Source organism: Astyanax mexicanus, chromosome 6 (assembly GCF_023375975.1).
Source record: "Astyanax mexicanus isolate ESR-SI-001 chromosome 6, AstMex3_surface, whole genome shotgun sequence".
Classification (NCBI taxonomy): domain Eukaryota; kingdom Metazoa; phylum Chordata; class Actinopteri; order Characiformes; family Acestrorhamphidae; genus Astyanax; species Astyanax mexicanus.
The window spans coordinates 13,864,074-14,001,859 of NC_064413.1; the positions used below are offsets into that span (position 1 = coordinate 13,864,074).

General features: G+C 37.0%; 5 protein-coding genes, 9 non-coding genes and 1 pseudogene across 21 annotated transcripts; 2 read left to right on the plus strand and 13 right to left on the minus strand.

The window, feature by feature from the left end:
- Positions 1 to 177: 177 nt before the first annotated feature.
- On the minus strand, positions 178 to 294 carry LOC125802820 (U5 spliceosomal RNA). The gene has a single exon (XR_007439871.1). It is a non-coding gene; the product is annotated as a U5 spliceosomal RNA (small nuclear RNA).
- A 528-nt stretch (positions 295 to 822) lies between these two features.
- Positions 823 to 1,013, minus strand: LOC125802562 (U2 spliceosomal RNA). The gene has a single exon (XR_007439689.1). It is a non-coding gene; the product is annotated as a U2 spliceosomal RNA (small nuclear RNA).
- Positions 1,014 to 1,325: 312 nt separating this feature from the next.
- Positions 1,326 to 1,442, minus strand: LOC125802821 (U5 spliceosomal RNA). Its single transcript, XR_007439872.1, has one exon. It is a non-coding gene; the product is annotated as a U5 spliceosomal RNA (small nuclear RNA).
- Positions 1,443 to 1,970: 528 nt separating this feature from the next.
- On the minus strand, positions 1,971 to 2,161 carry LOC125802563 (U2 spliceosomal RNA). The gene has a single exon (XR_007439690.1). It is a non-coding gene; the product is annotated as a U2 spliceosomal RNA (small nuclear RNA).
- A 312-nt stretch (positions 2,162 to 2,473) lies between these two features.
- Positions 2,474 to 2,590, minus strand: LOC125802822 (U5 spliceosomal RNA). Its single transcript, XR_007439873.1, has one exon. It is a non-coding gene; the product is annotated as a U5 spliceosomal RNA (small nuclear RNA).
- A 516-nt stretch (positions 2,591 to 3,106) lies between these two features.
- LOC125802565 (U2 spliceosomal RNA) lies at positions 3,107 to 3,297 on the minus strand. The gene has a single exon (XR_007439692.1). It is a non-coding gene; the product is annotated as a U2 spliceosomal RNA (small nuclear RNA).
- A 312-nt stretch (positions 3,298 to 3,609) lies between these two features.
- On the minus strand, positions 3,610 to 3,726 carry LOC125802823 (U5 spliceosomal RNA). The gene has a single exon (XR_007439875.1). It is a non-coding gene; the product is annotated as a U5 spliceosomal RNA (small nuclear RNA).
- A 516-nt stretch (positions 3,727 to 4,242) lies between these two features.
- On the minus strand, positions 4,243 to 4,433 carry LOC125802566 (U2 spliceosomal RNA). The gene has a single exon (XR_007439693.1). It is a non-coding gene; the product is annotated as a U2 spliceosomal RNA (small nuclear RNA).
- A 314-nt stretch (positions 4,434 to 4,747) lies between these two features.
- On the minus strand, positions 4,748 to 4,864 carry LOC125802824 (U5 spliceosomal RNA). Its single transcript, XR_007439876.1, has one exon. It is a non-coding gene; the product is annotated as a U5 spliceosomal RNA (small nuclear RNA).
- A 528-nt stretch (positions 4,865 to 5,392) lies between these two features.
- Positions 5,393 to 5,572, minus strand: LOC125802612 (U2 spliceosomal RNA; annotated as a pseudogene).
- A 38,871-nt stretch (positions 5,573 to 44,443) lies between these two features.
- ccr10 (chemokine (C-C motif) receptor 10) lies at positions 44,444 to 57,440 on the minus strand. Its single transcript, XM_022663302.2, has 3 exons — positions 57,371 to 57,440; positions 47,656 to 47,726; positions 44,444 to 46,530 (listed from the first exon to the last, which is right to left on the minus strand). The coding sequence occupies exons 2-3, from the start codon at positions 47,720 to 47,722 to the stop codon at positions 45,296 to 45,298; spliced, it is 1,302 nt and encodes a 433-aa protein (XP_022519023.2). The 5' UTR covers positions 47,723 to 47,726; positions 57,371 to 57,440; the 3' UTR covers positions 44,444 to 45,295.
- Positions 54,316 to 88,964, plus strand: LOC103044902 (receptor activity-modifying protein 1-like). Of its 6 annotated transcripts, none has more exons than XM_049480665.1 (7): positions 54,316 to 54,839; positions 74,256 to 74,291; positions 76,081 to 76,149; positions 77,404 to 77,466; positions 81,177 to 81,212; positions 81,407 to 81,560; positions 87,501 to 88,964. In XM_049480665.1, exons 2-7 carry the CDS (start codon positions 74,279 to 74,281, stop codon positions 87,736 to 87,738), a joined length of 573 nt encoding a protein of 190 aa, XP_049336622.1. In that variant the 5' UTR covers positions 54,316 to 54,839; positions 74,256 to 74,278; the 3' UTR covers positions 87,739 to 88,964. The 6 variants fall into 6 exon arrangements, with proteins under 6 accessions (XP_049336622.1, XP_049336623.1, XP_049336621.1 ...); XM_049480666.1 differs by lacking the exon at positions 54,316 to 54,839 and adding an exon at positions 64,029 to 64,223; XM_049480664.1 differs by lacking the exon at positions 54,316 to 54,839 and adding an exon at positions 73,832 to 73,951 and having other exon boundaries at positions 81,180 to 81,212.
- Positions 88,965 to 95,283: 6,319 nt separating this feature from the next.
- LOC111189899 (uncharacterized) lies at positions 95,284 to 98,829 on the minus strand. Its single transcript, XM_049480936.1, has 9 exons — positions 98,543 to 98,829; positions 98,384 to 98,428; positions 97,843 to 97,908; positions 97,627 to 97,703; positions 97,362 to 97,440; positions 97,056 to 97,114; positions 96,859 to 96,961; positions 96,453 to 96,521; positions 95,284 to 96,311 (listed from the first exon to the last, which is right to left on the minus strand). Exons 1-9 carry the CDS (start codon positions 98,579 to 98,581, stop codon positions 96,225 to 96,227), a joined length of 624 nt encoding a protein of 207 aa, XP_049336893.1. The 5' UTR covers positions 98,582 to 98,829; the 3' UTR covers positions 95,284 to 96,224.
- Positions 98,830 to 109,441: 10,612 nt separating this feature from the next.
- Positions 109,442 to 117,941, minus strand: LOC103038811 (UDP-glucuronosyltransferase 2A2-like). Of its 2 annotated transcripts, none has more exons than XM_049480607.1 (2): positions 117,739 to 117,941; positions 109,442 to 111,309 (listed from the first exon to the last, which is right to left on the minus strand). In XM_049480607.1, the coding sequence occupies exons 1-2, from the start codon at positions 117,854 to 117,856 to the stop codon at positions 109,694 to 109,696; spliced, it is 1,734 nt and encodes a 577-aa protein (XP_049336564.1). In that variant the 5' UTR covers positions 117,857 to 117,941; the 3' UTR covers positions 109,442 to 109,693. The 2 variants fall into 2 exon arrangements, with proteins under 2 accessions (XP_049336564.1, XP_049336565.1); XM_049480608.1 differs by having other exon boundaries at positions 117,735 to 117,893.
- A 4,900-nt stretch (positions 117,942 to 122,841) lies between these two features.
- On the plus strand, positions 122,842 to 130,743 carry LOC103039326 (endonuclease domain-containing 1 protein). Of its 2 annotated transcripts, none has more exons than XM_049480622.1 (3): positions 122,842 to 122,933; positions 123,040 to 123,597; positions 129,340 to 130,743. In XM_049480622.1, the coding sequence occupies exons 2-3, from the start codon at positions 123,298 to 123,300 to the stop codon at positions 129,961 to 129,963; spliced, it is 924 nt and encodes a 307-aa protein (XP_049336579.1). In that variant the 5' UTR covers positions 122,842 to 122,933; positions 123,040 to 123,297; the 3' UTR covers positions 129,964 to 130,743. The 2 variants fall into 2 exon arrangements, with proteins under 2 accessions (XP_049336579.1, XP_007233020.3); XM_007232958.4 differs by having other exon boundaries at positions 122,842 to 122,929.
- The last annotated feature ends 7,043 nt before the right edge of the window (positions 130,744 to 137,786 follow it).

The window sequence follows — 137,786 nt, forward strand, 5'->3', positions numbered from 1 at the left end:
ATTCCTTACAAACTTTTTTTTTTTTTTTTTTTACTGTTTTCTTTTGTCATCATTCCTTCCTAGTCTATTTTTTTTTTATTATTATTATTTATTGATTCATTCATGTTTTCATTCTCTCTCTCTCTCTCTCTCTCTCTGTCTTTTTTTTTTTTTTTTTTTTTTGGTACTGAGATGAGCAGCTTCGCTAAAAGCAAAGCTTTCAAAAAATAAGCAATACTCGTCAACGTTCCCCTCCACGGAAATCTTTAGTAAAAGGCGAAAGATTTATACGTGAATGAAGAGAAACCCGAGCTATACCCGTAACCCACCAAACCCCTCCGAGGTCCAGAAAGGGCCGAGGCAGCTGGAGGAAGGCAGGGAGCAAGGGCAGATTGAGAGGGAAGACAACCTTCAACTTTTTTGTCTTCTCCTCCAGTTAAAACGCACGAGTCCTGATGACGTCACACCTGAGCGGGACGGTCGTCCTTGCCTAAAGAGCAGAAGGGGACACAAAAGAACACAAAGAGACAAGCCAAACAACATATCGAGTTAAAAAAAAAAAAAAAAGTTAAAAAAAAAAAAAAAAAAAAAAAAAGAACAAAAACGGAGGGAAAACGGAAAACGCGCGAAAAAGACCCTCCCCTGCCAGCAAGTACAGAATTAAATAAATAAATAAACAAACAGAAGAAGAAAACAACACAAGCATGCATGGGTTCACTTCAAAACACAAGCCGAAGAAAAACAAGACAGATCACAGGAACTGACCATCCCCCGATCAATTCCAGCCCTCTTGAGCACTTAGCCAACGACCCAGTCGTTTCTTCTTTCTTTGCACCGCTGTAAGGAAGGTGCACCGCTCCTGGAGGTACTGCAATACCAGGTCGATGCGTGGAGCAGAAGGAGCAAGCTCCTGTTCTGGCTCCCTGTTCTAAAAATCCATTTAATATGTAGCCCTCATATAGAGGGCGTATCAGATATTAAACTGATAAGAACAGATACTACACTTGATCTTAGCCAAAAGGCCGAGAAGCGATAACCCGAATATCGCCACCTGGTTGCGGGGCCCTTCTTTTTACTATGTAGCTACTAAGCGGCGAAGCCAACAGATGTCCCACCCATTTAACGTCACCCTACTCTAGCCATTGTTCAAAGAGGTCTGTCTTTTACCATTATTCCTTACAAACTTTTTTTTTTTTTTTTTTTTACTGTTTTCTTTTGTCATCATTCCTTCCTAGTCTATTTTTTTTTATTATTATTATTTATTGATTCGTTCATGTTTTCATTCTCTCTCTCTCTCTGTCTGTCTTTTTTTTTTTTTTTTTTTTTTTTTTGGTACTGAGATGAGCAGCTTCGCTAAAAGCAAAGCTTTCAAAAAATAAGCAATACTCGTCAACGTTCCCCTCCACGGAAATCTTTAGTAAAAGGCGAAAGATTTATACGTGAATGAAGAGAAACCCGAGCTATACCCGTAACCCACCAAACCCCTCCGAGGTCCAGAAAGGGCCGAGGCAGCTGGAGGAAGGCAGGGAGCAAGGGCAGATTGAGAGGGAAGACAACCTTCAACTTTTTTGTCTTCTCCTCCAGTTAAAACGCACGAGTCCTGATGACGTCACACCTGAGCGGGACGGTCGTCCTTGCCTAAAGAGCAGAAGGGGACACAAAAGAACACAAAGAGACAAGCCAAACAACATATCGAGTTAAAAAAAAAAAAAAAAGTTAAAAAAAAAAAAAAAAAAAAAAAAAGAACAAAAACGGAGGGAAAACGGAAAACGCGCGAAAAAGACCCTCCCCTGCCAGCAAGTACAGAATTAAATAAATAAATAAACAAACAGAAGAAGAAAACAACACAAGCATGCATGGGTTCACTTCAAAACACAAGCCGAAGAAAAACAAGACAGATCACAGGAACTGACCATCCCCCGATCAATTCCAGCCCTCTTGAGCACTTAGCCAACGACCCAGTCGTTTCTTCTTTCTTTGCACCGCTGTAAGGAAGGTGCACCGCTCCTGGAGGTACTGCAATACCAGGTCGATGCGTGGAGCAGAAGGAGCAAGCTCCTGTTCTGGCTCCCTGTTCTAAAAATCCATTTAATATGTAGCCCTCATATAGAGGGCGTATCAGATATTAAACTGATAAGAACAGATACTACACTTGATCTTAGCCAAAAGGCCGAGAAGCGATAACCCGAATATCGCCACCTGGTTGCGGGGCCCTTCTTTTTACTATGTAGCTACTAAGCGGCGAAGCCAACAGATGTCCCACCCATTTAACGTCACCCTACTCTAGCCATTGTTCAAAGAGGTCTGTCTTTTACCATTATTCCTTACAAACTTTTTTTTTTTTTTTTTTTTACTGTTTTCTTTTGTCATCATTCCTTCCTAGTCTATTTTTTTTTATTATTATTATTTATTGATTCGTTCATGTTTTCATTCTCTCTCTCTCTCTGTCTGTCTTTTTTTTTTTTTTTTTTTTTTTTTTGGTACTGAGATGAGCAGCTTCGCTAAAAGCAAAGCTTTCAAAAAATAAGCAATACTCGTCAACGTTCCCCTCCACGGAAATCTTTAGTAAAAGGCGAAAGATTTATACGTGAATGAAGAGAAACCCGAGCTATACCCGTAACCCACCAAACCCCTCCGAGGTCCAGAAAGGGCCGAGGCAGCTGGAGGAAGGCAGGGAGCAAGGGCAGATTGAGAGGGAAGACAACCTTCAACTTTTTTGTCTTCTCCTCCAGTTAAAACGCACGAGTCCTGATGACGTCACACCTGAGCGGGACGGTCGTCCTTGCCTAAAGAGCAGAAGGGGACACAAAAGAACACAAAGAGACAAGCCAAACAACATATCGAGTTAAAAAAAAAAAAAAAAAAAAAAAAAAAAAAAAGAACAAAAACGGAGGGAAAACGGAAAACGCGCGAAAAAGACCCTCCCCTGCCAGCGAGTACAGAATTAAATAAATAAATAAACAAACAGAAGAAGAAAACAACACAAGCATGCATGGGTTCACTTCAAAACACAAGCAGAAAAAAAACAAGACAGATCACAGGAACTGACCATCCCCCGATCAATTCCAGCCCTCTTGAGCACTTAGCCAACGACCCAGTCGTTTCTTCTTTCTTTGCACCGCTGTAAGGAAGGTGCACCGCTCCTGGAGGTACTGCAATACCAGGTCGATGCGTGGAGCAGAAGGAGCAAGCTCCTGTTCTGGCTCCCTGTTCTAAAAATCCATTTAATATGTAGCCCTCATATAGAGGGCGTATCAGATATTAAACTGATAAGAACAGATACTACACTTGATCTTAGCCAAAAGGCCGAGAAGCGATAACCCGAATATCGCCACCTGGTTGCGGGGCCCTTCTTTTTACTATGTAGCTACTAAGCGGCGAAGCCAACAGATGTCCCACCCATTTAACGTCACCCTACTCTAGCCATTGTTCAAAGAGGTCTGTCTTTTACCATTATTCCTTACAAACTTTTTTTTTTTTTTTTTTTTACTGTTTTCTTTTGTCATCATTCCTTCCTAGTCTATTTTTTTTTATTATTATTATTTATTGATTCGTTCATGTTTTCATTCTCTCTCTCTCTCTGTCTGTCTTTTTTTTTTTTTTTTTTTTTTTTTTGGTACTGAGATGAGCAGCTTCGCTAAAAGCAAAGCTTTCAAAAAATAAGCAATACTCGTCAACGTTCCCCTCCACGGAAATCTTTAGTAAAAGGCGAAAGATTTATACGTGAATGAAGAGAAACCCGAGCTATACCCGTAACCCACCAAACCCCTCCGAGGTCCAGAAAGGGCCGAGGCAGCTGGAGGAAGGCAGGGAGCAAGGGCAGATTGAGAGGGAAGACAACCTTCAACTTTTTTGTCTTCTCCTCCAGTTAAAACGCACGAGTCCTGATGACGTCACACCTGAGCGGGACGGTCGTCCTTGCCTAAAGAGCAGAAGGGGACACAAAAGAACACAAAGAGACAAGCCAAACAACATATCGAGTTAAAAAAAAAAAAAAAAAAAAAAAAAAAAAAAAGAACAAAAACGGAGGGAAAACGGAAAACGCGCGAAAAAGACCCTCCCCTGCCAGCGAGTACAGAATTAAATAAATAAATAAACAAACAGAAGAAGAAAACAACACAAGCATGCATGGGTTCACTTCAAAACACAAGCAGAAAAAAAACAAGACAGATCACAGGAACTGACCATCCCCCGATCAATTCCAGCCCTCTTGAGCACTTAGCCAACGACCCAGTCGTTTCTTCTTTCTTTGCACCGCTGTAAGGAAGGTGCACCGCTCCTGGAGGTACTGCAATACCAGGTCGATGCGTGGAGCAGAAGGAGCAAGCTCCTGTTCTGGCTCCCTGTTCTAAAAATCCATTTAATATGTAGCCCTCATATAGAGGGCGTATCAGATATTAAACTGATAAGAACAGATACTACACTTGATCTTAGCCAAAAGGCCGAGAAGCGATAACCCGAATATCGCCACCTGGTTGCGGGGCCCTTCTTTTTACTATGTAGCTACTAAGCGGCGAAGCCAACAGATGTCCCACCCATTTAACGTCACCCTACTCTAGCCATTGTTCAAAGAGGTCTGTCTTTTACCATTATTCCTTACAAACTTTTTTTTTTTTTTTTTTTACTGTTTTCTTTTGTCATCATTCCTTCCTAGTCTATTTTTTTTTTATTATTATTATTTATTGATTCATTCATGTTTTCATTCTCTCTCTCTCTCTCTCTCTCTCTGTCTTTTTTTTTTTTTTTTTTTTTTGGTACTGAGATGAGCAGCTTCGCTAAAAGCAAAGCTTTCAAAAAATAAGCAATACTCGTCAACGTTCCCCTCCACGGAAATCTTTAGTAAAAGGCGAAAGATTTATACGTGAATGAAGAGAAACCCGAGCTATACCCGTAACCCACCAAACCCCTCCGAGGTCCAGAAAGGGCCGAGGCAGCTGGAGGAAGGCAGGGAGCAAGGGCAGATTGAGAGGGAAGACAACCTTCAACTTTTTTGTCTTCTCCTCCAGTTAAAACGCACGAGTCCTGATGACGTCACACCTGAGCGGGACGGTCGTCCTTGCCTAAAGAGCAGAAGGGGACACAAAAGAACACAAAGAGACAAGCCAAACAACATATCGAGTTAAAAAAAAAAAAAAAAGTTAAAAAAAAAAAAAAAAAAAAAAAAAGAACAAAAACGGAGGGAAAACGGAAAACGCGCGAAAAAGACCCTCCCCTGCCAGCAAGTACAGAATTAAATAAATAAATAAACAAACAGAAGAAGAAAACAACACAAGCATGCATGGGTTCACTTCAAAACACAAGCCGAAGAAAAACAAGACAGATCACAGGAACTGACCATCCCCCGATCAATTCCAGCCCTCTTGAGCACTTAGCCAACGACCCAGTCGTTTCTTCTTTCTTTGCACCGCTGTAAGGAAGGTGCACCGCTCCTGGAGGTACTGCAATACCAGGTCGATGCGTGGAGCAGAAGGAGCAAGCTCCTGTTCTGGCTCCCTGTTCTAAAAATCCATTTAATATGTAGCCCTCATATAGAGGGCGTATCAGATATTAAACTGATAAGAACAGATTTTTTCTTTTTAGCAGCCAGCGCGTTTATTTTTCCATTTCCACAGGCTATACAATCATTCACATATTTGCAACCCACCACCAACACCCCAACATCCATTTCCCCAAATCCCCAAAGAAAACCAACCCACCCCAAACCACAACCCACAAACTGCCCAAACAGCCCAAATCAGTCTACCCTACCCCCCCACCCTGTCAGCGGACGGACGGAGCGGACGTAGACCCCCACCCTCCCCCGGAGAGAGAGCGAGAGGACCTGCCCGCGGATGATCATCCGCGGGGTCACCAGGGCCTCCCCATCACCGTCGGGCCCGCAAAGCCGGACCTCTCTCCCCTGCCCCCCATGCCCACCCTGATGATCCCTTCTCCGGGCTCCCGCCCCGCCTGAGAGACCGTGGCGTACCTCGCCTTAAAGGCGAGGAAGAGGTGCCTCGTGTCCGGCCGCGGCTCCGCTACCCTGAGGCACTCGCAGCGCGTGCCCCAGAGCACGCACTTGGCCACGGAGACGGCCGTCCACAGAGGCCTGGCCTCTCTGCGGGGCGCGGCGCTCAATCCATGCCCGTACAGAATCATTTCCCTGGTCGGGACGGACCCGGCACCGGTCGACCTCCACCATCCCGAGACCGCCGCCCAGAAGCGAACCGCGACGGGGCAAGACCACATGGCGTGGTCTACGGTCTCCTCCCCGCCGCAGCCCATCGGGCACGCGGGGGTGTGGCTGATCCCGTGCCTGAGCAGGCGCTCCCTGACCGCGAGGCGGTCGAGGGCGGCCAACCAGTGCAGGTCCTTGCTGGCCCCGTCCAACCAGCCGGGTTGTAGGGCCGCCCAACGTAAGTCGGGCGCCCTCGGCGGGCGTATCGTCGCGCCCTCCCCGGCTCCGTCCCGCCACCGCGCGTAAAGGCGCCGGTGGTCGAGCACGGCGCCGTCCTCCGTGCACCACGGGTGGTCCTTCACAAAGTCGGCCGCCCTGGCGTAATGCCAGGGTCGGTCGACGGACCACGGCGCCATCCCGTTCCAGGGGATCGCCCTTCTCAGGGCGAACCCCAGCCAGAACCTCGCGAACAGGGTGGCGGGGTGTCCTCCGTTGCCCTCGACGAGCCTCGCCAGGAAGGCCACGAACAAAGTCGCGGCCTTCACCGGCGCGCAGAACAACCCTCTACCTCCCCTGGCGACCGGGAGGTACATGGTCGTCCTAGCGACCTGCTCGTACCTCCCGCCCCACACAAAGGTGAAAACGCACCTTTCGACCCGTCTTCCCGTCACGAAAGGGATTGGCGCGCAGAACCTTCGCGCTGAGACCCCTTCCTCCTGGGATGTGCAGGCCGCCGAAAGCAGGCTCTCGTCGCAGCCGCTCGACCAGCGTCTCGATGTACAGGACGTAGAGCAGGGGAGACAGCGGGCACCCCTGTCGTACCCCTCCCTTCTGCTCAACCTCGGCCGAGAAGTGGCCGTTTACCCCCACCTTGCTGGTGACTTCTGTATAAAGAAGTCGTACTAGGGCTAGGAAGCCCGGGCCCACGCCCATCTTCCGCAGAACTGCGAAGAGGAAGGCGTGGTTAACCTGGTCGAAGGCCTTCTCCTGGTCCAGACTCAGCACCGCCAGGGGCACCCGGTGCTGCTCCGCCCAGGCAATGGCGTCTCGTATGAGAGCCAAGTTCATGCTGCCTGTGCGCCCGGGCACCCCGCATGTTTGATCCGGACGGACCAGGGAAGCCATGACTCCCTTGAGGCGCCGGACCAGCACCTTGGCAAAGATCTTATTATCAACTGTCAGCAATGTTATAGGCCTCCAGTTTGCCAAGTCGGTCCTGTCTCCCTTCTTGTAAAGAAGGGTGACATGCCCCTTCCGAACGGAGGGTGGGAAAAGTCCCAGACCTCCGGCCTCTGAGTACATCTCCAGCAGTTCCGGACCTATCAGGGGCCAAAAGCTCCTGTAGAACTCTACAGGCAGCCCGTCACCTCCGGGGGCCACGCCGCCTTTCAGGGAGAGCATTGCGCTCTCCACCTCTGCGGGGGTGACGTTTCCCTCCAGGAGGGCCCTTTCCTCTTCCGACAGCCGTCCCTCCACGGCGTCCAGGAAGGCAAGAGCCCCGGCTCCCGGTACGTCCCGGGCCTGGAACATGTTGGCGAAATAAGCCGCGGCCGCCACCAACATTCCGTCGGTGTCCTCGTGGAGCGTCCTGTCTTCCGACCTGAGCCCCGGGATGTGCACCCTAGCCTGCCTCTTCTTGACAGAGTCAAAGAAGAAGCGCGTAGGGCGCTCATCCTCCCTGTTCCGTTGGTGCTGGGCCTGTCTGCAGTACCCGCGTGCCTGGGCCTCGTGGTAAAACCTCAAGGCCTCACTGGCTTCCCGGATCCGGACTTGATTCCGGTCCCGCCAGGCGGCTCGCAGGTCGCACGACCACCTCCGGATCAACCGCTCCCTCCTCCAAGCGGCCGCGTTCGCCCACCACCGGCAAAGGTTGGCGACCTTTTCCTTCAGGCCTTCCCACCACTCCCCCGCCGTGGCATAGAGGACCTTCAAACTCTTCCATGTGGGGTAGAGGGTCCGGAAAACGGCACAAAAGGCCGGATCCCGTAGGAGGGCGACGTTCATACTCCATACCCCCTTCCCACGCCCCCCCTCTGCATACGCAGGGCAACTCCGACGTAACAGTGGTCGGAGCCCCAGAACGGTCTGGTCCAACACGCTCGGATGTCAGCACCGTTCCGGACGAAGATGTAGTCCAGGCGGGAGGCGTCACCCCTGGAATTGCACCAGGTGTATCCTCCCCCCTGTGGCTCGACGACCCTGTACGCATCGACCAGCCCGGCCGTCTGCACGATCCTTGCTAGTTTCACCCCCCCCTGCCCCCGCGTCCAGGTCCACGTTGAAGTCCTCGCCTACGACAAGGACCCTGTTCGTGAACAGCAGGGGCTCCAGGTGGGCGAAGAAACCTCGCCGACCGGCCGAGCTGGCAGGAGCATAAACTCCTCCACTCCCCGTCAACGCAAATGATGCGTCCCAGCACCAGGGACTGAACGGTCAGGACCGAGAAGTCCCCGGAGCCAAACAAAACGCCCACTCCGTCCGCCACTCCTTTCCCCACCCCCCACACCGAGGGGCCCGCCTTCCACTGGGCCGAATACAAGCTCGCGTCCCGCTGCGAGGTCAAGTGGCACTCCTGCACAAACAGGACCTCGCAGCGGAACGCTCGCAGGCCTCGGAACACGGCCTCCCTCTTTATTGTTCCCTTAAGTCCCCTAACGTTAAGGCACCCCACTGTCAGTCTACATGTAAGTAGACAGTCACACCCTCCCCCCTCCCGCCATACAACAACCCACCCAAAACCAACACAGTCCCACAAACCCCCCCCTGCAACAAAACTCCCACAACCAACACAGTCCCACAGCCCTCCCCCACCCGCAAAAACCCATCCCCAGCCCAACAGTCCCACACACCCACAAACCCCCCAACCGCCTGCCAACAAAACTGTCCCACAAACCCCCCCACCCACAAAAAACCCAACCAAAACCAACACAGTCCCACAGACCTCCCCCACCTGCAAAAACCCACCCAAAACCTACCCATTCCAACAACCCACCACCCACGAAAAGTCCACCCGCCACAAAGAAGTCCCACAGTCCCGCACCCATCCTCTCCACCGAAACAAAGTCCCACTGTTCCAAATTACTCCCAACCCCTGCACAATTCCCTAAGGGATACTGCAACCGGGCGCTCATTTTTTCTTGTCCTTCCCTTTACCCCCACCACACCTCGACCGCCTGATGGAGACCCTCTCCCACCCCTCCTCAGACCACTGACCTGTGTCCTCTTGGTCGGACAACGAAGAGCAGTCCAGCAGGGGCGGAAACCCGTCCGGGGTGCACTGTCAGCACGCTGGCCCGGCCCCGGCAGAAGCACGCTGACAGGGTCGAGGAGGTCGAACTCCTGGGCATCCTCAACCTTTGATCTCTTTGCCTCTCCTGGCTGGAGCGGGGGCAGGGGGGTCTGGCGCTGGCTGGCCGTCGGGGCAGAACCTGCACCTCCGCCCCGTGCAGTCCTCCTTTGTGTGCCCGAAGCCAACGCACCGGCGGCAGTAGAGGGGTTGCCCGGGGTAGTGGAGGAACAAATCCAGTGCGGGCCGATGGCGAAAATGATTCACCCCCCGGGGACGGCCGGGTCCACACGAAGCCGGACCATTAACCCCTCGTTCCAGATGCTGATCCTGCCCTTCACGCTCTCCGCTGACGACACCGAAGAGCAGTACCTGCCCAAGAACGCCTGGCCGATCCCGTCCTTTACATGGGGATTGCAGAGGTGGACCGTCACCGGAACCTTGTCCATTGCGAAGAGGGGGACGCAGCGAAGTCCCCAGAGCACCTCTTCCTCCATCCCTCTGCTGCACCGGTCAATGAGTGCAGTGCAGTCCGAGTAGGACGCCAGGGTGACGTCCATGAAGTCGTGAAGGCAGAAGATCCTCGACGGTCCAAGTCCAGCGAAGTCCCGGAGGATCCTCTGGACAACGAAGTCCCATCCAAACCTGGCCTTGTCCGCAGCCAGAGATACAAACAACAGTAACATAATAAGAACCAATACAAAAATGGTAAAACATCCTTACTACTGCTGAGCGATATTGGAAAATTATATATCACGATATGGAATTTTTTTTTATCACAATAACAATAAACATCAAGATATTCCACATTTGAGTATGTTTTCAGTTTATCTTCAAAAATATGACAAAATAATATCATTGCTTACTTACTAATTATATTTGTTTATAAATAAATTAACACAAAAATTAGGGTATTCAATCAGTTCGTTTTAGTTTTTTTAATTACCGTTTGTATTAGTTTGTTTACGTTACGAAGATAATAAGAGAAAGTGAGCTTTAGCTGCTTAATGGTTCTCAGTTCATGAGTAGCGCTTCCCCGCCCGTTTAATATTTAAATACGATCATTAGTTTATACGTATTACACCACAGCTGATCAAAATAATTAACTATCTGCCCCCACTAAGACAAGCTTGTGTGATAAAACAGGAAAACTAGCACGACAGTGTTACTACAGAACCACAGAGTTGACCCAGCTAACTTAAGAACCATAGTCTAAACTACTTAATAAAGGCCAGTTTTTGAAAAGCCCATTCATTTTCCTCATAAGGAAAAAACGCTTAAAGACGGAAGCCAAAAGAGGACTACAGAATGACTCAGTACTTCAGTGGTCTATGCTAATAAACAGCTTCGTAAAAACACACGCAACCCCTCCCTCTCCGCTTCTGCCTTACACACACATACGCAGGCAGGACTCGACTTATAGGCCCATCCATTCTCAACACTGATTAGCTAGTAACATGGCAATCATGCCTCACACTCATCCCATTGGACGCAATGAACATGAAACTGGCACAACAGACATATATGTATATATATATATATTTTTGTGTGTGTGTGTGTGTGTGTGTCTGCAACAAACACTTTTTCATTTTGATTATTAAAATTTTGATTACAGATTTTATTTTTGGGGGTAAAACTTTTGGCACAAAATTCACTACGTACGCAGATTTTGTAGTGGATATTTAAATGTAAATGCTTTAGGACCCTTAAAATCTCCTTTGTATTTTGATCAAATTCATTTTATTGTTTTTCCATGTTAAACTGTTTTGCGCCATTTAACTGTTAGTTTCCTGTTTAGTGCGACCAATGGGATGAGTGTGAGGCATTATTCACGTTTTTAGCCAGTCAGTGTTGAGAAGGGGCAGGCCTAAGAGTCAGTTAGAAACATGTGCTTTCATGATAAAATATTATGCTCTTTAACAAAAACAGACATATGGTATGGCATATAAATAAGTGTATAAATTAATTAGATTTTTATATTAGGGGTGTCATGATTCTCTAAATCCTCGATTCGATTTTATTTATTTATTCCGATTTTAGGGTCACGATTCGATTCTCGATTTTCTTTTTTTTTACAGCAGAGAGGCCTATGCCAGTTTTAGATTAGTCTATGGTCAGTTATTGGTTTGATTCATTAAATTTACAATATCTTATTTCAAAAGGTGGGCTTGATATAAGCGATGCAAAGTGATGGAAAGTGATTTGTAATACACCACATTAGGCACTAATGGTCAAATTTAAATAATTTAATTAAGGTGTATATATATATATATATATATATATATATATATATATATGCGTATATATATATATATATATATATATATATATATATATATATATATATATATATATATATATATATACACGTATATATTTATATATATATGTGTGTGTAATGCCATCTAGTGGCTTTTTTTGGTAGCAGCAGTGTGCACTAAAAACAGCAATTGTGCAACATAAAATAAATAATAATAAAAAAAAAGGAACAGTCATGTACAAAATAATAGAACAATTAGAGCCTTAACAAACTCTATCCTACTATAACAGTTAAACATGAACAATAAGAGAATTACAAGTTTTTTTCTTTAACAAAGATATATTATTACTTTAATCTAAGAGAAAGATGCTCCTTAAGGTACCAAAATTATTAACATATTTAAAACTAGACAAAACAACTGTTATTCTTATATTTTCAAGTTTTTCTTTAAAAAGATGAGAATGAAGGATGGTAGACTATCTGTTTTTCTTGTTTAAAAGATGGTAGACTCCAGCTGTTTGTCTGTTTTAAGGGATGAGAGACTGGCATCACATAGCAAAGCTTTTAATATAAAAAAGGTAAACCCTTTTTAATTACAGATACATATTTATATGTACCTACTAGGGTTGCACCTATACGCCAACATCCACTATGCATTTTAGAGTGCTGGAGGAGATTTTAATTAATGAATTAACGAATTTACTATTTTAATAAATTTCGCCTTGGTGATAATAAACGAATGTTAACATATAGCTTTATATATCTGTGTATTCCACGTTTTTTTAATTTTTATATAACTGACGGGCAGCACCAGATGCCAGGGTGACAATGTGCTTTGTTTCTAAGATATAAAAAAATAAACAAAAGTGAATTTCAGTTGAATACAAGCAAAGTGAAATTAAATAAATGAACGGTTAGTCAAAGTGCTTTTCTCTTTTCATTTTTTTTTTATTCCAGCATTTGAGTGAGAATAAGCATCTGTTAAAATGATCAAACAGCAGAATGCCTATATTTGCTAAATTAAGCTATAATTACTAAGTTTGCGTACTGAACATAAATATAAATCCTTCTAAATGTCAGAAATAAATATAGCTAATAATAACATAGTTACTGTGCACATTTTTAGGTATAATTTATAGTTGATAGGCTCAGGGTGAGGTGTATTTTCCCATGGCAAAGAAGTGATTGTGTGTGGTATTTTGGAGCACAGTGCTCATGGTGATTAGTGATCCAGTTCTGGTGACTTTAGTCAGGGTTTATCCCTATCAGTTGTGCAGGTCTATTTTCTGCCACCAAAATAGAATCACAACAGAAATTTATCTGAACACAAGTCACTTTCAGACCACCACGCCCATCGGCCTTAATATATTCCTAAAGCCCAACACTGTTTTTCAAGTTTAAAGGACGGTAGACAACATGTTTATCTGGTCTAAACGATGGCAGACTCTGGGCCCTATTTTATCGATCTATAGCGCACTAGTTAATTGTGCTTTGCGCAGCTGGTTTTATGGGCGTGTCCTGTGTCTTTGGTATCGTAAGGGCACGAAAAATACGCCTTGCGCAGCTCCAACGGCCGAAGGGTGTGTTTTAATTCCCTTAATTATTCATTGGTGTGTTTTGGGTGTAACGTGAAATAAACCAATCAGTGTGTCAGTATCTTTAAAGGGATAGTTCGGTATTTTTGACATGAGTCTGTATGGCATCATCATAACCAGTGTCGTGCATCCACACTGACTTACCCCCCACAGCGTCCTGTGAGCCGAGTTCTTGTCCAGTTTAGGTCAAAGCGAAAGTAGTCCGGCATGTTTGCTGGGGTCAGGAAAATAACTCCTTTTTCTTCCCAAAGCAGTACGTGTTCAAAAGAGTGATTTATTTACATCACAAAAAAATAACCCTGCAAAAGTCACGCCTCGTAAATCACTTGGGTCCTACTTTCTCTCATTTCGTATCAGTGCGCGTCATTCTGACAGCGAGCTGCGCACGCGTCAACTTGTTCTGTTTTGGCAGTGCTTAGCAGCTGTGTTCAGACTAGCAACGCAAACGAGCTAACTTTAGGGAGAAGTCTATTGGCTTTTATAAGCTTTGTAAACACACATATATATATAGCTAGGTGTGTGTGTGTGTGTGTTAAAATGGTATCGCAGCTCCAGCAGTGGCTCCAGTTTCATCTTCCACCACTTCTCTGTCCACCCTCTCTCTTTCTGCCCGATCTAATTCCATTTGGCGAAGTTCAACATCTGTATACTCGGGTTCATAAAGATATCCCCGTGGCTCTGAGCGGTGATCAATGTTTTCCTCGTCACTCTCGTAGTCACACATGTTCTCGAGGCGAGAAGTAAACAAAGCGACCCAAACACGTAGGCTAGCTGTCAGGTTGCAGCGCTGCGCGCATTGATATGGAACGAGAGAAAGTAGGACCCAAGTGATTTACGAGGCGTGACTTTTGCAGGGTTAGTTTTTTGTGATGTAAATAAATCACTCTTTTGAACACGTACTGCTTTGGGAAGAAAAAGGAGTTATTTTCCTGACCCCAGCAAACATGCCGGACTACTTTCGCTTTGACCTAAACTGGATAAGAACTCGGCTCACAGGACGCTGTGGGGGGTAAGTCAGTGTGGATGCACGACACTGGTTATGATGATGCCATACAGACTCATGTCAAAAATACCGAACTATCCCTTTAAGACACAGGTGCGCGCTGACTTCTGTCCATTCCTTTTTTAAGAGCGCACAGGAAACTGCATCATCACGCTGTGAAGATAAACCAGCAGCTTAGGGAAGAGTAAAGTTATTTTATTCTTTATTGTGTTTATTGTTTGTATAAAAACGAATATTAATCAAGCAATCGATTATTTACACTGGAGGAGGCAACACATTTACAATGCTGCTGAGTATTTACAGTTTAAAAGGGATTAAAAGTATATATTAAAAAAATCTAAATTTACTATAGACTAATAAAATATATACGTAAAAAAGGAAAAATAGGACATTATAAAAAGATCATAAAAATTGACATAAAAAGTAAAGAATTTATATCTTATGAAGAAAATAATAGCAGTAAAAGTAAAGTAAAATGATAAGAGATTATCAAATTTATATCAATAAACTTTTTTTTTTTGATTAATGAAAAAATAAAAATAATTAATATAAAATATAAACTCATTAAAAAAATCATTTAAAAAAATCACAGGCTTTCTGCACAGAATAATAAAAGTTTCAGGTAGTTTCAGTTCGTTTCAGTTGCAAATCATGAAAACAGCTCACCAAAACCTCAACCTATCCTTTATACTTGACAATATTTGATGAACTTACAGGTCCTTACTTATTTTTATTTAACTGAACTGAGTTTTATATTGTTTGTAGCCTCACACTGAATTCAGATTAATGCTGCGAAAGAAAGAGAGAGAAAGAGAGAGACAGAGAGAGGGAGAGAGAAAGAGAGAGAGAGGCGCAGCGCATTTTGCCTGATTTCTCTTGATTAATTATCGGTACATTTAGTGAGTTTAATAACATGAATTTTACTACACTTGTCCGACCTTATTTATTAAAACTTTTTTATGGTCGTATTAAGACAGAGGTTATTCTGCACGCTGTGCCAAGCTTTGCCTGCCTGCTACATTTTAGAGCGCTGGACAAGATTTTAATTAATGAATTACTATATTTAATATTTTAATAAATTTGCCCTGGTGATAAGAAACGATTGCTAACATATAGCTTTATATTTCTGTGTATTTCAAATGTTTTAAGTTTTATATAATTGACGGGCAGCACCACACGCCAGGGTGACAATGTGCTTTATTTTTCAGATATAAAAGTGAATTTCAGTTAAATAATAGCAAAGATACATAAAAAAAAAATATGTTCAGTCTCTTTTAATTTTCCATTTCAAAAACTCCAGCATTTGAGTGAGAATAAGCATCTGTTGAAATTCTTAAACAGCAGAATGCCTGTGTCTGCCATATTAAGTTAATGTTATTTAGTCTGTGTACTAAACATAAATGTAAATCCTTATAACTGACGGAAATGATTATAACTAATAATAGTTTATAGGTACTGTGCCGATTTATAAGTATATTTTATTTTTATAGTTGATTGCTGAAGGCTCTGGGTGAGGTTTATTTTTCTGTGGTAAAGAAGTGATGGGGTATTTTGTAGCGCAGGGCACAGGGTGATCTGATTCAGTTTTGGCTGCGCCAGTGACAGTTGAATTTAGATGTCCTTTCGGAGGATCAATCACGCAATCCGTTTTTCCGCCGCCAAGATAGAAACACGCCAGAAATTTACCTGAACACGCGTCATTTACAGACCTCCATGCCCATCGGTGTTAATATATTCCAAAAGTCCATCGCTATTTCAAGGACGCGTGCGCAAGGCATAAAAATAGACTGCTGACGGTGTGTACGATGGCAACGGGCCACGCTACATGCCTTGCGTGGGGTGTATGATAGGGCCCTCTATCTGTTTGTCCATTTCAAAGAACAGTAGAATCTTTTGTTTTTTTTCTGTTTTAAATTATTATTTCTATCATCAGATTCTATCTGTTTCTGTTTCGCAGTTTTAAAAGATGTTAGATTCTATCCGTTTATCTGTTTTAAAGGATTTTAGACTATATCTGTTTCTCTGGTTTAAAGGATGTTAGACTATATCTGTTTCTCTGGTTTAAAGGATGTTAGGCTCTATCCGTTTCTCTGTTTTAAAGGATGGTAGACTACCTGTGTAGCATGCGTTTACTTAGCACAGTGGCTATGCCAACTAACTCAGTTTTAATAGATTTATCACAATGGCATTTACTAAGGGGAAGGTATCCCACAGATTTGGGCTGTTTAATCTCATGGGATTGGTCAGTATAAATCTAGTTCTAGATACTTTAAGGAGGAGGGCTTGGACAGAACTGCAATGTGACACAGTGTACAGGGAAAAAATAGAAATGTGAAATTTATTAACATGAATGATTGGGGTATGTGTTATTGTATGTGTAGTTCTGAAAATTAAAAAACAAATAAATTCAATGTTGAAAAAAAAAAATTAAAATATTTCAACAGACTCTATTCATATATAAAATAATTAACTGTCAAGGATGTGCAGATTCAGTTAGAAAAAAAAAACTCAAAATGGCCCAGTTTCCGTAATACAAAAAAATAATAAACTTCAATATGTTTCATTAGTCACAGTCTTTAAGTTTAAGCAGTAACCAACAGTTCAACCAATCTTTTTGTTTTGTTTTTTTGTTAATATTCAATGCTCTGTTATTTGTCCTCTTCTTTTTCTTTTGTGTGTGTTATTTGTCCCAAAGTGTCTGAAATGTGTATTTAGTTCTTCACTACCAGGGTAGACTAGTGGTTGTGTGCGTGTGTGTCAAGTGCTGGGTTCCTCTTATCTGTGGTCTCTCTCACCCTCTCGCTCTCAGCGGAGCGGTTTGTGTGAACACGCAGCAGACGTCACTCGCACAGTATTCTGGGACATGTAGTCATGGGTTGGCTCGCCATCTTGGACTCACACAGTTGTTCCCCATCAATTAAAACAACCTGTTCGACATAACACTAACTTAAGTAAAACTGTACAACAACATATACACCCTAACTTGCCTCTGACTCAATAAACAGCCTTATTTTACACTTAACATGATATATTTACACATTTAAACCGATCGCTAATGCTAATCACAAATGCTAATCGCTGCTAGCTTCCGCCTGCTAGCTTACAGCTTTAGCAGTTAAAACGAACACTTTAACTCGACTTATTCCTCACATATTTACACTCTGGTTGTTTTAATATCCTTTTAACTCTCTTATTAACATTTGAAGCTCCTTACAAAACATAAATATCCACAGAATTACTTATAATCTGTCTTTGTCTGGTACTAACTGAACTCACCGGAGTTTCTTTTCACAACAGAACATCACAGACGAGAGTTTATCCAACTCGTGGCTCATATACACCAGAAACACTGAAATTAGGGTATATTTAGACCCTTTCTGAAGGTTTTAACAGCTTTTTTCACGGAAAACCTGCACCCGAAAATGGCGACTCAGCACCTGCTCTGGACACACTCACTCTGGGAGAGTGCAAGGTAGAGAAAGAGGAGGGGGTGGGGAAAAGAGAGAGGGGAGAGAGAGAGGAAGGTGGGAAGAGTCTGCACACAGACTACACAAAATAGCTCCACCACAAAGTGCTTATTTTAACAAGATTACACCCGTTTCTCTGGTTTAAAGTATGACGCATTCTATCTGTGTCTCTGGTTTAAAGGATGGTAGACTTCTATATGTTTATCTGGTTTAAAGCATGATAGACTTTTACCTGTTTATCTGGTTTAAAAGTTTTTAAATTCTATCTGTTTATCTGGTTAAAAGGATAGTAGACTTGTGTTTTCCTGTTTTAAATGATGGTAAACGACAGTAAACTTAATCTGTTACTCTATTTCTCTGCTTTAAAATTTCTCTGCTTTCTATTTCTTCGCTTTAAAAGACAGTAGCCTCTAACTGTTTCTCAGGTTTAAAAGACGGTACCACTCCATCTGTTTCTATGATTTAAAGGATGGTAGACTCTCTGTTTCTCTGCAGGCCCGTAGCCAGCATTGTGATGGTGGGGATCTTTTTCCCCCAAAAGTGGGCTCTCTACTCCAATGCCCCCTGAATACACGAGCACACTTCAAACCTTTTAATTTAGACATATTTTATTCATTATAAGTTTGTTGTGAATCTGTTGTTGCTGTCCTTATTTGTTCGTCTGTTGCTCCCCACTGTTAACATAAATTTGATATAAATGTAAGTGTTACTCAAACTTCCTACATCTGTGATGTGACTTCATTGTCTGTCTCTGTTGCTCACCTCAGTTGTCTGTTGCTTTGTTCCATTGTCTCTGTTGCTGCCCTCCATTGTCTGTCTCTGATGTTGCTGTCCTTTATTGTCTATCTCTCTACTATTGACATAAATAGATAAGAATTACTTCATGAGGTACACTATCGGTATGGTCACTAAAACTTAAACATGAATTAATAATAATATAAACTGAAGTGTTCTGTCTTATTCAAATCTTCCTACAACTGTGCTGGGACTTCGTTGTCTCTCTCTGTTGCCTAGGTCTGTTGTTGCTCTCCCTCCTCTATATCTCTCTTGCTGTCTGTCTCTGTTGCGTTCCTTCATTGTCTGTCTGTTTTTCCTCTCCTTTAGGGTCATTTTACGGGAAATCAGACATTTTGGGACCCAACCGACATCAAACTTTGTGTGCATTTTTAGTGGCAATGTAGAAAAACTGCATTTGCATGAATCTGGCACTAATATTTCAAAGGTTGTTCATGACATTGCAGGCTGTGTGGAAAAGATACTTACCATTTTAAAATATAGTTTTTTTATATTCAGATTTTAGTATTTTAATAATCTATACTCGGCTAAATGTTGAGTTCAATGTTGTTTGTGTACTCTGTAGTAATCCGGAGAGCGGTTCGAATGGTGTATAACATGTCCGCATTCGATCAAATATGGACGTACGAAAAACGCAAATATGAAAATAATATTTCATAACTTTCATAAACCAGGCATATTTCGCCCTAAATGTTTATTTTCTGAAAGGAGATACGGCTAAATACGCTAGATAACTGAAAAGCTTTAAAATGGTATATTGGGTGTCTATTTTGAACCTATAAGTATTCATAAACACAGCTGAATGAACGAACCCTTCGATCCCCCCTGGCTACGGGCCTGCTCTGGTTTAAAGGATGGTAGACTTTATCTGTTTCTCTGGTTTAAAGGATGGTAGACTCTATCTGTTTCTCTGTTTAAAAGGATGGTAGATTCTATTTGTTTTTCTGGTTTAAAGGATGGTAGACTCTATCTGTTTCTCTGTTTAAAAGGATGGTAGATTCTATTTGTTTTTCTGGTTTAAAGGATGGTAGACTCTATCTGTTTCTCTGTTTAAAAGGATGGTAGATTCTATTTGATTTTCTGGTTTAAAGGATGGTAGACTCTATCTGTTTTTTTCTGGTTTAAATGATGGTAGACTCTATCTGTCTATCTGTTTTCCTTCTTTTCCTGCTGGTTTAAAGAATGGTAGACTCTATCTGTTTCTCTGGTTTAAAAGATAGTATACTCTATCTGTTTTTCTGGTTTAAACGATGGTAGACTCTCTCTGTTTTTCTGATTTAAACAATGGTAGACTATATGTTTACCCGTTTCTCTGATTTAAATGATGTTAGACTCTAATCTGTTTTTCTAGTTTAAACTCTGATTTAAAGGATGATAGACTCTATCTGGTTCTTTGGTTTAAAGGACAGTAGACTCGTTCTATTTCTCTGCTTTAAAAGACAGAATACTCTATGGACCCTAATTTAACGATCTATAGCGCACTAGTTAATTGCGCTTTGCAACGGCGCAAAGGGCATGATTTAATTGCCTTAATTATTCATGGGTGTGTTTTCGGCGTAACATGAAATAAACCAATCAGTGTGTCTGTATTCATCCCCTTTAAGAGGCAGCTGCCCTCTGTCTTCTGTTCATTCCTATTTTAATAGTGCATAAACTGACTGCGGGCCAGGCTGTTCAAATAAGGGAAGCAGCTGAAATATAGGAAGTGTAAGGTTATTTTATTCTTTATTCTGTTTGTTGTTTATATTGTTTAAAAATTAGAAATAAAAACTGACATTTACTATAGACAATTAAAATATATACGTAAAAAAGAAAAAATATGACGTTTTTAAAATATCATAAAAATTGATACATAAAAAATAAAGAATGTATATCTTATAAAGAAAAAAATAATAGTAGTGAATATTAAGTAAAATGATAAGAATGATAAAAAATTATAAAATGTATATGAGTAAACAAAGAACATGGGAATCATGTGAAAAGTTTTTTAATATAATTTGATCAATAAAATAATTAAAATGAATTAAAAAATAAATAATATAAAATATAAACGTATTAAAAATAATAATTTCAAACAATCACAGGCTTTTTGATAGTGCGCAGAATAATAAAAGTTTCAGTTTCAGTTAGTTTTAGTTTCAAATCATTGAAACAGCTCATCAAAACCTCAACCTATCCTTTATATTTGACAATATTTTATTAAATGTACAGGTCCCTCTTAATTTCTTTAACTAAACTGAGTTTTGCAGCCTCGCACTGAATTCAGCTTATTTCAGCTTTATTCAATTATTTTTCAGGTATATAAAATTTTTTAATAATAAAAGTGAATTTTTAGTTAAATAATAGCGAAGTGAAATAAAAAAATATGTTTAGTCGATTTGTCCATTATGTTTATTTTTTATTTCTAAAACTCCAGCATTTGAGTGAGAATGAGCATCTGTTAAAATTCTCAAACAGCAGAATGCCTGTGTCTGCTGAAATTAAGTTACAGTTATTAAGTCTGAACATAAATATATGTCATGCAGATTTTTAAGTATATTTGATTTTTATAGTTGATTGCTGAAGGCTCTGGGTATTTTTTTTTTTTTACTGTGGTAAAGAATTGATGGTATGGGGTTTTTTGGAGCGCAGAGTGCAGCGTGATCATGATTCTGTTTTTGGTGTGCCACTGACCATTGAATTTTGACGTCCTCTCACAGGATCAATCGCGTAACACGTTTTTTTCGCCACCAAGATAGAAACACGCCAGAAATTAACCTGAACACACGTCATTTCCAGACCACCACGCCCATCAGCGTTAATATATTCCAGAAGTTCATTGCTATTTTAAGGTCGTGAGCGCGAGTCATAAAGATAGACTGTTGACAGGGTGTACGATAGGGCCCTATTTGTTCGTCTTGTTCAAAGGACAGAAGACTGTGTCTGTTTCTTTGGTTTAAAGGATGGTAGACTCTATCTGTTTCTCTGGTTTAAAGGATGGTAGACTCTATCTGTTTCTCTGGTTTAAAGGATGGTAGACTCTGTTTCTATGGTTTAAAGGACGGTACAGTCTATCTGTTTTTTTTTGTTTAAAGACTCTATCTGTTTCTCTGGTTTTAAGGATGGAAGATTCTATCTGTTTCTCTTATTTAAAGGATGGTTGATTCTGTTTTTCTGGTTTAAAAGATGGTAAGCGTCTTCTGCTTCTCTGGTTAAAGGATGGTAGCCTGTATCTGTTTTGTGGTTTAAAGGATGTTAAACTCTTTCTGTTTCTCTGTTTTTCTGGTTAAAAGGATGGTAGACTGTATCTGTTTTGTGGTTTAAAAGATGTTAGACTCTTTCTGTTTTTCTGGTTTAAATAATCTTAGATTCTATTTGACTCTCTGTTTCTCTGGTTAAATGATGGTATACTGTATCTGCTTAAAAAGATGGCTGAGTCTATCTGTTTTGCTGGTTTTAAGAATAATAGACTGTATTTGTTTTTCTGGTTTAAAGGATGGTAGACTCTATCTGTTTCCTCTGGGTTTTAAGGATGGTAGATTCTATCTGTTTCTCCGTTTTTAAGGATGGTACATTCTATCTGTGTTTCTGTTTGTTTTTTTATCCCAAAGACAAGCGTACTGGATAATGTCAGCTTGTGCATTGTTAACACATTAATTAAGATATTTTAGTAGACAATCTATATTGCACACCCCTAATATTGGGCTAATACTGTGCTAACTTAACAACTTATTTTTTACCTTTTCAATGTTATCAACTAAATAGGCAAAAGGGGAGTGGCTGCCTGACTGGCATGATTGCAACACTGTAACACTGAACTTAGCCAAATCACCGCGGTTAAATCACAGAGGTTAAAATGCAGGCTTTTTACGCAAAATGTTATTAATTTTTGAATGCTGGCAGTTCTGAGGTACTGTCTATTAAGTTTATGATCATTTACACTGAACGTAATTCACTGTCATTTGTTATAACTGTACACAGCATATTTCTGCAGTTCAATAATCTGGAGTTAAACAAAAATGTGTGAAAGTGTTAAACTGTGTAAGTTTATTCTCCAACTTAAACTACAAGTCTCTTTGGTGGTGTAGTATTTCAGAGTTTATTCCAAGGTGTTGAGGAGCGTGACTAAACTCTCTAATGGGCGTGTCCCCTAATTCAAGTTACCATCAGTGTGAGGACTTGCCCATCAGGGCTTCCTTCCATGTGGTATTTTGTGATATGTTATGTAATGATTGTTTGCCTAGCTGGTGTGTTGGTGTTTAGAAAAGCAAATTCTTATCTTTTGCACTGTTAAGTGTGACGAAGTTCTAGCAATGCACTGTGAAATGCAATGAAAAATTATATACTTGCCTGCATTAGTATGAATTTGTTATTGTAATGATGTTATTTTAGTCTTAAATATTCCAGGGTTTTTAAATAATGTTAGTTTAAGAACATCTTTTTTTGCAATATTTGTGAAAGAGTTTATAGTAAAATTAATTTCAGCTGAGATCGAGCCGAATGCGACGTAAAATAATCTCCCTAGTCCCAGTTGAGATCTCACTCCCCCTCCCACTGTGTTTTAATGAACAGAAGTGTAGTGGGATATAAAGAATGGATTGAATTATATAATGTGGAAATAAGTCCTCTGGCCATTAATAGGGGAGTCACAAAACTATCCAAAGTTGTTGTGTTTGGGAGGTTTGGAAAAATGGGATTTACGCTGCGGGCAAAATTGCGAATCTGAAGGTATCTAAAGAAGTCCCCTCTAGGGACAGTGTACCTCTCTGAAAGCTGTTGAAAAGATGCAAATATATTGTCAATATATAGGTCTTTCAGAGTGTTAATGGCAAGAGTGAACCATTAAACAAATGTGCCATCCATCAAAGAGGGGCTAAAATTGGGTTTGGTCCTATAGGGGTCAGAGATGAAACAGTTTTCAAGTTAAAGCGGCGTCTGAATTGATTCCAAATTCTGCGTGTAGACTTGACAATAATATTATCCAATTTAAGTGAAGAAAATGAGCCTAAGGGGGCGTGAATAAGGGAAGTTAATGAGGCAAGTCTAGAGGAGGAAGCCTCCAGATTTAACCACGATGGACAACCTGATAATTTCTCCATTTTAAAATAGGTAGGCATTGGAAGAGGTATGACATATTTGGCAGAGTTTTCATCTTAAACCCATCATTAAACAGTGCTGCAAGAGATAGGGGTAATAGTGACCAACGCTCAAAGTCCTCTTTTAATCGGGTCAACACTGGGTCATAGTTAGAACTATACAGGTTTTCAAACTTATCTGTAATTTTAATGCCAAGATATGTAAAATTATGTAGAGCCACTTTAAATGGAAAATTTTGCAATGGATACTCACGAGCTGCATTATTTAGTGGGAACAGTTCACTTTTATCCATATTAAGTTTGTATCCTGAAATTTAACCAAATGAAGAGAAAACATCAACCATTGTAGGAATAGACAGAGATATATTAGATAAATATAGAACAAGGTCGTCTGCATAAAGAGAAAGTTTATGCTCGACCCTATCTCTAATTACACCTGTTAGGGAAGAATTTGATCGAAGAGCAATGGCTAGTGGCTCGATCGCAATAGCAAACAATAGAGGACTTAAATTGCAGCCTTAATGTGTAGAACGATATAGAGGAAATTGTTCTGAGTAAGTGTTATTGGTTCTGACAGAAGCTGTAGGGTTAGTATTTTTGCCAAATCCAAACTTTTCCAAAGTATAAAAATGGTACTGCCATTTCACACGGTCAAATGCTTTTTCTGCATATAATAAAATTATAGTTTCTGGAGTGTTACAGGAAGTCGAATTATACACTATGTTAAGAAGTCATCTAATATGGAAAAAGGAGTGTCTATTTTGGATAAATCCTGTCTGGTCTGGGAAGATTATAGATGGAAGTACTGATTCCAAACGTGTGGCTAATAATTTTGATAAAAGTTCTAGGCAAACTCTGTTTTTCAGAATAAACTCTCTGAGAGGTAATATCAACTCATTTTAAATATATATGCGTGACCATCGAATACACTCTATGACAGAGTTAAAGTAACTCTTTTCTGGGAGTTGGCCTTTTAACTCTGTTCAGGAGTTAAATCTGAACTGTTGTGGGAGTTAAAATATTTATCCCATCTAGAGTAAAATACAACTCTTAACTGGAGTTAATTTTAACCTTAACTCTTTCACAGTGTTGTGAAAGGGTTATGGTTAAAAAATTGTGTTATTAAACAAAAAATTATAAAATCATTGTAATAATTTTAAACTGTGGAACATTTAGAAATAAAAAGGACAAAAAAAAAGCATCACTACTAATTTACAATAGCAATTTTATACAGAAGTGTATGTCAGTGTATTTCACCATTGCAGTTCTCAGTACATTGCCAGCACTTCATCACACTTCACGGTGCAAAAGATAGCAAATTGCTTTTATAGCCAACACCACTTCAGCTAGGCATATAACCATTAAACAATATATATTCAACTACCCTATGGAAGGTAGCCCTGGTGGGCAAGTCTTCACACTGATGGTAAGCTAGGATTGGGGGACACGCCCATTAGAGAGTTTAGTCACGCTCCTCAACATCTTGGAATAAACTCTGAAATACTACACCACCAAAGAGTTCCCCTCAACTCAATTTGTAGTTTAAGTTGGAAAATAAACTCACACAGTTTAACACTTTAAAACATTTTTGTTTAACTCCTGATTTTCAAACTCCAGAAATTTGCTGTGCAGTCTCTACTGCACAGACTTTGATTGCAAATTTGACAGCATGGGGGCAATTTTGGCTTTTTACATAATAGGAGGGAATGACATCATAGCACGCATTGGTCATAGTTACAGTATACAGTTCTTAGTAAAAGTTTTAAAATACATAAAGCTACGTCTCTACTTCCTCCGGAAGCTGAGAAAGGCCTCCCTCCACCCATCCTCACACTCTTCTGTAGAGGGACCATTGAGAGCATCCTGAGCAGCTGCATCACTGCCTGGTTTGGGACCTGCACCGTCTCTGACCGCAAGACCCTCCAGCGTATTGTGAGGACAGCTGAGAGGATCATCGGCGTCTCTCTCCCCTCCATCACGGACATTTACACCACCCGCAGCATCCGCAAAGCAAGCAGCATTGTGAATGACCCCACCCATCCTTCACACGAACTGTTCTCCCTCCTGCCTTCGGGAAGAAGGTACTGCAGCATCCGGTCCAGCACGACCAGATTCTGCAACAGCTTCTACCCCCAAGCCATCAGACTCCTCAACTGCAGAGACTGAACTGATTTCTTTTCTATTTCTTTTCTGTACTGTCACTCTACCCCACTTACCCCAGAAAATGAAAGCACTAAAAAACCCTACTACCTCACTGGACTCTATTGCACACTACGTAATAGAGGTAATTACTACCTCACTGGTCTTTTTTGCACACTGCATAATTTGTACAGTGTTTAGATATTTATTTTTCTTTGTCTGTATTGTGTTGTATTGTCTGTCTGCACTTTTTGTACTGTTGCACTTTCTGTTTTGTCTACACTGTGTTTGTGCACCATGGTCCCTGGAGGAACGTTGTTTCGTTTCACTGTGTATTCTGTATATAGCTGAAATGACAATAAAAACCACTTTGACTTTGACTTTGACTTTGAAGCTATATATTTAGGAAGAAAACATGTATGAGTTTTATAAAAAAAATCGAACTGAATAAGTAACTGTAACAATGCAATACCTTGTAATACCATGTAATGCCTGTTTCAGTATATTCAGTATATCTAGTGATTTAAAACAGTGTTTAATACCTGTACATAAATGTCATCCAAGAGACCTCTCAAACAGACGCAGACCATGCAGACCATACAGATAGTTTTGTTGGTCTCCCTCTGTGTATCTTGAATCTGTCAGATCCTGTATAATGGCAAATAAAGAAATTCACAAAGTTAATTCATTTGTACAATAGGGTGAACACTTCTTTACTGTTTATTTTTCAATATCATCTACAAACCATTAAAAGTGGTCAGCTTTCTTGGCAGATGTCAGATTCATTTTATGATAGCACTTTGCACAATTCACTGTTTTCTTGAGTAGCCCCCTTTTTTGGAGCTATTTCATTAATTTCAAGGTCCTCTTCACAGTTGGTTTCCCTTGGAAGAGGGTCAGCAAATGTCCTTTCTTTCTCATGACACCTGAAGATACATAAATAGATATTAAAAAGATATTTTAATTTGATTACAGTTTTCATTTAATTGGGTTGTGTTTGGAGTATATGTTATTACAGGGGTTATGACTGAGGTTACGATGATTCTCATACCTCACATTCCTCAGATGAGCAATTTGAAGATCATTTATGCGTAAAATGAAATGTGCAGTAATAAGAGTTATAAATTGGTGGGAATAACGTATTAAGTGTATGATATGAAACTCAGCACTTATTTGAAAAATGATTAGAACATGGCCTTTTAACACCAGTTTTGCCAGATAGATTGCTTTGGCTATAAAAAAAAAAAAAAAGGAGTATGAAAAATTGTGCCCTGTCTAAAGGTATTCTGGAGAAATCTGGAACTGAAGCTTTATTCCTAATTTCTCACTTTTTCTTTAAAGTCAGACATTTTTAGTTCTGTAATGTCTTATATTGCATCCATTCTAGAGGGAATATACAATTTACTTTTATATCATATATACATACAGAACTGTGCAGAGGTTTTAGCCACCTGTCAGCAATAAGACAGTTCCTGCTTGTAAAAATTTCAAATCATGTTCGCAAGGATGCAATAAAAGAAAATACAGAAAGATCTAAAAAATATTTCCCATTTTAAAGAAAGTAATTGGTGAACTAGGTTAAAGAATAAAGCTTCAGTTCCTTCAGGACATAGTTTCGTTCAATTCCATCAACAGCTCACCTAACTTACCATCATAAGCTCTGATTTATAACAGAAGGAATAATTATAAGTTATATAGGGTTTAATAACATCCACATGAGCAGACTTATAAAAGCATTTTAATGACCACAATAAAACTCTGAACAACACTCTTTCTTTCTGTCTTCTACCGAGACAAGGAGTTTATTCATTCTAATTCTAATTTCTCACATGAATGTTTATGAATAAATCATTCACATTACCACAGACTGAGGTCTTTATTACCTGTGCTGGAGTCTTCCTTGTTGGGGGCTTTTGCGTGCGGGAGTGTTTTTTTCCCTCAGCACGCATGCGCAGTCCAGCCGCAGAGAACGCGAGAGAGCAGTAGAGCGCCGTGTTGTGGCCAACAGTGCGCCCCGCAAGACTCCAAGGAACGCCCACTACAGACCACTCCCAGACATCCCAAGTTGGAAAAGTAGATTTCAGGGAGGGGGGAAAAACACTTCCCGCCCACACTAAAAACTGATTGGCTGTCTCACAGACTCTTTGCAGAGAACAGGCCAATCAGAACCCTCTCTGTTTTCTCCCACACGCGATTAGAGAAAAAAAGTCTGTCGCCTGTGTGTGCGTTTGGGGCGCTCGTTCTGAATTCCGGGAGATTACGGTCCGTGTACGTTTTGACAGGTTGATTCTTGAACTGAATAGAGAGCTGAAGAAATTAAAAAACGGCTCGTTTTTTCGTTTTTTGGTTTGAACACACAAAAACAGAAACGGGAATTCAGTCCGAATATTGGTTTTCTCCTTTGGGTCTACAAAAGGAATGTACGGCTCATTATTTTGATTGCGAAATATGGGCGGGCTTTAATCACGCCTCCTACCACATTGGTTAGTCTGAGAGATCACGTGTTCGCAGCCGCTACGTTCCGATATAATAAAAGTCCCGAATTGTCAGGTGTCAGTAATTATGACCGCAGGAATATTATCAGTGTCTAGATTTGCGTGCAAAGACTTTCTCCAGTCTGACTGAATTAATTCCGATTACAGAATCTGACTAAAGTGTTTGTACACGCTACTCATCTAAGGAAAAACGATATTTATAACAGGAATGTACGCTGTGAAAGTAATAGAGCCCAAAAATGATACACGTGTACTACTGTACTACTGATTTTTCTCTGTACCTCGATATTTTGTTTAAATTCATTATATTATTACATTCATACATTTAAATGTAATATGGTCAAACTATTGTTCATCTTCTATACTACACACTCATGAACTAGGTACCAGTCCCACCATGCATGACAAAAAAAAAACTTTGGATGAAATTTATGGTGGAAGTAAGTCTGCTAAAAAATCCAGCTCTTTACCTGACAATAAATATTTTACATTGAGAAATTATAGGTTATAATTATAGGTTTTTTTTCCATAAACAATTGTTTATAATTTATTATACTATTATTTATTATGTTGCAGCTATATCAATTGGACAATAAAAAAACATGGAATTTAGGTTAAAAAGGTGTCATATGCTATTATTTGCTGTCTGTCCTTCAAGAGAAAAGTGCAGTGTCATTTCCTCCTTTGCCTCAATGATGATATCATAAAAGCCAGTTTTTAATTTTATAGGGGATAAATTGAATGGTGTGAAAGCACAGCCGGCCCAATGCATACTCAAATTATGCGGAGGCTTAGGGGCCCTAACGCCACCAGGGGGCACACCAAAAACACCATGATAAAAAATACATGTTTTAAAATAAAGTTAAATAAAACAAATGAAATGGTACGACGGAGTTTTAGAGCCATACAAAAAAAACAGTTCACTTCGAGAATAAAGACATAATATAACGAGAGTAAAGAGTAATATTACGAGAATAAAGTTGTGTATAAATGCATAATGTTATGAGAATAAAGTCGTAATATTACAAAAATAAAGTCGTAGTATTTTAAGGGAAATGTAGTTCTAACTGCGTGGGTTCAGGGCCGGAGTGGGCCCCTTTTTCAGCCCGGGAGTTTCATGCCCAAATCCAGCCCGAGCAGGAATTTGAATAAATAAAACAGCAGCTCGATCTTACAATGCCTTTTTATTGCATATTAGTACAAGTATATGTTGGTAAGTTAACAGAACACCCTTCACTTAAACATGTTTCATTCAAATTTAAATCAGATAAAGATTTAAAAGGTAAAAAATTGTAATTTTATGAATTAATAAGTAGTGCTGGGCGATATGGGAAAAATCGTTGTTTTATATCACGATAACGATATATATATGATATACCACATTTATATAAATCAATTATAAATAAATTAACAAATACGAAAATTAAGGTATTTAATCTGTAATTTCAGTTAGTTTTAGAATTAGTTTCAGTTAAGGAGAAGTTTCGTTAACAATAAGACTTGGTTATTTAGCTATATTGTGATTATCATGCCATAGCTTTATATAAAATTAAAATAGTATTAAAAAACAGATGAATACATCACAGACTATTTCCTGGAGCGCGACCGGCCGAGGCAAGTGATGTGCTCATCCGCGCGTTTAAAGCTGGGCAGGTGGATTAATGAGTGCAAGGCTTGCAGGGATCTGGCACTAATTCTACTGCTTTGGGGCTGCATGACGTTCAGTCTCTCAGCCTGCCAGTCAGACTACAGTGTCAGCATATAAATCACCTGCGTTTTTGTACAGGACAAACCATTCTAACATGCGGATCAGCACCCGATAATTAAAAAAATCACACAGTGTCTGTCTGGCTTAAAATAGTTAGATACAGCTATTAAATGAACTAATCAACATTCATTTAAAAGACCAGGGAGACGTTCTGTATGCTAACAAGCTAGAAGCTAATAAGCTTATAACAACATTTAATAAAAACAAGAAATATATATAAAATAGGAAAATAACCAACTAAACTAAGCTCAAAATGCTAAAATAATTATAATCTAACGAATTCTAAAAGATCAAAACGAATCCTCAAAGCAGTAGCTTAAAGACAGAATATAAAGCTTTACCAGATTCCAAATTATGAATCTTAATTTTAATAAACAAGGTATATTTCGACCTAAATGTTTATTTCCTGAAAGAACATGCAGCTAAATAGGCTAGATACTGAAAAGCAGAGATAGGCTTTAAAATGGCATATTGGGTGTCCATAATTATTCATAAACACAGCAAGATATTAACTATGACATATTTCTGGCCCGCCGGCGGGCCAGGGCGTGTTAAGAGGCAACACAGTCTGTATTGGGCTCTACAAAATAAACTACGCTAAATCAACATTGCAAATGTTGCCCAATAGCTGACAGTTCAAGATTATTTCCATATCTCTGTTTACCGGCTGCAGCTGGAGTCTGTCCTCTGGAAGTTTGTTCATTTTAAACATTTGGCAGCTTCTTCTTCCATCTTCTTTCTTTTTTTAATCTGGCCTTGTCGGCTCCACCTTGCCTCTTTTTACCCTCCATCAGAGCCGACTGACGCTTCGTGCTATTCTGTTGCTATATTTAATTTTATCGCTTCAGAAAAGACCACGCTTGGGTGCAACCAAGACAAACATTTGGGAGAGGAGAATTCCCTCAGATGGTTAAACCCATCTTATCTACTGCGAAGTAGGGGCTGAATGCTTAGTTGAATGGAAATTAATGCAAGCATAAGATTAGATAAGTGACGGGTAAATTATTTTTTTCCGTCCAACCGGCCCAAACCCGAGCCGGCCTGTTACAGGGCTAATCGCAATTTATCTATTATTTGTTATTAACATTTATAACCTGCAGATTATTAATGTAGTGTTACAGTTAGATAATACAGTGTCCAAATTTTCCCATGGTGGCATAGCCGAGCCTTCACCACCCCTGCCGGGAGAAGCCTGCGCTGCTGCTCCTGCCTTTTAGTTGGGTTTTTGTGACCAAAGAAACAGAAATACAGAAATTCCAGTCCAAACCCAAAAAACGAAAAAACGAGCCGTTTTTTAATTTCTTCAGCTCTCTATTCAATTCAAGAATCAAACTGTCAGGGAAATGGGACAGCTGATCCCTTTTAGATAGGAAGTTGACTACCGTTGAACTGAGCCAATCACAACGCTCACTTTCAGCACATTTCAGAACATTACTAACACACACAGCTAAAAATTCAGATATTCCAATAAAATCTTGCTTATTCTCCGGCCAGTGAAGCTGGCAGCTCTGTCTGACCTCAGCCTTATGAGAGTTTAAGTTTCCTTATCAGTCCCTAAGTTAAAAAAAATAAATAAATAAAATTAATAGATAAATTAAAATTATATGTATATATATTATAAATAATATATGTATGTATATGTATAACATGTTACAAATAGGGATTTATATAGTTTTATTGAACAAACAGCTTATCTAAACTATAAATTACATTACTGCTTTACTGGCTGTTTATTAGATAAGAATGCTTAAGACGTATATTTGGGCGTTGCTTTTTCTATTTTCGCGTGCTCTGTGGGCGTCCATAAAAGTCTTCCGGAGTAGGATGCACTGATGTATCCTCTGTTGGAAACCTCTTTGGGGAGGATTTTTAAGCAGCTTCTGTCGTCTCCTACGATATTCGGACAGGCGGCAAGATGGCGTCACGAAATCAGTTTCCAGGTCATGGAGGAGAGGAGGAGGATGGGTAGGAAAAAAGAGACACTTTTGGGGTTTCTGAATGCAGCCAAGGAGATTCAGCCAAGGTCATTTGCATCACATGTGGTACATAAGGTGGAACGAATATGTGATCTTATGATCCAGTTTAAACCCAAGAGCTGTTATTAAAATAGATATAAAATAAGATACCAAAGTAAAAGAATAGAATAAAAATATAATATAACAAAATAGATATAGATAAATACTCCAAAAAAAATTAAAATAAATAGAGAGAGTATACAGGTAGCAGCAACATGAAGTCCAGAGTGCAAGTTTTGCTTTAGTAGCATGATAATGGAATTAGAGCAGTAGAAGATAAAGTGTCTCAGTGCGGTTTAAAGTGTTCGTAAACAGTCATTTGTCCTTGTGTGTCAGTGCAGTGTGTTGTTAGGTGGAGTTTAAGAGTCTTACAGCTTCTGGAATGAAGCTGTTTCTGAGTCTGGTCGTTTTGCACTTGATGCTCCGCAGCCTCAGGCCTGAGGGGAGCGGGATAAAAAGTGTGTGTGCTGGGTAAGGAAGATCCTTCCTGATGCAGGTGGCCATTTTCCTGCATCTGAAGATGTCGAAGGAACGCCCATCTGACTTATTTTCATGCTGCCATCTAGTGTGTCTGCAGTAGATTGGATTATAGTTGTTCCTTTTTTATTTTTTGCTGTATATATTAGTCTTTCCTTATTATTGTTGCTTTAAAATATTTTTTTTAAACCAGTATACAGTATCTTATGCTGTACTGTAGTTTAAACTACTAGTATTTTTGGTTTTACGTTCATCTTAACATTAGTGTGTTGCAAGCCTAGCATATTTAAGATCTACAGTATAAAATTCATTCTGATGGCCATTAACCAATACATAAATATATGCCCTGTTGTAAAATAAATGCTATAGTAGTTTTTTTTATTTGTTGTTTTAATTAGCTCTGGTGACACAAATTTGTTTCAACACACTTTCTTGACTAACCCAAACTCTATAAATTCCATTAAATACAAAGTTAATTAACTATGCATTTTCATTAACTGGGACCTAACTGTCACAGAAGTGAGGGGATGGACGTAAGTGCAGAAATATTTATAATATTATTTATTAAATAAACAAACTAAAACAAACAAACAAACAAACCAAAGCTTCACTAAAAATAAACAGAAAACAAACACGGGTAAACGCAAGACGAAATTACAAGACTGAGATAACAAAAATAACAAAGATGAGATTAAAGTATAATCAAAACTAAGAAACCAGTAACTCTAGAAACAAAAAACCAACCTGACAGACACACAGCAAGGTATCACACAAACAAGAGGCTATTTATACACAAGGAGGGTGAAGACAGGTAATGAGGGGGCGGGGTTACAAACAAGACACAAGGTGACAACACTAATGGCTAGGGCTGGGCTAGGGTGGAGACAGAACAATAACAAAACAATGCCATGTGCTCAAAAAAGCACATGGCTGGAAACACAAGACAGGAAAACAGGGCAGGAGCACAGAAAACCAAAAGAGGCAAAAACACAGGACAGACAGGCTAATATGTGACACTAACTAAAAAAGGTTCTCATTTTATTGGATTTTTTTACATCAATCATCTGTATTAACAAGAAAATGAATATTCTGATTTAAAGAAATTATCGTTAATGTTAGATTGTGCAAAAGATTTACCAAAAAAATTATATAATTATTATTTTTAATTATATAAAATAAGGCAAATTTAAGTTGAAAACCAAAAGTTGACCAGCACAAACTATGCAGCAACAGTCTCTAACTTTACTTTCTATACAAGGTGTAGCAGCTGTATGTAGGAGTGTGTAATAGAATAGAAACAGTTTTTTAAATTATTCTGTTTATTATACAACAACAAATTATTATATAATTATAAAGTGGCCTATTTGCTCATTGGAGCTGAAAATGGATAGAAAGTAGCAGTTGGTCATAATCAGTGTATGATGATATACAGTACAGTAAGTAATCTGTGCACAATTGCTGTGATTTCAGAAACGAACATCTGATACTGTCTGTATACATAACTATTTTATAAAAGTCATGATGTATACTCTGCAATGTAACATAATGGAACTGGAATGAAGCAAAACCATGTTGTCATGTGAAACCCCAAATATAGGCAGTGGTCTATGAAACCTTCTCAAATACTTAATGTTGATGTCTCTCTCATTGATCAACCAATATAAATAATAACGAATAATAATAATTTTACTTTTTTCAGTGATGGTCTGCATAATCTAGTAGACAGGAAATGTGTTTGATGAGGACAGAGGGATGGTGTGGAATGTTGTGTAGACAAACAGGGTAGTTTGATGTAAATTTATACATATTTCACTTTCTTTTCTTTTTTTAAATAAATGGTTTTAAAAACACAACATATACAAAAGTATGTTACATTGTTACTTTAATAGAGTGATCCTTTAGATTACATTATAATGCATGTTTTAAGCAAGCTATGCAACAATGCATTTTTTTTTTAAAACAAGGAGGGTCTTGTGTGTCTCTTTAAGCTCATGGTTTCTGATTGCTGCGGTTGGAATGCAGTCTGCTGGCTGTTGGTGAGCACAGAATGAGGACAGTAGATTGTGCAGATGGTCTACTCGTTGCTTTTGATGTTCAATCAACTGGTTTGGAGGGCTCACCTGGTGCTGCTGCTGCTGGTGTGTTAGATGTGTTGGGATAGAGAAAGGTCTCAGTTGCAGTTCTTGATATTTCTAGAAATGATCAGAAAAAAGTATATAGTTTGTTGTAAAATATCACAGATGTCATTATTGTGCTAAGGATGTAGTATTGTGTTCGCTGTGGTTACTGTAGTACCATTGAAGGTTGTTTGCAAGCTTCCTATTTGGTTACTAATATGTTGTTAGTGTATTTGTATCATAGTGATGTAGAAGGGGTGTAACAGCCCTATTTTAGCGAACCAGTGAACCGATCTATTGCACATGCAGCTTGATTTTGGGAGTGATTGTGTCTTTGGTATCATGAGGTCACTAAAAGGTGTGCTCTGCACAGCTCAAAACGCACACAACGCATGTTCTGATTCTCTTAATTAATCATGGGTGTGTTTTGGGGGTAGCAGGAAACAAACCTATCAGCATTTCACTTGCCATTCCCTTTAACTTTGACTTTGGCATGTTGGTATCTTAACAGTGTGACGCTTTTGCACTTCTCAGCAGAGGAAACTGACCTGCTCGTTCAAGTCGTAAAGGCGCGCGTTGATGTAAAAGCTAGTTTTGTGCACTGCAGAATGTCTGAGTGTGTGCCACATCTTTCAAGAAATCACAGCATTCTGAGAACAGCAGTACTTGAGTTGTAACATGAGCACATGTTAGAATGGTACAAACAAGGCTGCCAACATGTACAGTTTTCTTGGTGTGAGATTTAGGTTGGTCCCACTGCAAACTGAGGGTTGGGGTAGTTTTTTTTTTACAATATCAGTATCTGTGTTACTTTAAAATATCACAAATGTCCATATACAGTATACTCACTCCAATGTTGGCTATTACACAGTTCAAGAGGTCCCTCACTGCTTCTGCTGCAATGGGTATCAGTCAAAACAGTCTGATTTAACCCAAATGAGACTAATTAGCTAGTTAGCATGCTTTCTTTCATGCCTTTAGAAAAGTGCTGTTGCAGGTTTGATCTGTGAAGTGTGGGTATAGGCAGCTGTATGAAAGTTTTAAGTTGTCAAATTAATCCATATGTTATTTTGGAGAAAAACAAGGAGTTGTTTAAAAGATGTGAGTGGCTTGAGATCTCAAGATTAGAGCTAAATTGTGTTGTATTGTATTGAGAAGAATTCGGCAGCCGTGTACAGATTAGTGTCATGTAAGCAAACCAGATTGGCAGAATTTTGAACGTGCATTGACACATGATATGGCATATAACTTTTAACTACAGGTTAAATCTAAACTGTAGATTTAATGTTAATGTGTTTTTTATTGTATTTGAGAAATGTTTTCTGATAATCTAAAAATTGTCATGGCATGTAATGTGTTATACGTATTTTTTCTTTCTTTTGTTTTCACTCAAGAAACACACTTTTTTGATGCATTTTACCATGTTTCTGAGATAACACCATAAATACAGTCAGGCTAGTAATTATAGCATTATTGATATATTTGAACTTGTTTAATCAGTTAAAAGGCCTCCTGCAATGAAACTTGTTGAACATTTGGTAAAGATTTCATAAAGGAACAGTTGTACTCGAGATGGGCCTTGGGTCTCTGTGCAGTTTGACTAGCTTTGATGGTCTATGGCCTATGCTACTGGCATAAAAATTTCTGTCCCACTTAATTTTGGAAATGTCTCATTCACAAGCAGATGGTTTAGTAAACAAAATACAAAACAGAAACATATATTTCAGGGCTGCTTCTCACTTAAAGCGTTTAATATGTTAGCATTACAGCCCAGATCACACCAGGAGCCCTGCACTTTACCTCAAAGTCTACTCTCTGGTTACAGCAACACCAGAATCAGGGGTGCATGGTTTTAAACAGGTACGGTTTTAAAGGATACAGCCCATTTCTCCACCTATAGGCCCTCAGGAGACGTAAAAAAATAGGTACTCTTTTTCATTTCAAAATGCAGTATTTATAGTAATACAGCTACAGATGAAAAATAGAATATTATTCAGTTAACTTTAAGGTTGGACAGATGTCTAGAGCTTGTTAGCCAGCTTGTTAATTTACAGTTAATTAACAAGCTAATGTTAATGACAAACATCATGTCCCATCGTTTTGATAACTATCTAGAAAATTCCTACATTGATAGGACTTTGTACTGTAGGATCATGTTTATTAAACGTCTGAAGTAAAAAAAAAATATTGGAATCACTGATTATCTGGACCTCTGTAATGAACTATAAGAGGAGGTGAAGGTTTTATAAGTTTTTAGTGTTGAAGAAGAATTATAGAATTTGTACTGGAGTACACAGTGTCTTTTTCACACTATTGCTGCACCCACATACTGAAAAGGCAAGCTTTGGGGACGAATGAAGGGGATTTCCTGTGGTGTCAGATGTTTCCGTCAACTGTGTGTAAAGCCACAATCCTGCAGCGAGCACATCACATAATTCTGAAACCTTACACCCACAGGGCTGTACAGCACAGGGCTGAGGCAGCAGTGGAAGTATGCCAGGCTGTGGATGATTACTTCACTTCTTCTCCTGTAATCACAGTTGGCTGAAGGTGAACTCTTTGTCCAGTGTGGCAGTTAAATGACTTTGTCAGCAGTAGCACTGTAAAAAGAACACAGTGGAATGTACAGTAATTTTCTAGAAGCAATTATCTAGTAAGCTTTTGTTATTATATACAGTATATATTTTAAATTGCATACTGTATATAATCACAGTACCTATTAAATGGTGTAGGTTTATTGCAGTAACATTCTGAGCCTGAGGTAGTAACTGAACTAGGTTAACGCTAGCTATCTAGATAGTTAGCTTAGCTAGGTTAGCTGGATAAGGCTAAGACCACATAAGACCATAGTCTGATAAACTGCCACTTTGTGCAACTGTGAGGAAAAAGGCAATTGCCTGGGTTTTATTGTTTAACTTTAGCTAACTATATTTTATTATTTGTTAAGAAACTAGGTTAAATAGAACCTGTGGTGGATTTTGAGCCTGATGTATGGAATTAGGATAATGCTAGCTCAGTTAGCAAGAAAAAAAGTCAGTGCCTATTGTCAACCGCGAGGAATGCCAACCGCGAGGAATGATTTAAAAAGTATATAGAAAGCTTTTTTGTTTTGTTGTTTAGATGAAAATGTATGATGTTTAGTTAATGAAGCTTCAGTAATCATATTGAAATGTGCTGACATGTTAAAGCTATTATAACTATTGCTGGTTTAACACTAGCTTTGCTAGTATTTCCCCACGCCTTAACTGAAAGAGAAGGAAAAGAGAAGGGGGGTGAACTCAGATGATTAGGCAGGAGTTCGGGGCAGCTTCGATGGAAAAGCGTGCAGCTGAAACCCCCCCACACAAAGAGAAACAGGAAAAGAAAGGGAGAAAATGAATTAAGGAAGAAGATGGGGGAGGAGGTGGGTGCGAGGTTGTTCGACAAGCAGGTAGAGAGGAAATGACGGTTTATATAGGTCGGTGAGTGGGAGGAGTAAGGGCGTGGATCAAACTCCCAAAATTAGTTATAGAACTCCACTTTGCTAGTATTGCCCGACGCCCTTGACTGAAAGAGAAGGAGAAGAGAAGGGCGGCGAACTCAGATGATTGGGCAGGAGTTCAGGGCAGCGTCCATGGCTATGGTAGGCTTGAAATCTCTAGTGTTGGAGAATTTGGGATGTGTGATCGGTTAGTCCTTGGGCAAGCCAGAGGCTGCGCTGATTCGAGCTGGTGAATTTATGTGTATGATTTGAGGGTAAGGTTAATTAATCTAGGATAGTGAGATCTGTCAGAAAATCGTGAGAGCAGATTTATATAAGTAGAAGGGAGGAAATCATTTTAAGGTGTTGCGGAGTAAAGGGAGAGACATAACCTGCACAGGGCATGGAATACAGTAAGAAAGAATAAGAGAGGTGAAGGAGGTGCTGATTGAGAGCGCGAGGCTCTCGTTGACGTCTCAGAGAATAGGTGGTGGTTGGAAAGGGTGAGGAGATCAGAGTAGCAGTTGAGGAAGAATTAAGGCAGAGAGGTAAAAGAAATAACGGGTAAGAACAAATGCTGGAAAGAGGATGAAGGCAGTGTGGAGGTCTAGGGAAAGAAAGACAGGGAATTAATTAAGTCAGGTGTTTTGAGGTGCTGCCAGCATATCCGAATATGAAGTGTACTGGAATAACAGCATAGAGGATGAGATCCAGGGAGTCAAAATCAGTTGAAGTAGAGTATGGTGTCGAACGACTTGTGGAATGATGCACGTGGTGTAGTTTAAGGCCCCAAAGAGAAGGCTGCTGCTTCACGTCGCATAGCAGGTGCGACCAATGAAGGTAGACTCGGGGAAGTGAAAAGAAGTAGGTCGATGATGGTTCGGAGGAAGAAGATTATGGCGAAGATGATCATGATGACGAAGGAGATGAAGGCAATAATGGCGACGATGATCGTTAGATGACGGCAAAGATGACGGTGAAGGTAATTAGTGCGTTAAGACAATGACGATGATGGCGACGATGGCTATGGTGACGAAGGGAATGATGGTGATGATGGCGATGACGAAGGCGAGGATGATGAAGATGGTGCAACGATGGTGAAGGTGATGAAGCTGACGATGTTGGTGCTTACGGCGACGATGACGGCGATGAGGCCAATGGCGAAGATTATAATGCCGATGATGAAGATGATGGTGGTGATGTAGCCAGAGATGGTGGCGATGATGAAGATGGCCATGATGATGACAATGGCGGTGAAGAAGGCAATAACGATGACGGCGGTGATGTGGACAGAGATGGTGGCGATGATGACGATGGTGGTGATAAAGGCAATGACGATAATGGCAGTGATGTAGGCAGAGATGGCTGGTTGTTTGACGAGGGGAGGAGTTAGATGAGTGGTTGGTTGACGAGGGGAGGAGTTAGATGACGAGGGGAGGAGTTGGATGACGGAGGGAGGGGTTGGATGATGAGGGAAGGATTAGATGATGAGGGAGGGGTTGGATGACGAGGGGAGGAGTTGGGATGATGGAAAAAAAGAATGGAAAGAAGAGGAGAAGAGGGTATGGAGAGAGGAAGCAAGGGAGGAGTTGGGATGACAAGCAGAGGAGTTGCATGACGAGGGGAGGAGTTGGATGATGGAGGGAGGAGTCACTCCACTGTGATTAAACTTTAGATAAAACTACCTTGTTTTGATGCATTATATTGAACAAAACCCTATTTATAATTAATAGCTAATTAGAGCATAAGAATCTCTTTATTATATTCAGTGTAAAATATTTTAATTCTCACTCTCTTCACGTTTCACCCTTATTTTCACCAAACAAGTTACTCAACTTAGCGAACCTGAGTTGGCTAACCTAGTTAACAAGTTAAAAACCTAACCTAGATATTAAAATTAGATAGAAGAACAAAGTATAAATACTAATGAATTGATGGAGGAAATTATCCACTTACCGAAAAACTGCAGAGAACCTTTTCCTGAGGGTCTGTTACAACAGTTAACTGCTGAACAAGCCATTGCTTTACTTCAGAAATGTAATTTTTACTGTAAAGAAAAACATTTGGGGTTATTAACACAGGAGGGGGGCTTGCAGAATGCACAGAACCCAACTTCCCCAAAAAATCCTGGATGTGTAATTTTAGATTAAAGATTATGCCATCTCTTATTCAGTTGAATAGAAATAGGCGGGGTTAAAAGTTGTACTAGAGCCAGCCACCAGAGGGCGTAAGAGATGTAGAGGCTTTACTTTTCATCCCCTGTCCTGCTGTCCATACTTATATATGGTTTGGAGGGGTTTTTTTAACTGAAATTCTGGTTTGTGTAAAATGTTTTTTTTATACAGAACTGTCATTAAATTAAAATGTAAAGATCATTAAATATGAAATAAACAGTTGACTTTTCTAACTGGAATAGTATTTTCTTTTACTGTTAATTTAATCAAAACATAATGTGTGTCTACATTAATCTTTTAAATCTAAATTAGATTGTAATTTAGATTTTAAAAACTGATTTTTTTCTTCCCTGTTGACACGGCCATATTCCAAGATAACAACGCCAGTATTCATGGGGCTGGATTTGTGAAAGAGTGGTTCAGGGAGCATGAGATCTTTTTAGCAAAGTAGCTTATTTTTGAACCACTGAAAAAAAACTGTTTGTTTGCCATTTGTGATTTTTTTATATATCTTTTTATATCACTAAATAAGTCAGAATTGTTCAAGCTACTGTTACTTATAACATAAAAAGGTTTACAGATTTTCTTGTTTATTTCTATTGAATGTTTGTTATACTGTATAAAACTTTTTGTTATAAACCCAAGAATATCATTATCGAAAAATTACCTTACAGCTATGCTAACTACTTTGCTGAATAGGCAACCATTGTACTTATAAAAAAACTAGTTATAGCAACCCAGCTAAGTAGTGAGCTAAGCTAACTAAAAATAGCTAGCTATATCCAGTAGATGTAGCTAACTAAAATAGAATACGTCAACAGCTAATAGATAATAATAATTATTTGTAATTTTCTGACAAGTGAAGTGCTCACTCTGAAGGTAGGGTAAACATAACCTTATATTATGTACAGAAAACTTTTACTACTGTCTAAATGTTAGAACAATTAAAACAATACTGAGTTAGCTGAAATGCATGTGGGTTGTGTTTGATCTGTGTGTTTAAACTTGATGTAAAATATAAAGAAACTGTGCTTCTTCATAAAGTAAAAAGGGGAAATAAAAAATAATATTTACTGCACACCTAAAATATAAATGTTTAATAATTGAATAATGATTGATTAATTTATTTCAAAGATATTATAGAAACTCTAAATCACACGTGTAATATAGAAAATAATTGTGGGTCATTTTAGGCCCATGTTTTTACAATTTTATTCAAAAAGTAAGAAAGGAAAAAAATAAAATAATGGTGTTTAAAAACAAGTTATTTAAGGAATACGTTGTATACTGAATAATTAAATAAATGTCTGACAAAGACAAAAACTTTTAACATAAGTACTATATAACTTAAACCTTTAATATTTTGTCTCTAACATTTCCCAGTGTAGTGCAGTTAGCATTAGCAATAAACACCAATTAGCTCATAAGTTCATTAATACACTACTTGAATAAATAAAGCTTTCAACACAACTTTTTAGTCTTGATATTGGTTACTGCATCTTCACAGATACGGACAGACAGTTTACCACCAGTTAAGTTATGAAATGAAAAAAGCAAACTGAGGTAGCTTATCGTTGTGTCATGGTGAGCACAGAATTGCAGACATGTGCAGATACTGATAAAACAGAATGTTTATTATAAAATAAACAGATGTAAACGTAGTCGATACAGAAAAAATGGGTAATCACCAGTAAGCAGAGCAATGAAGACAAAACCATACCATAAACGAGAAACAGTCCAGAGTTCATACACGAGAGATCCAATGTCGTAATCCAAGAGGCAGTAGTGAAAACACAGTCCAGGTAATACACAAGCAATCCAATATCAGAGGCAAAGGCAAAAATCGATGTCGAGAAAACAAAAGCAAGGTCATACACAAGATAAACTGAGACAAGAAATATAGAACGCTTTGTAAAGAGGAGAACCTACAATACGCGGCGTGGGTGTTTGTGTGGAGTGCTCTTTTATAGTGCCAGTAATCAGTATTCAGGACTTCCTGGACGAAGCAGGTGAGGTGTCACGTGATCAGGTGAGTGCGTGATGTCAGCGGGTGGTGCATTCTGGGTAGTGTAGTTGTTGACCTGAGAACCTAGAGCTGGGTGTGGAAGGGACAGAGGAGCTAACAGCACCAGACGTGACACGTTGGCTTTGTCGGTTAAGCAAAAACACTAGCTGCTTTTCTCTATACATTTCAGCTATGCTGTAGTGTTCTGTGTATGTGTAATGTTATTTAGGATATGAAGATGTCCTTCTGTCTGCATGATAATAAAAACTAGTATCTGAGTTGGAAATAATAAAAAATGCAATGCTGTGCAATCTATAATTTTTTTTTTACAGTGTACGGTTTAAGTAGCTGATAATGTTTTACTGTATAATAATGTTACAGGTTAACACCTAATAAAGATCTATGATATTTAAATGAATATAATAACTGCATTTAGGAAACTTGATTGGATATGTCAGTGTCTTGCTGTAAGGGAGTTTTCATTTGCTTAGATTCTAATAAAGCTGTTTGACTGATTGGACCTTGTTGTTGTATAGCTTTAGAGAAGAGACTTCAATTTCATATGGCCCCCTAGTGGCCTTCACTAGTACTACATTACTAGATTTCTCTCTGTCAAAAAAATGATATAAAATGAAATAAAATAAAAAACATATAAAATGAACAGAAAAAAAGGGAAAACAAAGCAAAATGTAAAATGACCATAAAAAGGTATGTCATCAGATTCAAAATACAGAGCAAAAGAGCATGTAATGTTTCCGTCTTTCTGCCTTTTACTACTTGATTATAAAAGTTAGAGAACAGATTAATATAAAAAATTAGCATCTTTTTAATCATCCAATGATTCTCCATTGTGGATGTGTATATATATAAATATATATATATATTTTTCCGAGTTAGCTTTCTGTAATCTATACACATGCTCCGACTGTCTTCTTCCCTAGTAGGGCTAAAGCTTTCATCTGTCTCTCTATAGACTTAAAGACTAGTGAGGGGCTTCACTTCAAATGGAGAGGAACTTCAATACCTTTATTTCACTGGTTCTTCATTTACCCATAGTATTTGATGTTAAGCCCTGTGATGGACTGGCGTTCTGTGCGGCTGGGATAGGCTGCAGTGTTTATGGGATTTTTTGACCATTACTTTTATTTTTATTTATATTTTACTTTATATATTTATATTTATCTTCTTTTCTGTTTATTTTATATTTTTTTGTTTTATTTTAGATTTTATATAATTTTTTGACAGAGAGAAAACTGTTTTTGCACTCTGAAAAGGGCAACTAACAACTGAATTCAATGTTTGCATTCAGGGTGTTCTAGTACTAGTGAAGGCCACTAGGGGGCGCTAAAACCATATGAAATTGAAGTCTCTTCTCTAAAGCTATACAACAACAAAGTCCAATCAGTCAAACAGCTTTATTAGAATCTAAGCAAATGAAAACTCCCTCACAGCAAGACACTGACATATCCAATCAAGATGGAAACTTTGCATTTGCACAACAATGTTCCACACATCTGTCCCTAACTACTGAGTGTTCTGCATATAGTTTGGATGGGGGCTAGAGTGCAAACAGGATCTCTTGGTAAAGCCATTCTGCTTTATGCAGAGACTAAGAATCCTATCTTTATTAAGTTTCCTAAATGCAGTTATGATTATATACATTTAAATATCCTAGATCTATATAGATAGATAGATAGATAGATAGATAGATAGATAGATAGATAGATAGATAGATAGATAGATAGATAGATAGATAGATAGATAGATAGATAGATAGATAGATAGAATATGGTAAAACTTTGCAAATATTAAAAATAAATAAAATAACTTATAACTAATATTATAAATAAAAAAAAACCTCTGAGAGTTCAGAAATCAATATTTGGTGGAATAACCCTGGTTTTTAATCTGTTTTTATGCAGCTTGGCATGTTCTCCTCAACCAGTCTTACACACTGCTTTTGGATAACTTTATGCCACTCCTGGTGCAACAATTCAAACAGTTCAGCTTAGTTTGATGGCTTGTGATCATCCCTCTTCCTCTTGATTATATTCCAGAGGTATTCAGTTTGGTAAAATTAAAGAAACTCATCATTTTTAAGTGGTCTCTTATTTTTTTGTTCCAGAGCTTTATGTAAAAAGAATAAGGACCGAAATCACAGATTTATTTGTTTTTTATTTCCAACTGATATTTTTTAAGCATGAATGAATAAATGAAATATTACAGTTTTAGACAGTTTTATACAGTTTTAAGTACAATGTTCAAAGTCACTTATTGGTCACTATGTACACATTCCTATACACTCAGCAATTGCCCACAATGTACTCTCCACCTGGAGGACTGCATTAGGAATACAGACATACAATCCCACCCATTCGTACATGTGTATACACTCATTCACAGACACAATTTCGAGTACGTTTTTTTCTTACTTTTTTACTTTAATTTTTTTTATATATAAAAATGAAAGTATTGAACTCAAGAAAGAAAGAAAACTATATATATACACCAACACACCAACAGGAGCTTATGACATGTACGCTCTATGCACCTCAGCACTTGATGACATCAACATAGACTATATGAACAAAAATATCAGGACATGCTGCTAAATTATTGAATTCATTAATCAGTTTTATTTCGTTCCAAGTGTATAAAATCAAGCACCTAGCCCAGCACTCTGCCTTTACAGACATTCGTGAAGGGTATGGAGGTTGTAGAGAAGTCGGCTGGTCATCAGCTGGTGAAGATTTACCTAGATATTCCTAGATTTGCCTAGATATACCACCATAATGAGTGATTTGTACTATTAAAAAGTGTTAAAAGATTTGGAACCACATCAGTTGTCACTGCAGGTAAAGATACCGAGTGAGGTTGCAGAGGCACAAGAAGCATATTGAGGAGCTCGGCTGAGTTCCAAACCTGGGAGAACCCACTCCATAAAATTGTTAATTTTGATAAACTATAGAAGGATTTTGAGCAGACGAATTTGGCCCTAATTCTCTTTCTTTTGCAGGTGTGTGTTGAATTAATGCTGTCCCCAGCTCACATATGTTAGTTCTTTGGATTGCTGGGAAGATGACTTGGCTGTATTACTTGATTCTATGGTATCGTCGTTTAATTGTGGGGTTGTGCCGTTTGCAAATGCAAATTTTGAGGGTCCGTTAGCAGAGGAGAGGGGTGAGAGAGTAGTAGGGGGAGGGGAGGATGGAGTCACTGAGCTTCCAGTGCTTGCCTGTGCCGTCATATGTTTCAGGAAAGCGCACGTACAACCACAGTCCTGCAGCAACCTCACCACGTCGTTCCGGAACTTTACACCCACCAGGGCGTACAGCACAGGGTTGAGGCAGCAGCGGATGTAGGACAGGCTCTGGGTGATATCTTCACTCAGGTGAATTCTGCTCCAGTCGTCACAGGTACCTGTGACGAAGAGTGAAGTTTTGAACAGTCTGATAAACAGCACTGTGGTGTACGGTAGCTGAAACGCCAGAAAAAGCAACACCAGCGCCCCCATGAGGCACAGTGTCCTCTGCTTTCGCCAGGATTTAGCCTGCCCCTGCACTAGAACGTGCCCGATGGAGCTGTAACACATCAGCATAGCAATGAAAGGTATGCAGAACCCATTAATCATAGTCGCTCTCGCACAATTCTTAACCCATATGCTGTCTTCCTTTGTGAACAACCCACACCTCAATCTTTCACCCCCATCTTCTTTTTTCACATCAGAGAAGATAAGCTCCGGCAGACTAAGAACGATGGAGATCAGTGCCACAGCAACAGCAGACAGTTTGCTGTATCGCAGCATGCTAGGACGAAGCCTCTGAGCAGCTCGTGCCCGCACTACAACCAGATAGCGATCCACACTTATACAAGCTAATAGCAGTAAGCCACCATATGTGCTGATGGTGTACACGCCTTTGTTAAGTTTGCACGAGACATCTCCAAACTTCCAGCCACTGGAGAAGATCTCAGCAGTCCGTAGCGGCAATGTTAGCAGCAGCAGCAGGTCAGACAGTGCCAGGTAGAAAAGGAAGACGTCAGTCATGGATCGCAAACGGAAACAGCGGTACTTGGTAAAAGTGGCGATGACCAGGCCATTTCCAGTCACACCAAGAAGGAAGACAACGATAAACAGTATGGCCTGAATGAGCATGGCACTCCATTCCTGTGCGCTGCTGCCATCACATGGCTGTGCCAGACTTGTAATGTCTGTAGAAACGGAATCGTAATCACCAAGGTAGTCCTCTGTCGTGAACTGAAAACCTGTATAAAGACATAGGAAGATTTTTTTTATATGAAGAAAAACAAATAATATAACATCAAAAGCAAGGACATTAAAAGGGCTCTAAAATAGCCAAATATATTTTCCTATGCAAAGTCAAATAATAAGCGTCTGGTACACGCAACTAACAGACACTGTTGTGTTCCCATTCACAAAAAAATCAGGCATAACTGAAACCGCAAAACTGTGCTTGTCATGACTTATTTGACTGTTAACGTGTCTCAGATACAGCTCTGGAAAAAAATAAGAGACCACTTAAATATGAAGAGTTTCTTTTATTGTACCAAGTTAAAAAAACCTCTGGAATATAATTAAGAGGAAGATGAATGATCTCAACCATCAAACCAAGCTGAACTGGCTGAAATTTTGCACCTGAAGTGGCATAAAGTTATTTAAAAGCATTGTGTAAGACTGGTGGAGGAGAACATGCCAAGACGCATGAAAACTGTGATTAAAAATCAGGGTTATTCCACCAAATATTGATTTCTGAACTCCTACAACTTTATGAATATGAACTTGTTTTCTTTGCATTATTTGAGGTCGGAAGTTTATAGAATAACTAACTATACCTATAAATAGCAAAATCAGAAAAACTGATTCAGGAACTGAAGTGTCTCTTCATTTTTTTCCAGAGCTGTATTTCAGCCCTCATTAGGTGGGCCAATGCTTATTCTGCCTTTTACTTGTTTTACTTGTGCCAATCCTATTCACAGGAGCCTAAGTCCTCTAAAGTTCCTTCACATAACTGTAGGGCATGGAAACATTACTTACTTTGCATTTTTGTCTGCCAATAAAGTGTTATGTGTTTGTGCTTTTTGCAACTATATTTAAATGCATTTGTTTCTATTATGTATCCATTTAAATAACATAACATTACATACATGCTGGAAAATAGATACACTAATCTGTGAGACTCCAGTCCTGACAGGCCACACCATTAATAAATATAACTGACTCAACTTATCAGCTAATTAACAAGACTGTTCTACTCATATCTGCACACATGGCCTAAAGGAAGCTGAATTTGGCATTGCAGGTGGGTGTAGAAAGTTTTTAATAATTAATTGCTGCCCCCTGCTGGCCACAAATAATTGAATCAGTGTTACCTGTGGCGACGGCTTTAGTGGGGACAAAGCTGGTGGACATCCCAGTAAAGTTGTTATAGTCTGCCATAGCCCTGAGAATGAGAGAGACATAACCAGAGAGAGAGAGAAAGAGAAAGATATTTTAACAAAGAGCATGTAGCTAGGATAACATCAATTGGGCAAGATTTTTAAGCGTAAAAATTTACATCTTACAAACTTTACAATACAATGACATGTCAAATGTTATGGAACATGGAACTAGTATCGAGCCCCATGACTTTTCCCCTGCCCCATGGAAGCTAAAGGACACTGCAGTGATCTGCAGAATATGTGTGTGGGGTCTCCTGCATTGAATGTGGATGTGATTTCTCCCTTTAATCACTTGTCTGTTGGCGTAGAAACATTTTGCCAGACGCTGACGTTCACAATCATTACCTTTTGTGACAATGCCTCCTATCACGTACACGTCATAGAAAGAGACCACTGAGGACCAAGGAATGTATACAGCTTTAAAAGTAAAATGTTCCTTCCACCTGCTAATCGCTATCAGGCCTCACTCAAACTCCAAAGATGAGCACACTGCCATTTGTTCAGCCTCACTTACAAGGTAACACCTCACAACTTCTGCAGATGTGAGCATTCCCAAGCCCTTTCCCAATCCCTGAGGTAACACTTTGGGCCCTGCCTTACACTCTGCACAAGACGTGTCACAATACTCATTGCTATACTCAATACTCTTTGCAGGTAAATTTCTGGCGTATTTATTTTCTTGGCAGTGCTAAATGGAGTCCATTTTACGTACTGCTATGCCATGATTTTAGTCTTTAGTCTTAGTCTTTAGCTTCTGATCATTAAACTGGCTGAATAACTGTTACATATAAAATCTTAAAGTGTGATTCCTGATAGGATATATAGAGTATGTCACCTTCAATCACATTTGTGGTAGAAAAAAGAAGTGTTGTGTAAATCTGCTGGTTGGTATTGCAGCAGTTTATTGCAGAACTGATAGGGTATTGCAAATCTTGCCACTTCTTCTTTTTTGGTAAAATTAGAAATGTGCGATAAAGCCACATCAATAACTGCTGAATTAGCAACACACAGTCTTATGACTTGTGAGTTTGGGTGGGTTTTTGTTAAACACATGCTTTCTAAAGCTTAGAAAGAAAGTCTAATACCTTTTAAAATCAGTTATTCAGTAAATGCCCTGAGTTCTTTGTCTTCTCATTACCTCAGCATTTGGTCGCGTCTGGACCAAACTTGTAAGTACTTTTTTAAAGTCCTTCTCAACTTAATATTGTTCAAGCTACTCCTTGCAAAATAGTTCTTTGACTTTGTTATTATCAAATGTTATCTTGAGTCAGTGTTCTTTATATAACTGTTGTTATATAAACATTGTTAAAAAGTAGAACCATTTAGTTAGAAAAGGTGTTGCTTTTAAGTTCAAGGTTTTGATCATCTTATGGGAATCTGTTTTTGTTTGAGCAATTTTTAACATTTTAGAAGGAAATCTCATTAATCCCAACAATTCATCTGGTTCTGGAAGTCATCATAGCATGGTGTGCAAAGTTTTGCAGGGTATGACTTATTTATGCCATAGATGTGGTTTTAGACTTCAGACCAACAGTTTCCTCTTTAATTCTGTCACAGTCTGTCTCAGTTTGACACATATCTGAAGAGTCTCGACATTTACCCAAGTCTTTGCATGCAGGTAGATGCTATTGCCAATCTCGTACAAAGGACATGTTGTGTTGATCACTGCCATTTTCAGTTGCAGGCACTTGTGCACATGTAGCTGGTTGAGGGTCATGGTCGACCTCATTATGCTGCACTTTGAGTTAGGAGTGCCTTAAATGAATAGCTTGAACAAATTAAGTGCCTTTACAGTGTTTTTATAGGATAGAACAACCTAAATCACTTCAAATGTGTAGTAAAAAAATATAACACTACAGTAGACTTAGTGTTCATGTTGCTGTACATGTTAGAGGGATATTAACCCCTTAACAGGCCAGGATTTTTTGTCAATAGTCTGCCTGATATTACACCACTACATCTTGAGGATTTCTATTTCTATTTATAAGGAATGTTACTGAAAACCATCATTGTAATTGTAATAGAAAATATAAAAAAGGTTTAAGGAAATCTGCTAATGTCAAAGTATAATGAATAAAATCATAAAATTGGCTCTTTCCCTAACTCTATTTTAAAATCAATATTTTCTTAAATAAAAATCAAACAGTTCATGCCCTCTAAACCTTTAGCTTCGTTATGTTTGTCTAGTTTTTATGTCTATTTTCAAACTTGCAGAATTTGAGTTGGTTCCTGTTACTGATCTGGAATTATTAAGTGGGGTAGAGATTGAGCAGGCATTGTCCTGAAGTGTCCTGTAGGAGATTTCAAAGCCCTCACATTTTCAGAATGTAAATAAGTTATTTTACTGCAGAAAAAATGATTTTGTATCACCTACACCTGCAGCCCGTATACAGGAAAAGGCATTTTAGAGGTTAAATGATTTTCAGCATCTTGACTGCAGCTAATGTGGGCAGCTTTTTCTCTGCTTCTTTGTCATAAATGGCTGGTTTAAAGTAAACGATCCTTCGTATACAGCAGTGAAATTAAGTATTATTTGCCACCATATGTTTACCCATAATTCACTGTGCAAAATCCATTTTAAAACTGTTAAAATGATTTATTACTTATTATCTTTTTCAAGAAATGAAAAAGCACATCCATTCGGCATCTCAGTGTCGTCGAATGACGTCCAAATGTTTAACAAACAGGCTACTAAGAAGGAGTCTTCATAGAACAGCTCTGCTGTGGACCTGTCCTACCTTAAGAGTACCCTAGACTTTGGAACCCATCTATTGGCTGAAGTAAGTCCACATCAATTAAAAAGACAATACTGAATATACAAGAATATATTTGCACCCAGCATCACCCTGCTTCCTTTTCTGCCTACTTTACTTTGAAAGGAAGCAGCCTAACTAACTATTGTTTCTGTGAAAGAAATCATATATAAGATGCTTAGAAGTATCCAAAAGAGGAAAATGCAATACTGTGTTCAATGTTAATTTCTTAGGTTTTGTGACACTGTATTGAAAATATGAAATCAACACTCCCTTTAAAATGTTTGAAGAAGTGTTTGAATTGTATTTACAGCATATTGTAGTTTATTACATTTTTATATCAGTGATCGCATCATTGTCTAATTAGATTAAACTAACATATCAACTCTGCACTGCATTGTACCATCCACTATACACCGACATGCCACAATGTCATGGTATAGGAATTAGTATTGTGTCCCATGACTTTTGCCACATCTTGTGGAACATAAAGAATGCTGCACTGACCTGTGGAATATACCTGTGTCGCTTGTCTGCTCTTCGTGTACAATTCCAGCCAGATGCCACCAGTCACAATCATTACCACCCACTGGGCTGTTTACTGTGGGTGGTAATGGCTTCTATGATGTATTCCTCAGTTTAAATATAACACTGGGGTTAGAGGAATGTTAAATGTCCAATCTCACTCGAACTCCGTGCCATAAGCATGTTGGGCAGTGTTCAGCCTCTGTCACTTCTTATACAGATGTGGGCTGTTTACAACTCATCTCCTGATGTAACACTTCATGACCAAACTACATACTGCTATCCCATGACTTGCATGTCAGTGTGTAGTTACATTTCCCCCTTTAACTACATATTGTTTTTTATATTTTCATACATCACTGCAAAACTGAAGAGGAAGGCTGCAACTCAATTGTGTATTACACTAATACAATAATATACAGCTTTAGAAAAAATTAAGACACCACCTAAAAATGATGAGTTTCTTTGATTTTAGCAAATTGAAAACCTCTGGAATATAATCAAGAGGAAGATAGATAATCACAAGCCATCAAACCAAGCTGAACTGCTTGGATTTGTCACTAGGAGTGGCATAAAGTTATCCAAAAACAGTGTGTAAGACTAGTGGAGGAGAAAATGTTAAAACTCTTAAAACATTATGAATAAGAACTTGTTTTCTTTGGATTATTTGAGATCTGAAAGCTCTATATCTTGTTTGTTATTCTCAATTTCTGCAAATAAATGCTCTAAATAATTTTTTTATTTTGAATTTAAGAGACGTGTTGTCTGTATTTTATAGAATAAAACCACGTTGTTAATTTTACTCAAACACATACCTATAAAAAGCCAAATCAGAGAAACTGATTTAGAAACTGAAGTGGTGTCTAAACTTATATATGATAATATTATGTCAAAGTTGACAAAATTTTTGCTTAGTACTTCATACTAATTAACTACACTGAAAAAAATAAATCTGAACGTTAGTAAATGTAACGTAATTAAAGCTGTGTTTTTAACAATCTTTACATGAATATATCTAGTTTTTAATTACTCCACATTTGTTCAAAATACAAGACATTGTGTATTTTTTCTTTAATATAATTTATTTATGTAATCCCAACAAATCTTTTTAGGTTCACCTGCACAACAAACAAAAGTCTTGTTATATTTACTAGGGATTTAGTCACTGCCTGTGTCAATGCTCTTTCTACAGTGTTGGTTCATGCAGCTTTCCTATAGGCTCCTGGTACCATTTATTTGCATATAGGGTGTGGCCTCTCCCTTACTTACCATCTTTGTGTTGTCTGTTGCCCAAAGCTACCTTATCCTGGGCGTGCAGTAATTATAATATACATGTTGATTGGCAGGTCTCAGTGTTGTAGAGCTGTAAGAGCGCATTAACTTTGTTCAGTGTTTCTAGTGATCATAGTATGCTGGCTTTGAGTCGCAGAGTTCACTCTTTACTGAGTTTACTTCTGTGTTGCTCCATTATTATACTGTCAGTGTTGGCAGTTAAATAATAATATGCTAAATATGTCAAGAATATCTATGGGTAGTTTTGTTAACTTGAAAGTGTGTGTTAAAATAAAGATGAATTGTTAGTTTATTTGACTAAACAGATTATTTTTAAAAAAGGACAAGTTAAACACTTAAGTTGAGTTAACTCACCTTTTTAAGTCAGCAGTGTACAAGAGAAAATTAAGTTGACAATACTTAAATTCCCCATGTAGTGTCAATGGACTCTTTTAAGTTGACATTACCTGAAAAAGTATGTTAGCACTACTGGAGAAAATTAAGTAGTAAAAAAATGACTACTCTTGCTTGATCTACCTAATTATCTGATGCAAAAAGTTGACATAATTGTTTTTAAGTAGATAAAGAACACTATTTTTTTCAGTGTAGTTAGTATTATTAATTAGTCTGCAACTTGCACACACACTAAGACCTAAATAATTCATTTTAAATCTCTTAGTCTACTATGAATCTATAGGCCCCCCTTACAAAGAAGGCCTGGCCATTCAGCTCTATTAAGAAATAACCTAATTGGGTAAAACCAGCCTAAATATATATTTCTACATATATTTCCACATGGGTGCAAAGCAGCTTAGGAGTAAATGTGGTATTCCTCCTGTTTACACTCATATACCTGCATTAGTCTAGTCATCAGGCTTATTGCTGAAACACTGCAACACATAAAGACGATTGCACAGTATATTTCACATGTCGTGCATCTGAAAGCCACAAGATGACAAATAAGCACACAGCATCATGTGAAGAATGTGATAACTCATGAAATTCATGTGTTGTTTTTTTTCTGTAGGGGAAGTAGCCTAGCTACCGGCTGCAGCATATATTAAAAGCTAAGAGTTTTTTTTTAATATGAAATTATTGATTCAGAGGGCTTTGACTGAGTCAATATCAATATGATGTGCCTTTTGTGTTCAGAGCAGCATAGTTCTTAAAATTTACATTTTACTCTGAATACAGATTTAGTCTGAATTAAAACTTTATTACATATATAGAGGAATGTTAACCAAAGTCATTTTTGTACATTTTATACGGCTCTTTTCTTTAACTGTGTGGCTTTGGTATTTTGTTGCTACTTCTTTATAGCCTTTTTTATTTAAAATATGAAGCTATTTTATTTTATTTATGTATGGAAAGAATTCCCTGCCAAACAGTCGTGTTGGGATAAACTCGCCCCTTTAAAAAAGTAATCCCTGATATCAGTGACAATTTAGTATCACAATTTTTTATTTTTAACTTTATTTAAAAATGTATTTATTTATTTTTCAATTTATTTTACTTAAGACAGTTTCTGCATGTTTAGCAATAATATTATCAATTTTATTTTATCAAATGTATTATTGTTTCTAATTTTATCTTTAGAGGTAAAGTTTAAGCTGTCCTTCATGTTGTGGTAAAATATTAAGGTAATTAAAATATGTTTTAGAAAATCTAAATGTTTCTTTAAAACACAATAAGTTCAACCATTAAAAATGGTTCAAATATTAATGAAAACATCAACCATGTTTTCATTAATATTAAGGTAATTAAAATATATATATTTTTTGAAAATCTAAATGTACCTTTTAAACACAAGTTAAAAATGTTTGCATCTGAACATTAACCATGTTTTCATTTAATGCTAATTCTCTCTAAAATGGTCCATCCTGTGCAGCTTTGTGCAGCTTTCCATTATAGGATGGATGTATTTATGGCAGAAAATAAGCTGGGAAAAGATTTATATTGGATAAATAGTGAAAATAATTCAAAATCTTTTCATATAATTTATTAAAGGTCACAGTATTCTGATAAAGACCTGACTGACGTGTGCAGATCACTGCGCTGTTGGTACCTGTGAGTGTTAGACCACAATCTCACCTATCACTGCTCTTTCACAGCTCCTACAGCACTGGTGCCTCACTGTCAACAAGAAGCGCGAGCCATGGTAACCAGCAAAACATTGTCCCCAGTTTAGTGGCAGGTGTGTGTTGTGGTTCGCTATTGCACGAAGACCGAGATGAATTGGAAGTCTTTGGGGCCACTTGGCACGAAATTTTACTCATAAAGGGAAATATCGCGTGCCACCACCCACAGCGCGCGAGGGGGAAGCGGGCCGCGAGATGAGTTATCACTTAAGATTTCAGTCAGCCTTGCGTGCCAAGACTCTTTAAGAGGAGATTCACACCTTACACAGTTTCATTCAATCAGAAATAAACCACCAGCCCTGCGCTGTCCGTCTAAAACGCTGTATTACTGTCAGAGTGTGTGAGCTTGTGTTTGAGAGTGTGTGTTTAGCCTACTGCCTCGTGCAGCTGGTCTGATGCTGATGATGACGGCCCAGAGCAGAGAAAGGTAAATATGAGCTTACTGATTATAGCATGTGCGCTTTGCAAGCACTTGATGAGAAACTGGTGTTATATTGTTTTGGGAGAGATTGATTGTAGCCTAAGTGGTTTTATTGCTGTTGAAGTTGTTGGTTAATGTTACCTTGGTAGCTTGGTAGCTTGGTAATTGCACAGAGATTTACCTACGTAGTAAGAGACTACATGTCAGCTTGAAGGGATTCAGAGCATGTTCTGTGTTATATTAAATTAGATAATTGGATATCGTAAATACATGAATATATCCACGGTCATTTGTTTCCAGTAGTTTGGTCAGATACATTTTACAATTTTGACTAAGCTGTTATTTACTTGTTTCCTTTTCTCTGGGTATAGACGTTCTTAATCAGAAAAAAAACATCAGATTCATGACAATAGTTTTGATTTTATTTTTAATTTAGGGTAATTAACAGTATTTTGGAGTCAAAATGTTCAACAAATATTCTCATTAATATTTATTCTTTATTTGAATTATTTACTACATTGTAGATTAATATTAAAGACTTAAAAACTATATTGGAATACATATTTAATTAGGTAGTAGATGAGAAAAAAAGTGTCTGGCCTTCACTAACACCTGATATAAAAACGCAAGCCATGTGGTTTGGGATGAGTGAAAGTGCAGAGCAAAGCAAAAACAGTTAACAAGAGCTCCTCAGCACATTGGAGATGGAGAACCATTCTAGTTTCTCCCTCATGAAGCTGACTGAGAGAATGAAAGCCAATAGTAGGCAAAGTTGTGCATCAAAGGAAAAAGGCTTGTTTAACACTTTTTTGTTTGCTTTGTAATTGCAAATGTGTTCCTTCATAATTTTAGTGTTTTCAATATTAATCTACAATGTAGAAAATAATAAAAATAAAGAAAAAAATACATTAAATAAGAACGGGCGTGTCCAAACGTTTGACTGGTACTGTATGTTAATATGTTAATCACTGGCTTATATGTGTTAATGTGTTTTTATAGGCCTTCTACTATAACTAATAACTACTAACTAATACTTCAGCTTTTACCATGACAATACCTCCAACTACAAATACAAATTTTACTACTACTACTAGTAGTATTACTTACTACTTACTATTACTAGGCCTAATACTACTAATACTAACAGTTTTACTACTACTGTTGCCTCACGTTATCATTACTGCCGCACTCAAAAACAATTTTACTTTATTACTATTACTACTGCTGCTACACATTTTAATATTACTGCTGTTACTGCTACTACTACTACTACTAAAACTTAGATTTTTTTTGTTGTTGTTTTTTTGTTAGATTTTTTTGTGTTTTTTAATGTTGTATTTAGTATTTGGCAAACAGAAAAGAAAAAATATAACAATAATGATATAATTCTAATAATAAAATATAATCCCAATTTGATTGAATACTTACCTTTTCAATGTTTTACATACTTTTTTATAGGTTACTCTAATTAGTTGTAGATTGTTAATCGATTTTACACTGCAGTAATCCGGGCAAATAATTAACGGGCAATGTGTAGTTTCATTATGTTACCTAAAATGTGTGGGCTTAATTATACAAACGGACTAAACTTCTTCTTAAATGTGGCATGTTCCTTTTTTACAGATGTTATCATGTTAAACATTGACCATAGTGACCGTGCACTTCTCCGAGTGTATCTAGCACTTTACTTGTTTTGCACGGATCCAGTTTTGTGCATTTACTTAAAAAGTTCACACACACTATTTCTGACTTCTTGTTCTAGTCAAATTCCTCTTTAATTTGCATAACGTTTCTATTTCCAGATTTTTTTGCTCTGTTTTCCAACCCAGCAGCTCTAGTAAATGATCACCTCACTGCATTAAACCATTAAATAACTTTCAGTGGATTAATGTGTTGCACAAAGGTTGCGTGCATTTATTTATAACGTTGAGAAATATCTTATTACATCTTTCCTCCCAACGTAATCATTTCAAACCACACTTTTTGTATTCATTTATTTATATGTTTTCATATTTCAGTTTTCATTTTTCAGTTTCACACATTTCAGTCTTTGTTTCAGGTTTACTTACCTGTTTAGACATTTAGCAGCAATTAGACATTCAGACATACTTAAATAATTAATGCTTAAATAATTAACTCAGTATACAAACTTTTTAGGTTTGTGCTAATTTGAATGTATGTAAATACATTTTTATATTACATAATTAATTAAATTATGAATTACAAAAAAAAATCTGCATTGTCTATATTGCATTGCATTGTTTATTTAAATAATTTTATTTAAATGGTTTATGTATTTGTATTACTACATTTACACATGCTGTAATTTACCTGCATTGTTTAAGCACTATACATTTCTATTTACTGCTTTAAAAAAACTCCAGTTGGTACAAGTAGTTAAAATGTCCATTTCTATTTATTATCCTAAAAATAAAATATGGATTATAAAAATACAAAATATAAACATGTTACTATGTAACTATGTAAAATACATTATCTGAATATCATCATCTTTCAGAAAGACTGGATTGACTCACCTGTGTGTACAGTAGGCTGTGCAGTAGCTGTGCCGTGGTTTTGAGTGTGTGTTGATGTGTGTGTTGTGTTTTGATTGTCTGCCTTGTCCCCAAGTTGTATTTCAGATAGATGGGGAACGCTGTTCAGTTTCTCAGCCTATCACAGCTCACTCCTATGAAACTCATCAACATAAAAACACCCCAACCACAGGGCAATTTAACCTTCATAAACAAGTTTTTCAAAAAGGGTGTTGTTTCTTTTTTCTGTGGTGAGATGTAAGGAGGGGCCAGCAGGGCTCTGGGAGTTCAGGGCTTTAGGCAACGTCCTCATTGGCCATACTCTCATCTAGCACTGAGAACTAATGACATCCCTGTGCAGCTTTAATGTGGTATCAGTATTATATACTGAAACAATATGGATACGGAAGTAATACGTGATTACTGTTATTTCTGTAGAGCAATAATAATATAACGTGCACCAGAGATGACGCGGCTGCGGTTGGCAAGGCCGGCACAATATACGAGCAGAAACAGACCTTTAATGAACTGCCTGCAGACTGCAGTCATCAATGTAAAAAGCATGGAGACACAGATGTTGCTGCCGAAAATAGTTACGCCACAGAATAATTATTATTAATTTCTAATTATTAACCACACACTGTAAACCCGGATAATTTGAATTTACTTTAAAAATTTGAGGAAACCGGTTGCCTTTAAAAAAAGTTAAGTAATGGGTTAAGAAAACTTAAGTTAACATAACTTAGAACATCAAGTTATTACAACTAAAGGGGAAGTTGATTTAACTTTTTTATTTTTGTTATATTGTAAAGACTGCACTGTAAAACCCGATAAGTTGACTAAACTCAAAACTTTTGTTGTAACCGATTACCTAATACATTTTAAATTCATGTAATATAATTTGAAAAAAGTGTTTGCACTTTGGTGCTTCTATGAAACATGTGAAATATGTTACATGCATCTCTAAAAATGTATTTGCAATTTTGATGTTACTTCTAAAAACTTTGTTGTAGTAAGAGGATTTAGTTTAATACATTTGATTAAAGGAACATACAGATCATACACTCTAAAAAACAGAGGTACGATATGAGTACTTTTTTGTACTCAAAGGTACACTCTTCATAATTGTACCCTCAAAGGTACAATATTGGTCTTTACAGGGTCAGATTTGTTCCCTCTGAAGTACAAAGTAACTTCTAACAGCAATAAGTACAAATTTGTACCATTTAACCAGCCAAAGGGTACATTCAGTATTCTGTATCACTGTACCAATAAACAATATTTATTTTAATTCCACATTTTTCATTTGAAAGCCAGACAATTTTGGATCATCAAGTTTTTGAGCCATATTTAGTTGATGATAATGTTTATAATTTTTATAATCTTTACTGGCACAAAAAACATGGGTACAAAAAAGGACTTTCACTGAAAGGTACTTTTTTGTACCTCAATATAAGGTACAGCCCCAGCGACAAACTTTGTACCCTTTTAAGTACAAATCTGTACTTTTCTTAGTGTGTACAGAAAAAAGAGACCACTTAATGATGATGTTTTACCTTTATTTTACCTAATTGAAAAGCTTTTGAATATAATCAAGAGGAAGATGGGTGATCACATGCCATCAAACCAAGCTGAACTGCTTGAATTTTTACACCAGGAGTGTCATAACATTATTCAAAAGCAGTGTGTAAGACTGGGGGAGGAAAACATGCCAAGATGCATGAAAACTGTGGTTAAAAATCAGGGTTATTCCACCAAATATTGATTTCTGATCTCTTAAAACTTTATGAATATGTTGTCTGTAGTTTATAGAATAAAACAACAATGTTCATTTTACTTAAACATAAACCTATAAATAGCAAAATCAGAGAAACTGATTTAGAAACTAAAGTGATCTCTTAATTTTTTCCAAAGGTGTATTTATATTATAATTTATTTTACACTTTTCCATTTATTTACTCTACTTTTAAGTAATACAGTTGCACCTTAAGGATTGTGTTATACCTTTTAGTGTTCCTTGAGGAACTTTAGGGCGTTGTCAATTTAACCCTTGTGTGGTGTTCGGGTTTGTGGGACCCGTTTTCATGTTTCATCAAACGATACTAAATAATAAAATATTTTTTCTAACTCAAACATATGAAAAACATATTTTAAAACACATTTATATTACATACAGTATGTTTGGCCAAGGGTTAATAAACATTGCTTCATTTGTAAATTTGAAACTAAACAAATTTTCTACTCATATCTTGAGTTTAATTCATTTTCTTTTACATTTTATTAAAAAACTAATACAAAAGAGTAGCACTTTTTGAAAGAAATGTAACATAAGAAAGGTAAAGGGCAAATATTAACCATGTAAGCTGTTTATATTGCTTGCAATTTAGGTGAAGCTAGCGTGTGTAAAGCATTTTAATGTAAAATTGCTTAATTTTGCTGAATTAAATACAAGTAACAAAGTAAACGAGTAACAAAAATATGAACACCACACAAGGGTTAAACCTAAGAAAGAACCAATTAGAGTGCTTTAAAGAAACTTTCAAATAGATATTTTTAGAAAAAAAAAAATGTTTCTGGTAACATTTTATAAGAATTTCATATGTATTAGACTATATGTACTCATAACACTTTATAGTGCAATTCTATATGTATAAGCATACATAGGCGTGTAAACATAGACATCAGGTGGTGTTAAAGCACCACCAACTCTGCCCTTTATCAACCAAAGTGCCCTTTTGAAACTTCTTTTTTTTTTTTTTTTAATATTACTATTATTAAGATTTTACTGAGGCCGGTTTGAAATGATCTTTTGAAAATCTGAGCGATTAAAAACGAGTGAAAACAGAATGCCCCGAAATCAGCTTGCACACACCCGACCTCTCTCTTCCTCTGTCACGTTACCCCGCGCGGTCGCGCGCAAAGCACACTAGACACACTGCAGCAGCAGTTCAGTTCAGCGAGTCTTCAGCACAGCACGCACGCCAACAGATAGGCTTCTTCTCCCCCGTGTCCCACCAGCCAGGTAACATACACATCAAGTAAAATTGTACTGTTTGCCCTCTAAACCCAACTTGAAATCATTTTGTTGTGCAGAAAAATGTCTCATACAGCACCACGTGCGCTAAAAAGTGCCCTTTTTCCCCCCCGAGCACTTGCCCCCCCAAATGTCTGTGCACCCCACTGTACGCTTTCAACACATTATAGCTATGTTTCTTATGCATTATGTATTTATAAGATACAAACTGCCTTAACAAAGCTTTTTATTTACTTTTAACCACTCATGAATTATAATTATGTTAAATATTATAATAACTTATATTTTTTATACTTTGTATATTTATTATACTTACTTTCATTTATAATGTATCATAATGTGTTACACTCTAGATGTCCATCATGGGATTAATAGTGATAGATATGATAATTTAACCCAGATGTGTAACATATTTTAATGCTTTATGAATGCGTTATAATGTGCAATGAGTATGTTTATAGAGCCTAATAGAGTTTCTTTAATAAGGAAAGATTCCTTAAAGCACCTTAAGAGGTTACTTCATAGTTTCACACTGAAGAACCTCCAGAATTTCTGTTGAATCTTGTCATTTTAACAGTTTACACATCACTCTGTTAAACTTAGTTCTTCCAAATCCAAAAGTGCTTCTTTTATGGCATAATTCAACAATCTTAATTCCTAATTAAATAGAAAGTTTGTTCAACTTAATACCAGTTTCAGGCTACACACCTCATTTTTAATTGTCAGATCATTGTTCTTTTCACATCACACGACTTGTACGTCTTGTAATCAGGAATTACATGATCTTTCAAAAAGAGAAACACACAATTCGTCTGTCTGCTAATCACATTTTGTCATGAAAACAAACACAAGAACTGATTTAATGAGATGTGCGGGACACCTTTGTTTTCCTTCCAAAATCAATGTCCATAAGAAACAAGTGATACAGGTTGTCTGTGTGCTTTGCATACAGGGGGGAAATAAAAGAATATGAAAGAATAATAAAGAAAATAAGTGAAGTCTGCGTCTTCTTCTTTCACACCCTGTGTTTTGCTTTTCACACATTTCACACTGCCGGATTTAGAGTCAGCAACAAGTCCAGATATGAAGTCAGTGAGATGTTAGTTGTTCAGTAGATCAGTTCACATGTAGCGACTGAGACGACACAGAGCAAATCATCACTGTCCAATTAAAAAAAAAATCAAGTATCTCTAAAACAGCAACTTTACAGGAGAGAGAAAAAAATATTTCAATGGAAGTCAATGTAAAAATAGTTTATTTCAGGACATTTTGAAGTATTTCTATTGGTCCTTTCATCAAGAAATTGTGGCTCAGTGTAAAGGACAGTTTGTCTGTTCAAATTACATAGTAAACTAAAAATCAATACTTGACATACTTGTTTTTCATTGGACAACAACGAAATGACAAAATCTAAATTTAAAATTTAAAAGAAAACCTGTCTCTGTTAAATTAATGCTCATATGTAAAGTTAAGATGCTTTATGAAATATGCTAAAGGGTTCTTGTTTTGGACTTATTCATTCTAGGCAAAAACATATTTATATTGTTCCTTGAATATTATATTACTATAGTATGTTGAGTTTTTTTTTTAAGTATAAAAAAATGGTTCTTGAAAAACTGAAAGTTCTTAAAGGAATGCAAATGTATGGCATTACTCCAAATAATTGTTTTTGGCATTTTTATTTCCAATTTTTATTTCCAAAAGATTTTCATCAAGAGATTAAACAGTATCACCAGACACAAAAGCTGTGTTCCGATAGCTACACAACACCTACGTAAGCCTTTCATAAGAAGAGACAAGAATCTGCTGTTAATCAACCAATCTTGTCTGTGAAAGGTCAGTGTGGCTGCAGGTTCGTTATAAACTGTTGGAAGATTAATAGCATCTGATTTAAGCAGTGAGATCAAGAGTGCTCTTGCTTGATTGCAACAATAGTCTACAGCAGTGTGCACTCTGTGTGGATAAGGTTGTGACCTCTGACCTACATAAACAATTTAGAACAATCTAGTGTCTGTTGTCATCACACTATCTACAGTGAAATATCATTAAAATAGCCAAAACGAATGATGCTCGTTGGAATAAGCTTTTTTAATGTTATTTTTTTCACATTTTATTTCAGTTGTCATAGCGGTTATATGGAGATGTCATTTAATAAGGTATGAATCACTTAGACACTTAGTTCATTCTCTAGTCTGAATTGGTTCAGATAAGTTCCTTTATTTGAAGCGTTTTCTCTCTCGGTTTGGTTTGTTTTCACACAGGCACGAACCTAAACACATCAAAACGCAACTCAACATATCATGCAAGCATGTTGTCTCTTTTACTTAGTCAGAGCTGTCTGGCAGAGGGCCGATAAGGTAAATATAGCTGGAAGGTTCTCTGTTCCAGAACAGGGCGTATAGTTGTGCAGTGTGATGCTTCTGTAACACGGGATACAGAACATTTGTTGATGCATTTTCAAACACAGTGTTTTTAATGGCATGTACAGCACAGTAAACAAACCACACAGTAAACAGAGTCGTGCAGCTGTGAGCAGTGAACGCTGCACACACGGCGATCAGTGTGAAAATATCTTACACTGTAAAAAAAAAAACTGTAGTTTTTACAGGAAAACGCTGGCAGCTGTGGTTACCAGAGTTTTCCTGTTAAAATTACAGACGATAAGTAAATAACTCTACTGAAAAAAAAATGTAAATTCATTTACAGTGATTGAAATCACTGCTAAATTACAATAATAATCTGTCAAGTTTACACAAATTAAATGTTAATTTTGCATAGCAGTGTTCTACATAAAAATACCCTTTCCTGTATTTTTTACCTCTAACAAATGTCTTTACTAATATAGAGCAGCAGCAGAGAAACTGTTATGGTAATTATCAGTCTAATAGATCAGATTAAACTGCACCTGAACTGCAGTTTATCTCAAACAGGAAGAGTTAATTTGATAGTTAGGTCGGGTTGAATCAAGACCAGATCACCTTTTTTCACAGTTGTGTTTTCTTTTTTTTGCTCTGCACTCGAGTGTGATTACTGTTTTCACACCTGCTCAAACACATTGCACCAAAGGTGCGAATGAACCAGAGTCTGTTATAACCAGACTAACAGTCACAATTATTACTACTTACCAGAGGTGGAAAAAGTACTGTAAAATTGTAATTAAGTAAAAGTATCTTTACTTTGCTAAAATTCTACTCAAGTAAAAGTAAAAAAGTACTCAATTTAAAATGTACTTTGAGTAAAAGTTACATAGTTACTTTTAAATGTTTGATGTAAAAAAGCACAACAAATCATAAATTATTTATTAATTAATATTAATATAAATTATTATTCCACATAATAATTTGAACCTTTCAGGCAGTATTTGTTCAGACAACCCCATAAAACATTTTCAAGAACAAATGGCATAGGTTTCTATGATCCATTTTTTTCTTTACTGTTAAAAGGTTATGGTCATATAGATGACTAAAAACTGTATTTTTATAGTTTTACAGTTCATTATTATTTTCTAACTTTTTCTTTGCTTTAACTGCTATTTACATGTTTTTTTTTAACATTCAAGCTGATTGTTTAATGCTCCCAATAAAAACTTAAGGAATTATCATTAAAAACATGAAAACATATAAAAAAAAACTGTTGGTCGGCGCATGCGCAGTGCCGTAAAGAAGCACATATCGATAGGTAGCATAACTCGACAGAACACCGGTTCCCCCGAGCACAGCTGATTCACACAGCGTCTTTCCCGCTAACCGTAATAAACACTGCTGGGAAAAGTTCAGCTGCGCTGCCTGAGGCATTTCTCTCACCACCAAGACTTTCAGAAAGGTAAACTCAGTTTGTGGACGCAGGTTAAGCACGAAACGTAGCGCAGCTCTGTTAACTTGTTAGCTAACCTAGGCAGTTTGATATGTCTCCAGTTCAGTTCAGTGTTGTTTAATGTCTAAAAGGGATATATGTAATCCATGATCATCATTATCACACCGACAAATGCATTTCATACAGCTTTCAGTTAATTTAATATACTATTAATTTAGACATTTATACACGTTAGTTAATTAATCAACATACAGAATAACAAACACCTTTCATCTATATTTACCTTCACTGTTTTTCCCTGAAGGCAGAATTCCGTCAAAGAATTTGCTTAGGTTGTACTATTTTTAATAAAGGGATTATTGTACTGGATATTTTACTAAATAAAGAAGATTGTATAATCTGTGTAGCTGCATATGAACAGAGATTGCTGGTGTTTATAAAGTAAATCCGCAGCTAACCAGTGAATTTAGAATATATACTATACTTATACCAATAATCTACATTATACCACATGCTTTCTCAGGTTTGATGTGGAAGTTTTGAAAGCTGACAGCTCCGTCCTGCGGGGCAGGTAAATTTTGTATTGCGTGAGGACGTTACTGCCTCGTTATTCCAAGCACGAGCATATGTGCACCGGCGCATCCACGCCAATTTATTTATTTTTATTCAGACAATTGTTTTTTTCCAGCATTTTATTTTTGACTCAGTAACGTGGAGTTTTACAATGTCAATGTCAGTTTTACAATTACTTGTGTCAAAATGTACTTGAGTAAAAGTAAAATTACCTATTTTAAAAACTTTACAAATTACTCATAAAATCTACTCAATTACAGTAACGTGAGTAAATGTAATTCGACACTTTCCACCTCTGCTACTCACTACACTGTCCACTATGCATGAGGTCATTCTATGCCCACAGGACGTCATCCATCTAGCACCCAGTATCAGGCCTCACTCTAACTCCATTAATTCATTTCGCCTTGCCATGAGCACATTGGCCAGTGTTTGGCCTTACTCCCATTTACACGAGTATGGGCATGCCCAAATTGTCCTTTAAGGCAACACTTAATAATCAATGTTAATATTGCAGTGGCATGACTTTTGGCATATTAGCATATTTTGTTTGCTGTTTTTTTTTTGGCTTTGATTTTTACTTGAATGTGTTTCATACAGCATCCACACTTTCAGTTTCGCAAGTAATCACTATCAAATGGTAAAAGCCATAAGGTTTTAAACCTTACAATTTTTTAAAACAATATCATACATTAGCATCAACACAAGGTCTCAAATAATACCATTATTTGTCTCCAGGACTCACAGGAGTGTCCATTAAAAATAAATGATTTGTTATCTATTCCAAGACATTATATGCAGCAACACAATTTTGATTTGCTTCATATGTGTTGATATGATCTGCCTACTTTAGAATTTAGTCAGCATCTCGAGAGCTAAAACCTCGATCGTGGTCTGATTTGAATCACACGCTTGGTTTCATCTGCAGTGTTCAGCAGACTTCTTTGAGATGGTCTTCCACTTCTGCTGACACTGTATTTTATTAGAGCTTTCTTGATAGTATCAGGGATTTTTTGGATCGTTTTTTGTGGTTTAATCTACGTTATACGAATGCTTTGATGGGAACTTGTATATAAACCATGTTTTATCTGTTTCAGTTGAATTATGTGGAAGGTAGTTTTGGGAAACAAACCCGTGTGGGTGCAACTGCCACTGATGTGCCACAGAGCAGGTTTGTGAGGCGGGTATCTTATACTGGGTTGGTCTTCAGGTCAGAGTGGGGTTATACTGGTGCGCACTGGTGGTGTGTCTGTTTGGGCAGAGGTCACCTTAATTTAGACTAGGTGAGGCTGCTTTTGCTGGCATGTGGTTGACACCATCATGAAAGTCACTGTTGGCAGGGTGTGTGCTACAGAAACTTCTTCTTAACCTGAGCTGTATCTAGGTATATTTATATGAAAATTTCTAGTCCGTAGCCTTTATTACACATATATTACATGTTAGGGTTCAAATTGCTAAGATTTTTTTAAGAAAACAAGAATGTATTTTAATACATACATTTTATTGAGCCAGTGCTGGGTGAATTATAAGTAAAATTAATATTGTTCTACAATTTTCAAATAAATATTATAAAAATCAGGATACATGTCACTGGTATTACCACACAGCAAAAAAATACTATTTTGAAATTTAAACCACATTACTTACATTATTAGACTTTTCTAAAGACTCTTTTCAGTTATTTGAAATGTTCTAATTGTACTAATAAATTTATATGATTTATATGATACCTGTGGCTAACTGTGAAAATTTAGAACACAATTATATTACATATTGATAATTTTATAACATATTGATAATTATACTACAGTTAGTTCTGACTCTGCAATATGATTGGATGAGAGGTGTTTTATGAGTGCCGTTATCAGCTGGTAATGCACTGTGACTGAAGCTCTCCATGTGTTACTCCGCCACATGTAACCCAGCAACGACGCAACGCTTGCCAGCCAAACAGCACAGCTACAAATGGAGCAGCAGTGGAACTATTTTAACTCGAAGAGTTTTTATAACCAAACAGATCTTTTTTTCCTTTTCTCATCCTCTTTAACTCAAAATCTTTCAATAAACAGCAATAATGGAACTATGGTATAATCGCTATAATCGAGGTTCGGCCTGCGGCGTCATGCCTACGGCCGCAGCACAGCAGTGCCAATATTACACATTATAGAACTCCCTATCGTGTATTATTGCTTAATTACATTACATATTTAACATATATATAATGATTGATATGTGGTCAGTTGCTGCCAGTTGGTAAAATGCATTTTTGGTGAATCAATGTTATCTTTGTTTGTTACACACAATATTTAAATAAATGCAGAAATATGTAAAAAATAATAAGCTGCAATTGCATATAAAAAGCAAATATGTTAAGTAATGACAAAAACTCTAATATCACTCTTTTTTGTAGAACAACCATCTGTGAAAATCCTGACCATGCAAAGACAGTGTATATCGGAACGTGTTTATGTGTGTATGTGAACGAATATGAATCAGTTCAGTTGTGTAGTAATAACGTGCAGTGTCTGTGGTAATCTCTCTCTCTCTCTCTCTCTCTCAGGCGTGTGGTAGTTTGTTTGTCAGTAGGTGTGTGGTGAGTGAGGTTAGTTTTCCTCTCTTTCTCAGCCATGTGTGTTTGTGTGGTGGGCAAATACTGGAAGGACAACTAGAGTTCAAAATTCTCTCTCTGTCTTGCTTTCTCTCTCTCTCTATCGCTCTCTCTCCCACCCAATTTAGTTTTGATCAGATTGTGGTTGAGGAGGTTCTCGTGAAATGTTTTGTCTAAGCCCACAAACTCTCTCAGACTGGCAACAGAACGATGCCACAAACTAAAGGTCAGTTACCGGAATTGTATATGTGGGTCAGCCAACGGCTCTATCCATGCTCCGCCTGTAGGAGTGCCTCATTTATATCGACCTGTGAGACAGAGCTTAAAAACCAACATAATTTTATTATTTTATTTTATATATTTAATTTATATTTACATTGCACATGGTAACACATTTCTGTAATTTCTGTAATTACTACTGTACAATGAACAAATTCTTACTGTTTAACCTTCATTTAGCATGATACTGTAGATCTGCAAAGAAGAGGTCTGCATGGGACTGCTTTTATAAACCCACTCCAACTTGTTTTAGTCCCATTACCACCAGCTCCTGCCAAAAATCGCTTGTTTTAATCCCACTCCCGTTCGCCACATACACATTTCTGCCACTCCTGCTGTCCTAATATGAATTTAATTAATTCAATTTAGTGCTTAAAATTTACTTATGTATTTATTCAAACAGCAATGTAGTGCTGGATAGCACTGTCCCATTTTGTTACCACAGTCCAAACACGTGCCACCAGGTGAATTGCAGATGCTGAAATTGTCCCATTAGTGTGTGTGTGTGTGTGTGTGTGTGTCTGTTGGTCCACACTCCGCTTTGATATTTATCAGTAATCTTGCAATCCTAAATTATTAAAAACAATTTGAAAATTAAATAGTTATTGGCTGATCAGGTACATCAGGGCAAGTTAAACATACATAGTTTTATTTTCTCAAGCCTTGATTTGTGTGTTTTGATTCAGAGACAAGTCTTTTTAACCAGCTATCAGAAACATATTATCACAGTTTACATGGTTTGTTCAGTTACCCTTCTTTTAGAAAAATCGCTGTATATCCAGATATGTTTTATCATCAGCGCTGAAATCCGGTGCAAGAACTCATAAACCCTCAAAAATCCACCCCAGCAATGCGGTGGGGGGGCTGGGGCGGGGGCTTCCCTACTAACCCACTGCGCGCCGCAAAACCAGCAAGCTGATTGGCTGTTTCTCCTGTAAGGCGGAACTTTATTCTTGAACTGGCTCCGTGATTCACGTCAAGAGATTTTCCATTCACAGCGGCCAGCGGCCTGTCTCCTCACTAATAATACATATTAGCTGAGCGAAACCATTCGGAGCTACTGGAAATTTATTCGGGGCTAAAGCCCCGGAAGCTCAGGCCAGGAGATGCCCCTGTGTATTATCATAAATGAACAAACATATCTTTCAAAAAATGCAGACAAGAAATAATTTTCCGGCATCGATTTTGGTGCCTCCTCTAGTGAAGCGCCCCTATGCGTTGCTTTCGCTGCATACCCCCTTTTTGCGCCACTGGTGCTGGTGTTGAGGCACCAGGTGAACAGCAGTGAACTGAGCACTCAGCCCTGGGGGACACCGGTGCTCAGTATGGTGGTGCTGGAGGTGTTGTTTTTGATCATGACTGATTGTGATCTCTCAGTCAGAAAATCCAGGACCCAGTTACAGAGGGAGGAGTTCAGGCCCAGCAAGCTTAGTTTTCCGATTAGATGCTGAGGGATGATGGTGTTGAATGCTGAACAGAAGTCGATGAACAGTATTCGAACATAGCAGTCTTTGTTGTCCAGGTGGGTGAGAGCCAGGTGCAGTTGAGATGGCATCGTCTGTTAATTGGTTTGGACGATACGCAAACTGCAGTGGGTCCAGTGAGGTAGGGAGATGGTTTTTGATGTGCCTCATGACCAGCTTCTCAAAGCACTTCATACTGATAGGAGCGAGTGCAATGGGATGGTAGTCTTTGAGGCAGGACACTTGAGAATTCTGGTGGTCTTGAGGCACGTCAGCATTACTGCAGTGTTCAAAGAAATGTTGAAAATATCTGCGAGAACATCTGCGAGCTGTTCTGCACATCCTCCGAGCACTCTGCCAGGTGTGCTGTCTGGTTCTCAGGCTTTCCATGGGTTCACTCTGGCTACAGTTCTCCACACATCAGCTAAGGACAGGCACAGTACCTGGTCGTTTGGAGGAGGTGTGGTCTTCTTTGCTGTTGTGCAGTTCTGTGCTTTGCACTTTAACTATATTATACAATTTCCGGCAATGACTCACTTCCGGCCTCATTTTAAGTGCTGTGTGTGGTACCAGTAAATTGATTTGGCCCCGTTTTTTTTTTTATCCAAACTATTTAAGCATCCAAATCACTATGAGTTTTTACAGAACTATTGCGTTAAGTGAAGAACCTTTGAAGTGCACTTATAATAAATGGTATTTCTTTTTTGATGTCTGTTATTGTATATTTAGTGTTTAGGTTGGGAAACTGTGGATCACACAACCGTGAGCTCAAATGTGTTTATATTTAAATTAACCTGTTCTTCCCTGTACCAGTGAAATGTTCCCTATAATACCTTTGTTCATTGTAACCTAAACGTTCTGTTGTAAGTTAATCTGTTTACCGAACTTCTTTGCAAAATGCTTTAAGCTTGTTTAAATGCCACGGTGTCATATATGTCATATATATATATATAAGCTAACACAGAAACATAATGCAGATATCTTTCATAATGTAAGGGGAAAAAAACACACCTGCAGATCAGTGGTATAGCATTTTAAACAGGAAACATGTAGAAACAGAAACTAAAAAGTCAAAGATTCACATTCATTTATTTTGTTTTATTATTTACGGCTTTTTTACATTTTACATAGATTATGTAATTTATTTATATTAGTATTTCTAAATATCTTAAGGATGATGTTTTTTATATGTATTATTTTAGTTTTATTTTATAGTATTTCTAAAGATCCTGAAGAATCCAAGCCATTATCTTGGCAACTGTTGTTTTCCTGACACAACAGGGCATTTCTAGTTCATCATTTGTAATCTTGATAACCTCCAGGAATTATTCTGTTACACTAACAGTCTCAGAAAAGCAGAACCCCTTTTTCCTGCTGTGCTGCACCAACATGCTGACAGACAGATTGAGCCCAGGATCGGTAAAAACACTTTCTGTGAACTTTTCTTGCTAGTTAGTTTGGTTTGAAAGTGTGAACATCTCTGAGATTTAAATGGATGAGTGTGAGACCACAGCAAAGGAAAATCTTCAGTCTCACACGCTTACACTGGCAGATCGGCGACAATATTTCACAGCATCCCTCTCTCAGTAGGCCTACGGCATAGGTGTGATCTTTCTATGCATTTCAGTTGCATTTTCTCATACTATCCAATACGGCTACATGACAGTGTAAGAAAACTAAAATCGCAATATCATAATTTCACTAGAAGCATATGCATATGCTTTCAAAGATGTTGCGACCTGTTTTTTTTTTAGCACTGCATAAATAAAATAGCATAAATTTATTTTTGTCTTGCTTCTCAAAGAAATTGTCTTTGTTTGGTATAAATGATTAGGTAATTTCACCTAATTTTGGTTGCTAAATTTTCGCTGCATCTCTGACAATGGGTAAATATAACCTGCTTCTGATCGAAAAAATCATTTTAAGAACATTTTTAAAAAAGCGAGAAATAAAAAATATTTCTTCTGTATTTGGCAGCAAAAAAGCATATCTTAACATTGGAATATTAATATTGCAACTATTATTGACTATTGTACATGCACACATTACGCTAACAAAGCTGAAACTATAAATATAGCTATCCTCTTAGTTTGTAAAATATGTTGTACCAACTTATAATGATATTTATAACGTATTTCATAATTTGATATATGCTATGCTCCTAGTGTTTTATCATAAAAAGCTGACCTATGTAGCAGCTGATTTCTCAGGACCACTGAACCACTTAGATAAAAAAAAAACCTTTCTGGAGGAAAGTGCTACTGTCAGATGAGACAAATATTGGGTTGTTTAGCCATAGTGAACAGAGATATATTAGGAGAAGTAAAGGATACAACTGAAAGAATACTGAACCACCTGTTAAGCATGGTGGTGTCAGCATCATGCTCTTGGCTGTAATGCTGACTATAAAGCCTCAATTTGATGTTTCAGCAGGCAATTAACAATGCAACTTGCCAATTGCCATTTAACTACATGTTAGAAGTGATGTGTGAAATCTACTTTTCAGGGAAACAAAAAATATTAAAGCTTGTTCACCATGTAGATGTACAGTCAGATGTAGGAAATGTTGCCCCAGAAAATAACACTTTGAGGAAATCATTAAAGCTCAATATTGTATTCCATCCACCTTGAGCCACAACCACTAGTTTTATAACTATACTTCCGGCCTCATTTTAAGTGCTATGTGGGCTGTTAGTGAATTGATATGGCCCAGTTTTAAGCCACACCTGTACAATTGATACGGAGGTGTCAGGATGTGTTCTATGGTAAAAAACAAGAGGGGCTTTTAACATTCAAATCATTTAAGCACCCAAATCATCTATACAGAACCACTCAATTAAGTGAAGAATGTTTGAAGAACACTTATTATATATGGTAAAATCTATATTATCTAAATCAATTTTTTTTTTTTTTTTAAATCTTTAAATAACAAGACTGTGTGTATTTTCCCGGAGGTCTGAAACTCTTTCCTGTCTCTTGTTAAGATAAAAGAGGGAAAACTCTCACGAGTCGAAGTAGGAAACACATGCAAAGTGCGAGGCGGCCACATTCCTGCAAACCGTTGCTTTCGACCAGCTTTGTACCAAGAAGGACACACACACACACACACACGCACACACATACAAGCCATTCTTAGATACACACATACTTATTTGTACTATAAAAAAGCAGTCTCATGCATACATACACACGTACATATATGCAGAACAAATCACTTTGGAGCCAATATACGCCAGGCTGAAGTTAATTTTTTACACTATACTCACATTAATTAAATTAAATCACTTGTTCAGGATCCCTTATCGCACTTGCTGTCAGTTTACTCAGCTCTGTTTTCCAGCTGAAAGGTACGAGCTGTACAAGACAAGCATTGTAATATTAGCTAAAGCAGTTTAGACTGGCCGATTTTTCTTTGTATTTAGTTTCATGTAATATTGCCAATATGCTGTGTGGTGAGTTATGAGTTATGCTGCACTGAGGAATCGAACAGTAATTGGGGTCATGGAGCACCTGCATGCATCCATAATGTTTTTTTTTTTTTTCTTTTTATGTGGCGTGGCAGTGAGCGACTGGTTTTACATTATATTAAATCTCTCACTATCATACTTATTTATCTCTCATTAATTAATTAAAAGTTCCAAATTAAATGTTATTTAAATTATGCTTTATAACTTTATTTAAAAGTTATGTTATTAAATTTTAGGACATTTCCTAAAAAAAAAAAAAATATATATATATATATATATATATATATATATATATATATATATATATATATATATATATATTTCTTATGTGGGAACAATAAAGGGTACCACTTTGAAATAAGACTACCTTTATAAAGGGTTAATAAATGGTTTACAATTAGTTTATTAATGGTTAATAATTAGGTTGTAAATGCCTTAAAAATCATTAATAATCAGTTATAGTGCTGTGGGTTCACTATTTGGCAAACAACAGGTCTATGTACATTTCTACGTATGTGTTATAACTGATTATTAATGATTTTTAAGGCATTTACAACCTAATTAGTAACCATTAATAAACTAAACCATTTATAAACCCTTTATAAAGGTAGTCTTATTTTAAAGTGGTACCCAATAAAGATATTAATATATAAAAGGGTTTTAGATTATGTTCCAAATAATTAATGATATTAATGAAATTTCAAAACATTAGAAACCAAAGACTTTTACAGTCATTTAAGTACATATAGAGTGTGAAAAAAATCAAATGATGTCTGTAAAACAACATGAATATGTTTACTTCCACCAGAAGCTTTCCTGCTTACTTGTAATGAAGGACTCAACAGATAAACAAAATTAAAGTTCACGTTTTTGCCCAAAATTAAATAGCTGTATACAACATTTTATCAGATATATACATACACAGAGTATATCTACCTTTATGTGCACTGAATCCAGCGGAATAGTGGAATATTGGGGAGGTTGTGTGTAATTGCTTGTTTGCTTCAAGCAAATTCAAAAATCCCACTGGGAAAAAAAACCTTATCAAGATAGGAAGTTTCTACTTTGGGTTTTATTTACACAACACACACACACACACAAACACACAATACATGTTATCTGACCTTACTTGGTATGGCACCCCTTCCTGACCTGTCCATCAACACAGAAAGTGGGTTGTTTTTTTTTACCCCTCAATCAACACACCCAAATACTCACCACCCTCATTTCTGCTCCCTTTTAAAAGCTCATGATCTTCTTTTCACTCGTTCAGTTTTGGTCTGGAGACCCTGCTTTCAGAAAAAATGCTCTCAGGACTACTTCTGCTGCTGCTGCCGTTAATCTCGGGTATGAAGGCTGGGATTTAGAGTAACTCTGTTTTTGTGCTCGTCTGTTTCAAATTTTAAAGATCTAACATTGAGAGATGGATGGCAGGTGCCGGTGTTTAGTTTATAGATCATATTTATGTTTGAGGGTTTTTTATTCACTGTAATATATATATATATATATATATATATATATATATATATATATATATATATATATATATATATATATATATATATATATAGCATGTGCAACAACAGTTTAGGCTTTCATTAAGGCTTTTTTACTCAATATAACTAAAACCGAGGTGTTTCTGTGTTTCCAGGTCAAACTGTAGGAGGAAAGTTGATGGCAAGTGATGGTAAGAACGAAAACCTCAACCCTGACACCTCAGCATTACAGCAATTCAGACTTTCACATACGCAGCAAATTTACCAGAGTGAAATTTTCTCTCTGCTAATTATTTTTTAACTTTAGTCTTTTACTTAACAAAAGAAGTGTTAAGAATTTTGGAAGTAAATGTTACTTTAGTTACTGTATTGATTATATATAACTTCAGTGATGTTTGTGTATAATTAATAGTAAAGCAATTAAATATACAGCTCTGAAACAAATTAAGAGAGCACTTCAGTTTCTGAATCAGTTTATCGGATTTTGTTATTTACAAGTATATATTTGAGTAAAATGAACATTGTTGTTTTATTCTATAAACTACAGACAACATTTCTCCCAAATTCCAAATAAAAATGTTGTAATTTAGAGCATTTATTTACAGACAATGAGAAATGGCTGAAATAACAAAAAGATACAGAGCTTTCAGACCTCAAATAATGCAAAGAAAACAAGTTCATATTCATAAAGTTTTAGAAAAGAGTTCAGAAATCAATATTTGGTGGAAAAGCCCTGGTTTTTAATCACAGTTTTCATGCATCTTGGCATGTTCTCCTCCACCAGTCTTACACACTGCTTTTGGATAACTTTATGCAAAAAATGTAAGCAGTTCAGCTTGGTTTGATGGCTTCATGATAGATGGTTAGATGATCATCCATCTTCCTCTTGATTATATTAGTTTTCAATTTGGTAAAATCAAAGTAACACATCATTTTTAAGTGGTCTCTTATTTTTTCCAGAGCTGTTTATGTCTAATCATTTAAAAAAATGTCTAGAAAAATGTAATGTACATTATTTTGTGTGCTTTAGTCTGTAATTAGAGATAACTGTGACATATAGTATCTGAACTTTCCATTTCACTTTATGAATGATTTCATTTCGTTTATGTATTATGAATAGATACTGATAAAAAAAAGGTAAAGGAGGCATGGAATAACATTCTTTTAGTGTTTAGTGGAAGTTACTGTAATTATTATATTTTTTAAATACCACTTTAAAGACACCAGTGTATATTTACTAGTAAAAGTGTATAGATGATTTTTTTTTTTAATTACTATGACTACTTACTTGCACAAAAAAATAGCTGCATTTATAAATTCATGAATTTCGGCACATGATCTTATTTTATTTAGTTTGAAAGCCACCTGCATATGGACTTCAAAATACATATATTAGCTTAAAAATAACATGTTTAACAAAACATTTTATGTTATACTATGAGTTATTAACCGGTCTGCTAAAGCCAATAAGGAGACCCATGTGATCCCAGACGTAAGAAAAAGTGATCTGTTTATAAAACCACACCAGTCTTTACTTTACTGCTGTTACATCAATACAATCCCTAAATGTCTTTATTTCATAAAACATCTTACGTTTTCTTGCAATACGTAGCATAAGCTGATCATAAATAGATTGCTTATTGCTTGATAAATATATTGTTATATACAAAATAAATATATAAAAATGAATGTATTTCAAAGAATGTGGTATTAAGACCCTAGTAAGACGCCTTTCAAGTAAAATGTTTCTAACCTATATATCTTCACACCCTAATGGCTGATTCAAGTAGCTTTCTTTTTAACTCATTATTCATTTTTGCAGTGCACAACTGAAAAACAGTGTTGATTTAGCATCGTGTTGATGTAAAATGATGTTTATATATAATATAAAGCCAGTACAATTACTGCATTGTTGTTTTAAATGTTGGAAATCACCTGAACTCTGATGTGATCAGACTGACTCTGCATTAATTTTTCTAGAGGTGATTCATATGCAGAATGCTTCAGTGACCTCGGGTGTAAATAACACAACTCACGGCAATGATACATGTAAATATCAAAACCTTCCTACATTCTACTGCTAACACTTTAAATTACCAGTTCTTTAATCAGTAAAGGCTTAATAAGACAATTTTATATTTATTATTATTTATTATATTCTTCAAATTGAGTTTTTATTGGAGTTATGCACAATAAGCACTTTTATCATCCTATAATGCTATTTACCCTGTTTTAGTGTGTAATTACAGATTGAACTGTAAACAATAGTATCTGAACAGTATCTGCACCATTTCATAACATGCAAGCTGGACAGTTTGTATTTTTATCTCTTTTTGATGATGTAATACTAATGAATGAAACCCTGGAGTTATGGAACACACACTGACATAATAGAGATTAGGGGTGGGCGATATGGCTCTAAAATAATATCACGATATTTCAGGGTATTTTTGCGATAACGATATACTTGGTGATATAGAAAAACAGAAAAATAATTAATTAATTTCAGGAACATAGTATAATAGTATAACAGAATAATCATAATGTGGCAAAATAAATAATATAGCATAACATAATATAATGCAGAAAATAATGTTGCAGAATATTTAGTGCATGCATATAAACTGCAAACTAAAACAATTATACAATAAATACACCTAAAGCTTCACAGTAAATAATAGACTACTTTTAAGACAGAACAGCCCAATTATCACGATATGGATTTTTAATATCACGATATTTCTGTGTCACGATATATTGTATACGATATAATATTGCCCACCCCTAATAGAGATGTAATTTCTATCATACGATTGTATATGTTTTATGAATGGATACTAATATTATATATACTAAATTAATTCATTAAATATTGGATTAATGAGTATAATTTACTTTAGAATTCAATAAAATTCATAGAATAAAAAAACTGACGAACAATCATGCATCAAAGTGCGGCCAAATCCACATTAATAATATGTACATTTAGATTAGATTTAATTTCTACTCAAGAAGCATTACAGGGAATTAACAAAGTTTTATTAGACAAATAATGCAATTATTACTGAATGACCTGATTTAACTTACATACAATTACGTACAAATAAATGTTATAATCAGTAAATCTCAATGGTATAACAACTTTTAAAAAAAATGTTGTGAAATGTCTAATTAAGGCTTTATTAAATGAAGAATAAAATCTTTATTAAACTCCTATTTGTTCCTTGCAATACAATGTTATTTCACATTATTCACGATACTAAAGTGATTCTTTTTCAGTAATTGTTGTAATGTGTTAAATAGATAACAGAACTTCTCAGCTCCACAAAGATGTCCATTTAGCTGAAAATGGAACATTTAAAATAGGTAAGCAATGATTACATTTTAAAATTAACATATTAAATGTATGGAATTAAATAATATAGTCATTAAATGTGAATTAAATGTATAGTATGAGCTGTGACTGTGAGTAAAAGTGCAGATTTATTCCGCTATCTTGTCAGTTTCCTTGGAAAATGTAGATGTATAAATACATTCCATTTTACACACACATATATATATATATATATATATATATATATATATATATATATATATATATATGCTCGCAAACGCGCAGCTTTCACCTGAAGATGATTCTGTGGAGCAGGAGAGGAGAGTTTAGCGTTGTTTCACGATCTTAAAATTTACCATCTTCGCTTACTCCCAATTTTGATTTCAAGCTAATGTTCGTGGTGTTAGTCTGTATAAACTATACACTGTTTTGTAGGTACAGTTCTGTTACAGTTCGCTTGTTGTGGAACTACTTTTTGGTGGAAGGCACAGTCCATATTAAAGCATATTCATTCTTTCTTTATTTATTTTGTAAAAAAAAAAAAAAAGGCTGTTCTTATTGTGTGTTATCGCAAATATTTCTATATATTTTCTTTAACATATTGGAACAAAATAAAAAACTACACGTTTGATGTGCTCTGTGCTACATTTCATGTCATGCTCCATTTTTTCTCATGGCATTGCATTAGACATATGTGTGTTTTTCTGAAGGATTGGGGAATTTATGTTAGTCATGATATAAGGCTGTTTAATGAGAAATAGCAGAAATCAGTGCATGAGAAAATAAAGGTGCTGTATTTCCCTGAATTGCAACATCACTGTCACACAGAAATCACTTGATACACAAAAACAACACAAGGTGCTAGAGCTCTCATCAGGTGATGGAGGAGTGAAAAGTGAGGAAGTTCAGATGATGTCATTAAAAACACAGTCACCCGATTTAAACAGCCCTGAGAAGCTGCAGGATGTTATTGTGAAATATTGGCAAACTCAAAAAAATAAAAAAAATGGTGTAAAGTGAAAATACATAATAAATTCTTCCCATTAATAATTGTCAAGGACTTTGCTTTGTTACGTTTGGCTATTTGGGTATGCTATCCAAAATATTGTGAACTAGAGATCCAGTATTTCATGGCTGAAATTTGAGGGGAAGTTGTAGGTGTGTAAGAAAATATTAATACATCTCAAATAGCAATACTTTATTGATTCTCAAAAACACAATATTTTTTTTTAATGATTGGTGTAAGAGAATCATTTAAACCCTGAGTGTTGTACTAATCTTCAAATTCCACTATTTTGATTGGATAAAAGATTAACTTCCATTTTACTTAGATTTTAGAAGTATACTGTTGTGTTTTGTATACCATCAACAAGTTATTTTCCAAAAAATAATTAATTACATTAATTAACAGTACTTACAGAATGTCTCAACTAATTATTATTTGTCACTTGTTAGAACAATTTTTGTAACTTATGTCTGAATTCATTATTATTTAAAACATTCTTAAGCATTACAATGTAGTGATGTTTAATAACATTTATTATACCCCATTTAGTTCTGTCCTTACAATGTGATTAGCTGAGAGATGTTCTGTGAGTGCCATTATCAGCCGATAATGCACTTCATGGCTTACTCTTACACATACAGGTAACCTAGCAACAATGCGGTGCTTACTAGCCAAACAGCGCAGCTACAAACAGAGCAGCAATGGAACTATTTTACTAGCAGAGATCATAGAACAGATCATATTTTCTCCTCCTTTTTATCTCAAAATCTTTCAATAAACAGCAATAATGGAACTGTGGTGTAATTGGCCTGCGCCCTTGCGCCAGCAGTACCAATGTTACACGTTATAGCACTCCCTCTCGTGTATTATTGCTTAATTAAAAATAGCAACTAGTATTAATTAATAATTAAATGAGACATTACTTATTATGTAATACATTACTAACTATTTATCAATGTTTATTACTTTAATAAGTACTGTTATTTGTGACCCATATTTGAAAGTGTTGCAAAAATCACAATGTATCACCTTGCTTACAGTATTGCAATTGATACTCCTGTATAGTAATGCCTATTGTATCATAAGGTTCTTGCCAATATTCAGCCCTACACAGTTGTAAATTAGTTTTCTAGGTAGGTGTAAAATCGTTTTTTAACATCTTTCACTTTTTCAAAGATTATTGAAAGGCTGACTCATCATTGAAAAGACATAAACGCAGTAAAAGTGGTAAGCTTAGAACAAGTACTTTAGATAATATATTTATTGTAGAAATCAATATATCTGCCATTTTGGAACATTCCAAAGATATATAAATAAACCTAGCAGGTGATGAAAAATAACTGGAAGTCTTATTTGATATCGCCTCTGTGGTATCACATATGCCCTGTGAATAATTTTGTAGTGAATAAACCGATGAGTCAAGATGACTGGTTTAAATTAGACCATATAGGGGCAATTTTTCAGACAAGGAATAAAGCCTAGACTTAGACTACTCAACATTTTGAATGAAGATTTTTAAATATAAGGAAAATATAGCCTACAATAATAAATATACAGATGTTTAACATAAAAAATACAGTATATTATATCTATTAGTGGGTTAACATAGGTTGTAAGAAAATATTGATACATCAAAGTATCATGATTTTGCTTTGCAATACTTTATCAAATCCCAAAATCACATATTGTTCTTTAATTATTAGTAAGAGGTCAGATTCCACTATTTTGATTGGATAAAAGATTAACTTTTCTTTTACTTAGATTTTACAAACATAATGTTATGTTTTTTTTTTATACTAGACCAAGTTTTACTAAAATATGATTAAATCATGGTAATCATGGTAACATTTTACAAAAAGGGTACATTCATTAACAGTACCAACAAAATGTCTCAACTAATTATTAATTTTCACTAGTTAGAATAATATTGTAAACTAATGTTTCAATTCATAATTATTTAAAACATTCTTAAGCATTACAATATTGTAATGTTTAATAATGTTTAATAATAACAACTTGTGAAAGTTATTAATTCGTTGAGACATTACTTACTAAGTTTTGGTTGTGTTGTAATAGTGATTGTGTTGTGATTTAGCTCAGTACAGACAGTAGGAGGTCAGGTAATAATGTACTAACCGCCCCCACCTTCTTAGAGCGTGTTTCATAAGCCAGATGAATAGAGTGCGCGACAGCGAAGACAACAATCATTACTTAGGCGGTTATCTCTTCCTCCCCCCTTGTGACTCACACACACAACGCACACACACACATGTGCCTTTGTCTGTTTGTGCGAAGTAAAAAAAAAAAGGTTCATTGTGCAGCTAAAGTAACGTGCTGTAACGGGGTGTTAGACATGGTAACAGCGTTATAGTGACAGTCAGAGTATTTAGTTATATTACTCGTTATTGAAAAAAGTATTAATTATTTTAACGCCATTACTCCCATCACTGAACAATACTGATATACACTATATAACATATTCCTTTTCTTTTTTGTTTTGTTTGGTGTAGATCAATCTGGACTGCAAGTTTACCACTGAATAAAGCTCTAATACTGCACTTTAACTCACAGCCACTGCTCAAACACTTACATTTAGCATTCTAATTGTTTACTTATCTCAAAATAGCTTGATGCAAACAGTTTCAGTCTAAGTGCACACAAAGTACACATATACGTGTGAAGTGTGTGCTTGGTTTTCATGTGGCTTTTTAAATAATTGCACGTTTCATTTTTCAGAAGACGCTGACCACAATGTCACTTACGAAGATCAGGGTGAGAACGAGCCGTGTGTGTGTTGGTGTATGTGTATGTGTGTTGCCATGGTTGGGTGCATGGGTGAGGGTAAACTGTGCATGGTAGTGTGTTTGCATGTGCATGCCAGCTTGAGTGTAAAAGGTCACAAGAAGCTGTGTGAGTGTGTAAGTATTCTGTCTAAAGGCTAAGCTCAGTCTAACTGTCACTTTCAGAGAGTTTCCAGGATCAGGAGAAATTCCACTTCCACTGGAAGTGTAATGAAGATCTGCTGATGCTGTATGGAGAATACTGCCTGAACATCACATTTCATACAGGCATGATGGAGCTGGGAGAGAGCAACTGGTGTGACTGGGACATGGTGATCAAGTAAGCTTCATTCAGTCTTCCAGAATTCACTTGTAAAGTTGACTACAGTCAGTGTTGGGAAGGTTACTTTTAAAATGTAATCCCTTACAGATTACTGATTACATCACTCAAAATGTAATTTGTAACGTAATCAGTTACATTACTTCAAGTGAGTAACGTAATCTGATTACTTTGGATTACTTACAATATTGTCGTTTTTTAAAACCTGAATGAATGTAGCAACCACATATTGCATAATTATTGTTTTATTTTTCTTTCCAGTTAACAAATAGATAAACAAATAAAACTGCCTTTTCATCAAAGAGTTGTATGAAACACTTCTATAAATTGCTGATAAAACCATTAAAAACCATTAAAAAACAAACAATGTAACAACAACTGTAAGCTATCTATTTGCAGGTTTGCCGCCAGTGTTAATTTTGACAACAAATTTTGATTTAGTCTTAGTCATAGTCTTTATATTTTAGTTAGTTTATTGTTTTTAGTTTTAGTCTAGTTTTAGTCGACTAAAATTACAGTCAATTTAGTCGACTAAAATGTAAAGGGTGTAAATGTAAATGCTTTTTCACCAGTTCCCTTGAATTATTAACTATACACTTATACGAAATGAAACGTTTAATAACCACTTGTGTAATATTGTTAATGTTTGAATGTGAAATATATTTATATAGAAATCAGGTCATAAAACATCTGAATAGTTAAATTATAGTTTGAACAGAGCTGTGATCAGATCTTAAACAGATGATCTGATCTTAATGAGTGAGTTCTGTATCAGTTCTGTGTTTTAGAGCACTAGAACACTTTTAAACACCCCATCAGCTCAAGAAATAACATTAGCATTAAAACGCTGATCTCTGCATGGAGAAAATCAAAATGTGATTGCGTTTTGTCAGTGTTGAATTGGAAGACCAAAAATAGGAAAGTACCGCAATGTAATCCTTTTATTTTAGCAGAGTAACTGTAATCTGATTACCACTTACTGAAGCAGTAACTGTAACGGATTACAGTTACTCATAATTTGTAATCTGATTACGTAACGCCGTTACATGTAATCCGTTACTTCCCAACACTGACTACAGTTGCAGGAAAAAGTATATGAACCCTTTGGGATTACTTGTATTTCTGCATAAATTGGTCATTAAATGTGTTCTGATCTTCATCTAAGTCACAACAATAGACAAACACACTCTGCTTAAACTAATACCACACAAAAAATATGTTTGCATGTTTTTTTTAACACAACATATTAACAGTCACAGTGGGGGGCGGGTATAAGTATTTCCTGTAGCTGCAAATCAGACCCGCACAACAGTCAGGAGGAATTTTGGAGCATTCCAAAATTCACAAAACTGTTTCAGTTCAGTAATATTCTTGGGATATCTGGTGTGAATCGCTCTCTTGAGGTCATGATGCCACAACATCCCTATTGGTTTGAGGTCAGGAATTTCCAAAGGCGTATTTTCTTCTGTTGAAGCCGTTCAGTTGTTGATTTACTTGGGTCGTTGTCCTGTTGCATCATCCATCCTCTGTTTGGTGGACAGATGGTCTTAAGTTTCCCTGCAAAATTTAGGAATTAATTTTTTCCGTTGATGACGGCAATCCATCCAGGCCCTGAGACAGTAAACGCTCCAAACCATGATGCCCCCTCCCCCATATTTCACAGTTGGAATTAGGTTTTGATTATGGTGTGCTGAGCCTTTTTTCTTTACACATAGCGTTGTGTGTTCCTTACAAACAACTCAATTTTGTTTTGTTTTTTTGCAAACTTCAAACGTGCAGCAATGTTTTTTATTTGGACAGCAGTGGCGTCCTCTGTGGTGTCCTCCCATGAGCTCCATTCTTGTTTAATGTTTGATAAATGTAGATTAGTCTTCAGCTGACACTCTTGGATTCTTCCTCGCCTCATTGATCATACATTCTACGCTGAGCTCTTGCAGACGAACACGCCTAGGCAGAGTATCAACAGTGCTGAACTTTCTCCGTTTGAAGACCGCCTGTCTTACCGTGGACACATGAACATCAAGACTTTTAGAGATACTTTTGTAACACTTTCCAGCTTCATGCAAGTCAACAATTCTTGAACGTAGGTCTTCTGAGAGCTTGATCTTTTGTGTAAGGCATGATTCACATCAAGCAATGCTTTTTAAGAACAGCAAACTCAAAACTGGTGTGTCTTTTATAGAGCAGGGCAGCTTTAACCAACACACCAAGTCTCATCATATTCTGGCTCTAATTAGCTTTTAGAAAAGTCACTTTCTCCATTTTTTGTTATATTATGCAAACATATATATTTTTGTGTGGTATTAGTTAAAGCAGACTGTGTTTGTCTATTGTTGTGACTAAGATGAAGATCAGAACACATTTAATGACCAGTTTATGCAGAAATACAAGTAATCCCAAAGGGTTCATATAATTTTTCTTGCAGCTGTATCAGTGCTCAGGGATGTGGACGGTCTCTTTGGATGGAAGAGCATATAAGGAGTACACTAACATTACAAAAAAACATAATATAACAAAAAAAATTGTACAGTTCCCTATTTATCACTGTTCAGTCTGTCACTGTGTTATACAGGCTTAGCCTCAGAAATGTTCTTTAAACTTGAAAACTAAAATATTGAAAAAAAAAAGACTAAAGTGGAATAATGTGTAAACAGGCTACACATTATTATCAGTCCAACAATTGACCAGAATAAAAATTAAGAAATAAATCAACTAAATCTAGTTTAAATGGCTATGATTTAGTTAATTTGGTCATTCTAAGGATACTAAACATAATACACATTCTGGAACACAGTGCTGTGTGTTTTTAGGCTTGAGTTCATTACAGAATTGCATATTTGAGATAATGCATTAATTTTCTCTTGTTAATCTTGAATAAGTCACTTAAACAAGACATACTCATTTTACAAGTATTACTAAACATTTATATGAAAATGTTTAACAGATACATAGGAAAAATCTCAGTTGTCTCTTTACTGTTTGAGGTATAGGGGCATTGTGACACTGTGAACAATAGGTGTTTAGAGTTGTGTACGCAGGAGGAAATGACGACATCTGTACAGGAAGTGCGGCTGTTTAGCTTTACAGCAGGGAACTTTCCTGCACTTAGCTAAAAACTTACCAAAAGGGTTTTTTGCAGCTAATTACTGACAGACATTTCCCTCTGCTCCCTCAGGATAAGTACTTATGATTGTGTTTGTTTATGTATGTTGTTTATGTGTGTGTGTGTGTGTGGAAGGGGATTGTTTGTACTTAGAAACTTAGAAATTTCTTATTACATACAGGACTGTGCAAAAGTCACTAGGCACTATTCATATATTTAATTTCAAGTCAAAACAGCCATGAACTACAAGCTCTTCATTTTAGCTAGATAAGACAATCAACCTGCAAGAGGAAGGGGGAAGGGTTTCCAAAACAGAGTTTTGAAAATTATTGAGAATGTAGACAAACGTCAAAACTGCCCCTATCAGATAAAACAGTATTCAAGCTTCATGTCTAAAAAAACAAGAAGAAAAATCAATCTGCACTTTTCTTTTATGTTTAAAAAAAAATCCATTACTGACTTAACTGTAACAGGATTGCTGTACTCATTACCCTCTGAAAAATGCAATGTTATTCCTCACTACTCTACCTCTAAATTACATTATAAACCCCATACAAACAAATCTGGAAAGTAAAAAAATATTTAACTTTTTTTTTATTTACTTTATTTCACTATTTATGAACAAAATGTAGGGTGCTGTTGCTATTTTCAGTCACATGGCTTCATGCAGAAGAAATCTAAGGAATTTTTTGTGTTTGATTGTACAGAAAAAATGTGTGTAACGCAAGTTAACTATTCCAAACTGTATAACTATAATTTCTTACATTACTTTGTTACCAAAAAATATAATACTGTAATACGGTACTTCCAATAAGGGTGCACAATATGGGCAAAAATGCAATGTGTAGTAACTGTGTTGAATATCATGATATTGATGTAAAACACAATAAATTAAGATAAGAGTAGAGTTTAATCTTCTGAAGGGTTTTTCATCACTGGGCTAGGCTGCAATCATTTTTTTTATTTTAGTTATTGATTTTTTGTTGTACTTTGTGGTTTTAAAAAATCTATAGTATTTATTTGTTGAGGCTCCTTTTTTTCTTTTTTAGCCTTTTTGACTGAGAAGGGTGTAGCTGCAGCCCGGAGACTGCAGTTTTAGGACCCTGCAGATTCAGGACCGCAGTTCTAGGACCCTATGTTTTCGCGACATTGCCACCTAAAAAAAGTGGTCATGAACACAATGGATTACAGTAGGAATGTGAATCAAGTTATAATCTAAATTTAAAGCATTAAATATTTAGATGTTTTAAATGAGACATCAATGTAATCTACACAGGGTGTGACTGTATTCATAGCCTAAAAAGCATTACAAGCACCTAACATTACGTGTTAACCTAGAATAGTTTGCTTCAAAACATCTAATTAGCCTGTTATTTATATTTTTAATGGAAGCATAGCGCGATATGATAACTAGTTCTGCATAGCACATAGATTGAAATATAAAAGATGTTTCAGTATATTTAATTATATAATAATTATATATTTAATAATATTCAATTAAGGTTTGTACCATCATTAATATAAAAGCTGCATGTAACTTCGAAGGGGTCTGCTTACTAATCTATACTTACTATACTATATATATATATAATTTTTTATATATATATATATATATATATATAATTCAAAGGGAACAATAGTTAGGTTTCGTTTTAAATGGTGCTGTCTGTTCACAATTTTTACAAAAAAATATAAGAACTGAAAATCGTAAATTATAATCATAATTGAGAATTGAGAAATAAGCCGTTGAATCTGTGATATTATATTAAGGAGTAGTAAGTCTTTAATTTCGCTAGGTGGCAGTGTCGCGAAAACATAGGGTCCTAGAACTGCGGTCCTGAAACTGTAGGGTCCTGAAACTCCAGTCTCCGAGGCTGCAGCTATATACTATTGTTTTGACTAGGACCCTGATGAAAATATTTATTTAAATATCATATTTGATTAATTTTTTTAAAACACAGTATAATTTGTTTATTATTAGTTTACATGTTACATGTGTCAGACAGTGGTTAATTTTGTGTTGTGTGTAAATTCCACCCCTTGGAATATATTTTGATATATTGATTTGCCCTGTTTCATTTACATATCATATTGGCAAGATCTTTCCATATGCACCGCACTACTTTTGACTGGTAATTTTATGAATGTCTTTGACTTTTGCATCGAATAAGATCATAGCTACTGATGATTTTTATTTTAGATGATTTTTTTATTTTATATTCTGTTGATCATTTTATTTTATTTTTTTTATTTTTATGACGAATCTTGTGGTTAAGAAATAGTAATGATATTTTTTTCAAAGATTAGATGGCCTTTTATTTTCCCACTCAGGGAAATTTGCATTGTTACAACAACATATATAAAGGGAGAAAAAATGCTAAGAGTATAAAAAAGATACATAAACAGCTCAATAAAAGTAAATACACATCTGTTATCTAAACAAAAAAGAGATCTACAAATGTACAGGTTATACATTTATAAAAAAAAAGAAAAGAACTAATACTAAAAAAAGGAAAATTATTTAAAAAATACAATAAACAAGTTTGCATTGATGAGTTCCCAGGTATTACAGATAGGGATAGAAAAAAAAACTGATATTGCACATAAGAGCTTGAACGGGTTCTGATATTGCACATAATTGGAATTGGAATTGTTTTAACTGAGCTATACTGGATGAGCATACAGTTTAATTATATTTAGTTGCTGAGGCTTGTTTTTTTCCTGACGCTGTTTAATGTCATCACACAGACAGGGTAAGGGTTAGGGTTAGGTATTTATTGCATATAGCACCTACAGTATGTATGACTTCTCACTCTCCACTCTCATCTCTTTTCCAGACATTATAACTTCCTGACATATTGTTTGGAGATATATGCTGGTGAGGCACGCTGCTTCTACCCAAGCCCTGTTATACACAAGCTGTTTCTGGATGTTCATCAGCAGTACTTCAGCTCCTGCAGCAGCAGTGAGGAAGAGGAGGCTCCGGAGAGTGTGGTCATCATTCTCACCCTTCTGCCTGTCTGCATCATTCCCATTGCAGTCTATATGGTCATCAAAAGGAGTAATGTTAAATAGTGAGAAACCCTCTCACAACCAAACAAACACTAAATTATTATCAATGAACGTCTATTTTCTTGTCTATTTTCATACACAAGGCACATTATTATTATAAGGCTCATTTTAGGAGACAATATAAGAACCTTCTAGTTCAGCAGTCTTGTCGCTGGGTGGTGGTGGAGGTAAAAAGTTAAGTAAAGCTAAGCTAAATAAACAAAACTGTAATAAATAAAGACTGTCAAACGAGTGCTAACGACGGCTAACCGCTAATGCCGCCCGACAGTGCTACACTGAGGAACCCTGAGTGTTCTGGTAAGCCAGGGCAATATTAGGTAGCAGTTCATCCTACGTAGCTTATTTTAGCACGGTAAACACACAGGCTACAGTCCGATAATACTCACCTCTGATCGGCGAAGGGGCAAGCGCTTAGTGTGGTTAGCGACTAATGCTAATGCTGCTCCAGCAGTGCTAGCTGGGGTTAGGAGCAGGCAGGTCTACAGGCTGATAATACTCACCTATGAACGGGGAAATAGTGGTTAGAAGCTAATGCTAATATTGCTCCAGTCTCTTCAGGTGCTGGAGAACTAAACTGAAACTCCTGTATGACGCTGTTCTCCAGCAGAGAGCCTTTACTGCTCCTTACAACCTGACTGGTAAAATTCATACATAAGATGCACTGGATTAAAAGGCGCACTGGCGATTTTTGGGAAAATTAAAGGATTTTAAGTGCGCCTTATAGTGTGAAAAATTCACAGTATAAAAACCTTAGCAACTGAATGTCTCCTCCATCTGGCACCCACTATAAGGCCTCATTTAAGCTCTATTATTTCATATTACCATGCTGGCCTGTGTTTAACCTCACTTACAAGACAACACTTTACAGCGTATATGCATGTGGGCATTTTCAAACCTCCCCCTGGTCCCCACACGAAACAATCAGCATTATTTATGGCTTTGACTGAACAGTGTATAGTGTAGTACAGCCGACGGTATATTTCTTTGCAATATAACAGTGAAGATTATACTGTCTGCTGTACAGTGATGAATATTTTATATTTACTGCAATTTGTTAAGCAATGTTGTAGTAGTCCAAGTAGCAGTAGTAGTAGCATTGTTGTTGTCAATAATAGTAATTAGTAATTAACAGTATTTTTTTTGTTTGTTTTATAATCTGTTGATCGTTTGGTGTATTTTGTGTTTTGTTCATAGTATTTAAAATAAAGAAAATATTTCTCTTTTATCCAGTATATGTTCTGTATCAGTGTTTTAATGTTTCACATTCTGCTTAGATCACATTGATCACATGATCAATAACAGTATGGTTTACTAGCTATTTGCCTGACAGCTTAACTCCATCTTCAACTACTCCATGTAATAAACAGAAAGGTCCAGCAGGTGGATCTCTCCCAGTCAAGGCTGTCAATCACCTTATTTTCAAGTGTATCTCTATGGAGCTTAAAAACTGAGATAAACTTAACTTTAAATGAACTTGAAATATTTCATTAGATCACTGCTTTTTATGTGTTTCCAAATTGTGAGTTTTTCAAAATTACAACTTTTTAAAATTTTAATAATTTAGAATCATTAATTCACACAGCTAAAATAACAAAGGAGTTGCTTCGGAACTCTGTGACCATTCATGATTGGCCCAGCCAGAGCCCTGACCTAAACCAATTAACATCTCTGTTAAGACCTAAAAATGTCTGTCCACCAAAGTTCTCCATCCAACCTGACGGAACTGGAGAGGATCTGCAGACTGCATGGAAGAACGTATGAGAATCCCCAAATTCAGGTGTGAAAAACTTGTAACATCATTTCGTAGAATACCCACGACGTACTGCTCAAAATTGTGCTTCTTCTCAATACTGAGCAAAGGGTCTGAATACTTATGATCATGTGATTTTTCAGTTTTTCTTTTTTAAGAAATCTGCAAAAAATTCTACATATGTTTTTTTCTGTCAAGATGGGGAGCTGAGTGTGCATTAATAAGAAATAAAATTATTTTAAACTGAACTGATTTCAGCAAATTGCTGCAATGAAACAGAGTGAAAAATTGTAAAGGGTCTAAATATTTTCTGTATTCACTGTAACTTTGTTTTCTTAAGGTTTAGCAAAATAACGTTAATGTGTAGATATTATCACAAAGCTACACTTAATAGATGTTTAAGTGAATAGTAATAAATAATAAAGTAAGCTGAGCACCTACCAACCGTATTAACTCACAGTAACCTCAAGGGGGCAGTGTTTTCACTGTGGAGAATGAAAGTCTGCCAAAATATAATATAAAATACAAAAATATACAATATAAAATGTACAAATGACTTACTATGGAACTACAAATCATAAATAAATTAATAAATTCCGCGTATGAATATATCAAATCAAATCAAATCAAATTTATTTGTATAGCGCTTTTTACAACTGGTGTTGGCACAAAGCAGCTTTACAGAAACATGATTACAGGACAAAGAATCAGGCAAAACATTACACATAGAAAATACAGAATACAGAACCCCCAGTGAGCGCGGAGGCAAGGAAAAACTCCCTCAGAGCTGCAGGAGGAGGAAGAAACCTTGGGAGGACCAAGACTCACATTTGAGGGGGGACCATCCTACCACTGGTCAAACGGCTTTTAAATTAAAATTTAAAAAGTCTTTTATACATCCATATAGGTTTTATGTACTCAGGAGTGTAATAGCGCCACTAATGGCTTGGATGTAATCTGTAGTGGAGAGTAAGATGGTCGATGAGCAGCTGATCTGTGGTGGTGGTGGAGAAGAGCTGACTTCAGAAACTTCCATCAGTCTGGCCGGACAGGAGACGCGAGAGCCTGAGGGTCCAACATCGGTATCGGGTCAGACAGGTGGGCAGTCAGTAACTCGGAGGAAAGCAGAGAGATGGAATTAGTTTTGACTGGATTTATGCAAAACTGAGAATATTAAAACATTATCAGAGTGTGGCTAATGACTCCGGCAGAACTGAATAAAACAGCCTAACTAAAGGCAGAGAGCCAGAAGGTAACATAGACATGGAGGCACCCTGAAACACCAGCATCCACCCACTCCACCGTCCACAAACCTGAGTGACCGTGTGCAGTGGGAGAACAACAGCACCAGCATCTCAGTTTACCACAATTTCCTCTGTCCATGAACCCGTGAATCTGCAGCCTTATCTAAAGGGAAAAATATTAATTACCAAAAGCTAAACTAAACAAGTAAGTTTTCAGTCTAGACTTAAAGATTGAGACTGTGTCTGAGTCCCGAACATATTCGGGGAGATTATTCCAGAGTTGAGGCGCTTTATAAGAGAAAGCTCTTCCTCCTGCAGAGCTCCTCTGAATTTTAGGAACTACTAATAAACCAGCACCCTGAGATCTGAGTAATCGCGGTGGTTCATAACAGGAGATGAGGTCTTGTAAATACTCAGGAGCGAGTCCGTGTAGGGCTTTATACGTTAACAGGAGAATTTTATAGTCTATGCGGAATTTGACTGGAAGCCAATGCAGTGCTGATAGTACTGGACTAATATGGTCAAATTTTCTCGTTTTAGTGAGGACCCTGGCTGCAGCATTTTGAACTAGCTGAAGTTTATTTAAGTTACTGCCGGAACATCCAGACAGTAGCGCATTACAATAATCTAGCCTTGAGGTAATAAAGGCATGTACTAATTTTTCTGCGGCATGCAGTGATAGGGCATTTCTTAGCTTGGCAATATTACGGAGGTGTAGAAAAGCTGTTCTAGTAACATTAGATATGTGTTTATCGAATGCTAGATCTGAATCTATGATAACTCCAAGGTTTTTAGCTGCTGAACCAGGGGTGACTGAGAAGTCGGCCAGATTTAGCATTAAGTCTGATAATTTATTTCTAGCAGCTTTGGGGCCTAATAGGAGAACTTCTGTTTTATCACTATTTAATAGGAGGAAGTTGTGCGACATCCATGATTTTACATCTTCTACACAATCCTCGATTTTCTTTAATCTCACTCTGTCATCAGGTTTGGCTGATATGAAGAGCTGCGTGTCATCCGCATAATAATGAAAATTCACATTGTGTTTTCTAATAACTTTGCCCAGTGGGAGCATATATAATGTAAATAATAACGGTCCTAATATAGAGCCTTGTGGAATTCCATATCTTACCTTGGTATAACTGGAACACATATCATTTATCCTCACAAACTGATAGCGTTGTGATATAAAACAACTACACCATTATATATTTATTAATGTAAATAATTCCATTAATTTCTGCACTCATATCCTCTATTTATTTATTTTTTTATTATTAGCTATTTTGTAGCATTTTCTTTACTTTGTTTATTTATTTCTTCATACTTTTTTAAATATTCATATATATATATATATATATATATATATATATATATATATATATATATATATATATATATATATATATCTGTAATGAAGGGGGTTGTGTTCAGCAAACAGCACCAGAGAAAGAGGAGTTGATTGAAGTTTCTATATGTTTCAATAACAAAAGAGTATTTTTTATTTTTTTCTCATATAAACGCTGTGTGTAATATGAATATTTAAGTGAATAATAATCAGTAATAAAGTAAGCTGAGCACCTACCAACCCCTTAACTGCTGACTTAGTATTAACTCACAGTAACCTCAAGGGGGCAGTGTTTTCACTGTGAACATAAACCGGAGCCATTACCTCGTCTCTGAACGGCTCATTATAACAGGACTGGAGGCAGGGCTTCTCTGACAGTATCAGATAACAGTTATTTTTTTTTAAGTTTTAATATAAAAAATAAATTCTTAAAAAATAAAAAATGTTTTCAAACCAAACATAAACTTAATTCATGAATTTGGATACACTATTAAAAATATTAATTCAATAAATGAATCACTTAAATTATACAATGTTATAAGCACTTAATTTATTATTGTTAATTATTTAGAATGTAATTCAATTAAATTCAAATCGAAATCAAAATCACATTTTGATTTTTTGTTAATGCAAATGTAAAAAATACATTACCTAGAATTCCTGAACACAGAAGTTATCCTAAATTTCCTTCGGGATAAATAAAGTATCTATCTATCTATCTATCTATCTATCTATCTATCTATCTATCTATCTATCTATCTATCTATCTATCTATCTATCTATCTATCTATCTATCTATCTATCTATCTATCTATCTATCTATCTATCTATCTATCTATCTATCTATCTATCTATCTATCTATCTATCTATCTATCTATCTATCTAATCCAACACTGCACCCCTGATAGTAAAAAATGTCTACAAAATTAAGTTGTTTATAATTTAAATAATTAAATTAATGATACAAAAACAGTACTATGAATTTCTCAAATGTGATCAAATATCATATTCAGACCATTTTAAGGATTGCCCACAGATTTATGTTAAGTTTTATTTCCCAACCAGGGAAGCAAACCTTATTCTTCTACAGAGAAGACTGTATGTTTGATATTTAAAATGTGAGCTGAGGTTTAAAAGTTCATTACATCACCCTGAATAGTGTTGTAAAGATGAAAACCCCTGTTTTTTAGTGAAATAACTCTCAGACACAAAGTTGTAGTGATAAGATTTACATTTATTTACATTTAATAACAGGGTCGAAAGTTGGTGGTGAGAGGATTCGTGGGAAAGGGTGAGGAAAGAATGAAAAGAATAGAAAAATATAGAATATATAAAATAATGTAAATATAAAAAATAAAATAAATATAATACAATATTAATATATTATAAATATGTTAATAATAATATAATAGCAATAAACATACTATATAAATAAATTGCAATTTATATATTATATACATATATACAATTAATTATATATATATATATATATATATATATATATATATATATATATATATATATATATACTAAACTAAAATATATATTTGTATGCATCTATGTAGGTTTAGATAGAAAGAAGAAGATAGATAGATAGATAGATAGATAGATAGATAGATAGATAGATAGATAGATAAGACAGAGACAGACAGAAAGTCAGAGATAGATAGAGATAGATAGAAAATTAAAAGATAGATAGATAGAAAACTAAGGATAGATAGATAGATAGATAGATAGATAGATAGATAGATAGATAGATAGATAGATAGATAGATAGATAGATAGATAAAGAAGAAGATAGATAGATAGAAAATGAGAAGATAGATAGATAGATAGAAAAGGAAAACAGAAAAATTGAAAAGGAGAAGATAGACAGACAGACAGATAGAGATAGATAGAAAAATGAGAAGATAGGCAGTAGGTAGAAAAAGGAGAAGATAGATAGATAGCTAGACAGCTAGATAGAAAGATAGATATATAGATAGATAGAAAAATGAGAAGATAGACAGACCGACAGATATAAAAGAAGATAGACAGACAGAGAGAAGATAGATAGATAGATAGACAATGAAAAGATAGATAGATAGAAAACTAAGAATAGATAGATAGATAGATAGATAGATGAGTAGATAGAGAGAAAAAGAAGAAGATAGATAAAACGGAGAAGATAGATAGAAAAAGAAGATAGATAGATAGATAAAAAGGAGAAGATAGATAGATAGATAGATAGATAGATAGATAGATAGATAGATAGATAGATAGATAGATAGATAGATAGATAGATAGATAGATAGAAAAAGCAGATAATAGAAAGACAGATAAATATATAGATAAAAAGGAGAAGATAGATAGATAGAAAAAGGAGAAGACAGACAGACAGACAGTTAAATGAGAAGAAAGATAGACAGACAGATAGAAAATGAGAAGATAGATAGATAGAAAAAGGAGAAGACAGATAGATAGAAAAAGGCGAAGATAGATATATAGAAAAAGAGAAGATAGATAGAAAAAGAAGAAGATAGATAGATAGAAAGATAGATAGATAGAAAAAGGAGAAGAAAGACAGATAGAGATAGATAGAAAATGAGAAGATAGATAGATAGACAGACAGATACAGAGTTAGAAAAAGCAGAGAATAGATAGACAGATAAATATATAGATAAAAAGGAGAAGATAGATAGATAGATATAAAGGAGAAGATAGACAGACAGAAAGACAGATAGCTAGATAGAAAATGAGAAGATAGATAGATAGATAGATAGATAGATAGATAGATAGATAGATAGATAGATAGATAGATAGATAGATAGATAGATGAAAAGACAGATAGACAGAAAGACTGATAGAGATGGATAGAAAATGAAGATAGATAGATAAAAAGGAAAAGATAGATAGATAGAAAAAGGAGAAGACAGACAGACAGTTAAATGAGAAGATAGATTGACAGACAGACAGATAGAAAATGAGAAGATAGATAGATAGAAAAAGGAAAAGATAGATAGACAGAGAGACAGAAATGTATGAGAAGATAGATAGAAAAAGAAGAAGATTAAAAAGGAGAAGATAGACAGAGAGACCGATTATTATTATATAATTATAATTATTGATAAATAGTATAATTATTATTATAATAATTGTAATAATTATTTTTGTTATAAAATGTTATTATGTTCAAATATCATTGAAAATAGGAGAAGATAGATAGATAGAAAAAGGAGAAGACAGAGAGAAAGACAGACATATAGATAGATTATTATTATATAATTATAATTATTGATAAATAGTATAATTATTATTATAATAATCATAATAATTATTTTTGCTATAAATGTTATTATGTATGTTCATATATCATTGAAAAAAGGAGAAGATAGATAGATAGAAAAAGGAGAAGACAGAGAGAAAGACAGACATATAGATAGATTATTATTATATAATTATAATTATTGATAAATAGTATAATTATTATTATAATAATCATAATAATTATTTTTGCTATAAATGTTATTATGTATGTTCATATATCATTGAAAAAAGGAGAAGATAGATAGATAGAAAAAGGAGAAGACAGAGAGAAAGACAGAGATAGATAGATTATTATTATATAATTATAATTATTGATAAATAGTATAATTATTATTATAATAATCATAATAATTATTTTTGTTATAAATGTTATGTCTGTCTGTTATGTACGTTCATATATCATTGTTGTTGTTAATTGTTATAATGCTTAGGCAACACTGTAATTTACAGTCATGCTAATAAAGCTATATTAAATTGAATTGAATATAGACAGATAGATGGATAGGTAGAAAAATGAGAAGATAGATAGACAGACAGACAGAGAGATAGATAGAAAATGAGAAAATAGATAGAAAAAGGAGAAGATAGATAGATAGATAGATAGAGATAGATAGAAAAGGAGAAGACAGACAAAGATTATTTTTATATAATTATTGATAAATAGTATAATTATTATTATAATAATCATAATAATTATTTTTATGTTATTTACCTATATATCATCCCCTTTTCTATCTATCTACCTATATATCATCCCCTTTTCTATCTATCTACCTATATATCATCCCCTTTTCTAAGTATCTATCCACCCTCATTCTATTTATCCTCTCCATTTTTGTTTTATCTATTTCCCCTACGAGGAAAGCAGGAGAGTAAAGTAGAGGCTGTGCTCCTCCAGACTCTCAGGCAGCGCTGTAGCCATCGTCTCTGCAGGGAAACATCAATACAGAATAAAGTAAGACATGGTGTAAAACCCTCCGATATATACATCCAATAGACATAAACATGCAATAGAACAGAAAAGAGTGAACTGGTTTTGTTAGATGCTTTAGGTAAAACGAAACTGACCTGTGTTTTTGGAGCTGTCTCTATGCTCTCCACCATGACCTCCACGCTGCCCTCCAGATCCCCCTCAGCCTATAAGATACAGAGTAAAAAAAATAAAGGCGTTTACCAAAGAACTGTAGACCTTCAACTATATGAAGACAGAATGGAAAAAACACCTTACTAATAATTTCACTACAGAAGTGAGTTATATATATTTAACAAATACTTTTAAGAAACTATAAGTGAAACAGTTTAAAATGGTGTTTCAAATATTTCCATTATATCGCTGTTTAGTTATACCACTAAATAAAAAGTATTTTTACTAAATGAGATACAGTAATGGGTCATACATGGAAAATATCTAAACAATCTGATACTGCAGGTACTTCTTCTATAGCTGACAGCAGAAATTATTCCCAACTCTTACCTGTGCAACTGGCACTGGCTCAGACTCCGGCTCGGTGCTGTTGGTGTCCAGCCTGTGAGAGGGATCCGCCTCTGCAACCAGCACCAGGACATCGACACCTGACCTGAAATGAGAAAAAACAGAGGTCTTACTGTTGGTGGTGAGGTGTTTAAGAGATTATTTGAGTGTTGATGGTGGGTGATAGTGCAGTGTCTTACTGGCTGAATGTCTCCGGGCAGTGGGTGGTGGTGAGGGACTCGATCGGGGCTTCCTCACACTGTCCAAGAACAGATGAGAAAAGATAATTGCTTTTGAGTCCAAAGGTGGGGAAATTGACAGTATTACAGTAGCAAAGGGATAGCAAGACACACAGAAGCACAAAGCTAGATACTTTAAGTGTATATATAGTGTGAATGTGTGTGTAAGGGAATACTGTATGTGTGTATCCTAAAAACTTCAAATCTTCAATCATTGGAAGATGGTAAAGAGGTAGAGAGGATACAGAATAAACCGCAAACTCTTACCTGTGCAACTGGACCATCGGTGTTCAGCCTGTTCAAGGGTTCTGCCTCCGCAACCACCACCAGAGCCTCACTGCCATTCCTTAAAGAGGGAATGGGAGGTGTCAGGGTGGTAAATCAGAATCAGAAAAAAGGAATGGGAGGTTTCAGGGTGGTAAATCAGAATCAGAAAAAAGGAATGGGAGGTGTCAGGGTGGTAAATCAGAATCAGAAAGAGGGAATGGGAGGTTTCAGGGTGGTAGAGGGACAGGTAAGAAGGCTGTGATACCTTTCAGGTGTGGTTGAAGGCAATGGAGACTCTGGGTGGGAGGTGGGAAGGAGTCCCTCCAGCTGACCTTCTGTGCACTGTTAAAAATCCAATTGAAGTCCAATTAAATAAAGATTCAGTGAAAGCAGAGCTGTATGTATTATTGATGCTTTCAAAATAGAGATGTGTGACAGTGATACTTGACTACACTTTAACTGTTCATTGTGCTTTTCTTACCTTCTTAATGTGGGCCCTCTGCTTCATCTGGGGCTCCTCACAGGCGGCTGGCTCTTCACCCTGCCACTGCAGACAATCTTATGTCAGCTCATCACTGCCTCAATCCTCTATTTATTAGCAAATTTCATATTGTCTATATAATATTTACCTAAAATTTTAACCATTTTTTTTATGAATCTCTCATTGTGATCAAACAAAGGGTCATCAAAAACATATGTATGTATTTTTGAGACTAATTTCCTTATCTAACCTTCCCTTTAAGTCTAAAACCAAAAAGAACCAAGAAAATACACAACAGAAATACATGTTAAATCATTTCACTAGCTTCTAGCTTCTTTACAACATATGCTGGCTATCTAACCCTAACTTAGCTAACCTAGGTTAGGGCACAGTGGATACTCAAGAGAAATCTCTTCAGAAATTAGCGTTGACTCTAAAAACCGAACTGAAAGGGTTACAGTAAGGTATACTGGGGTGATAGTTAATTAGTTAGTTAGTTAGTCATTAGCTGCAGGTGTAACAGTTAGTGATAGAGACTCACCAGAGACACAGGACGAGTCCTGAAGCTAAAGTTTCCTGACTGCGCCTGAAAAACAAAGCCCTGCTTTAAACTCCTGAACTAATCCAGCTCTGGGTTTATTTCTGAGTGTTACTGAGGGTGAATTTGGTGTAAAATGTGAGAAGTTTCAAATTTACTCACCACTATTGGAAGAGGTCTGCTCCTCCACCGGGGATCCATACCTGACCGGTATGGGGGTGAGCTCCCTCAGCGGCTACAGAAACCTGAAAAACAAAAAACCAAAATACAATTAATTAATGACAAAAAAGTACAGATAATACAATTATATACAATTATATAAAGTAATTAAAAGATAATACAGATAATAAAACAGTAAATATAAAACAGTAAACTGGTGTTGAAAAATTGTAGACGGTCCGTCGAAAGAAACGCTGCTGCTGCCGCTCAGGATCTCCGAAGAGTTCGAATAAAAACAAATCGGCTGCTGCGCTGAATGAGGCAGCGGGGCGTGGGAGGGTGGGTGGGGGGGGGCGGGGGGGGGGGTATATATATTTATATTTTGCATTATATTATTATTATTATTATTATTATTATTATTATTATTTTATAATGTTATTTTATTATTGCTAGTTTATTTCCCATTATTACAATACTAATTATTGTAATGAATGATATAAATTATATAGACCGTTTCAGAGGAATATTCATGAGCGCAGGAAGTGATGTAGCTGTTCCTAGGACACTTCCGTTTTGCGGTAAACAGCGTGGATGTAATTTAATTTAAACCGTGCCTTACACACTGTTCCACAGCCACAAGAACTGCTGCACCATGACTGCAAACTTCACCTAATCTGAGAGTCACAAACATGGAAAATCAGGAAAATCATTACCAGCAGATTCTCAAATTTCTTTAACAAGTAAACTATAGAGGACCAAAAATTACATAAGTATAAATAAATTAATGCATATATAAATGTAGAAAAAAATACATAAATAAATAAATAAATTTTGAAATGAATAAATGTTGAAATAAATATATAAATAAATAAATATATAAATAAATGCACATATAAATGAATAAATAAATAAATATATAAATAAATTAAAACATGCATAAATAATTGTATAGGTCAATAAATACATTAATAAATACATTTCTTATTTATATATTTATTTATTTATTCATTTATACGTGCATTTATTTTTTTTTCAACATTTATTTATTCATTTATTTATTTCAACATTTATTTATTTATTCATTCATTTATTTTAACATTTCTACATTTATTTATTGATTTATTTCCACATTTCCATATATTTATACATTTATTTATTTGCCTATACAATTATTTATATGTGTATTTATTTAGTTATTCATTTATATGTGCCTTTATTAATATATTTATTCATTTATTTATATATTTATTTATTTCTAAATTTTTTGCATTCATTTATTTATACTTATGTTATTTTTGGTCCTCCATAGTAGACACGCGTGCTTTCGTTTTTCTCACAACGTCTCCCTCCTTCTTAGCTACAAATCATGCAGAGTGCGTGTTGGATAGTGTTTGACTTGCTACAACCTCAAAATACACTATAGTGATGCCTTCTCTTCTATAGGAACAAATATTTCCAACTTTTCCAGTGAGAAAGTAATTATATGCGCCCAAACTGCGGTGCGCTTTCACTGCCTGTCTGGTGTAAACACACTCTGTTTCAAGGAGGTAGTGAGACTGGGTAGGTCACCTCTGGCAAGCGTTTAAATTAGACAAAAACAACTTCCCTCTTAAATCTTAAATTTTAATTTTAAATAACTGGTTGACTGCATGTTAAAATAATTAATATTTATAACAAAAAATTACTCGTGATGTCACTCATTCCTGTTACTGGAACTCACTCTTGTTACTGGCACTCATTCCTGTTCCTTTTTACTTTTTATGTAACAGGAATGAGTTTTTAGCATAGAATTAGCAAAAACATGAAAAATAGCTAAATGGTGGCTATGCTAATATGCTAGTGTTTTAAGTATTTTTTAAAATAATGTTTTTAATTGCATATCTTACTTTTGCAATTGTGCTTAATAATAAAATGGATTTAAAAATATTTTGTGTGCACATTTATACTATAAAAAAGTAATGTCGTGGGGACAAAAATGGCACCGTTCCACGAAATATATGCCATCTAATTTGTGTTTACTGGACCTGCAGCATGACCTTTAAGAGTTAGTGTCCCTCCAGCACATGGCAGTCCTTTCATTGACTGTGACAAAACTGAGATATTAAAGTTAGACAGTACTGAAAAAAGTTAAATTTAGGAGCCATTCATTTCATTTCACTGACTGAACCTGACAGCATTTATGGGAATGAGAACATTTAAAATCAAGATACATTATAAAACATTATTGAGGTCTGGTTGGGATACAGAGACACTGAGTAATAAAAAAATAATCTAATATAATAATGTGACTAAAACTTATGGAAGACAACAAACATGTTTTAATAAATATACATTTTTCTGTACATGTGTGTTTTGGATAAATTACAAACAAGGGTGTATGTTGATATCATCTAGTCTAGTTGCCCCTGCGCACCCTGACTTAATTCATAATGAATTAAGTTACAATATATTTTTATGTTTGTGTTTTTATTTCTTAGACTTGTTATGGAAATAGAAGTTAATAAAAGATGTGTGAGCCACACAATGGCCAGAGCTGTTATCTAAAACAGTAGTTCTTATGTATGCAGTGTTCTGAAGAATGATGTGGAGTTTTTAAAAGCTGCTGGCACAGGGGAGATGTATCTAGCTTGATTACTGTGGTGTTTTAGAGATAACACACACGAGAGTAGTATCCGTTTGTTGAGGCTTTTAATAAACACACCTAACTTAGCACACATACATGTTCATAATGGCCCTCTCCCTATCCTTACAGTCTCGCTAGTGATCTCACGTGCGTCACTACTCTAATCCCGCGATAGGTTACTTTTTATTATAAGAACACTACATCTTCCCTCTTTTCAATAATGAAATTCCTGGGGGTAGAATTAAAGAAAATAAATCATATCTATGTCAATGTAGCTATACTACGTTGAACTTAACTTATACGACATCAGCTCTGCATTCTAAACTAATCACATTTCAGCATGTTAACATAAAAGTTCTTTCCTTTCAGAATCAGAATAATAAAATAAACATCCGTTTCAAACTAAACCTATTCTAAAGTAATTCTCCCTTCCCTCGTCTTAAACAACAAAACCATTAGTCTTTCTCTGTTTTTTTTTTCTTCTGCCAAAGTCAGACGTCAGGTAGACATCACAAAGTCCTTCTGCCATACAGGTGGAGACCGGACACGAGTCGACTTCACAGGAACATCAGGTGACGGTACCGCTGTCATGGGCTTCGGATCTATAGAAGGTGGGGGACAGGAGGGCGTAGGAATGGTGACTGGAACAGACTCAGCTGGTGTGGTAACTGGATTTGGAACGGAGGGGGCGCTGAGACTGACATCACTGCAAAACTTCTTCACATGAGCGGCATTTCTCATTATGGGTGGGCTGTTGGGTTGTTGAATGATGACTGCATTTCCTTGTTTACTGATGACTCCATATGGCTGTGACTCAAAGTTGGGGTCTAGCTTGTTGGATTTGTGCAGGTTCTTGCAAAGAACAGTGTCTCCTGGTTTTATTTCCTGATCCTTGGCTCCTCTTCGCTGATCAGCAGCGATGTTTCGTTTCAACTTGTGCAAAGCGTCCTTGTCACGAATTTCCTCTGACACAGCTGCATGGGGAACATCACTGTCAGCAGACATACCGGTGAAGCTTGGCAGTTTGTCGCGGAGATCTCTGTTCATCAACATCTTTGCTGGGGACACTCCTGTGACTGCATGAGGAGTGGTCCGGTAGTGGAACAGAAAACTTCTCAGTGCAATTTTCCAATCTTTCCTTTCAATTTTGGCTATCTTCACTGACTTCAGAATTGTTCTGTTAAATCTTTCCACTTCTCCGTTCGACTGAGGCCAGTATGGTACTCCTTTCAGCTGCATGATGCCATGCGCGGTGAGGTAATCATGGAACTCTCTGGATGCAAACGGTTGTCCATTGTCGCTTCTCAGATACTTGGGATAGCCATGAGTTTGAAATATCATTTCGAGAGCATTAATCACATTGGTGGCATTGGTGACCTTCATGTAGGCAACTTCGGGCCACCTGGAGTAGTAATCAACTACGGCCAGCATGTAATTACCTTCACAGATGCTCAGCAGGTCAACTGCCAGGTAAGTCCAGGGCTGGTCTGGCAATGGCGTACGCTCCAACTCTTCTGGTGGAGCGTTCTGGCCTATCACTTGACATGGGTAGCATTGCTTTATTTGCTCTCCCACCATTTTGTCAATTTCAGGCCACCAGACTTTAGTTCGCAGTCGATTCTTTGTTCGTACAATCCCCTGATGTCCTTCATGTCCTAACTGTACCACGTGCTCTTGCAGGGCTTCAGGAATCACGATCCTGTTTCCTCGCATGACCATCTGTCCAGCCGTCCAAAGTTCATCTTTGACCGCCTGGAATGCTGTGCCTTTAAAGTAGGTCCAGTCATTTTTCTGTATGGCCTGGCGTAGTTTGGAGATAGTCGGATCATCCTTTGATGCCTGCTCGATTTCACGGGGGGTTAGAGCATGAGGTGTGGAATCTTTGATGATGCTGTAGATGTACTCATCTGTTTCTCTCTCCTCAGCTTTGTCTCGATGACCAACGGGTTGACGACTCAGGGGGTCGGCCTTGTTGGTTTTGCCAGGGATGTGGACTACTTGGTAGGTGAACTGTTGCAGGTACAGCAACCACCGTTCCACTCTGGCTGATGGAGGGAGTGAGTTAGGAGACAGCACTTTCACAAGCGCCTTGTGATCTGTGAGGATTTTGAATTCACATCCGATGAGATACAGGCTGAATTTTTGACAGGCCCAGAATACTCCGAGAGCTTCTCTTTCAAACTGAGAGTACCGTGTCTCAGTGGGTGTGAGCTTCCTGCTGGCGTAATACACTGGCTTCCAGACTCCGTCTGTCTGTTGTTGCTCTAAGATGGCGCCTACGCCGATGGGGGAAGCGTCACAGGTGATTCTGGTTGGTCTTCCAACTGAGTAGTATGCCATGACGGGCGCGTTGATCAAAGCATTTTTGAGCTGGTCAAACGAACGCTGTTCCTCCTTCTCCCATTTCCACTCAGCATCTCGCTTAGTGAGTTCCCAGAGAGGCGCAGTTATTGTGGCGAACTGTAGGATGAACTTTGCACAGAACTGGGCCAATCCGAGGAAGCTACGCATTTGTGACGCGTCAGTTGGTGGGGGAGCGTGTGCAATGGCTCTGACCTTTTCGTCTGATACTTTAAGGCCTTCTTGTGATAGGACATGACCCATGTACTTGATGGATGTGAGTTTGATCTGGCATTTATTTTCATTGACTGTCAGTCCTCTTTCAGCTAGCCGTTGCACCACGGTAGCCAGCCTTTCGTCATGTTCAGCTTCTGTGCTGCCAACTACGACTATGTCGTCAGACATGTTATATGCACCTGGGCAGTCCTTGATAACTTGGCTGATTATCTGTTGGAATTTTTCTGATGCCATGTTCACTCCGAATAAGAGCCTTTTGTACCTGTAGAGTCCTCCTGGTGCAGCAAATGTTGTGATTTCTCTGGAGTCGGGGTGGAGCTCTACTTGGTGATATGCCATGTTGAGGTCAATTTTGGAAAAGTACTTCCCTCCAGCCATTTCCTGGATTGTCTCATCGATGGTAGGCACAGGATGACGCTCACGGATGATGGCCACATTGGCTCTCCGCATGTCAATGCAGATTCTCACATCTCCATGTTTGTGGTCATTTTCCGGCCTTTTCTCCACAGTGACTAGCGGATTCACCCAATGAGCTGGTTCTGACACTCGTTCAATGACGTCTAGGTCCACTAGCTCTTGTAATTTTTCAATGACGCGCTGCCTTCGGTTAAAGGGAATCCTCCGCACGGGCTGAATGACTGGAGTGACGTCTGGATCAATTTTAAGTCTGAGCTGGTAGCTCTTGAGTTTCCCCAGCCCAGTGAAGACTTGTGGGTACTTTGTGCGCAGACTTGTCCATACGTCGGCTCCAGAGCAGCTCAGGATGTTCGCATTGATGCCAACTCTCAACAGTCCTAGCTCTTTACTGGTTCTGCTGCTCAGAAGTGACGCTTGTGCTTGTGGCACCACGAAGAATGAAGCAGTAGCACGCCGGGTTGTGTTTGGGACTTCAACTTCAAGTGTGCATTTGCCTAGGAGCTTGAGGGCTTGTTTACTGGCATAAGAATACAGTTTTGTGGAGGCAGGTTGCACACTGACTTCGGGCCTGGCCTTCTGTAATCTTTTAAAATCATGCTCAGACAGCGTGTTGTGGTGAGCACCAGAGTCTATCACCATGGGTAAGGTGAAACCGTTCAGGCGCAGATCTAGGGTGTCCTCTGCTTTAGATATTCTGAATAGGTAGAGATCTTCAGAATCACTCCGCGAGTCATTGTTTTCTCCTTCTTCTACCCTACGTTGGCTTTTTTTGTTTCGACCTTTGCTTTGCTTTGGATCATCCCTGCTGCGACCTGAGGCTCTGCTACAACCCTGTGAACTTGGCGTGTCAACTTGGTTTGACTTGTATTTATCTTTGTGGAAGCAGAGATCATCAAAGTGACCCCTTTTCCCACAGTGGCTGCACTTGTGGTTCTTGGATCGGATGCATTCGCGACCTATGTGTCCTTGTGCACCACACTTGTAACACCCTGACTGTGATGGTGCCTTTGGCTTTGGTTTGGACCTTGCTCTACCAGAGACATGGTTTGTATTTGCTGGAGACCTGAGTATTAGCGCCTCCTTGTGGTGGTATGAGCCAATTACTTGGATAAGGCGATCCAGTGTGAGATTATCTTCTCTGTATAATTTGCCTTTTAACTCAGAATTTTTAATGTGCAGCAGTACTTTATCTCTTACATGATTATCAGCTTCAGCATCGAAGTTGCATGTTTTCACTAGTACCTTGAGGCGAGTGATAAAATTATTTATTGTCTCACCAGCATTGGGCTCTGTTTCCCAGAATTTTGTACGGGCTTTAGGTATGTTCTCCCTTAGTGCAAATGTGTTGTCAAAAAGTCGGATGGCTACTTGATATACATCTCGTGCAGGTTGCAGATCAGTAGCGGGTTGATGGGCTTTCTGCTCGTCAGTGAAATTTTTCCATATCTCACGCAGCCCCTCTCCCCCTGTCAACAACAACACAGCTCGCTTTTGTGCAGCATTTACGACTCCTGACGCTACAATGTATATTTCAAGTTCACTCTTCCACATTTCCCATCGTTGATGTAAAGTTTCAGGCTCGCCAACAGTGTCTAATGGTTTCGGGGCCGTGAGCCCACCGAGCGGGACCGCATGAGCCATTTTCACTTTTGTTTTCAAACGAGGCTTCTAACAGGTTCCGTGAGCAGTAATTCTGGCATATGCACGCTCAATTCCGATAATTAAACGTTTTGGCATCACACAGAAAACTTATTTTACTTCCCTGAGAGAGTGTTGTCGAATTTCCAGTGAAAATCCGGAATTGTAGCTCCGACGTTCTTAGATTCTCTTTTTTTTCCGCTCCGGGTCCGTCAACAGCTGAGAGAGCTTTTAATTCCGTCCTGCTATGCCGTCTGGTACATCCTCGTCGCCAGTTGTGGTGTTTTAGAGATAACACACACGAGAGTAGTATCCGTTTGTTGAGGCTTTTAATAAACACACCTAACTTAGCACACATACATGTTCATAATGGCCCTCTCCCTATCCTTACAGTCTCGCTAGTGATCTCACGTGCGTCACTACTCTAATCCCGCGATAGGTTACTTTTTATTATAAGAACACTACAATTACCTTTAGATCCTAAATGGCTGAAGCACCCTCTGCTATAACCAGTCAACATCTAATGAAGAATGGATGGAACAAAGAAAAGAATAGCAGGAAAACAGAATACACATACAAGTGGACAGAAACAAATCAGTTGTAGAGAGAATCTATAAACAACAGCTCTGTTTATAAGGGTTGCATTTTGGCCTTTTCATTGTGACCGTGTTCTGTTTCAAATAAACATTTTTATTTTAATTACAATGATATTTTATAATGACAGAATGGACAACTTCAGTTTTACCTCATTTATTGCAGAGACAATATGATGAATATTTGATGAAATTAATGTTTCACTATCTGTACTTTTTTGTGTGAGGAATCTGAAAGAAGGGTGATTAAAGTGATTACTTTAAACTTAAAATGGTACATTTAGGAATGTGTACATATGCTTTTGTTTATCTAATAAACTAATAATCTATGCAATTATATGTTAATTTTCAAAATATTGGTATTAATACCATCAGTAACTAAACATAATCTCTCTGGACAATAAGCCTTTTCCAGTCTATGAATAAGATTCAGCATTCCATCAGTAGCAATTTTTAATCTCTAACAGGATACATAAACCATTACTGCAACAAAACCTTGTGACTTCGTTGTCAGAAAATAGAAAATATAATAATGAAGTCATAACATGATACACGGCCATGTAACCTTTTTAATAGTTACTGTAGTAATTAAACCACAGTATGTTGATTCCTTTACTCTGCTGGACTGTTCAGACACTTTATATTTTGCACTCTTACTTCTTCCCTCTCATTGCTTGTGATGAGAATATAAAAATATAAATAAATATATGTAATGAAACCACAGTTTAAATCTAGTGAATAAAGATCTAATATACAGCTTTGGAAAAAATAAAAAAGTTTCTTTGATTTTACCAAATTGAAATATAATCAAGATGGGTGATCACAAGCCATCAAACCAAGCTGAACTGCTTGAACTTTTTGCACCAGGAGTGTCATTAAGCTATCCAAAAGCAGTGTGTAAGAGATTGGATGTGTTAGTTAAAGCTGCCCTGCCCTAAAAAAGACACACACCAGTTTTGAGTTTGCTGTTCTTAAGAAGCATTACTTTACGTGAATCATGACTCGCGCAAAAGTGACTTGAAGCTGGAAGCTGGAAATACAAAGGGGGTATAAAAGTATCTCTTAAAGCCTTGATGTTCATGTGTCCACGGTAAGACAGACTTGGAGAATGGAGAACGTTCAGCACTGTAGCTACTCTCCCTAGGCGTGGTCGTCCTGTAAAGATGACTGCAAGAGCACAGCGCAGAATGATCAATGAGGTGAGGAAGAATCCTAGAGTGTCAGCTGAAGACTTACAGAAATCTCAGGCACATGCTAACATTTTTGCTAACAAATCTACAATAAAGAAAACATTAAACAAGAATCAAATTCATGGGAAGACACCACGGAGGAAGCCACTGTTCTCCCAAAAAACATTGATGCACGTTTGAAGTTTGCAAAAGAGCACCTGGATCTTTCAAAGCACTACTGGCTAAATATACTGTGGATAGATAAAACCAAAATTGAGTTGTTTGGAAGGAACACATAACGTTATGTGTGAAGAAAAAAGACACAGCACACCACTATCAAAACCTCATCCCAACTGTGAAACATGGTGGAGGGGGCATCATGGTTTGGGGCTGCTTTGCTGCCTCAGGGCCTGGATCGATTCTCGTTATCAACGGAAAAATGAATTCCCAAGTTTAACAAAACATTTTGCAGGAAAACTTAAGACCATCTGTCCACCAACTGAAGCTCAACAGTTTGGTTGAGTCAACCAGTTATTTAATCCAAAAGGTTCACATACTTTTTCCACCCTGCACTGTGAATGTTAACATGTTGTGTTCAATAAAACCCTGCAAACATATAATTTTCTGTGTGGTATCAGTGTTTTTGTCTATCGTTGTGACTGAAGATTTGAACACATTTAATGACCAATTCATGCAGAAATCCAAGTAATTCCAAAGGGTTCACATAATTTTTTCTTGCAACTGTAATTAGAAATTAGTATAATTTTTGATGTGGACTTTTTGTTTGATAATTTATTCCTAATTGTAAACAATTTTCTATCCCATTTTGAAGTTCAATTACCCAATCCGCATTCACATGAACTACCCCAATCACTAGAAAGGCTCTCAATATTAGGAGGATGAGGATGAGCGCATGCATCTACTGATAGATGTGAAGTCAGTCACAGCTTCTTTTCCAACGGCTGCTAATGCAGCATCACTGGGTAGCCAATGTTCTCGTAGGACCCAGCCTTGATACATCAGCTCACAGACGCCTGTGCCAGTCATCATCACAATGGGAGGGATGAATTTTCACAATTTTGTATGTTAAAAGCTGGCTATTATTTCTACAGAAAAGGACAGTGCATTAACTCTTTTGTTTGTTTTTTTATGTTCCCATTATCCAGCAGTGAGAGGTTTATATAATGTAGTAGACAGGAAATTTGTTTAATGAAGACACCAGATTGCTTGATGTGAACATAAGATGGTTTGATATGTAGTACAGACAAACAGAACGGTTTTATGTAAAATTACTTTTCTATTTATTTAAATTTGTTACTTTCAAAAACATAAGCAACCTCATATAAATCTTTCAGATTACATTACTTGGTCATCAGGGCCAAATTTGGATTGTGTTGCAGGTCTAAAATGCAGGAATGAATGTATACTGGACAAAAATATTAACACGTCCCACAAGTCCCATTTTTCATGAGCTAATCTAAAAGCTAAAGATCTGAGATTTTTCATTTGTACACAAAAGGCATTTTTCTCTCAAATTTTGTTTACAACTGGGTCTAAATCTGTGTTAGCTTCTGTTCATGAAAAATGGGAGCAAAACAAAGTGTTGTATTTATATTTTTGTTAAGTGTATATTAACAAATTAAATAAAGTTGACCAGACAAAACATGAAAAGGTTTGGATTCATACTGTCTTCAACCAAATAAAAGTCTAAGTAAATGTAAGAAACAGCATTTTTGTGATTTGAGGATGTTTAAAGTAAAAATTCATTCTCTTTTTTCTAAATGAAATCTTTTTAAATCAATATGATATAAATTTACTTTACAGTAGATGCAACAGAAATAAAGCAGCATTACAATTATTACTCTAATTATTATTAGAGTAAACATCACAGATTAAAAGCCAGGTTTATTGATTAGAATAAAATAATTCTGGGTCTAAAAAGTGCAGTATTCGTAAATATTAATGCCAAAACGTATGCAATATTGATACAATTAGCTTCAGCATTTATATGACCCAAAATTCATTTTCATCAATAGTTTTACATACTGTAATATATAACAGGGCGTAAACAAAAACAGCAATAAGCTTTAATTGGTTAATTACACTGTATCTATCCTTCCCTCTCAAGTAGTATTAATTATTCAATTTTAGATTTTTGTCTTCTGCACATTCGAAGGCACAAGAGACGCATAATTAATATCACAGCACCAAATAGTGCTAACATGACAGCCAGAAGGAACCCTATTACATCCAGGGAGTGGTAAGAGTACCAGGGCATTTTATATGACTCTGTGCGCAGGTGCGCTGCCCCTTTATGGCGCATTACAAACTCTATCCAAAAGATGGAATTGTTAAGTGGATGAACAGGCTGGTCACGGTGCAATCTAGAGAGTCGTTGCATGTTTTCCCTGTACGATGGCTGATGTAGGACTTCTTTTATTGCTTTTAGGAAGTCCTGACTTTTCAGATTAGAGACATCAAAAGCTTTAGCTGCCCCTCGTACCTCAAGGCGCAAAAAGTTCTCAAACTGGTCAAACAGTAATGGAAGACCCAACATTGGAACGCCATGGTAGATAGACTCGTAGACGCCATTGGTGCCACCATGTGCGACAAACAGCCGGGTTTTGGGGTGACCCAGCAAGTCGTTCTGAGGCATCCAGTTAACCAACAATGTGTTGTTTCCAAGATTTTTGGGTCGCTCCCCCACATGCTTCCAGACTACCCTCTGGGGAAGCTGAGCAAAAGCAGCAGCGATCTCAGATGTAATCTCAGCGGGAAGACCTTTCAGTAGTGTGCCTAATGACATGATTATGACTCCATGCTCTCCTGATCCTTCCACAAACTGCTGGAGCTCTGCTGGTAAGGGTTTTGCAGGTCTGCACTGGAACCCACCAATGTAAACAATGTTGGGCATGGTCGGTCGGGGGAACTCAAAGACAAAATCCACCCTCATCAGCCAGAGGTCTGTGCCCTGCAGGAGGTGGTAGAAGTTGGCATCGGGTCCAAAGTAACGTGTCATCAGCACATTATAGGGTGGACTTACAATGAAGCGGTCAATGCAGTTGTTCAAAATGTAGTAACCTGCATTCTTGACCCTTTCTCCAAACGTCATCTGGTTTGAGGCAGCAAAGCCTGACGTAGGGACGTACGAAATGGGAGAAGGAGCAACAACAAAGTGCCCCTCACCACTAGTGATCCACCGTACGTTGAACACCATTGGTAAACCCAGTTTGTGAGCCACCAGCACCCCAGGAGGAGTGCCAGGGTCAATCAGAGCTAAATCAAAGTGTGTGGATCTGAGCTCTTCCATTAGTGTTTGGTTTTCAAATATCTCCACTGCCAGCTGACTTGCCTGCCAGTGAATATTCCCCAGCGCAGACAGCATCTCCCAGAAGAACTTAATGAACGCGAGAGGAGACCCTCTTCCCCGCTGTATCTCCAGCATTTTACTCAGAAACGACACAAAAAAGTCTTCGTCCTCAATGATCACTCCCTTTGGAAGAGTCACTGTAATGGACTTGTAGTGAGGAGACTCTTCCTTAACATACCAGCTGGTGGCTGTTCGGACCACGGTGACCTCGTGGCCTCTGGCGTGGAGCTCCTCTATTATGATCTTCATGTTGATCCAGTGGCTACCATCCACAGGAAAGACGAGAACCTTTCCAGCCATAGCAGAAGGAAGACAAAAGGTAAAGAAGAGTGTGGAGACCAAGAGAAGACAGCAGACTTCTTTCAGACCACCCATGATCCTTCCTGAGGGGGAAACAAAAACAAAACCCAAACAGTCAACGTCAAAAAGCATAGAAAAATATACTTTGTTGCCACATTGGATGATTCAATACATGCTTGTTGCTGCAATACATCAATGCATTTGGCATTAGGGGTTTAAATTATAAATGTATGTTGATATTTTGCTTTGCAACACTATCAATTCTTTTTTAACTATTAGGTTACATAAATACAGTGGTATAAAGAAGTTTGGGCACCCCTGATATTTTTCATGATTTTTCTTTATAAATATTTGGTTGTTTCAGATCAGCAATTTCAGTTAACTATATCATAGAGGAGATAAACAGTAATATTTAAGCAGTGAAATGAAGTTTATAGGATTTACAGAAAGTGTTCAATAATTCTTTAAACAATATTAGGCAGGGGCATAAATTTGGGCATCCCAAAAAATGTCATATCAATATTTAGTAGATTCCCCTTTTTGCAGAAACAACAGCCTCTAAATGCTTCCTATAACTTCCAAAGAATGTCTGGCTTCTGGTTGAAGGTATTTTGGATCATTCTTCTTTACAAATCATCTCCAGTTCAGTCAGGTTTGATGTTTCTGAGCATAAAGGGCTCGCTTTAAATCACACCACAGATTTTCTATAATATTCAGGTCTGGAGACTGAGATGATCATTCTAGAACGCTGTACTTGTTTCTCTGCATGAATGTCTTAGTAGATTTTGAGCAGTGTTTAGTAGTGTTTAGGATCCTTGCTTTGATTAAATATCAAGCTCCGGTGAAACTTAACTTTCTCACTAATTCTTAAACATTTTTAAAGAGTCTTGTTCTCAAGCATCTGCTAATATTAACTGAAATCCATGCGATCCTCAACTTTAACAAGATTCTCAACTACACGTTCCCCTGTAATTCCAATAAACTTTATTTCGCATCTCAAATATCACTGTGTTCCTCTGCTTTATGATACATTTAACTGAAATTGCTGATGCCGGCCAATACACAGCCCTATTTAGCGCATGAAGACTGGACTGTAAAGCACAACAGTCCAGTGTATATGGGAATGTTCTGTAATAGGATTTCTGAAAGAGGGCAAACAAGAATACTTCATGAACTTTCAGTATGTCTCCTTGATGCCAAATGTGTAATAATAAGATTCTTGAAAAATGAAGGATGCTGCTGATAACAGTGGTAAAGAGCAATGCCTTTCATTCTTGCATTGTAAAAAAATTTTTTTATTAAGGGTAAAATGGGATTTCCTGAGGTCAGAGCTTGCTGAATTAATTGACTGATAACTAAACGATTTGTATTTTGATGTGGTGTAAAAAATAGCTAGCCTGCTATGCTGTGTAAAAAATAAACAATAAAAAAGACTTAAACATGACTACAGTGTAACAGATCCACATTGAGTGAATTTAGAATATTGCATATGCTTTTTCAGGTTTGTCTTTCAATTAACAAGTAAAAACAGTGATATTTTTCATTAAAATACATTTCATAAAATGGCTGCAACTGACCAATAAACCACATGTTATCACTCATGATATAGCAGCTAAAATATGTTATTTAATCTAGATGTATTCTATTTTTCCTAAGAATAAAGCAGGTCACCGCCACAGTTCTTTAAAAATGAAGTAGAAACATTGTAAAAAGCAATATGCTAATGTTAATATAACAGCTAGAATAATATGTTGTTTAGGGAAGATGTTTCTTCTTATTATTATGTAAGTACATAACTTATTTAGAACCTAAAAAGACAGTCAGTAACCTTTATCTTATGCAGCAAGCTCTTTGTTAAACATGTTCACCTTCCAGTATGGCTCTGAGCCTGGAATTGACTCTGTTTGCTTTGGATCAGCTGCCTGTGCAATCACATAATCCAGGCCTCTGACAAGACACACAGCACAAACTGGAAAACATATATGAAATACCTGATAGTTATGAGAGCAAGTTAAAGGAGATCTCTGGGGTGAAATGGACTTTGGTTGTAGTAAAACATGATAAAATTCTTTACATTGGTGAATAGCCCACCACCACTCTCATACAGCTTCCTGAGATAGTCATTTTGTGCATTTTGCCCAGCACTCTGTACAACAGCTGATAAATCGCTTTCCAGACTAAAAGTAGCTCCACACCTCGTAGCAGCTGATGCCAGGAGGCAGGCTATGCGGGATCTATGTATATGTCATTATCAGTACAGTGATGGCGGCTCCCAGAGCTGAAAGCTAGTGTTATAGAATGTAAACAGTGTTTTTTAATAAGCTTCTTGTGCACTTTTTAAGCTATTAATGCCTCAACCTAAATGTCAGGGCTCTCCGGATTCTAACCAAGGGGGTGTGGAGATACTTTAAGCCTAGATAATGATGTAAAAGGCGATTTATCGGCTGTTGTACAGAGTGCTGGGCAAAAAGCACAAAATGTCTGTATCTCAGGAAGCTGTAGGTGGGCTCTTCAACAAAGGTAAGTACTTTTTATCACGTTTTACTACAACCAAATTCATTTTACACCGGAGTTCTCCTTTAAGAATGGGGAAGGAAGAGTGTTTGGTAAGTGTGTGTGTGTGTGTGTGTGTGTGTGTGTGTGTGTGTGTGTGTGTGTGTGTGTGTGTGTGTGTTTACAAGGCAGAACTATTGGGAGTTTAAATGCATTTCAGCATCTACACTTCACTTGATGATAAAAAACATTGATAAAAAACATTAAATATAACAGAAACCTGAATCTGCCTTACATTTTCAGCCCAGTCTGTGGAGCTATGTGTATAATTAAAGGGCAATAATTAGAACTAGATTGCAGTTCCTGCAGAAACTGCGAGTGTGATTGCAGTGCTGGCTGGTATCTGCTAAGGTGTTGCTAAGGTGTTGCTATGGTATCCGTGGTGGTTGCTAAGATGTTGCTAGGTGGTTGCTAAGGTGTTGCTAGGCGGTTGCTAAGGTGTTGCTATGGTATCTTGGGTGGTTGCTAAGGTGTTGCTAGGTGGTTGCTAAGGTGTTGCTAGGTGGTTGCTAGGTGGTTGCTAAGGTGTTGCTAGGCGGTTGCTAAGGTGTTGCTATGGTATCCGGGGTGGTTGCTAAGGTGTTGCTAGGTGGTTGCTATGTGGTTGCTAGGGTGTTGCTAGGCGGTTGCTAAGGTGTTGCTATGGTATCCGGGGTGGTTGCTAAGGTGTTGCTAGGTGGTTGCTAGGTGGTTGCTAGGGTGTTGCTAGGCGGTTGCTAAGGTGTTGCTATGGTATCCGGGGTGGTTGCTAAGGTGTTGCTAGGTGGTTGCTAGGTGGTTGCTAGGGTGTTGCTAGGCGGTTGCTAAGGTGTTGCTATGGTATCCGGGGTGGTTGCTAAGGTGTTGCTAGGTGGTTGCTAGGTGGTTGCTAGGGTGTTGCTAGGCGGTTGCTAAGGTGTTGCTATGGTATCCGGGGTGGTTGCTAAGGTGTTGCTAGGTGGTTGCTAAGGTGTTGCTAGGCGGTTGCTAAGGTGTTGCTATGGTATCCGGGGTGGTTGCTAAGGTGTTGCTAGGTGGTTGCTAGGTGGTTGCTAAGGTGTTGCTAGGCGGTTGCTAAGGTGTTGCTATGGTATCCGGGGTGGTTGCTAAGGTGTTGCTAGGTGGTTGCTAGGTGGTTGCTAAGGTGTTGCTAGGCGGTTGCTAAGGTGTTGCTATGGTATCCGGGGTGGTTGCTAAGGTGTTGCTAGGTGGTTGCTAAGGTGTTGCTAGGCGGTTGCTAAGGTGTTGCTATGGTATCCGGGGTGGTTGCTAAGGTGTTGCTAGGTGGTTGCTAGGTGGTTGCTAGGGTGTTGCTAGGCGGTTGCTAAGGTGTTGCTATGGTATCTTGGGTGGTTGCTAAGGTGTTGCTAGGTGGTTGCTAGGTGGTTGCTAGGGTGTTGCTAGGCGGTTGCTAAGGTGTTGCTATGGTATCCGGGGTGGTTGCTAAGGTGTTGCTAGGTGGTTGCTAGGTGGTTGCTAGGGTGTTGCTAGGCGGTTGCTAAGGTGTTGCTATGGTATCCGGGGTGGTTGCTAAGGTGTTGCTAGGTGGTTGCTAGGTGGTTGCTAGGGTGTTGCTAGGCGGTTGCTAAGGTGTTGCTATGGTATCCGGGGTGGTTGCTAAGGTGTTGCTAGGTGGTTGCTAGGTGGTTGCTAGGGTGTTGCTAGGCGGTTGCTAAGGTGTTGCTATGGTATCTTGGGTGGTTGCTAAGGTGTTGCTAGGTGGTTGCTAGGTGTTTGCTAGGGTGTTGCTAGGCGGTTGCTAAGGTGTTGCTATGGTATCCGGGGTGGTTGCTAAGGTGTTGCTAGGTGGTTGCTAGGTGGTTGCTAGGGTGTTGCTAGGCGGTTGCTAAGGTGTTGCTATGGTATCCGGGGTGGTTGCTAAGGTGTTGCTAGGTGGTTGCTAGGTGGTTGCTAGGGTGTTGCTAGGCGGTTGCTAAGGTGTTGCTATGGTATCCGGGGTGGTTGCTAAGGTGTTGCTAGGTGGTTGCTAGGTGGTTGCTAAGGTGTTGCTAGGCGGTTGCTAAGGTGTTGCTATGGTATCCGGGGTGGTTGCTAAGGTGTTGCTAGGTGGTTGCTAGGTGGTTGCTAAGGTGTTGCTAGGCGGTTGCTAAGGTGTTGCTATGGTATCCGGGGTGGTTGCTAAGGTGTTGCTAGGTGTTTGCTAGGTGGTTGCTAAGGTGTTGCTAGGCGGTTGCTAAGGTGTTGCTATGGTATCCGGGGTGGTTGCTAAGGTGTTGCTAGGTGGTTGCTAGGTGGTTGCTAGGGTGTTGCTAGGCGGTTGCTAAGGTGTTGCTAGGGTATCCGGGGTGGTTGCTATGGTGTTTCTAGGTGGTTGCTAGGTGATTTATATGCATAAATTAGATTAAATGGTGTTTGCACGTTGCTACGCAACGTGCAAATACATCAATCAGCTATGCACGCTAGGTTGCTCTGGCCGTTCGGGGGTGTCCAAACTTTTGACCCGTGGCTCCATTACACACAGTACTGGGGGGCCGGGGTGTCCAAACTTTTGACCCATGGCTCCATTACATACAGTACTGGGGGGCCGGGGTGTCCAAACTTTTGACCTAATGCTGTTTTATCCCATAGCTGCTCCATACACTCACAGTACTGGAGTTCTAGCTACCTGTCCTTCGATCTAGCTGCCGTCCTCCGATTGGCCCCATTCATTCCAATGGGGCCACTTCGTACGACAATCGTACGAAATCCGTACGTCGTAACTTTTCGTAACGCATATTTTCGGAAAGAGCTCAATAAGTTCTACAGGTCCTCAATTGGTTTCATCTTCGTATTTCAAACATTGCGACGTCCACGGGCGTGCAAAGTTCTGCCCATTCATTTTCAATGGGCAAAAAAACGCGTACTTACGAAGTTTTTACGAAAAACGTAAGTCCGATCGGAAAGCTGTATACAAGCCCACCATTCCCGATATGGACGCACGTTTTCTCTTTTGAACGAAGTCGATATTTCGAAAACTGCGGCACTAGTTAACCGGACAAAAAACAGGTGGAATAATAATAATAATAATAATAATAATAAGAAACAGACTTAAGAAGATCAATAGTGTGATCTGCAATCACACTAATAATGTAGAATAACTATTAATCATATTTGTAAGAGAAATCATCATTTTCTAGCTTGATCATGTTTTATTTCCTATCATGAATTCATCCACAATGTAGTCCAGGGTGACACATTTCAAGGCAATTGCTCTTTGATAAAAAAAACAAAAAACAAAACGTGGTTGACCTAGCATTGTAGACATTTAGATTTTTGTTAATTATTATTATTAATATTATTTTAATGTCCTTGATATTTATCACACCAGTGTGGACAGCATACGATTTATCTCACCTAAATGTGAAGATAATATGACAAATATTTGGTAGAATAATATTATTGTCTTCAGTCATTTTGAAACAAAAGGTTGTGATGTCACAGATGTCAAAGGTTACTTTCTTAAAGGGGCGGTTTATAATATTTTTAACTATTATATATTAATTAATCTTAAAAACACTAATAAGAATCCTGCAACATAACCAGGCAGCACTGTAGTGGTTAACCCTCTTGCTACCTACGTCAAAGAAAACTGTATAAAATGAACAAAAAGTATTTCAAAGTGAAGACAAAGTGAAGAAAAAAATGATGTATTTATATTTGTGTGTTCACTCAGAGTAACACTATGTGTTCACTCAGAGTAAAATTTATTGTGTTACAACTATGCTACAAACACAAAAGGCACATTAAATTAACCAATAAACTTGCTACAGTCTGGTTCTCCAAAAGTTCCTTTACTGGAAAAAATGTGTACAAGTATTAGTGCTGGCCTGAAACACATTCCTTTAGTGGATCTAGGAAAAGAAAACACCCACAATTCCCATTTCTGGAGCTGAAGCCTTGTTGGCTCAAATCTCACACAGATACAGGCCTGGTTTGTGTTTTAGTGTGTAGAAAGGGAGAAGTTTTGGTAGCTTACCTACTGCTCTGTCTGCTGTGCTGTGGAGGGGAAACACCGTAGAGCTTTGGCTTCTTCTCTCTCCCCCTCTCTCTCTTTATAAGCACTGTTTCTGGAAAGCAGCCCAAACCCAAAGTCCACATTCAGTGTTTCATAACTGCAGAGAGGGGAGAAAGGGATTATGGCATTTGTAAACTGGCTGCAGATGTGTGTGTGTGTGTGTGTGTGTGTGTGTGTGTGTGTGTGAGAGAGAGAGAGAGAGAGAGAGAGAGAGAGAGAGGAGGGGGAGGGAAGAGGAAAGACTCCCACTCCCATAACACTTCCTCTAATTTTGTAAGACTTTTTTTTTTTAACTTTGCAGCATGGACAGTGTGATTCACAAACATTCTGAATTGTTGAAGACCTTGTTCTGTTCCAAAGATACATAAAGAAAATAAAATAAATTATATATTATATGAATTAAAGAGATCAATTATTAAAAACTAACTCAAAACTTTAAGAAAACAGTTTAAAATGTGTTATTTAAATGACCAGGCAGTGTTGCAGTAATGGCAAAAACCCACAAGCCGAACTGAGTTTTTGCACCAGGAGGGGCATAAATTTATTTAAAAGCAGTGTGTAAGACTGGTGGAGGTGAACATGCCAAGATGCTTAAAAACTCTGATTAAAAACCATGGTTATTCCACCAAATATTGATTTCTGAACTCTTAAAACTTTATGAATATGAAATATGAACTTATATGGAACTAATATGAAATATAAAATATGAAATTTCTCATTTTATGCAAATAAATGCTCTAAATGACAATATTCTTATTTTGAATTTGGGAGAAATGTTGTCTGTAGTTTATAGAATAAAACAACAATGTTCATTTTACTCAAACACATACCTATAAATAGCAAAAACAGAGACACTGATTCAGAAACTGAAGTGGTCTCTTATATAAACACATAAACAAACGCAAACAGGAAGGAGGAAGGAGGAACCCATTTAACGTGTTTTTTTAATCTTTAAAAATGCTTAAGGTGCCTCAGTGAATTATTTCTTCTACAAACCTTTTCTAGTAGGTTCCTCCACAGTTTCAAATGAAGAACCTCAAAAGGTTCTATAAGGAACTTATATACCTTTAACAGTATAGCAAAACACAATTGCTATAGGACACCCTAAGAGATTACTGATTGAACAAGAGTAAAATGTGTCAATATAAGAATGTAATGCTATATAAAATACTGAAAATATAATTTTAATATTGCTACTGAGTGTATTTTCTGTAGATTATTTTTGCATCCGACTTGTTTAAGGCTGAATTCTGATTAGATAGAAAGTTAATCAATAAAGTTAATCATTAAAGTTAATCATTAAAAGTTTGCGCTGCTGTTTGTATTAAAGGTTTGCATTAAAGGTTTGCGTCTTTAAAGATCAAGATCAAGTCCTATAACTATATCAAGTGTTTTAATGTTTTATTCTGCACTGTTTTGATAAAACACATGTACGTCCTTGTATAAAAACAGTTAAACTTTTACAAATCACAATTTGCACAAGCTTCATATGAACCATTCTTTATGGATTTGCTCTGGGGTGCCATCTAGTGTTTGCACAAAGTTGCAAATTTTATAGTCAGTTCTCAACGTTTATTTTTTTGTCTGTGCTTGTTAATTAAATGATAAAGTACCCATTTGATCATACAAAACCAGTTTTTCCTCTCACAGGCTAAATATGCAAATAATGTAATAAGAAATAAGGTAATAAGAAAATAAAATTATATGCAGAATAAAGTGTGGATCTGTGTCTCTTACAGATCTACTGGATTAACCTGCTCATTTTTCAGTGGATCATTTACCCTGGCTGTAGTTCAGACTGTGTGAACTGCCAAAACTGTTCACTTAGACTAGGCCAAAAAATGTGAATTATAGTGATTTTTTTTTACATGCAATAATAACCAATCTTACTCTGGTAAATTGCTATAAAACAGTCTGATTTAAGCTACTATATATAACTCTTATATAACTATTTAAATAATAACTCTTTATAATAATTGATCTGAATTAATTGACCTATTTATGCAAATAATTCGTATTTATTTAATTCATTATATATTATTGTTAAACACACACACACACACATGTGCACACTACAATAAAATAGTTTAATGCAATTTATTAAATACCAGTTCTGCAAGTGTTTACCAAAGAGCTTTGCAGAGTGAAAATTAACAAACATTTTTGTTGACTGTGTTTTGAAACACAATGGTCAATTAAACCACAAACATTGATTCATCTCTGCCAAATATGCATTATTTATTCACCATTACACCCAAAAAATAAACAAAAACATAGAAATGTGTTGTAATCAATATCAATATACATATTCTGAAATTCAAATAACAAAAGGTTAGTTACTTAGGCCTTGTAAGATACTCTTAAATTCACAAATGACTAAATAAAAATATGTATATATAGTACTAGTCAAAAGGTTATAAATTTAACATTATAAATTTAATGCTACTTATATGTTATATGTTTTATACTTTAGATTCTTCTAAGAACCACATTTATCTTTGAGGACAGATCTGCACACTCTTGGTATTTTATTCTCATTGTCTTCATGAGTCTCCTGAAATAGTTTTCTCAGCGTCTTGAAGGAGTTCCTGAAGGTGCTGAACAATAGTTGCTGCTTTTTCTTCACGCTGGGAAGCTCCAGCTCATCCCAAATCACTGTCTCAGTGTTTAGGTCAGTGAATTGTAGAGGACTAACCTTTTTTTAATCTCTACAACGTGATTCCATATGTCTCTTTTATATACGGTGGCTGAGAAAGCCCAACGCAGTGCAAATTGAAAAGCGCTGCAAAAGCACAAAACACATCCATCAAAATTACAACACAGGCGCAGCAAATAGAAAAACGCGCTGCAAAAAGAAAAACGCGCTGCAAATAGAAAAACGCGCTGCAAATAGAACCACAACACAACGGAAGTGAGTCACAACACAACTGAATTTTCCCGGGGGACCTTAAAAGATGCTGTACCAGCTAAGCTGCATCTTCAGTAACGTCTCGGACTTCACTATGTGTACAAAGGACAATACGTGGCAAACAAGGCGTTTTGTGAAGCAGAACTTTTAATAATATGTACACAACCGTGGTAATCACAGGTAATAAACATAACTTACTTTTCAGAAGCTTGTTTGCCACTTATTGTCCTTTGTATACAGCTGGTACAGCATCTTTTAAGGTCCCCCGGGAAAATTCCGTTGTGACTCACTTCCGTTGTGTTGTGGTTCTATTTGCAGCGCGTTTTTCTATTTGCAGCGCGTTTTTCTTTTTGCAGCGCGTTTTTCTATTAGCTGTGCCTGTGTTGTAATTTTGATGGATGTGTTTTGTGCTTTTGCAGCGCTTTTCAATTTGCACTGCGTTGGGCTTTCTCGGCCACCGTACTTATATGTAATCTTCATGTGGAAAATAAATTAAATAAAGAAATAGAAAAACATTCCATGAAAACATATAAAAGCGGACCAGTTGGGGAAAAAATTATCTTGACAGCCTAAGCTTGGCTGTTATTTAGGTTAATATAACATGAATCATCCGAGAGTGGACTGGGGTCAGGGGCATCGCCCATAGGATCATTATATATTATTCCTGGATCTTTTATCGTACCAAATTCACTTTATCAGGTGAACACAGAGTAACAACATTGTAAAATATAACCTAATATTAATTAACACATCATCATGACTTAACAATGTAGCATCATCTGTCCCATGCAAACTTAACTTAAAAACAATGACTGTTTACATATGGGTATTGAGTTTCAGAAATATGAAAAGGTAAAGTATTACACTGTGTCTGTAATAAGGTTCAGATTATATAGTACCTTTCGGGAAACCCAAGGACACTTCACAATTTACACGTTTTACACACAACCATACATACTCAGCACCCATCCACACACCGGTGAGAAGCGGCAGCCAATAGCATACAGCGTATTCTTAACCGGAAACAACTGTCCACCTGGAAGACTGCAACGGGCACTACAGCATTCACCCAATCCATGTCTGGGCACAGTCATACACACATTTACACACACACAAACTTACATACATAGCACACACTTACACATACACACCAGATCAATTTTAGGATTTCAATTTGTCTTGGCAATTTAGAGTATCCAGTGTACCAGATTTATTATCACTGTATGCTGTAAACTTTGGTCTACAGAAAACTGTAAAGGTTAGTTAAAAGTCCTTATGTGCAGAGCCCCTTTATCACTCTTAAAAAAACTTTCATGCATGCACCTTCTGTCAAACTGTTCTGCAACCCTTGCTGTACCTGATTCATACTTTTAGTGTGATCCACTAAACAGTTCTTACCCATGTACAGTGGTGTGAAAAAGTGTTTGCCCACTTCATGATTTCTTAATTTCTTGGAAAAGGTTTGTCTGTTTTTTTCAGATCATCAAACAAATTTGAGTATTAGTCCAAGATAACACAATTAAACACAATTGCAGTTTTTAAATAATTTAAAAATATTTTATTATTAAGGAAGAAGAAAAAAAAAAAACACATGACCCTGTGTGAAAAAAAGTGTTTGCCTCCTAAACCTGCCCCCAAACTGGCTGGGTCACCCTTATCAGCAACAACTGCAAGTGTTTGCAGTAACTTGCAGTGAGTTTTTCACAGCAATGTGGATGAATTTAGGCTTACTTTTAGGACATGAAGCAGCAAAACAGCCCCTCTTTTTTTTTAAATGTTCTTTTTTATAAATGCGGTGTTACTTTTACACCTGACTAGAAGTCATGTTGGCCCTAATTTTCCGCATGATCTACAGTCAGAGGCATTATTTGCGTCATTAACCGCCAGGTTTCGCTGTGAGTGACAATATTTAGTTTCGCTGTGTAGGCAGGTGGGATGGGAAAGCGAAAATGACTCAAAAAAGTGCTTGTTGTTTGATTTTCTATAAGTATCGTTTCTAAAGACGCCTGTATTTGGACAAGCCCCGCCTCCTCGCTCCTATTGGTGGGATCTTTGTGGAGCAAACACCAAACACGAGCTTAGTCGTTATTATTAGCCAATCCAAGCGCAGGGGGCGGGGTTTGTCGGAAAACGGGTGAAGAATATAAAATGTGGACAGAGAAACACTGTATAAACCGCCGGCTCTTAACTTCCTTTAACACGAGTCACGAGTCTGAAGGATGAGGTTCTGCAGAGGGTATGGAGAGAAGTAAGTACGTTTACTCATGTCGATGTATTTATGGTACAGTTTTCTGTTAGACATATAATATGTTTTTTATATTGTTTTAATGTATTTGTTTTTTTCTGTGTTTAATCTAGTTAATGTGAGCTGGACTGCTGTGATAGTACTCAGACATCTTACACATCAGAATAATCAATAAACATGGACAAATAACTTTTTATTTTGTAGTACTCCAGTTTAATACACATTAAAAACGGATTTGGATTCTACTGCTTGGTAGGGGCCACTCTTACTTCTACTTGAGGCATAATCACTAAATTTTAAGTGTCAAGTTTTTTTTATCACTTTCCCCTCTTTTCTGGATATCATATATTGGATATAACGTTAAGACAGTTATGTTGGAGGCCATTTTCAGAACCCCTCCTCTCACAGCTTTAGGAGTTCTGCTGCTCCTAAGCTCGCTGCTGAACCTCTGTTCTGGAGATGTTGGGGATTTCTCGCCATGCTTGAACTACTTTCACCGGGCTTGGCCACTAAAAGGCCTACAGGGCACTCCAATCTGCCAGCGCTTCGATAACCGGTATCATTTCGCCACGCTGTACAGCCGAGACCGCCGCACGCCACTGTTCTCAGCCTACATCTACAACCCACCTCAGGGCAAGAGACCTAAAGGAAACTGGAAGTATGAACCTCAGGTAAGTTCAGCTCAGCTCCTCTCTGTTCTTCTCTCTTCCAGCTGTAGGTAGCCTACTCTGGCCTTGTCCATATGAAGTAGTCCAGTCACGAAAAATAAAATTTTCCTGGTTGATATACTGTGCTAGAATGTATTGCCATAAACAATATTATTGTAATTGTAACCCATAAGAGCCCAGACCTTTTTAGAACATTGATACCAAGTAAATCAGATAAATTCATCAAGCAGCTCATTCATGTTTTTTTACTGTGTGCAGAGAACTAAATTTATGTTAATTATATTAATATTTTGCGCCGAGTGGTCCAGCAGTTTAAAGCGCTGCCACTATGAGCAGAAGGTCGCAGATTCAAACCCCCGCTTATGCAGCTTTGCCATCAAGCTGCCGGCCCTCAGAGGGAGCAAAATTGTCCCTGCTCCCTCCGGGTGGGTCGGTGGCGCTCTCTCCCCATATCACGCCTAGGGTGATGCCCGCAGCACAGGGCGTCTGTGAGCTGATCATCAGAACCGAGCAGCTCGAAAGAAGCGGTGGCTGACTTCACATGTATCGGAGGAAGCCTGTGTTGGTCTTCACCCTCTTGGTGTGTTGGGGCATTACTAGTGATAGGGGGAGTCCTAATTGGGTTGGGTAATTGGCCGTGTAAATTGGGAGAAAATGGAAAAAATTAGAAATAAAATTATTTAAAAAAAATAATATTAATATTTTAAAGTTAAATCCTGATGTGATGTAAACGTCATATAAATGTAATATATAACATGATACAATTGTTTTAAAAAATCTGATATTGGAACATGACTAAATAAAATGTTCTAAAGTAATACAAATATATAAAACATAAATGAAAACACTTTTAACAGTGTTGACAAAGTCGACATATTGGTTCATTTATGTTAATCAATTAAAAACATAAAAAAAGTGATCTGGTGTTCCGATATAATGATGCTTTAGTCTGGTGGAGGAGTGGGATGGAGGGATGCTTTAGTTTGGTGGAGTCAGCTCTTGCTCATGAATATTGTGGTGCAAATTCAAGTGACAGAAGTTTTACACAAAATCTCTGAGTCTGGATCAAGTGAGTAGCATTTATTGGAGGAGAATCGACAATGCAGAATCCTCTTTTCCAGATATACTAACAATCACAGTGTTATATAGGGTTTTCCTTGCCCTTTGAGGGCTGCACAACCCACCCTTACAGGACCTGTCTGGTTACTGGGCAGTTTTCAGCTTACAGTCCTCATAGGGGTATGTTATACAACCCCTCTTAAGCAACCTGGAATCACAAAGTTACATAACAGCCCATACATGGCTTTAGTGTCCTTATCTTCGGCAGAGCAGGCCCTTTCTCTACAGGTGTGGAATGCACCCAAACCCCCGCATCCTGTTGCAAGCAGTTAAAGCTCTCTGTTAACTGAAGCCCTCCTTGATGGAGAGAATTAAATAAATAAATCACAGTAAAATAATCCCTTTGCATTAGTTGCACCAAGAAATCAATACATTTCCTTTACAAAATTCATACATGCAACATATCAAGGCAGTGAGACAAAACAATGATTTTTTAAAAATGTTTTTATGCTTTTGTAAGCTTTCTACTGACACTTTGCTTATATCTTATTCATTAGTTATGAACCCTAAGCACCAGTTTAGCTTTAGAGATAACAAATAGGGAGAGAACAAATAGACATTTTATTGTGACATGTGGTAAAGCGCACTTAATTGAGCAAGGCAAAAACAGCAGTGGTAAGAAGATGTGGTAATAAAGAAACCCTGAGAGGAACCAAAATTGAAAAGGGGAAGTCCATCCTCTTCTCCACAGATAACAATTTTCTCACAGCTGTCGTATTTCCTGAAGGCCAGAATACTAATGATGTCAGTGGATTAAAAAAATGCAATCAGATTTAATCACAACAATATTCTGTAGTTAGCTGCGATTAATCTCACTTGTTTTTTGTTTCTGTAGTGGATAGTTAAATGTAAATAAAAGAATGTAAGTAAATAAATGAAAGAAAGAAATGTAAAATGCAATTATATTTATATTAGTGGTGTCAAATAAAAGACTAGTATATACTTTTATGTTTGCGGGGAGATAAAAACCAATGTGGGCCGCTGAAATAAAGAATACATGATAAATTGAAACTTTTTTTTTTACTTTATTGTGAACATCTCAGCTTAGTTGTAAGGACTTCAGAATTAGAACTTAATTTGCTGAATATAAAAGGGCGTTTTCTCACCTGTAGGTGGTTTCTCTGGTCCGGATCAGTAGATGAGTTTGTTTACGTAGAGTGTTTTCTCCCTCTGTTTGGTTTGGTTTCACACAGGCACAAACCTAAACACACCAAAATGTGCTGCAATTAGTGAACGCTGCAAGGGGCAGCAGCAGAGACAGTGTTTGTTCATAGCAGTATATATTCTGTCTTATATATCAGATTAAACTGTGCTTTATCAGAAGTTTAGCTTGAATAAAAAGAAGTATATTTGAAAGCTGAGTCAGATTGAGAGCAGATCACGTTCTCACCACAAGCAAACAGCTCCAAAGAGCGGGTTGGGACTGATTCAAGAAATCTGCATATTGGGCGGGGCAGATTATGGAAGAAGTTGGGGTCAAAATTGCAGAAGTGTTGTAATTAATTGCGCTGAAAAAATAACACTTTACTGGTTCCAAATTAATCGCGTGCATTAACATTTTAAGGTTGACAGCCCCAATAAATACTAAATAGAGAATATACTAGGGAAAGAAAACTTCAAAAATGAAAAATGGCTTGAAAACTAGAGTTTTATTTGACAAAATCATAAAACGCAACTTACAACTTAACAAACTGGTTTCTCTCACACATTTTATAAGAAATAGAAATAAGAATAAGAATAAAAAATAAAAATAAAACTTATCTAGGTCTTATAGTGCAAACAATAAGTGCAAACCACAACCTGTCTAAGCCTATGGTTTGTGTTTTTTCTCCTAAATCTCTTGTAATTTAACCATGCATAACCATAACCAGTCATATTAAAACTATGCTTGAAGTGCATAGGGGTGCTGCACTACAGGGGGCGCCAAATGAAAGCCCCAAATCAATTTTCTCTCAGGAGAAACAGCCAATCAGCTTGCTGGTTTTGCGGAGCGCGGTGGGCTAGTAATGACAGAACGTATCTCCTCCACCCCCTCCCCCCCGGACTTGCACTCCTGCTGTGTTGCCAGATCCCGCTTAAAAGGTCCACACTAAACTATTTTTTTCCCTGCGAGACAGGTTAAAGTTTGACGAGAAATATCGTCACATTTTAATCTCGCACCCCTAGAATATACCCTTTTATTTCTGAAATTACAAAAGGCGGATTTCAAGATGGCGGCCATTTACCGAACATAGTCTGAGAGATAGGCTTCATTACTTGTTGGGGTATTTAGAAATTTCGTTTCACTTCCCTTTTGTTTTTTAAATAGAAGGCTGTCCTGGGACTAAACAAATTTACTATTATGTTGGCCACTGTTCAGTTCTTCTGTTGTGTCTAACAAGGATTAACTGTAATACTCATCTACTTGGTTTCAATTAAACAAATCCACAGTATTATTTCTATCATTTTTTTCCGTCAGCTGATTTTCTTTGGTTTACTTTTATATAGGCATGAAAAAAAAATCTGATCTAATTTTAACATTTTCACATACACAAAAATTGTGATGACTGTAGAAGCAAAGCGATATAAAATTTGGACATACTGTAATACTGTGTAATACTGTAGTAGTAGTAGTGTAGAAATTCTGGTTGGGCAAATTGTTTAGGAATAAGAGGTGTGGTGACCCGACACTACCAGTTAACCAAATTCCTGCTATTTTTGTGCTTTTTTTGTAAAGATGTGTGATTCATTCTGCATTTCTGCCACAGAAAAAAAGAATCAGAGAAATAATTTTCTTGTTTCCATAGTTTTCGGTAGATCTCAAGTATAGAAGTACTGCATACAATCAAAGGCAGAATTCAACTTCATGTTTTTGACCTGTCATGATAACTATTTTCGATTGGATATACGGTCAAAGTAAATGTGATAAACAATATTATTATCATTTTAAGAGCATTTTGTGCCACTGATTTACTGATAATATAATTGCATAATAATGCAATTGCACCCTTTTATAGAGCAATGAGCTTTACTTACTAAGCTTGTCTCATCCCTGCCTGGCCCTGACAAAAACACAAGACATCTAAAATGTCATATTAATGGGCTCTTCTCACTAAGAAAATACAATGAATGATATCTGGATGTTTGTTTATATATGGTATGATAACCAATATTCATTTAAATCATGAAAGCATGACTTTTAGATTATTATTAGTCTGTTTTAGATATTTACATACAAGTCTGTTTTATTCTACTGTAAAGTCATTTGCACATACAGTATGAACCATATCAGTATCACTCATTCACTATAGGTCATACCCCAGTAATTAGAGCTAATAAAGTAAGTCATTGGTTTCTATTAGAGTAAGTGTGTTCAGAATAAACTTGAGATGTAGAAGAGGAAGTGAAGCTGAAAAGAGGAAATTTTCTGTGGTTTACCACCCAACCTACTGCACTTTGTTGACATGTGCTTTCTCTCTCTCTTTCTTTCTATCTCTCTCTCTATCTCTTTCTCGCTATATATATATATCTCATTCTCTCTCTATCTCTCTGTTTCTCTCTCTCTCTCTCGGCTTATCTGTTAGTTAGCACTCTCGTTCAGGGGATCGCACTGTCTCTTTCTTTCCTCCGTGTTCACTCTTTCTGGTGTGAAGGTTTTTCTGCTAGGAGATTGGAGATTCAGCTCTATTCAAACCGTCTCACTATGGATTTTACTTTAGAGCAGGGGTTCTTAAGCTTTTCCCCAAATACAACAGCCAGGACCCCCAGATTAAGAACCCTAGCTTCAGAACATTGTTAAGTATAATTACAGATTTTACTTGTGACACTAAAGATACTGGGCAAGTTCCAGTTTTGTTTATGTATAGTCCGTCTTTGTTGGAAGAAGTGGAATTAAAATGAGTAAATGTATTTTGCCCACATTGGTAATCCAGACTTTGTTAGTAACCTTCTGCTCTACACTTTTACAAGGATTCCCTTCCCAAAATCTCTCTGGCTCTCTCAAGTGTATATGAAAAGCTTTTGTTGCTCCCCATTAATAATATATATATAAAAAATATATATCTTTTTTTACTTTGATTACAGTATAATTACTCTGTATTTTTTGCACCTAATTTTTATTTTTTGTAAATACTTCAACATATTACATAAAATAGAGGTATAATTATTTAAATTAATTCATTTAGTATATTTCATCCTTAGACAAAACATTTTCATCTTTTTTTGGAGCTTATCTATTGGCCTATGCAGAAGAAATTTGACAGATTCAAGTCATATCAAACATGCATTGTTTAAGAGTTGTTGGACAGCAATAATATGAACTATTATAATAATATTAAACATTTAAAAAAAAAATTAAACAATAAAAACAAATTGATACTATTTAAATTATTATGATTATCATTGTTCTTTTAATATTGATTGACATTTTGTTAAATTATATATTAACATTAATTTGCTATGTACTGCATTCCTGCTTTCTCTTTATATTTGATCCTTTTAGAAATTTGATTTTTTTTAAAAACCATGAGAGTCCAAAATCTTTTGATTTCGGTTCAAAGTGAGTTCAGGTTGAGGTTATGTCCCTTCAACAAAAAAAGTCCACAATAATCCTGTGAAATAATCTCTCTTTCTCTTTTCCTCTTCCAGCTGGCCAATTCCAAAGCCGATGGTAACATGGTACCATTCCCCATACCGCCGGCGAAAGTGGACCAGAACGTGGTGGAGAGCCAGGCTGTTCAGGAAGACTACATCAACTCCAGCTACACCCGCGGCCACCTGAACCCCAGCCAGCACCACACTGACCCCACTGACCGCTACGCCACCTTCACCCTCACCAACGTGGTCCCGCAAAAGGCTGGCTCCAACGACGGACCCTGGGCCAAATTGGAAGGTAGCGTCAGCCAGAGACTCCAGGCGTACTGTCTGGGGGAGGCACATGTGGTGACTGGGATCATCCCGTATGAGAAAGACCGATGGCTGAAGGATAAGGGCAGAGTCGCTATCCCAGAGTACCTGTGGTCGGCATACTGCTGCCAGAACTTCAGCCAGAACCTTCCGAAAAGCCTGATCGACACGTTTCCCTCATACGCAGCCATCGGACGGAATGATCCGAATAGCACTGAGGAGATTGTGCCGGTGAATCCAAAACGGAAAAAGGCTTTCCTGGGCTACGATGTCCGGCCTATGCCTCTCCCCACTCTGGAGACCTACCTGAAGCAGCGCTACGGAACACCCATCAGTGTCTTCTATGAACAGTGCTCAGGGTCGTGACCTTTGGACCGTATAAAGAATGTCTAAGGCAGGGCTGTTTGGAAGGCTGGTGAAATTGCAGGGTTTAATTGTAACTAAGACGGATGAATAATGTGAGTAATAATGTGAATAATAATAATGAATCAAAAAAATATTGGAGCCTCATTGGGAGTAAAGTAACAAGGCCAAGCCATATGCTGCGTCTCATTTACACGCCTAGTTTTAAATACTGTTTCTTTTTTTTTCGGACTATACGGTGCACCTAAAATTCTTTAACTTTACCAAACATTATCAGTGTGCCTTACAATCCAGTGTGCCTTATGTTTGAATTCTACTCCGCTGCTAACTGGGGCTGGCTAGCACTGCTAACTGCAGCTGGCTATGCTGCTAACTGTGGCTAGCTCTCACCCTAGGACAAAATACTGGAGTTCTCAGCTTACTGTGAATAAACGGAAGTGCTTTACTCACCTAAATGAATGGTTTTCAGGAGAGAATTCTGTCTAGATTAACATTCAGCGCTCATTTGACTTTAAAAGAAAATGTTTTTGTTTTTTTCAAGAATTACAGTTTTGATTACCTAGGCATTTCCCCCAGCTTCACCATTAGAAGAGAAAGATGGCGACACCCTTGCTCACTTCAATATAGGCATCCTTACTAGCATCACTTAATGCGCCTTATAATCTGGTGCACCTTGTGTATGAAAATAGATCAGAAAATAGACATTCATTGATACTGCGTTTTTTTAATCTGGTGCACTTTATAATCCGGTGCGTTTTATATTGTGTAAAATGCAGTAGGATTTTTGAAATCCTACATGTGTGATTTTCTACTTGGGAAGTTGGGAGAATATTTCAACCCCCAGTTTGGAATCCAAGATGGCTGCCCTGCTCATCAACAGTAGTAAAAGCAGTGTTATTTTACAGTTTATTAGCACTTTTTGTGTCTCATTATGCCAGTCGTACACACAGTACTGTACCACTTTTTTTTACTGTGAACATGTTTCCATGCTGTTTGGATGTGCAAAATACTGCAAAATGCATTATTACCAACTCATATGACTATTAATGAATTTTTAACTGATACTGACTTGGGAGCTAAATGAAATGCAGAAGTAGTGCTGATTGGCAACTTTATTTTAACAAGGAGAAAGACAATGAGGTGTATTTCTGTGCTATGGAGGGCCACCACTTCTGGTTTGAGAGGCCTGTAGCCTAGAGAAGTTCATGTGTCCAGCTAAACTATTTTGAGAAGTCCATTTCTATACATGATTGGCATGTCACAAGTGGTTGCAGGTAAACAACATGCCGCTTCTCAAAAGGCCATATTTACATATATGGTAAAGCTGTAAATAGGGCGGTTGAAAGGGACTATTTAAACGGGTTAGCCTGCAAGACGGGGAGAGAGAACACCTGGGACACCGAGAATTGACAAAGCTCTCTCCCACACTTTGCTTCTGACTGAAATAAATATTTGTTCCGGTTAAGAAGACAGTGTGTACTGAGTTTTATTTCAAGAAACAACAGCCTTCCAAGGACACCCAAAGAGGAGTCTACAAGAAACGAGAAGACACAACAACAAAAAGATCACCTATGACCATTCTATGGCTCTCTCTTAAATTAACACCAGGAGGGTGAATAATGCTCCACAACTAAACTGAATAAAGACAAATAATCACCCTTTCCTCTATTCTTACCTTTCATTTAGTTTCATTAATCCAATTAAACTGTAAAAAAAAAATATTCAAATATGTAAGCGATTACTTTTTTTTTTTAAAGAAAGATTTATAACTTTTTTGTAAATGTGCCAAAATAGTAACAAACTGTGCAAAAATACTTAATTAAATTAATTAAAATATGAAAAAATTGAAAATCACTGCCACAAAAGTGTTGTTATAAAATAACTCAATTTTGGGAGGAGGTATGTGCCTGAAGCACCTCCCTCTTCTAATCAAACATCCTATAAATACCCTGCTCTTCACTTACATATCATGATAAGTTTTGGCAACCCTCCACCACCCCATCTTCACCCATTAATTCTGCTCCCTCTCCCTCCTGACTCTACTTATAGAAGAGTCTTCCTATGAGAAGCTAAAGCTTATCAAACTGCTCACTGCTGTCTATTTTCTCTCTTATCATCTCTGCACAAAAGAAACATATGCTGAAGGCATGTTTTTAAACTAGCAAATTAACATCATGATTTTTTTGTTTTGGAAATCACAGTAAAACAGTAATTCTATTAACACCAAAGCACTACTTAAAGCAATTATAATTTAAAAGTGAGGTAGTATTTTAGGAAACTCAGTAATATCTCAAAATAGAGTAAAATCTGATCTAGATGCATATTGAGACTATTGAGATATGTCTAAGTGACACATTGCCATGTGTATTTTTTTTTTAATACTACTACATAGTACCTCCTAAAGTTTTACTAGGTGCAGTAGAAGGCATTGCAAAACGTAAAGAAAATAAAGATCAGTTCATTCTCTGGCCAGCAGATGGAGACGTGAGCTCTTAATTACTGCTTAAATCTCCTTCTTTTAATGAAAACATTTTCATGAGTCAAATGGGGAGTCAGAGTCTTTCTTAGGCCTGTCAGGATACATTTGTTTCTTTGGAAAGTATATTGTCACAGAAATGATAAACAAGAGAATTTTATTCCACTGATACAACCATAAAGTAACAGCAAATAATGCAAATAAGCCAATTTCTGAGGGCAGTAGCTTTTCTTTAAGAATATTTACATATTGGAACTGTAATATGAAGTTTTAATATCCTAAATAAAAAAATAAGATAAAACAGTCAACATATCAGCTCACATTGATTGGTCTTTCTAAACTGTTATTTTTTTATATTGATCAAAATAATCAGATGCGCTTCTGTCTTGGTTGAAGTGAAAATCTGCTACAACTCCGCCTCTTTAAAGCTACATTGGCTTACATTACAGTGTTGAAGTGGCATTTTATTGCTTTGTCCAAATTTGACACATTCTGTGCACATGTGTATGAGAAAATCTGAGCCTTTAAAATCAGTTTTGAGTGATTTTTTAGATGTTGGCTGTGATATGACCTCAACCAAACAGTGATTTTTTTTTTTTGCTTTTACACTTTACACATTTTACTACATAGAACTAAGCAATATAGTATGCAGTATTTTTTTTATAGAGTATTATTTTATAGAGTATTACTAAGGGTGATCATTTACCACAAATAAATTAAATTTATCCCAGAAATCAAGCTAACATTCCTTTTAGTCAACTTTAATTTTTTTTAAGTTTAAAGAACTGAAATCATGTGATGATGATGATGATGATGATGAGTTTCAATAAAAATACTAAATATTAATCATTATTTTAAGAAAAAGTATTGTAAAATAATTTTAGACAAACAATAGAAAAAATATCAATCTTTGAGATCAATCTTAAAGTCCCATGTTTAGAATCAGATCACCATTTACTCTGTGATTCCACCACTAGACAGCAGTGTAGGTTAACAATACTGTAAAGAATAAACACAAAGTACGCAGTCTGCTGTGAAGGAATATCAGGTACAATACTAAATGTTTTTTTTTGTGTGTTTTTTATTTGTGTTTCACTGGTGACTTCATTTATTAATGCATTTTTTCATTTATTTTTTGACATCTTACTGTTTGGGATGACTGTATGAACTTTGAACTGTGCAATAATGTTCTTTTATACCTCAAAATAAACCTCTCTATATCTCCAAATAACATTTTTTTTCTGTTCGTGTTGTTTTTTTTATTGTCAAAGTATTTACCTGAAGTAATTTTTAAAAAGTTAGATTTTTGCAAACATATATTTTTTTATGTATCCAGGAAAACACAACAAAATTTTAAATACTTATTTGACCCACTACACCAAGGGTATTTAATTAGAATTCAATACGGTCCAGCTAGAGAAAATTTCACCAGGCCAAAGTTCGGACCGTCACCATTTTTAACTTATGTGTTATGATTCAGTATTATATACTGTATACTGAAGAAGCCTAGTAGTTCTGTCAGTGGTTTATGTCATCAACAACTGAAAGACTAAACAAATGACACATACTAATACATTTTAACAATATGTATTGTTTTAAATAGACTTGTCACAATAATTACATTATCAACCTATCATAAAATAAAAAAAGAAAACACCCTGAACTATATATATATATATACACATATATTTAGTGTTAATGTATATATGTATAATATTTGCTTGTTTTTCTGGTTCCATGTTTTGTTACACAATTGCCTTAAATAAGTTTCATTACCGTTACATTTATTCTCATTACCGTTTTATTGTGTTCTCATTACCGTTATGGATCTAAAATGTTAATTTTTTTTTTAATGTTTCACATCTTATCATAACTTTTCTTCATTTTATTATAGTATATCCCTCACCTGTTGTCCACATGAGTTTTTGATCAAACATATTCTAAAATAATTTCCATTAATTAAAAAATGTAAATATATTTTACAAATGTTGTATCGGTAATGAGAGTTGCTTGAATATAAATAAATACATAAAAAATATCAAAGTAATTGTCAAGGACTGTGCTGTTAAGTTGATGGAATATGTTGTGGAAATATGAAATTAATCATCAAAAACTGTTTTGAACCGTTGATCTAGCTTCGTCATTTACTGTAACGGTAATGAGAATTATTCTGCATCATATAAGATTCAAATGATAATAAAATTCTATTTCAAAAAAAATATATGAAAAAATAATCAATATAGTAAAATACACATTCTATTTTAGCTTCTCAACTTGAAAAAATGCTGCAATGAGGTAAAAAACTTTTTTATGTTAATGTGAAGGTCTTCATGAGAATCACCCACAAAGGAGCTTGTCCAAAAATGTGTCTTCAAGTCCCTGATGCATACCGTGAGCATCCTGTATGTCAGGAAAAATCTCCTTGAGAGCTTTAGAAAGACTGGCTGTGCAAAATTTTAGCCCCATCTTTTAGAGACTTTTTGACACTGGTTCTATCCATGGTGAGGCTATACTCATCTGTGGCCAGGGGTCTTGAAGATTACAATTAGCTTCACTCATTTTCACATTTACTGCTAACTCAGAAGATCCAAAAGGAGTATAGCTCCTCTTATTACAGACCCCTCAATTTAAGAGTGGATTAAAATGGATTAAAGTGTTGTCTGCTGTAGCTCCATTTTGACCTTGTGCACCACCACCCACCAAATGCTTGCACAGCATTTCATCCCCCTGCTTACAGGTCTGATGATTCCCTCTGGCAGCACTCTCCACTCGCAGTCTTGTAGAAGCTGCCGTGGAAGGTCGTTAAGAATGTGATGCTGATCACCTCACTGCGGCCGAAGCCTGGCTAGTGGAAAAGCTCCTACTGGAGGTCGGGACCTTTGTGAGACCGCAGGCCATGTTGTCATCTTCAGTCAAGGAGCAGATGTCAGTTGTAGAGGAGGGGCCTGCAGGCTGCGAGCACTCGCTAGTGGCCATGTACGATCTGAGAGACGGAGAGCTGAGACATGAGGTACAAGAAAGGACAGAGAACAAGGAGAATGAAGTGGAGGAAAAAAGCAATAGATAGGAACATTGAGATCTGAGGAAGATTATTGAGCATGTAATATTATTTAATGTAAGCAAATACAGTACACAGCTAAGCAAAGTTCAGTATTGTCAATAAATACATTTCATTTGGTTGCCGTCCCTGAGGCAGACTGGGGTTTGATCCTCAAGACCACCAGTCTACACTAATAAGAGTCCTTGGGCAAGAATCTTAGCTCTACATTCTCCACATTTTATAACTTATTCTATAGCTTATATAAAGCCATTCTTAGCAGAAGAAAAAGAGTTAGCTTTCTCTTAGATCCTTACACACTGAGGCCAGATAATCAACAACTAAATAAAGTATACACGTAAACCTAATAGAAAGTAGCAAAGAAAGGATGCCAGGAGCCAATTTTTTTTATGTATCAGTTATTAAAGGTGTAGGACATTAATTAATAACTTACTGTATTAAATAAAGGCAACAACTGTTAGTTGTGAATATGTATAATGTTAACACACTGTTGGTATCTCTTGACATTATTTACTTGATTGAAATCAAGTTAATATAAAATGGGAGATATTATGTCTCTAATAATCTTAATGTATCAACAATGTGAGAACATTGTGTTGTTAATTCACTTAACTTCTGATGATTAGACAAATTGCCTATAATCAAAGCTTTGTACCAACATAAGTACAAAACAGTACTACACAATGTCAAACTATTACTTTTAGAAGTACAGTTACTCTACAGTTCAGGACATGCTGTTTCTTAAGCGGTGCTAAAATTTTGCATTTATTGAGCCACAGAGTCACGTGTTTACCGGGAAAATGTCATGGAAACCATTACCACCCACAGTGGACAGCGCAGAGGATGATTATGAACCTGAAGACCACACATCTTGACCAATCACATGGTCACTATAAGGAACCAGCTCCTGTTGATCCTTTTAAAGAGAAGAAACTTAGAGTCAGGCTAGCCAGTTAGCCATGGATATTCAATTGTTTTTCCAAGAGCCAGGTTGAGGCGAGGGGGGAAAGGTCAAAATAATAACCACATGAATAATTAGATAACTGCAAAAATCTTATTGTGATCAGATTATTGATTGCATGTAGACACTGTCACTGTTACACACATAACTATGTTAAATACATCGGACTGCCTTTAGCTTTGATTGCTTTGACGCATTCACTGTGGCATTGTTTCAATAAGCTTCTGCAATGTCACAAGATTTATTTAAATCCGAGATCTTGCAGCAGCATTGATGATGGTAGAGTCTGACCGCTGCACAAAGCCTTCTCCAGCACATCCCAAAGATTCTCAATGACGTTAAGGTCTTTCACAATTCCAGCCCCATGAATCCTGGTATTATCATCTTGAAATATCCATTGATGGAATAACCTGGTCTATATTCAGTATATTCAGGTAGTCAGCTGACCTCATTCTTTCAGCACATACTGTTGCTGAATCTAGACCTGAGCAACTGCAGCAACTCCAGATCACCATCAACTTAGTTAAATCCAGGTGGAGACTTTATTTTGGCCAGGTAGTGCACATAAAGCCTTATCCGGATGGGATTAGTTTCTCTGGGGGATGTCTGTAAAAAATATTTCACACTTCCACTCAGTGATAAAACTCTTGCATCCGGACTGCAGTTGAAAAAACAGGAGGACCAGTGAGTTTTTGGCATTCTCTGTCACATGACTGACGCATTCAGTAGCTCCTCCATTTTCACTTGCCCTTGTGTTTCATGGATCTCCCCAAAGTGTATTTTTCAGGTGTATGGCAGTGGACGAATAGCTATTTTATTAAATGCGAGGTGACAAAACTCAGACATTACTGGAGGACTGCAGAGGTTGAAAAACAGTCATTTCTGTAATTTCTTAGAGGACGTACATGGTCGTTCCGGACAGAAAACAAAAATCACAGAGGACCCCCCAATAAAAGAGAAAATTACCCCAGAACCCCCTGAGAAACTAATCGTGTCAGGATAGGGCTTTAGAGTGCATGAAACTGGGGGTGTTAAATACTTTCTCTAAAACACTAATTTACATAAACACTACTTTACATATAGCCTAAAGTGGAACAATGGGCACAAATCCATAAACTCACATAGGGTCCAAACACTTCTTCACAGCACTGTACTGCTGTATCTACTCAAAAGCCCAGTTTTAAAAAGTATTCCCAAATATAGAGCAGGTGTCAAAACTGATATATGGTTTGTATATGGTGACTACAACAGTGAAGGCGTGGATTTGATGGCAGCACTAGCGTGTCGGTTTGGGTGCTGAGCATTTCAGAAGTAGCTTCTTGGGATCGCTT

Coding starts and splice junctions, on each gene's coding strand:
- LOC103044902 (XM_049480663.1), top strand. CDS start 73,909: ATGCTCTCAGGACTACTTCTGCTGCTGCTGCCGTTAATCTCGG. Junction 73,952..74,255: donor GCTGCTGCCGTTAATCTCGG/GTATGAAGGCTG, acceptor CTGTGTTTCCAG/GTCAAACTGTAGGAGGAAAG. Junction 77,467..81,176: donor AAATGGAACATTTAAAATAG/GTAAGCAATGAT, acceptor TTCATTTTTCAG/AAGACGCTGACCACAATGTC.
- ccr10 (XM_022663302.2), bottom strand. CDS start 47,722: ATGGCAGACTATAACAACTTTACTGGGATGTCCACCAGCTTTGTCCCC. Junction 46,531..47,655: donor CACTAAAGCCGTCGCCACAG/GTAACACTGATT, acceptor GTCTTTATACAG/GTTTTCAGTTCACGACAGAG.
- LOC103039326 (XM_049480622.1), top strand. CDS start 123,298: ATGTTGGAGGCCATTTTCAGAACCCCTCCTCTCACAGCTTTAGGAGTT. Junction 123,598..129,339: donor ACTGGAAGTATGAACCTCAG/GTAAGTTCAGCT, acceptor TTCCTCTTCCAG/CTGGCCAATTCCAAAGCCGA.
- LOC103038811 (XM_049480607.1), bottom strand. CDS start 117,856: ATGTGGACTTTGGGTTTGGGCTGCTTTCCAGAAACAGTGCTTATAAAG. Junction 111,310..117,738: donor ACAGCACAGCAGACAGAGCA/GTAGGTAAGCTA, acceptor TTTCCCCCTCAG/GAAGGATCATGGGTGGTCTG.
- LOC111189899 (XM_049480936.1), bottom strand. CDS start 98,581: ATGGATCCCCGGTGGAGGAGCAGACCTCTTCCAATAGTG. Junction 98,429..98,542: donor GCAGACCTCTTCCAATAGTG/GTGAGTAAATTT, acceptor TTTGTTTTTCAG/GCGCAGTCAGGAAACTTTAG. Junction 97,704..97,842: donor AGAGGGCCCACATTAAGAAG/GTAAGAAAAGCA, acceptor GATTTTTAACAG/TGCACAGAAGGTCAGCTGGA.